The 144,179-nt window shown below is 39.2% G+C and overlaps 1 protein-coding gene across 6 annotated transcripts; it reads right to left on the bottom strand.

The window, feature by feature from the left end:
* Nucleotides 1-44,306: 44,306 nt before the first annotated feature.
* Nucleotides 44,307-121,215, bottom strand: Dcun1d4 (defective in cullin neddylation 1 domain containing 4). Of its 6 annotated transcripts, none has more exons than XM_003471578.5 (11): nt 121,023-121,215; nt 97,129-97,199; nt 96,926-96,965; nt 89,623-89,737; nt 86,797-86,888; nt 73,741-73,811; nt 69,678-69,769; nt 61,433-61,541; nt 49,913-50,017; nt 47,623-47,725; nt 44,307-47,503 (listed from the first exon to the last, which is right to left on the bottom strand). In XM_003471578.5, the coding sequence occupies exons 1-11, from the start codon at nt 121,045-121,047 to the stop codon at nt 47,448-47,450; spliced, it is 879 nt and encodes a 292-aa protein (XP_003471626.2). In that variant the 5' UTR covers nt 121,048-121,215; the 3' UTR covers nt 44,307-47,447. The 6 variants fall into 6 exon arrangements, with proteins under 6 accessions (XP_003471626.2, XP_063096609.1, XP_063096612.1 ...); XM_063240539.1 differs by lacking the exon at nt 121,023-121,215 and adding an exon at nt 120,716-120,768; XM_063240542.1 differs by lacking the exon at nt 121,023-121,215 and adding an exon at nt 120,706-120,727.
* Nucleotides 121,216-144,179: the final 22,964 nt, after the last annotated feature.

Below are 144,179 nucleotides of genomic sequence, written 5' to 3'. Positions count from 1 at the left end.
ATTGCTCCCCTTATCTAAGCAGACAGCAACAGGCACTGGCTCTAACTAGTAACCCAAGAAGGAGCAAACCGTGGGTGTCTCTCTCTCCAACTCTGTGTTCGTCAGCATTGGGTCAGAAACTTGAAATTAGCCATGATGATTGTCATAACACTAATTCATACGAATCCTGTTCTCGGTGTCTATCTTCTTACCTGTCCTGGCTCTTCACTCCTGACCAACACGGCTAAGATAGTCTCCTCCCAGATCTTGTGCTATAGACAGCTCAGCCTGATACTCAGCTACTCTGACACATTTGACCCTTTACTTCTGCTGTAAGCCTCATGAAGGCAATAACGTGACTCCTGAGCACTCAAGCTTAGCCTGGACCTCCCTGAAAGATTAACCCTGTCACATGGAACTCTCTTGAACAATGCCTGGGACCCCACCAGGGTCTCTGGCTCCCTGCCTCCTCCCTCTCTCTTGCTCCCACCTGCTAATGAAAGCACATGTCCCAGACGGCCTGCTCTCTGCATCAACCCTGAAAGGCATGCTGCCCACCTATCTCTAGGATCTATGAGTAACAAACCTCCTCTTTTACCATTCCGGTTCAAATATCCGTCATTGTGTCATGCCTGACTACAACGATCTTAATTTAAATACCTCATTGAACAAATTACATGTTCTGCGCCACAGAACCTGACCAGCACTGCAGATCAGCATCTCCCCTTCCTACACTAGCTGTTGAGTATTTTTGGCATTTAGGGACTTCTAAGCCTCAGGTACTCATTCATATAACTGAGAATGTTAGGGGTTAGTTTTAAAAATGTCCTCCCAAAGCCTCCTGTGTTTAAAGGGTGGTTGGATCATGGGGGCACTATATTCACCCATGGGTGAGCTCAGCAATTGAATAGGAGGACCTATTCAATTGTTCTGTTAGGAGGTGGGTCCTGGGTGGGAGTGGGCCACCCCCACTGGCACTGGTTATACTGGCAGCATAACCTGGGAAAGTGTGTTCATTCCATGGTTCCTCTGTTCCTCTGCTTTCTGGTTACCATGGCATGAACAGCTGTCTTCAGCCAAGTCCTTCCACACCCCATTTCTGCCTACCAAGCTCATTAAGAAACTTTGGGCCAAAATAAACCTCTTCTTTAAGTTACAGGTGTTTAGTGTCAGCAATGTGAAAGTGACTAAGCCAGAGGATGAGATAGTATGTACCCTAGAGTGGCTGTAAGAATTAAATGAGATGACACATGGATGTGCCCTGGTGGCAGTATCAGCATGGAGGCTCCATATCCTCATCGCCCTTATCCATCTCTTAGTGAGTCTGGCATCTCTGCTGTAGCCTGAACATTTGTGTGCCCCCTCCCCACCTCCATTTTCGTAGGATGAAACTTATTTCCAAACATGATAGCATTAAGAAGTAGGGCTTTTGGGGGCTAAAAGGGCCATGAAGGCTCTTCACGAATGAGACTAGCACCCTCGTAAGAGGGCTTGAGGGAGCCAGACTGTACCTTCAGTCATGTAAACACACAGAAGCAGAGAGCAGCCCTCACCAGACACAGACTCTGCTGGGCCCTTGACCTAGGGTATTCTAGCTTCTAGAACTGGGAGCAATACATTTCAATTGTTTATAAATTACCAGGTCTCAGATACTGCGTTGTAGCGGCCCAAACAAAGACAGCTTCCAGCTGTTCCCAGTCTAACCCACCACTCATTTGCTTAACAAATACTTTATTTGACCCTGCCATGCTCCAGGTAATCTTACATCAAGTTTCCCACATCTTCCTACTTGATAATCTCCTCCAACTATACTTGCAGGCCTTTTCTGAGGCACAGATTTTGTAACCAAGGGGAGGGAAGAAAGAGACCATGCGTGAGAGCAAGTAAAATACAGAGTTAGTGCGGGAATGAGGAACTGTTTACCACCCCAGGGACTGAATTTTACTACGGGCTCCCCTGCTAATTCTTTGTTGTGCTGGGAATGTGACATTCTCTACACTGCTCTGTTTGTCCATCAGCAAGACCTGAGCAGCCACACCTGTGTGTCTGAGCACAGGCGTGCACGGCACACACCCCACCACTGCCCCCTATGGAGAACCCTCAGGCTCACGCGCTGGCCTGGGAGTGCGAGCCTCAGACTCAGCTTCTGCCTTTTACTTCCTGTCTAGTTTCAGCTTTTCTTTTTGTCGCTGTTCATCACCTCTCAGGAAAAGAAGGGGTCTCTGATCACACTACGGCTGTAGCCCGGATTTCCAGGATGTGGCCGAGCTGTTGGTATGCACAAATGCTAACCTTCCAGTTATGAACTGGACTGAACTGGCCAATTATTCACTGGCTTCCTGGTTCCAAAAAATCTGCTTTATGGTTTGGTACAAATTCCAAATCAGTGATGGGAGAAAGAGAAAACTAATAACTGTCCTTAACATTTAAAGTTTTCAAACTTAATTACTGATGGCAGGCATGTAAATGTGCCCTTGAAGAGGAGGAAGGGAGAGGAGTTTTTCCATTTGTTCCTTCCAGCTTCTCCGCCCACATCCTTACTGTGCTCACCAGGTTCTCCCATGACTTCCAGCTGGGCCAGGTGCTGGCATTGCCTCAGCCCCACTTCCCTCCCCACAAGCCTGAGCCGGGCCACCCCGCTTCCACTAGCTAATTTGCTCTAGTCACATGCAAACCTCTTGTCCCTCTGGTCCAGTGCAGCAGGGTTGGGAAATTTCCAAATAGGCTTTGATTAGAAACTGACAAGGAAGGCTGGGGTTGAGCTGGCATGCACCAGGATGAACCTGGTGGCAAAGATATTTGCTAGCTCTGAAGGGCCTCATCCCAGATAGAGAAACCAGTGTGGAGGTGAGAGCTCTAGATCTCTACCCTAGCACTCAGCCAGGATCCCTTCAAATGATTGGCACTTTGTTTCTAAATCAGATGAGTATCATCTCATGCTAATAAATAAAATCACATGTAATAAAATTCCACATTCTAGAGTTCAACTTCCTCACCTGAGTTGAGGATGCGCAGACTCGCATGCTTCCTCTGCTTGTGGGACACACCCAGGCTCTGCTCATGGAGCTCCTGCAACTCAAGTCAGTACCCTTCTGGTCAAAGCCAAGGATGGATCACTTCTCTGATTCAAGCCTAGAGCATGGGCCCAAAAGCTCTTGGCCTGAAGGTTCTCAGACAGTCATAGAGGGTAATGGCCCTCTGTGGTAAAGGTTCTATTGGATGTGGGTGATGCAATATATTCATATATATATATATATATATATATATATATATATATATATAATTTGCACAAAAGAAAAGACCAATAGCTTCATTTAGTTCATTTTATTTCTCTTTAATTGTAAGATACATATTTAATGTAAAATTTTCAATCTTAGCCATTTTAAATGTTCAATCTTGTTAACTATATTTCCAGTACTGTGCAACAGACTGCTAGAACTATTTCCTCCTGCAAAACTGAAACTCTGTAAGTATTAAATGACAACTCATTGCCCCCTTTACTACCTGAGCAACCATTTTATTTTTGTCTTTATAGATTTAATTAGACATTTCTTGAAGGGGAATTTGTCACTTTGTGACTGGTTCAGTTCACAATATCATCAAGGTTCATCCATGTTGTAGAATGGATCAGAATCTTCTTCTCTTTTTAAAGTTGAATAATATCCCATCATGTGTATATACCATATTTTGCCCATCTGTTCAGCTGTCCAAGTACCTTTGTATTGCTTCCATACTTTGAGTAGTTAGAATAATGATGCTAAGAACAGTTCGAGTTTCAGTAGAATAGCTGAATAATATGGTGATTTATTTTTAATTTTTTGAAGAACCCCTATACTGTTTTCCATAATAGCTGCATCATTTTACATTCTCAGGAACTGTGTACAAGAGTTTCAACATCACCACATCTCCACTAACACTTGTTTTCTATCCTGTTTTTCTTAGTAGTAGCCATTCTAAATGATATGATCATGTAGGATTGTTTTTAAAAAATAAATTTACTCCATTGTCTTTATTCTAAAATTGTTTTCTAAAGCAAAAATTTCCTTTCATCAAATGATGGCAATTGTAGGTGGCATGGTTTTGAAAAACCAACTTTACATGAGAAAATTAAAAGTTGACACTGCTGGTTTAGTCCTTGAAATTCAAAGAAAAATTTCAGGTCATGAAATTCAAATCTAGAAATCTATGAAGCAAATGAGCAGGATCTGAGTGAGATCAAAAGAGACTTTTTTTTAGAGAGAGAGAGAAAGAGAGAAAATTGAGTCCATCAAATATACAACAGAAACAGAATAACAGATTATCTGGTTCAAAGCCAGTTCCACAAACTCTGATCTAGGATGGTTATTGGTAGATAACAGTGACCACATGTTGGTGCCCAGCAAACCAACCCCACTTCTGGTTGCATATGAGTTGAGACTAGATACAACAGAGACAGAATGATCCATTCAATGGTCCACATTTTCTATTCTCCTTTAGATATTTTTCTTGTTTAAGCAGCTTAGAGATAACTGCTTTTTTATTGGTTGATAACTCCACTACTCACAGAACTAAGGGGAAATTGCATTTAACAGGGGCTTCCAGAAATGCTGTTACACAGAACCATCGCTTATATAGCCAAAAGTCTAGAACAATGACCTACTCCAACTGATCCAGTTTTCAAGATTTTGGATACTATTCTAGGTGCTGTCCAACTATAGACCTAATACCATTCGTGTTTCCATATCTTGCAGATAATTTTTAGCATTGGATAATAAAAAGATAGGATTGATTTCATATAATAGAATTTATAAGGGAGAATGTCAAGTCACCACTCAAAATATCCAACATAGGTAAAATCAATGAAATAAAGACTTACATTAGTGGCTGGTTTTTGAACCAGTAAGAAGGGAAAGAGAGGAGTCGGTGTGTCCCTTTAAACACTGTTATCCTCAAGACTCTAATGGCATCTTAATAACTGTAGAACACACTCTTTTGAATGATTCCTGTGTAGTATATCACCATGCATTCAGAATGGATGTGATTTCTGAAAATAACTTAAAATGACTGAAAGCCACATCTGGTGAAGATGATTGGAATCAAGCAGAGAAATGCTAGTTTCATTAAAAAAAAACTCAATAAGAATGCAAGGTAATATAAATGATTTGTAAACCTTTCTGAAGGCAATCCGAAAAGAACTGGGAATATTTTGAGAAATTTAAGTGTCCTCAAAAAAAAAAAAAAAAAAGATTTGTAGATGCTGCAACTTGACTGCTATAAAGGAGGCATGAATATTTGGGAAGACACCCACAAGCATTGCTTTCCAAGGGGAACCTCATAAATAAATAATTTTTTGGAATGCTATACACAGGCTGTAGATACTACAGACTATATCTGGCCCATATGTTTGTTTACCTAGGTTCACACAGTATTTTTTAGAGTTTGAATTTTTTAATCAGAAGATTTTAATTTTTTCAAAATTCCTCTTTTGAGCCACTGACCTAACTCCCTGGCCCCAAAATTCCATTATCTGACTACAGATGAAAAATCAGCAGAGCTGTACCGTCATGTCAGGTTTACTCTAGATCTAGACCTCCAGAGTCTGAGTCCCAACTTTATTACTTTTTACTTGCTTGACAGTAGGCAAGTCACTTACCTTCTTGGAGCTCAGTGATACGGAGAAACACAAGGTCCAATCTGTTAGATGTCAGATATGCTGAGTTTGTGTCCCCTGAAATCAAAGAATGAATTCCAAGGAGCAACGGAGGTAAAGAGTAGGAAAGGCTTATGAAAGACAGAGAGACAGCAGGGGTCCTCAGTAGGTGGTCACCAAGGTTCTTTGTCAGCAGTACCTAATATAGCAAAGTCACAACGTGAGTACAATGTGGATCAAGCTATAGTCACTCTACAGGGTTACATGTACAGTAAAGCTGTTTAACTAACATAGTTCCAATCAGGAAGGGAGGCGGGTGGCAAAGGTTTAAGGGAAGAGCACAGGAATTTGGGGGAAGGGATGGGTCCAGATGCTCTGGTCACTCACCCACCTGGACAACTGATGCCCATCTGGATTTTCTGGACCAGGCTGTGCTAATTACACTGTAACTCCGAGTTACTTTTTATCCCTTAGGGAGGATGTAAGTCTGCCCATTGCATCTTTATCTTGAGGCCTGGCTTTCTTCAGATAGATGCCTTTCCAGCCACAATTCTGATTTTCTTTATTTTTCACTGACTTTCTTGAGAACCCAATCCCTCTCTGACTATATATTAATTTCTATCAAGCTGCCTAGAATATCAGGACTGAAGAGAATTCAGATTGCTTTCCTCATCTGAAAATAGGAGTGATAACAGTGCCTCTTGTATAGGGACACTGTGAGCTTAAAAGAGACTATGTATTTTTCTAACACATAGTTATCTGGAAACATCAAGATTTCCTCTTTGCTGGAGTTGGGCTGTGGCTGCCCTGGTTATGATGTTAATGGTTCTGATTCCCATAGGGTCTCTTGACCCATTTCTATTATCTGCTTCACCCAGAAGAGGATTTGCAGTTTGCAACTCCTGCTTGAGAATCATGGTCTAGTCAGTGACGGGGGATTTAGCTCAGCGGCACAAGCATCTGCCTGGCAAGTGTGAGGTCGTGAGTTCAATCCCCAGTTTCAAAAAACAAACCAAAATAAAGACAAAGAAAAAATTGCCTCTCATCATGTATTTAGTCAACAGCTTCACACATAGCTACATGTGTAAGCTTGGCCCACAGCATAAAGTATCTCCTATAATTTCAGTGAATTGGAGCACAAGGCACATGGACTTGCAAAGCAAATGCAATTTGTTTCCTTCACCTATACTGTACTTCCTAGGTCTCCAGCACACTAGGCAATATGAGTAACTGGGACTGGTCAATGGAACATATTCATCTCTTTTCCAGGCTTCATTCAAATTTTAATCTGTTAAAAATTCGTTGAACTCTTACCAGGAATGACTTAGGCAGTTTCATTAGGATGACTCCCATTTCTTCAATTTTCCTTCCCTTTCCGTTCTATTTCTCAGAGTGGCATCTGAGTTTAGGAGGGTCATGATCTGTTTTTGAGGTTTGAGGGGAAGAGATCTGCAGACTGGAATTTGCAGGACATGTCTCTGGCCAACCCAGCAGCTGTTTAGCTGCTCTGTGGCTAAGATCCACTGTGATGCATCCAGGTTTCCTCGAGATCTGGTAACTTCCTTTGACTGACCAGCTGGGTCATGGTGGTGTCTGAGGAGACATGGAACAAAGAGCTCCTCTGCACAGCTATGTTCTGGCTCTGCACATCTCCCTTCCAGCCCTTCGCTGCCCTCTACTATGTACCATTGAGTCTCTTAGACTGCCTGGGCTCGGGGCAGGTACAGAGTCCCCTGAGCCAGTCATCATCCCATGGTCCTCAGCATCCCAGGCTCAGCATTTCCCAGGTCTCAGCTAGCTCAAATCCCCACCTCCATACTGAAGAAGCTCCTTCCACTTTTCTAGGCTGCTTCCTCCCCTCTCATTCCTAAGCCCCCAAGGACACAGGGCCGGCTTCCCAACCTTTCAAGCCCATTTGTCCCACATTTTGCATAGCAAACCTGGGGCCTAGGCAGCCTGGGCAAGGAAGGGAGCGTCTCCATTCAGCAGAAGAAACTGTCTGAGCCAAGTCCTCACACACTAGTGCTGGGCCTCGCTGGGAAAGGCTGTATCCAGGCCTGTCCTGCACATTCTTCCTGGCTGTGCCAAGAAGGCAAAACTGCTGTCCCTGCACCAGGTCGTGTCTGTGGTAAGTAGCATGAGGTATGAGGAGTTGGAGTCTTCCTGGTTTGCAGCAGAAGAGTTCCTCAGCTTAGGGTTCCTAGGGCCTGATGTAACCCATCCTCACCCTGCCCAATCCTATTTTGTGAGCACTTGGTGAATTCTAGTGTGCAAATTCTGTAGCTTTCCTAGCTTTCTATTCTACTTTGCTAGCTCGTGGTTAGTCTTTATAAGTCAGTAAACATCTGAGTTAAATTCTTCTTACCAAGTTGTATGGTACCCAGGAGCATCTGTCCTGGGCAAGGGAGTGCTTGTGGCTTCCCCTCTTTCCTTGGATTTCAGGCTAATTTTTTGCTCTGCAAGTATGTCTCTCTGATATGTTTATGAACAACTATGTATTTGCAGACTTTTTTCTGGCAGTTCATTACTCATCTGAATAAGGCTCTAAACATTCAAGAATAAAACTACAACAAACGAACAGAGTAAAAGGATACAATAGAACCAATAGGAATGAACTGGAAAACAGATGATTGGATACAAAGAGAAAGATCTTGGATGTTAAATATGTGATAAGGACTGACCGAGGTTGGGAGCAAAGGGTGCAGATGACTATTGGTTCTCATTAGACACCTTTTAAAATTATACAATTAATATAAACACATATTATTTGATAAAAAGATTTTATTCAGGACAAAGAAGTAAAGAATACAGATTGGTTTAAAAAGCCTCTTTAAGGAAGAGATAATAATCTTAAATATATTTGCACCAAATTTGGGAGCACTCAGATATATAAAACAGACATTAACAGAAATGAAAACTCAAATAAATAATAACACAATTATAACAGGAGACCTTAACACCCTATTGACCCAAAGGATCAGATCAACTAGACAGAAAATCAGCAAAGAAATAACAGTGAATCACACCTGTAAACAAATGGATTTAGTGGATGTGTACAAAGTGATTCACCCAACAATATCACAATACACATTCTTCTTAGCAGCACGAGACATTCTCTAAAGTAGACAATACAGTAGCCCACAGAACATGCTTAAGTAAATGCAAAAGAATTTAAATTACTCCATGCATGTTATTGGATCATAGTGCCATGAAACTAGAAATTTAATGACAAAAGAAACTGTAAAAACTCTGCAAACATGTGGAACTTAAATAGTATACTCCTGAGCAATCAGTAGGTCACAGAGGAAATTAAAGAAGAAATTAAACGATATCTACAAGCAAATGAAAATACAACTTACCGGAAGCTGTGGGATGCAATGAAAGCAGTCCTCAGAGGGAAATTTATTGCAGTGAATTCCCACATCAGGAAAATAGAACAAACACAAATAAACAACCTGATGCTACAATTCAAACATCTCAAAAAGAAGAGCAAGTCAAGCCCAAATCCAAAAGAAAGGAGGAAATTATAAAGATCAGAGTGGAAATCAACACAATAGAAACTAAGAAAACAGCACAACAAATCAACGAATCAAAGAGTTGATTCTTTGAAAGAAAAAAGTTGATTCACCCCTAGCCAACTTTGTTAAGAAAAAAAGGAAATAAAAAACTAAAACACATGCAATAAAGAATGAAAAAGGCAAAATCACGAGACAGAGTGATTTGTGGAAATACAGAAGATCATTAATATCTTTAAAAACCTCTACTGTCATAGGTTTGATAACACAGAAGAAATGAGCAGATTCCTAGAATCATATGAAGTACCAAAGCTGGATCAAGAAGATGCAAAACTGCTAAATAACCCAATTTCAATTAATGAAATTGAAAATATAATTAAAACCTTACCAACAAAGAAAAGCCCAGGTTCTGATGGATTCACGGCAGAATTCTACAAGAAATTCAGGAAGACTTAAAGCCAACATTCCTCAGACTCTTCAATGAAATTGAAAAGGAAACAATTGTCCCTAACTCATTCCTGGAAGTATTACTCTAATACCAAAACTGGAGAAAGACCCAACTAAAAAAAAAAAAAAACAAAAAACTATAGACCAATCTCCCTAATAAACATAAATGCAAAATTTCTCAATAAAATACTGGCAAACAGGATGCAGCAAATCATAAGAAGATTATACACCACGGCCAAGTGGGGTTCATCCCAGGAATAACAGGGATGTTTCAACATACACAAATCAATAAATGTAATCCACCATATCAACAGAGCCAAAAATAAGAATCACATGATCATTTCCATAGATGCAGAAAAAGATTTTGATAAGGTCCAACACTCATTCATAATAAGAATCCTACACAAAATTGGAATAGACATTCTTTACCTCAATGTGATAAAAAGCCATCTATGACAAACCAACAGCCTGCATCATATTGAATAGCCAAATTGTGAAAGATTTTACTGAAATCAGGAACAAGACAAGGATGTCCATTATCACTACCCCTATTCAATATAGTGCGGGAAATACTAGCCAGAGCAACTGGACAAGAGAGAGAAATAAAAGGAGTAAAGATAGGAAAAGAGGAAGTTAAATGATACTCTATATAGAAGGCCCCCAAAACTCCATTGAAAGACTTCTAGGTATAATAGTCAAAGTCAACCCTCAAAAATTAATAGCATTCCTGAACACAAACGACAAACTCACCGACAGAGAAATAAGAGAAAGCCACACCCTTCGCAATAGTATCTAAACAAACAGAAATATTTAGGAGTCAATCAATATAAAAAGTAAAAGAGGAGCTGGGAATTTAGCTCAGTGACCTAAGGGCCTGCCTGGCAAATGTGAAATCCTGAGTTCGATCCCTGGGACCACCAAATAAATAAATAAATAAATAAATAAATAAATAAAAGAAATTGAAGAGGATCTCAGAAAATGGAAAGACATTCCTAGCTCATGGATAGGAAGGACACTGAAAATGACCATTCTCCCAAAATTATTACACAGATTTAATGCAATTCTAAACAAAATACCACTAGCATACTTCACAGATCTAGAGAAGTCATTCCTAAAGTTCACCTGAAACCAGAAAAGACCTAGAATAGCAAAGGCAATTCTGGGCAACAAAGGCAAGGCAGGGGGCATCACAATCCTTGACTTGAAGTTTTATTACAAAGCTACTATAATAAAACCAACATGATACTTGGAATAAAAACAGACCTAAAATCAATGCAATAGATTAGAAGATAAACTACAACTGCAAACACACTCAGCCACTTTATCTTTGACAAAGAAGCCAAACTATTCACTAGAATAAAGATAGTCTCTTTGCTAAGTGCTGCTGGAAAAACTGGCTCTCTGGATTTCTGGGAGAACATGGCGGATAGATAACAGCAGCTATGGAGGCTTTCTGAGATAACCAGCTTAGATTCCAGGAATGGTGTGGTGTGGGGCGTCCTAAGCAGGGGGAGATACACTCTGCCAACCCAGGAATGAATTAAGCTGAAAGAAACCAACTGGCAATGCAATCCCGGTGCTATGACTGGAATAGCTAAAGTCTCAGTGCTGAAGCTAGAACCTGCACCTCTGGAAGCCATGGCTTGAATTTCCTGCTGCCACTGCTGCATCTGAATTGGCACAGCCAGGATAGTGACGCAAAAGCTCTGAGAGCAGGAATCGGCAAACCGAATTGAGAGCAGAGCTGGCGGGGAGCCCTGCATTGACCTGTGGTGAGTGAGAGGAATGGGGACCCTTCCATAAACTAGGAGGCTCCAACAGAGGACATTCTGGGACTGGGCAGACTAGCCAAAACAGGACATTGCAGTGACTTCAGTCACATATTATCCTTTCAAGCAAGATTGCTTGGAGCACTTGACCTGGGTGACGCCGTGAACTAAGACCCAGTAGGCTAGCCCAAACCAGGTCCCTGTGCCTGGCAGTGCACCCTAATGCAGTGAAGTCTTCAGCATGTTGACTGACCTGGAGGGGTGAGCCCAGCATAGGCTGCCCAGGTCTGTGTCTCTCTAATACACTGCAGTGGGTAGGAACAACTAGATGGCACAATTCAAACAAACTGTAACTGACAAAAAAAGAAACTGGGCCCCCTATATACACTTGTATGGAAGGAACAAAAAGTATGGGAAGAGGGAGCAACAAGAAAGGGTCCTCAGTTCCCAATCCTGAGAACACTGATCCAGGAAAGGTAAATGCAAAGGAGAATGAGGACAGAAAACATGCAATATCAGGCACAGCACCAATAGACATAAAGTGATATCTCTGGGACCTCATAGATGAGTTCAAAAGTGAAGTATTTAACCAAGTAAAGAAAGATATAAGTAGAATAGTTAGAGAAATGCTAAGCACCTCCCAAGAAAAAATAGATGGTGGAATGGAAGAACAGAAAAAAAAGGGAAGAATTGTGTGATGGAGAAAATGTAGAATACATGAAGCAGGTTTAAAGAGATTACCAGGAAACTAAAAACTCTATTGAAACCTGGCATAACAGCTTGAAAGAAACTAAAGATAGATTATCTGAACTGGAGGACAGATTTGTAATGTGGGAGCATGAAAGGAAAAACTTCTTAAAAATAACAAGGAAACAAGCAGTAACAATACAAAGGCTAGAAGATGATAAGAGGATCTATAACTTAGGAATTAAGAATGTAAAGGAAGAAGCAGGGGTACAAACAAATAAACTGCAAAGGCTATTCACACAAATAATCAAGGAGAACTTTCCTAATATGGGAAAAGGTAAAGATACTCAGATCTATGAGGCATACAGGACCCCAGCCACTTACAACCCAAACAGAACTACACCCAGGCATATAATAATCAAAATTCCAGAAATCCAATATAAGAACAGAATATTAAAAGCTGTCAGAGACAAGAAACATCACTTACAAGGGAACACCATTAGAATTACAGCAAACTTCTTGGCACAAACCATAAAATCATAAAGAGCATGGGGAGAAATAATTCAAGCTTTGAAAGACAATAACCTCCAGCCAAGATTAATATATCCTACACAACTGTCCTTAGAAATTAATGGAGAAACAAGGTGCTTCCAGGATAAAGAGGAACTACGGGAATTTGCAATCACCAATTCAGCTCTACAGGACATTCTAAAAAGAGAAAAATACCAAGATTCCAGAAACAGTGGCAGAGAGGCCACAATGAATGGAGCAGAAAGCGAAATGAAGAAGAGAAACTGACAACTAATGACAGAAAAAGAGCTCAACAGAAATCAGGCAGAGAAGGTTGGATGGTATGAACAGCTATTTTGGAGAAAACAAGACATCATAATAGCTAGTGCTGATTTAATATCTTGTTTTGAAGTTCCATCAAGCTTTTGTTCCTCTGTCTCCATCAGTCTTAACATGTTGTATCTTATTAGATTTTATTATATGTGATAATAAAAACAAAAACTGTTATAGACAAGGAGATTATATACAGAAACCATTGTTCATTTTCTGTTAATTGGTTCTAAATACCCTATAATACTGTCATTCTCTTGAATGGTTTTACATTATCTTGATATGTTTGATACTACAGTATACGAAGTTATACTCAAAGATTTCAAGGAAAGAGACACTATGGTAACTACTTTTATGTCAGGATATCTTATGGTGAAACACTATTTTGCTTAAATGGTTCAGGATATCTTATGGTGAAACACTATTTTGCTTAAATGGTTACATTCTGACCTGTGCTGTTTTGTTGTTATGTCCTCTTTTATCTCAATCTCCTTTTTTATTATTTATTTTTTTATTTTTATCTTTTTAATTAAGGGAAAAAATAAAGAATAGCAGGATATATTATAATAACCCACTTTGATTTCCTATTAACTTGATTTGAGACCCTGTATTGCTCTCACCATCAGTTTTGACTGATTTTATTCTATTCTGTTTTGCTTGATAGTACCAAGTTTGAGAGTATAGGCAACAACTGTGAAGACAATAAGATTCACTACAATGCCCATTCTGGTTTGACTATTATCTTCTTTTGAAGTCCTGTAATGTCTCCAATGTTTTGATTTTATTGGTTTTGTTCTTTATTGCTTTGTTCAATTTTACTATAACTGATGATACAGGCAATTATTTTTAAGATAGCAAGAGGCATTATAGTAACCATTGTTGATCATCTTGTATTCTTTTTTTACCTTATGTACTTTGTCCATCCTTTTGATTTGACTCTGTTTTGTTATGTCACATTTGGTTTTATTCTCTTAAATAAAAAAATAATAAGAACTGTGGGAGTAATGAAACCCAAAATGTGTAATTGTCATTGTAAAAAACAGAGGAAAAGAAAGCTCTCTAAAGGATATAACTGCATGTATATTTAAGTGTATAAGATAGATAATCATATTACTGAGTTTTTGTTGGATCATTGAACAGAACTGTTTGCAGTCTCACTGTTTGAATGTCTACTTTATATGCTTTAATTTTGTAACTTTAACAAGTTCTAGGATGACAATATGTAATCTATTAAATAGTGATTTCATACTATTTTTTTTGAAATTCTGTATAACTTATACCCTTTTTCTGTTTTTTTCTTTTTCTCCATAAATAAAATTAAAAAAAAAAGAAAAGAAAAACTGACTCTTCATATGCTGAAAACTAAAACTAGACCATACCTATCATCATGTACTAAACTAAAGTCAAAATGGATCAAAGATCTAAATATTAAAACATGTTAAAAACACTAATATTAGAAACACTAAATCTGCTGTAAGACAAAGTACATAGAAATCTTGAAAACATAGGGGTAAGCAGAGAATTTATGAACAAAAATCTAACCGCACAGGAAATACTTCTCAGAATCAATAACTGGGATCTCGTCTTATTAAAAAAGTTTTGCATGTCAAAAGAAATCTCCAACAGAGTAAAAAGCAAAACCATGAATTGTGAAAAAAACTTTCCCCGACAAAGGACTTCTGTCTAGAACATATAAAGAATTTTTAAAAATCAAACTGCCAAAATTCAAAGGCCCACTCCAAAAATGGGCATCTGAGATGAATACTTCTCAGATAAAAAAAATAAAAATGGCAAATAAATATATGAAAAAATGTTCAGCATTATTGATCATTACAGAAATGCAAATTAAAACCACACTGAGATTTCATTTCACTCCAGAAAAAATGGCCAGGATCAAGAAAACTACTAACAACAAATGCTGGAGGAAAAAAAAAAAGTGCTGTGGGTAAAAAATGCTGAGAGGCTGTGGGTAAAAAAGAAATCTACTGCACTATTGGTGGGAGTGTAGACTGGTGCAAACATTGTGGAGGTCAGTCTGGAGGTTCCTCAAAAAGCTCGGATTGGAAGTCCCATATGACTCACCTATTCCCCTTCTGGGCATATTCCCAGAAAAAACTGAAAATGTCATATCACAGTGATGTATGTGCACCCATGTTTATAGTAGCACAATTTGTAATAGCCAGATCTTGTAAACAACCTAAATGCCCATCAACTGGAGAATCGATAAAAAAGATGTGGTACTTTTATACAATGGAGTACTACTCAGCTATTAAGAATGATCACAATAAGATATTTATAGGTAAATGGATGCAACTTGAGACCATACTCAGAAGTGAAATAAATCAAACTCATATGTGTAAATACTATATTGTGTATATGTGTAAATACTATATTGTTTCTGTAGTGTAAGAAATGGTAAGATGTACATAAGATATGAAACCCTCAATAAATACAACAAAAGTGTAAGAATCTGCTCAAAGAGGAAAAAATATCTCAGGGAAAAGGAGAAAAAAAAGTAAGGGAAAAGAAATAGCTAAGATGATTATGCTACAAATTGTATAAATTCATAGAACAAATCAATTAATATTCATAGAGACATAGAGACATCATGGTAGCCATTGTTGATTTTCCTATTGTCTGGCTTTGAAGGCCCGTAATGCCTTTATTATTCTGTTTTGGTCAGTTTTATACTATTTTATTTTGTATGCATTCATTGTGTGTAAAGATATAGACAACTATTTAGAAGAAAAGACATTGTGATAGCCACTGTTGATCTCCTGATGTCTTGCTTTGAAATCCTGTGTCACTTACATTGTTTTCTTCTGATCTGCTTTGTTCTGTTTTGTTTTAGTCTCTTTAAAGTAAAAAAGGCCTCTTGACAAGTAGCATTAGAAGAACTAGACATCCACTTGTAGAAGAGTGAAACTAGATTCCTATCTCTCATCCTAAAAATTGATTTAAAATGGATCAAAGACCTGGGTATAAGACCAGAAACTTTCATACTGCTAAAATAAGAGAAACATTTGAAGACACAAGCCAAAGCAAACACTTATTGAATTGGTCTTTAATAGCACAGAAAATAGCAATAAAAATAAACAAATAAGACTACACCAAATTTAAAATATTTCTGCACAGTAAGGAAAACAACTAAGTGAAACAGTGAAAACACAGCTTACAAAATAGGACAAAATCTTTACCAGCTCTCCAATAGACTATACAAAGATTCAAAAAAAATTAACAACGAAAGAATCAGAGATCAATAAATGGGCAAATGAATTGAACATATCCTTCTAAAAAAAGTACAAATGGCCAAAAATGTATGAAAAAATGTTCAACAGTTTTAACCATCAGGTAAATGCAAACCAAAACTGCATGAAAGTCTATCTCACACCAGTCAAATGGCTATCATCAGGAACACACACAAAATAAACCTCAAGAAGTGCTGGTGACTATGTGTATGTTGGGGGGCGGTGTGTGTGGAAGGAACATTTCTCTGCTCTTGATGGACATGGAAATTAGTACAACTACTATGGAAATCAGCATGGAAGCTCCACAAGAAAAAAACTAAAAATAGAGCTGCAATTTGATCCAGCTAGATTACTCCTTAGTGTATCCCTGAAGCCATTAGAATCAGCACAATGTAGGGATAGCTGCATACCCACGTTACTGAAGCACATTTCACAATAGCCAAGATACGAAACCAGCCTAGATGCCCATCTGCAGATGGATTCAGAAAACACAGTGTATAGGCACACAGTAGAGTATTAGCCACAGGAAAAACAAAATTCTGTCATTTTCAAGAAAATGGATTGATCTCACAAACATCTTACTAAACAAAATAAACCACATTTAAAACAACAGATATCTCATGTTCGTATTGTAGAATCTAACAATGATGACAAGAGAGACTATCATTAGATAAGGAGGAAGGAACACGAGGGAGGAGGGAGTAAGAACAGGTAATGGGGGATGGATACATGTGAAATGTATTTGCACACTAAAAACCCCCAAAATGTAAAAATAAGAGGGAGGAGAAGGCGAGAAGTCAGTGGCAGGTTAAGCGTTATCCAGGTAAGTTATCTGAATGGATGAACCTGCCAAAACAAAATGCATTAACCCCAATAAAGATGACCAAAACATTTATTTTTAAAATATATTTTATTTGTACTTATTAATTTTATGGATTCCACTGTGGCATTTGTATATCTGCATATATTTTGAGGATATTCACCCCCTTCTGTGACCCTCTCTTTCCTGCCCTTCCCGTTAGTTCCTTCCTATTGTCTAGTAACAGTCTTTTTTGTTTATATCATTTTTTGTTTCCTTTTTTTTTCTTTTAGATTCCACATATTAGAGAAAACATGCGATCGTCTGACACTTGTCTTTCTCTTGTCTTATTTCACTTAACGTAAGAAACTCCAGTTCCATCTATTTTCCTGCAAAGACATAATTTCTTTCTTCTTTATGACTGAATAATAAAAATGAAAAACTTTAGAAAGTGATTTTAAGGTTATAAAAGGGCTATAACATCTAATTTATCACTAAAATATTTTTTTTTTTACTAAGACCTGGGTAGTAAGCCAAGGATCTCCGTTACACATTGCTGGTTGCTATTACAATTTGCAGTCTAACATCAGAACAAACGAACTCAAATGTATTCCATTGAGAGGCTGAATCAGCTTCTCTTCAACAAACAGAAATTATAAGGTACCCAGTGCTGGCTCCTGGCAAAGAGGGCATATCTAAATCTCTTCTTTGTCTACTGGATGATTTAAAAAAAAAAAAACTTCCAGTTGTTTGTGGCACCAAATTAGCATCCAAGAGGATCCTTAAATTACTACTCACATAATTAAACCTCATCAGATGAGCCTGAGTAGTAGATCTGCATGTTGAAATCCCTGTAGGGCAAGCAGCAACACTGCGGTCTTTATGAGCATTCACGTTGGCTTCTTTCAGGCTTCATTCCATCAAATAAACACTGTGTCATCTGCTGACACTCAGGTGTTACCTGAGTTGCAACCAGAGAGTTCCCAGACAGCACGGCACCCTGAATGTTCTGAGCCAGGTTCCATTTGTCTTCCCTTACAGTACTTTCCTTCATCAAGCATTTGCAAAAAGAAATTAGACAAAATCATCTGGAATGTTAATATTTTAGCTTTTAGCAAATTCTTGGAACATTTTCCAATTAGTGGTTTAGAAATTAATTTGAAAAGGGCAGTAGCTCTCACTCACTGTAAGACGAAGTCTGATGAAGCAGAAATGTGAAACTTTGGAAATATAGAATGTTAATGGCTTTGAAGGTTAGAAGTGTCAAAATTTGGGCCACTAGTTCCCACACTGGCCCAGGCACTCATGAGAGAAAACTAAAGCTTACAACTGTTTAGTTTCATGTTTCTTCAAATAAACAGATCAATTAAAAGCAAGAAGCAGTGATGAAAAATAAAGAAATTAAAAAAAAATTTTAAGCTAAACAAAATTCCATTGAGAAAATCATTTATCTTGCAATGAGATGCAACTTACAACCTCCTTGCTCCCTAGAGAATTCAGACTTAACACAGGACAATGTCTTAAACAGAAAATCACTTCGCAAAGAGAAGGCTCTGTTATCATTTGGCAGAAATGTCCCTGAAAAGCCCCTGGTCACCAGCACAGCACTGTTGAACAGTGGTAGAACCTTTAAGAAATGGGACCTGCTGAAAGGTCCTTAAAATGTGCCTCGAAGGGGATATGGGACCCCCAATTCCTTCCTCATTCTCTTTTGTTCTGGGCTATGATGAGTCAAGCAACTCCGCCCACCATATACTCCCTACCATGAGCTGCTGCCTAACCACAGGTCCAAAAGTGGTGGAACCAACTGACTATTGACTGAATCTTCTGAAACCAAAATAAACCAAAATTGTTTACTTCAGGTATCTTTGCAGTGATAAGAAAACTGACTAATACAGGTTCCTACTTCCACGAGCAGACACCGTCACACACCAAGCCCCTCAGAAGTCAGAAGCTTCTACTGACCCAGCAGTGCCCCCAGATTCCAAGTCCAGTTTTCTAAGCTGGAGGTAGGGTTTTCAGTTTTGAAGCTGCCAAAGGAGAGGCTTTCCATACAGATGACTTTCTTTCTCTCTCTTTTTTTTGGGGGGGGGGTATAACAAAATTTTAAAACAGAATAATTAGAAGGTAAAAATGGTTAATACATTGTGTATTACTATGTTTTAATTAGTTACTCAGAGTACAAGATATCTGCATTTAATTGTCCAAATAGTATTATCACAAACCTTTCTTTTCAATGAACTAAAAGAAATCAGTAGTACAATAATCTTAACTATCATGCATCCATATACACACATATATTATTTCTTTCAGCTTCTCACACGAGGGAGACAATACCATGTTTACACATGCCAGTCTGATTTACTCCACTTATGAATATTGTCTCTAGTTGCATCCATTTACCCAATGTCTCTAGTTTATCCTTCTTTATGGACGAGTAGTACTCCATTGTATAAAAATACCACATCTTCTTTATCCATTCTTCAGTTGATGGATGTTTCAGTTGATGGATGGAGGTTGTTTCCAAGATCTATCTATTACAAATTGTGCTACTATAAACATGGGTTCACATATATTATTGTGGTGTGATCTTTTTAATTCTACTGGGAAGATACCCCAAAAGGTAATAGCTGAGTAGAATGGGACCTCTAATCCTAGCTTGTTGAGGAATCTCTACACTGATTTCCAGAGTGGTTGCACCAGTCTACACTCCCACCAACAGTGGAGAAGGGCTCCTTTATCCTCACAGCCCCTCCAGCATTTGTTACTAGTTGATTTCTTGAAAATAGCCATTCTTTCCAAGGTGAGGTGGAATCTCAGTGTTGTTTTAATTTGCATCTCTCAAATAATCAATGATGTTGAACATTTTTTCAAATATTTATTTGCTGTTTGTATTTTTTCATCTGAGAAGTCCATACAGATGGCTTTCTAACCATAGCTAAGAAAAAAAAATTGTAGTTGCTTTGGGCAGAAAGTACCTTCTTCCAGTGTATAAAAAGTTGTATCCTGTATGATTACTGATCTTGTATATAAGAGCAGTTTGGTAGCGCTAATTAGCTTAGAGGAGTCGTAGGCATAGAAGTTGAGTTTGCCCGCGTAGTTCATTTATCTTGGTTCAAATCTTGCCTCATTATCTGTGTGACCTCAGGGTTACTGGTTAACCAGACTGTGCCTCTGATTTTTTAAAACTCTGTGTAGTGAAAATAAGGTCCAGTTTGCTATGTGAGGTGATAATAATACCCTGATATCCACCTCGCGGTATTATAGTGAGGTCGAACTTATCACCTGCAAAGAGTTTAGAACAAAGCCTGGCTCATAGAAAGCACTCAGCAGATATGACCTACAATTATTTGAGGGTCAAAATTTTCCTCTCCATTGCTGTGATCCAGGAAAGTACCTTTAATGAACCAATGAAGGCACATCTGAGAGATCTACAGGGTACTTGTTAACTGAGCTTCATCAAAGCCATTGCCTTATAAAAGACTTTTCAAAACACTCCTGGTGTTTGAAATCGCTGATGCTCTCTAATTCCATTGTGATAGCCTGGGTCCATCTGGATATCGCGCGTATCACATCTCCCACTCTATCTTGGGCTCCCTAGCCTGATTCTTGAGCTATACTGGGGTTTATATAGTTATAGGGTGAACTATTGCTGCTTTACAGAACAAGTATGAATAATACTCACACAATGATTCAAAGATTTTAGAATTTACAAATAAATGGGCAATTCCATATGCTATTATGCCAATACTCATACACCCAAAAAAGAGCAAAAGCGTTAAGTGTACAGGTCCATCAGTTAGCACAAAGTGAAGAAATCTGTGTAATCACCAGCCTGGAGAAACACTCATTACCAGAATTCTAAAAATCCACCCTCTACCTGTGCTCTCTTTGAAAGGATTTTGCCCTAGAATAAGTTAGCAGTATTATGGCAGTGGGAGGCTGAATCGGGGATGTTTACCCTGAGGTCACTTCCTCCTTCTGTATGACAACTTCCTTTTTCCTTTCCCAGTGCGCAAAAAAGGTCCCAATCAGCTGCTCTTGAGTCATCAATGCCTTCCCTAAGCGCCACCCCCCGTCAGAGATTATATGTATATCCCATACCCCATGTTCCGATCAGAGGCAGCCAGGCTATCCAGGGTCACGGACTCCTCTCCATGTCCTTGGGAAAAAGGCTATTTTTTACTTTATATTTTCTCTTTTATTGCACCAAAAACTCTTTCACTCTTCTCACCCAGACACCTACTTTGCTCAGAGATAAACTCTACTCTGACTTCTAACACTCTGAGTAGTTTTCCTCCCTTGATGTTTGAATTGTAAAAAGCATCTATGCTGTTGCATATATGGGGTGGCTTGCTCAGAACATTCATTTCAATGTCATTTGGAGTACTTACATAAGTACTTCTGAAGAATGCGTACCTAAGGGGTAAATGAAATCACAGGCCATGTGTATGTGCAAACACAGTGCATTGTTATGGACCATGAATTGTAAATTGACATAGTATCTCTCCTAGGCTCTTCTTACCCTGCCTGCCTTGTGGGCAGGAGTCAGCATGACGAAATCATCTCCTTCTCCGTCAATGAGTTTAGCACCACATTTAAACTTGCCTGTCCTACCACTGTCTACACTGTTCCAGGAAAAGCACTCTCCCCACTTCCCCGCTACATTGGCTAATAAATTTGTGGCCAGCTAGAGATTTGGGGCCTTTTGTTCCCAGACAGCAACTTGCACCCCTCTACTTCCTCTCTTTCTCTTTCTTTCCTTTCTTACTGTACACTGTAATAACCCAGGCAGGAGACTGCAACCCACTGCCTCACCTCAGTCCCCAATAACTCTCACCGTGGGACGAGTCTAATAGTGCATAATGCCAAACAGCCTCCCATAGTATTTGTAACAACAAATACTAAGAGTAAGACTTACACCACGTGCTTCCAGGTGCTCCATTTCCTCCACACAATGGTATTGCCAGTCATTTGATTTTTAATTTTAGCCACTTTAGGTTTACAGTCAAAGTACCTTTCTCAAGTTGTCATTTGCATTTTTCAGATGACTGGATACTTCATCATGTGAAATCCATTTTCTATGCTGATATTTTTGTGTTATTTTTCTTTTATCTTGTATGATTATTTCTTTTATTTTCTAAAAATTTAAATTGATTTTTTACTCCTGGAATAAATCCAGAGTGATCTTCACATTTTTGCTCAATTTGATTTGATGTTATTTTGCTGAAGATTTTGCCTCTGTGGTGAGTCAGCACCATTCGCAGACTGTGGAGGAAGAGAACCAGGTCTTCACCAAGAAGTGATCCCTGCCTGGAAACCATATCATTTTCATTGTTTTGTTGGGTTGGATTTTATTCTCTTCTGTTTTGTTTGATTGTGTTAAATCTGATGGCATAAGCAGCTATTTAAAAGATAACAAGACATACTATGGTAACCATTTTGGATTTACTATTGGTTTCTTTTGAAGTCCTTATTGCATTCATTATTTTGTTTTTATTGTTTCTATTCTATTCCATTCTGTTCTGTTCAATTTTTACTATTTCTGAAGGTATCTGCAGCTATTTTGAAGACAACAAAAGGCATCATGGTAACTATTGTTGATTTCGTAAGGTTTTAAAATCCTGAATCACTTATACTGGTTTATTTTGATTAGTTTTATTCTGTTTTATTTTCCTTGGTTTTATCCTCTTTAAAATCAAAAATAAAAATAAAAAGATTTGGCATCTGTGTTCAAAGAATAAGTTGGCCCACAGTATTCCTTCATGTGAAGTTCTTAGTTTACATTGACATTATAAATTTTTTTTGAAATGTTAGTATTATCTATTCCTTAAAGATTTGAGGGGTGGGGCTGGAGATTTAGCTCAGCGGCATAAGCGCCTGCCTTGCAAGCAGGCAGTCATGAGTTCAATCCCTGGTACCGATAAAAAGGAAAAAGACAAAAAAAAAAAAAAAAAAAAAAAGATTTGAAAGCATTCATTGCTAAGACAACCTGGGCTTGAAGTTTTGTTTTATTTGGGTTTGTAGGAAAGTTTTATTATAACTACTTAGTAAACAGAACACAGAAAAAATGCACACAAATTTATACAATGCTGTTATGGGAAAATTCCTAAGTCAAACCAAACTGAAAGGAAAACTCTTTGCACTAAGGAGATAAGAACGCAGTGTTTAACCTTTAAGCCAGTGAACTGTTAAATCTTCATGAGAGCGAACTGTTGTGGAATAACTCCACAAAGGCAACAGTGCTGAATTTACAGACAGCTTAGTTAATGGAGAATTTAAAAGTGGGAGGTACAAAGCTAGTGACAAAACATTACATAACTGGTTACATGCCTTCAGTCCTGCATGACAGGCCTGTCTTGAACAGATTTGTTGAAACAAAGGAATTATCATAATATAGGAACACTCCAGGATCAAGGGAAGGGGCCTTACAGAGTGAGCACAGTTAAAGCTGTCCTTGAGTTAGGCGAGGGTGCCTTAAGGTACAGACAATTACACTGACTCAGTGCTCATCAGAGATGTATAACTGGGCTTTAGACATTGTCAAAGTCAACTGAATTCAGCAGAAATAGCAGAACAGAAACTTGGTCAGAGACCTCTAATTGATCATGAAATACCTTTAAGTCTGCTATTTTTTAAATATATTCTTTTTTTTATGGTTTTTTTTTTTTTGTTTTTGTTTTTTTTGCCTTTTTCCTTTTTATCGGTACCAGGGATCGAACTCACAACTGCCTGCTTGCAAGGCAGGCACTTATGCCGCTGAGCTAAACCCCAGCCCCTAAATACATTCTTACATTATAACTGTGCCCCAACAGTGCAATACACTTTTATAGAATACATTCATTTTATCAGTACCCAACATTAAGAGACTTGTTGTCTTTTATAGTTTTGGAAAATTCTTAGAACTTTATGTCTTTAAACATCACTTCAGCCATTTTTTTTTCCAGCACTGTATTACACTGTGCCATAAATTTTGTGACTCTTCTCTGTATTTTCTACATATACTTTAGTGCAGATTTTGCTTTAGTTTTTTGTTTGTTTTGTTTTTGAGACAGGGTCTTACTATATAGTGTGGGTTGTCCTTGAACTCACATGCTTAGCTCAGGTTGGTGTTTAACTCATGGTGATACTTTTGCATTAGCCTCTGAAGTGCTAGGTTTAGAGGTGTGTGCCACCATGCCTAGAACTAATGTAGATTTTATTTTCATCTAATTTTTACTCACTAATTGTCTTGGGGTTTTTGGTTTTTGGTTTTGGTTTTGGTTGTTTGAGACAGGGTCTCACTCTGTAGTCCAGGCTGGCCTTGAACTCACTGTGTAGCCTCCGCTGGCCTCCAACTTGTAGCAATTCTTCTGACTCAAGCTCCTGAGCGCTGGGATTATAGGCACAAACCACCACATTGGGCCACTAGTCACTAACTGTATGTTATGTCTAATCTTCTATTAAATCCAGTTCACTGTGTTTTTTTTTTTTCTTTTTTCCGGTACTGGGGATCGAACTCATGACCGCCTACTTGCAAGGCAGGTGCTTATGCCACTGAGCTAAATCCCCAGCCCCTCACTGTGTTTTTTTAACTTCATTTGTTTGAAGTGTAGGTGGCATATGCCTGTAATTCTAGCACTTGGGATGCTGAGGCAGGAGAATCATTATGCATTTGAGGCCATCCTGAGCTACATAGTGAGTTCAATGCTGGTTTGAACTACACGACAAAACCCTGCCTCAAAAAAAAAAAAAATTCATTTGTTACTTTTTCAACTTTAGAATTTTCATTTAATTATCTTTTATTGCTTTCAGTTCTCCCCTGAAATTCTTTCATATGTAAATTCTTTTACATATTAATAGTAATTTCTTTGGGGGGATTTTTTTTTAATCTTTTTGAGATAGGGACTCGTTATGCAATTCAAGTTAGCTTTAAACTCACTTTGCAGCCCAGGCTGGTCCTGAACATGGAATAATCCTCCTGCCTGAGCCTCCCAAGTACTGGGATTATGGGCATTTGCCACCATGGCAGCAATTTGAACTCCATATCAGAAAATGCTAATCTTTAAATATTCTATTGAACTTTTTTCTATTGATTTTCCCCCTTTTAAGTATGTAGTTCTTTTCCTTTTCATAGGTCTGGTTATCTTTCATTTATTGTTAACATTATGTACAAGAAAATGTAGATACTGTATAATGAGAATTTCTGGATGATATTTTAATAAATGGTTTATTTCAAAGATTTAATATTTTTTATTTTAAAGAGAATAAAACAAAAAAACCAGAACAGGACAAAGCAAATCAAAACAGAACAATGCAAGCAACACAGCACTTCACAAGACAACAGGAAATCAACAGTGGCTACCATAATGTCTCTCGTTTTCTTCAAAATAGTTGACCATACCTTCACACACAATAATAGCAAACATAACAAAATAGTATAAAACCATTAAAAAGAATGAAAGCATTACTGGATGTTGTAGTCTGGGGTTGTACACAGAGAACAATTCAGATCAGGACATGGAGTTTATAATATTTTTATAATGGTCACCGGAAGTTAATACAGAAGAATGCAGGAAATCTATCCGCAACACCAACGACATAGATTATATAAGTCAAGAGCCTAAACCCCATGGCAATGTCCCACATGAGTCCAGATAAAAACCCAGAGCTCAGGACAATGCCTCCATGAGTCCAACTGGAAGTCCAGGGCCCACAAGGACTCATGCCAGTCTCTTTTACGGATTTGTGCCGGGAAGACCCAAGGGTCAGTGGTGGAAGCCAGAAAGTCTATGCCAGCAGGATGAAGGAGCTGTGCTAGTGGGATGAGGGTTCTACACTGGAGCCGAGAAGTCACACTCACAACAAAGAGTGGGGCTGTCCTGAATGGAACCACAGCTGTCCTCAGCGACACGGAGGCCCGGAGCTCCTCCAACGACAAGCACAGTCAGGTACGTGCCAGGAAGCAGCGTGACGAGTTCATCCTGGAGACCAGGCAGCACATGTCTTCCTCTCTGGAGCCAGGAGGCAATGCTCGATGTGAAGACCAAAGCTTCTCCACCAACAGCTCAGACAGCAACTAGTAGGAGAACCAACAGTGCCTCCATAGTGCCTCAATCCCTCTCCAAACCTCTCTTCTTCTCCACCTATTTATCCTGGCAACCCTTCTCATGTGGAGCATCTTCTCTCAATGCATGCTGATGTAATCCAGCTGGCATTAAGTTGACCACTAGTTATCAAACCATAACACTGGACTTTAAAACCAGATAACAGGAAAGGAACAGTGACTACTACAATATCCCATTTACCTCAAAAAAGTTGCCCATACCATCACACATAATAAAATCAAATAAAACACAACAGGATAGACCAATCAAAATGGAAGAACAAAAGCATGATAGGACTTCAAAGCAAGATGATAAGAAATCAACAATGGCTACTATAATGTCTCATTTTCTTCAAAATAGCTGTTCATACCATCACACATAATAAAATCAAACAAAACAGAATAAAACCAATTAAATGAAAGCATAAGATTTCAAAGCAATATAATAGGAAACCAAGATTACCATAATATATTCCATTATATTCAAAATAGCTGCCACTATCATCAGACAGAGTGAAATCTAACAAAACAAGAGAGAACAAAGCCAAATATTGGTCCTTGACCTAGATGCCCAATCTCCCAAATGAGTACACAGTGCAGGTTTAAATAAAATGAGACAAGTGGTGTGATTTTAGGGCTCTAGGAGGGTCAAAACCCTTTAGCTGAGCTCAAGACTTCTCTGGACCACCCATATTTATTAGGTCCAAAACAAAGGGCAGGGAAACTAAGGGAAGCACAGGAAATGAACAGGACCTTCAAAGTCTTCTCCAAGTAGTAAATTGTATCAATTTAGGAGAATCTTCTTATTTCCACGATGACATTTATAATAGGAGTGAAACTGCAGGACTGAAATTCCTGCAGCAGCAGTCTCTATTTACTTAATTAGTGTTGGAGCCAAGGTGTCTTCAGCTATGTCCTCAGCCTTATCGTGCCCTCTGAGGTATCTCTGGCCTCACCAGCCACTACAGGCCTCACCCAGGACCAGTGATTCACAGAGGTTCACTTACTATGAATCAGTTCCCATTGCCAGACAAGAGGCTGAGGCCTACAACAGACTCACAGATAAACCCAGAAAGCAAATTAGGTAACTTTAAATCCTGTTCAGAGCCACCTCCTTAGTGGTCTCCAACAGCCAAAACTAATGAAATTGTGAAAACAATACAAGGGGTCAAAACAAGACAATAAGAAATTAACAGTAGTTACCACCTTTCCCTCCCAGGCGTTTCCTCCCCTATCAATCTTACAACTATTTTGCTTTGGGATCCCATTAACTCTTTCTGTTTCTTATGCTAGGGTTCACCTGTATGAGTTCAAACTGTTTGGCCCATGAACACAATCTCCAGTTAGGTCCATTTACCTACAGGAGCCTTGAGATTTTTCTACTTTCTAGCTGGATAGCTTCCCACTGCATGAAAATACAGTACCTTTCTTATCCATTCTGTGGTTGATGGGCAAGTTACTCTTGCTTTTTTTTTTCTGGTCTCCTGTCACTTGAAACAATTGTTTTCTCTCCTTGCATTTTCAGTCTATGAATTTCCTTTCCAGTCAAATGTGTTTTTTGTATACAATATATCCATAGATCTTGTTTCTTGGTTCACTCTCTCTGTATTTCTTTTTATTGCTGTCTTAAGGCCATCTACATTAATGGCTACCACCAGCATACACTAGTTTGTCTCTGCCCTGCTATCCCCTTGCTATTGGCCTTCTACTTTTCCCCTTCATTCAAAGGCCTGTCTTGTTGGCGATCCTCCTCTACTGCTGTTCCTGGAACCACGGTCATCTTTATTTCTCTCTAGAATATCCCTACTCTCTGTAGGGTTGGTTTGGTAGACATGAATTCCTTCAGTTGTTCTTTAACATGGGACTATCTGATTTTTCCATCAATTTTGGAAGATAGTTTTGTAGGGTAGATCAATCTGGGTTGGAATTTTTTTCTTTCAGGGTTTGAAACACTTCACTCCAAACTCTTCTTGCCTTAATGGTTTGTGTCAATAAGTCTGCTGTGATTCTGATTGGTTTTTCATTATGGTGATTTGTTTCTTTTTTCCAACAGCTTTTAATATTCTGTTCTTGTACTGAATTTCTGGGATCTTGATTATTATATGTCTAGGTGTAGATTTACTTTGGATATGATTGGAGTTCTGTATGCCTCACTTATCTGCATGCCAGATCCATTTCCTATATTTGGGAAATTTTCTTCTATTACTTTTTTTTCTTGTATTACTTTTGTAAATAGCCTTTTAATTTCATTTGTGTTGACCCCTACTTCTTCACCTACACCTATTGCTCTTAAATTATGCTTCATTGTATCATCTTGCAGCCACTAAGTTGTTGTTTCCTGATTCTGTGTTAATTTTAAGAGATCTTTCCTTTCATGATCAGTAGCTGCAAATTCTTAAAGGTTTGAAAGTCTATCTTCAGTCTCTTTCAAGTGGTTTTGCCAGCTTTCAACTGACTTTTTAGTTTCCTAGATCTCTCTTTGAATCTGTTCCATGCATTGTAATTCCTTCCTATATTCATTCAAGGTTTCCATCAATTTCTTATGCTCCTCTTTTTTGTCTATATCTTCTTTAGATCTGTTGAACAATTCTTTCAGTATGTTTGTGATTTCTTTTTTTATCTGAGACATTATATCTGATTTTTCTGCTTTTACAATGTCATAAATTTGTTTCCTTTCTTCGGTTGCTATGCTCTCAGAGATTTTGGGTGTGCAACTTCCATTTTCTTCCATGACTATATCTCTAAGACTTGTTCTGTGTGGGCTAGAGGTCTGAGTTTGCCTTTTGCTCCTTCACTTTGACATTCTCTTGGGCTCCTCCCAACAAGCTGGTTGTGGGGCCCCAGGCACTTCCCATGTTGGCTGCTCCTCCATTGTGTAGGGGGATGGGGCAGGCATCTGGGTTCCTCTAACCCCAGATTTACAGGGAGGTAGCAGGTTGTGGGGCAGGCTTCTCCAGACCCATGCAGCTACACTGGGGTTTCCCTGATGATCAGGCATTTGTGGAGGTGGAGCTGCCTGTCTCAGCCTGTGTGTCTACCCTGGGACTCCCATGATAGTGGCAGACACACAAGGAAATATTTGTCTGATTCTGCTATTGGGTGATGGCTGCCCAAAGGAACCAAGGGCCTCCAATGGTGGCCTACAGGTGCATAGGGCTTACTGGCTGTGTTTCTGCTTCTGCTGATCACCTGCAGGAAGGAGCCTTCCAGTAACAGCTCCCTGTAGGCTGAGGCAGATCTGCTGGTTCTCTCTGCCTGCACTGGCTGCCCCAGGAAAGGGTCTTTCCGTGGCAGCAGCTGGCAGGCAGAGGTGTATCTGTCTGGCCCTCTCTGCCTGGGTTATGCCCCTAGCTGGGTCTCCCAGTAAGTTGTCCTGAACCCATTCCATAAGCACGGCACACATTAATGTGGTGAAGGCCCCCTGCTGGTTGACTGGCTCGGAGGGGAGGGGCCAGCATACACCACCCTGCTTGCACCTCAATGACCAACATCAAACTGGAGAGGGCAGAATTTCCTAGCCAATGCACTTCAGAAGAACCATAATCTGTCATCTTTACTGAAGATAAATTATATATCACTGTTTTAAATTTGAAATTTTTTATGAGTAAAGTAGAATTTTACTTATGTCTCACTGATGGGTTATATATTTTTCTAGATTTATTTCTGGTTCTGGAAAGCAGTTAGGCTAGGGATGGCTGCCTTAATCCCATCAGGAACTGCACTAATTTGGAACTGAATGTTAGTCTTGTAAGTTTTTATTTCTAACTCATCCTTCCACTTAGCCCCTCTAGTCTTATATAGAGTACTAACCATAAGTTTGGGTTTTACCAAAACCTACTCTCCCTGGACAATTCTCTTCTCTTAATGACACTTCTCCAGGGTCTTCTGAGTTTGCTGTCTGTTTTCACTTTCAGAACTGACAAGTGCCTAAAAGACAAAAAATGTCCTTGAATACTAGGTTCATCTTTCTTGGCTTTTTTCTTCTTCCAGATGTCTGCCACAAAATTTTAATTCCATAGTAGCTTTTCAGTTCCTTCAAATAGATTTTCTAAAAAATATTTTGCCTAAATTTTCCAGTTATTCATAGCATGAAGTTGTCCGAGACAGCTTAGCCACTTTTGGAAGCAAAACCTCATATGTTATCCACATACTTCCAAAGAAGGTCATCATTTTTAGAATGAAACTTGCTCTTGCTTCCTAGGGACTTTGGGTTCCTCCACATTGTGTGTGTGTGTGTGTGTGTGTGTGTGTGTGTGTGCATGTGTGTGTGTGTGTATGTGTTGTGTCTTAGAGCTAACTTCTGCATTAATTCTTGTGCCTGATGGGGTTTTTTTGTCAAGAGCTTTCTGAAAACACAGGCCAATGTGGCACACTATCTTCTACCTTGAGGAGAGATCCCAAACCCAGCTGCAGAAATTCATAAATGTGAGGAAGAGCTGTCTAGCACAATACACAACACACACACACACACACACACACTCTGCCCACAAGCATTCAACAATTGCCTTTAGGTGTGATGAGGGCTGTCAATTCCTCCACTCTATACTATAGTTGGAGGAAGCTGAGAAGTTTTGAGTGGATCCTATCCACCACTGTGAAGTGGCTCTTACATGACAAAAGACACTCACTCTCATCCTTCCTGCCATCATGCCCAATGCATTCTGGTTGATGCACCAAAATCACAATAACCTAAACCCTAGCTGGGCTTCTGAACTCCATGGCTCTTATGTGAAATGTTCCTTGAGATTTCTTGCCAGTCAGGAGACTCTCTGAGAAAGTGACAGGGGTTACCCAACTGTTATTTGACTTTCTGTGCGAGTCCTCGAAGCATGTTCTCTTTACTTTATTTTTTTGTCTTTTATCCTTTTTATCGGTACCGGGGATCAAACTCACGACTGCCTGCTTGCAAGGCAGGCGCTTATGCCGCTGAGCTAAATCCCCAGCCCCTCTCTTTACTTTATTAACACTATAAGGAACAGGCTCCCATCTTCTGATGCAGCTGATGCAAAGACAACTTGGGTGAGTGGACCATCCAGCCAGTCTCTAAAGCCTGAGGTGTAGGAGCCTTTTTCTGTATTCCATAAGTACATTGCCATGTCTCTGCTGATACTGGGATAAAGCCACCTGATTCATTTTTCAGTTTCCTAGTGCTCAGCACCAGTTCTATTTCTAGACTGCTCTCCATGGGAGAAGTTGTCTGTCTGGTTAGCCTCTTGACTTCCTGACTCCTAAGAGCACTCATCAACGTTTGTACCACTAGGTGAGTGAGTCCTCTTTAGTTGAGTAATCATGAAGTGTCCTTCTACTTTAGCATCCCACTCATTCCTTTCTAGAACTCACTATATCCTTGAAAGACTTTCACCTCCTCTGGTATTTATTCCAAATTACTAAGGAGTAGTCCTGCACTCCTAGCATGGGAGTATTGAAATGCAGCATGACCTTTCTCCCACTTCTTCCTCCCTCATCCATCACGTGATCCCTTCTAGTGCTCCAAGAATACTCCAGATCCCACTGGGTCAGCAGCTCAGTAGCTATGGCAAGCCTGGGTTATACTACTCCAGTCATTTAGGAAGTTTCTCAAGTTTGCCTCAGCCTTTCCCTGCTGCTTCTACAAGAGATCATTCTTCCTCACCCTGCTCACCATTCCATAAAAGGGCTGGTCTGTGTTTCAAGACTGGTGGGACTTATTTTGAACTATGAAACCTTTCTCCTTGTTTACCATACCGTCACCTGGTCACCAATACAAAGCATATGCAAGCAATCAAGGACTCATAATTGGTCAAGCAGTGAACATAGCTCACTGGGACTCCCTCTTCTTCTCGGAGGACATGACCTCATTGGACGTTCTAGGCATCTATACAGAGACAAAACCCATCAGATCAATGGAGTTCAAAGCCCAAAACCAGCTGCCTTTAAAGGCCAATTTATGCTTGCAGTTAGGGGCTGTCAGCCACGTCACCCAGATCCATAAATTCTTGCTGTGTCACAAGCACATACTTCATCTTATTTCTACATTTTATTTCTTGCAGGTCTGTGAGATTCATTCCTAAATCATCTTTTCTCATTCTGGGGGGCAAGGGACTTCCGAAATTTTACCTCTTTCCTTAAACCTTCTACTTCTTTCTCATAACTTCCACATGTGCACTCAAAATCATACTGATGCCCTACCCCACAGCACAACTGTGTTAGATAATTAGGGAGGTAATTAAGGTTAAATGAGATCATAAGGGTGGGATCTTCTATAGTAAAATGTATTTGCTTAATTGAGCTATGTGATGCCAAGGTAGCTCAGCATCCCAAGATATATCTGTGAGATTCTGCAAATCATTAGCATTTGAATCTACTAATTAAAAAAAGCAGGTTTCTTTTCCCAGTGAAGAAGGGCATCATCCAGTCTTTGAAAAAGGTGGTGTAAGGGAGGATTTACTCTCTGCCAACAGTTTGAACAGATCAATCTTCTCCTGCCTTTGGCACTGCCAATTGTCAGGCTTTCAGACTGAGACAAGAATTACTATATGCTAACTCCTGAGCCTCTGAACTACACCACTGGCTCTCTTGTATCTAGCTTGCAGACAGTAGATTGTGGGACTTCTCAGCTTTCCTAGCCACCTGAGCCAATACCTTCTAACAAATCTCACATTATCATAATGTGAGAGGCATGGCATATTAGAGGAAGAAAACTTCACGGACGAGTTTTCTAAATCAGTTTTAGGATTTTGGAATTGGCTCTCTAATATGTTCAGATTTAGAGATGCTAATGACTCCATTTCTAGTAGTAAATAATTCCGTGATAGTTTATGTATGATGTGGCAGTAAAGATATACAAAATATTGGCAACGGGTAACACCACTGCTTACAAAACACAAGAAGCTGGGTGACTGTATGTGATACGTTCCAGCACTTTTTGAAGTTTTTGGACGCTGATGAATACAAAGTTGGCTAATGTCACTAGGCAAAGTGGTGAGAGAAAAGCTCAGGGATTTAAAGTCCAGGTCAAGTACAATGTAAATGACCTGGAGGTTTCTTTGTATGTCCTGAAAGCCTTTATCTCCTGAAATAGTTGAAAATCATGTGCACTCTCATCCTGCAACTGGCTGACGAGAATTTAAGTTGAATTCTCACTGCTGACAGGGATGGAGGGCGGATGGGATACTGGAATCCTGAATAGGAGTACATGAAAAGACCCTGATGAAGCTGATGACATGGAGTCCCTAAATTCTGGTGAGTCTTTGTTGTTTGTGGGAGAGCTCTCCCCATCCCCAGCCAAGGGGAGGAATGCTCCCATGCCTACAAAAGCTGGAGTGGCCTCCATGGAGGCAGGTGCCATACAAAACAATGCTGTCTCAGGCCCTGACTTTACTTCACTTCTAGACCCATAATAGACTCAAGTCCCAGCACTCTCTCCCAAAAAGGAGGTACAAAATACCAAGAGGATGAGAGCTGCACTCTAAAAGAACTGCTTGAGTTTTCTAACCTATACAGATAGAAATCCAGAGACTATGGGTGGGAATAAAGATTAAGGATGTGGCAGGTGGAAACTAAAATTAGATCAGGTTGAATTTGAAGCAATCTCACAAAGCAGGATTCTATACTAAATGCTGCAACTCTGGGAGTCAGAAAGGGACTTACAACTTGATCAGTTGGCTGAAATATGAACCAAAAGTTAGCCCAGAAGGTGTGAACCCCAACTACTCTGCCTGCTCTGGTTTAATGTAAAGGAACTGGTTCAAACACTTAGCAAGACTGCAATGTTAACAGTAGATTTGTCGTCTAAAATCTACTTACCTACATTGGGATGATCCAGAAGAAATTTTTGTCACCAATATGTGAAAAGTAAATTCGCGAGGGGAGGTCCCCAGGATCCTTGAAGAGCTATGTGATTGCTCTTTTCTTTCAGTCCTTATTATGGGGACTGCAGCCACTGAGTTGGGAAACATAAATACAATGGGAACAATGGATCCTAGAGTGGCAGAAGCCACGTGATGGGACTCAACCAAGAAACACAGGTAGGCATGTGTACCATCATGGACAACTGAGAACAGTCAGAATAGTTGGACACTTTCTGACCTCTGGAATTGGTTAGTTGATCATGATGTGCCTAGAAATGAAACTTAGAAACTTGTTAATTTTTCTTATGGCCTTCCCAGAAGGGGCCTATATCCTTTACCAGGATAACTATGCACTGCAGAAAAGAAAATAATCCAACATTGGGGAAACTATTGGACACTGGCTCTGTGATAACATTAATTCTAGGAGACTCAAAGCATCATGGTAGTTCATGAGTCAGAGTCGGGGCTCACGTTAGCAATGTGATTAATGGATCATCAAATAATAATGGATTATAATAATGGAAAGCAGGGCTGGGGATTCAGCTCAGTAGCATAAGCGCCTGCCTTGCAAGCATGTGGTCATGAGTTCGATCCCCGTTACTGGTTTAAAAAAAAAAAAAAGGAAAACAATAATAATGGATTATCAAAAGCTACCAGGTGAGGCTTCATCGTTTGAGCAAGTTAACACATCTTACAATATCTGATACATAGCAATTGTCTTGGCAAATGTCATTGCTTTTTATTTATTTATTTATTTATTTAGTCTTTTTCTCTTTTTTATCGGTACTGGGGATGGAACTCACGATCACACACTTGTAAGGCAGGTGCTTATGCCACTGAGCTAAACCCCCAGTCCCTAATGCCATTGCTTATCCCTGCCAGTAAGTTCCACATGAGTTAGTTTATTTTTACCCAGCAAGGACAGAAACACCCTCACTGTCCTGCTTCAGGGCATGCCAATTCTCCAGCCTTGTGTCATAATTTTGTTTAAAGGGATCTATAAATATCACACTGGTCCATTACATTGATGACAGTGCATTGATTAGACCTCGTGAGCAAGACTTTGCAACTGCTCTAGACTAACTAGTAAGGCATTTGCATGCCAGGAAATGGGAAACAAACCAAGTTTTAAGGGCCTTCCTCCTCAGTGAAATTTCTAGGGCTCTGGTGGTGTGGGGCTCACTGAGATATTCTAAGATGGCAGATAAATTGTTGCATCTGGCAACTTCTATAAGCAAAACAAGATGCCAAGTGGATCTCTTTGGATTGGGGAATCAGGATATTCTTCATTGGGATGTGTAAGTCTAGCCCATTTCCTATGTGACTCAACCATTAATTAAGTGTGGTGGTAATGGAGCAAGAACATGATGAGAGGGCTCTGAACAGGTTGATGTACAAGCTACTTTGCAACTTGGACCATATTAACTGGTTGATCCAAGGCATTGGAATTGTCAGTCCTTACTATGGGAACTGTAGCCAGTGATTTGGGAAGTCAGTGGAAGACAAGAGATGCTGTTTAGAGCCTCTGGAAGGCCTTCAGGATTTTGGAGCAAAACTTTGCCATCCTCTGCAGGTAACTGTTCCCTTTAGGAATCACTTCTTGGCCAGATGCTGGGCCTTGGTAGACACAGAATGCTTAATTATGGGTCACCAAGTTACTGAGACTTGAGCTGCCCATCATGAACTTAAAGAGTTTTGACTGAGCCATCAAGTTGAGCATGGAGAGTAGCACTCTCTCATCAAAAAAGACAGAATATACTAGAGATCAAGCTTGAGCAAATCATCCATGAAGGGATGAGTAAGTCACAATCAAGACATCCCAAATGCTCATGGGTCTGACTCCCAGTAGACCACCTTTTCTCTTCTGCACTGCTGTATAACTTATGGAGAGTTTCCCATTATCAGATACAGAGGAAGGAAATCAGTCCCTGATGACAGATGATCCTATGTGCTATTACCACTTGAAAAATGACAGCTCTAGCACTGTAGCACTTTTCTGGGACATCCATAAAGGGCAGTGAGAGGAAGGTCCCCCAGAAGGCAGAACTTTGAGCTGTGCATGTAAATGTTCATTTTGCTAGAAAGAAGAAACAGCCAGTTTCATGATTATATACAGACTCATGGGCTATGGTCAATAGCTTGGCTGGATGGTCAGAAAGTTGGAAGGCGTATTATAGTAAATTAAGACATCACAGGGAAGAGAACTGTGTTCAAACTTTTATGAATGGGCAAGTTATTTATGTCCTATATGAATGCTCACTAAAGGATGACCTGTTCTACAGGCATCAGAGAGTCTCTTTCTGTAGCCACACTTGTAATTGCTAATTTGGCTTATGAACAAAGTGGCCATGGAAGCAGACACAGACGTTATGCAAGGCCTGCATTTGTCAGCAGCAAAAACCAACATGGAGGCTCTAATATCAAAATATCCCCTGGGGTGATCAGCTAGCCATCTGATGCAGATTGATTATTTTGGACTATTTCCATCACATATGTGGCAATATTTTGTCAAAACTCCTATCTCTCTTTACAGAATGCCCCATTTGTCATGATAGCCCACACAGCATTGTTTCTGATCAAAGAATTCACAGGAAAAGATGTTCAGTAATGGGCTCATCATGCACAAGGGATTCACTGGTTGTACCATGACCCCTGCCATCTTGAAGTAGCTGGTTCACCAGAATTATGGAATGGTGTTTCAAAACTCAAAAGATGGCTAAACTTTGCACAGCTGGGGCAAGGTTTTCCACAGGGCTTTTCTATTCTGACTCAGAATCTATTATATGGTACGATTTTTCTCAAAACCAGAATGGGATTGACACCCCTCACTCAGCCCCAGTGCGTGACTCACCACCAAAGCTTCTGCTTCCTGTCACTGTGACCTTTGTTTTGGAAGCCTAGAGATCTTTGTGCTGAAAGGAGAATTTCCACCAGGAGTCAGGACAGACTGACACTGGCCACTTTAGATTTCCCAGGCATGTGATGAATAGGCAAAGTGTAGGTTAGGGTCAAGGTTGAGAGGTAATGAAGGGAAATGAAGACTAGGTAGAGGTGGTGGTCATAAATACTAGCTACCATCACATGACCAGTTACAGAAATAAAGACTGTCATGAGCATTTGTTCCCTATTTTGTCACAAAGTTTTTGTGTGTTTGTGTGTGTCTGTGTGCGTGCACACACACCAGTTTTAATTAAAGCTACTGTAACAAAGTACCACGACTGGGTAGCTTATAAATAACAGAAGTTTATTTTTCGGTCTGGAGGCTAGAAATCCAAGATCAGGGTGTCAGCATGGTCTGATTCTGATGAGGGCTCTCTTCCAAACTGCAAACTGCTGACTTTGTTTTTCCGTAACAGAAAAATTTCAATAGAGTTATTCTTCCTCACCGTTTTTTAAAATAAAGGCATAAATTTCATTCATGTAGATTCCAGCTTTATGACCTAATTACCTTCCAAGGGCTCTACCCTCCAATACCATCACATCGCAGTTTAGGATTTCAACATAAAAATTTTGGAGCAATCACATTCAGTCTGTAACTCTCTCCATATATAAACTATCTTTCTTCTCTTATTCTTCTACCTTGTAACATAAAACATGTCATAATATCAAATTATGAGATATCAAGAATAAATATTCAAGTATTTTACCTCCTCTTCCGAAGGAGCTGACGTTTTGGTTGTACGCAGGATGCATGTCCCATGTTAGGCACAATCATGACTTTATCTGGAGTTTTAAACTATGGTTTTAAGATATGCATAACAGTGGACTTGTGGTGACTAATTTTACATGTCAAGTTTGACAAGTTAGAGTACACAGCCATTTGAACAAACATGGGTGTGTCTGAGGGTATTTCTGAGATTAACATTTGGTCAATTGTGTACACTGTACTGTAATGTAGGCCTGCGCGGACAGACAAACATACATATGCATGCACCCCCCCACACACACAAACTGGCTATTCTCTAGATAATTTAATAATCTACCCATCCACCCACTTTTTACCCATAGAACCCTTAATGTCTTCAAGCTTCACTTAACAAAACACAGGCATTCACAGGTCTCTTCCACGAACCTGAGCTTGGGGTAGGGACCAGGTTTTGCGTCTAGTCCCTCATACTGTACCTAGTACCTATCAGTATTCAATGACTGTGTTTGAAGAGTATGCCCCTCCCGGGTTCCTTCCTTTCTGGCTGCTGAGTGCCAGGCTATCATGGATCTATGCGGGCTTCCAAAGCCTCTGGCTGGACTATGCTGGGAAGTGCTGTGTGTGTTTCTTGGCTCCTTTGTGTGGCACGCCCTCCCTGGCAGCCATGGGGCTTTGTAGGGTGGGATCCAGTGGTGCCACAGGCAGTTTAAGGGCTGACAGGGCTAAGTCCAGCCATGCTTATTTGCCCTTCAACATGGTTTTAGCTTGTGGCTTTCAGCACTAAACACAGAGCAGGGCAGCTTAAATACACAGGGCAAGGTGGATGGGGGAAAGTACATGAGGTTTAGTTCCAAGATGCAGATTCCAGTCTTTAATAAGTCACTGAAACTCTCTGACTCATGTGCTTTTTGTTTTCAATTGTTACATGAAAAAAATTTTAAAACCTTGCTTTATGGGGCATTTGTGTGTCTCAAATGACTGTGTGGAAAATATGCTTTGTGAACTGTGGAATGTAATTTATGTCTCTCAAACTTGGATCTCCCCTTGGATAAAAGTAAATTATCCAAAACCTGAGACCTCATTGATAGATCTGCATTCCCAACAAGCACGCATGCAAACACATGCACACACCCCAAGTTGGTTCTCAAAGAATAGATGGTTTAGAAATTAATTTCATTCTCATGACCAAATATGTGAATGTAAAATCTTATTTACACTGAAATTTAGATGAGCAATCTACAGACACCAAGTTGTAGTTCTGTTAATAGTGAAACAAAGAAGAATCATACAGAAATATTCAACTGCCATGTTTTAAAGCAGTGGTAAACTTATGGCATGCATGCTGCAGCGGGCTGTTTGCATCACTGAAAGTTCCAACAGCCATCACTGCTCAGAAGCAAGAGACTACACATAACTCCAAGCCAAAAAACATGGTAAGACAGAGCGTGCAAAGCATGTTAAAGGATATTCTGTTTATTCACTTAATGTGCAAGAGATATTTGTTAGTTCCTGGAGGGCTAAACTGGCTCAAACTATACATGCATTCATAGCCTTAGGTTAATTAATGTGCCACTATAGATTTGATATATTTTATAGGTTGGGAAGCATGTAGTATATACCTATTAGAATGGCAAACGTCATTTAAGCTGTAGTTTTAAAATACTGGCCATGCAAAGTACAAGAGTACAGGGAGCAATTACAGCCTTCATATGCTGCAGTAAGTAGTAGTATACGGTATAATGACTTTTGGCAGACAGTTTGGCAATGTCTTTTAGAGTTAAATATATACTTACCATATGGCCCAACAGTTCCACTAGCCTCCAAAATATTCAAAACTCATAAAAAGAGCTGTATGTATTGGCAGAAGCTTTATTTATAAAGACCCAGAACAGGAAACCATCCAAATGTCCATCACCATATCCAACACCTGCCCAGCAACAAAAAGATACCGACAAGGTCGAGTGGCTGAATCTCGAAAGAATGAGCGGATGAAATAAAACTAAAAGGCTCCATGTAGTAGGACTCCATTTGTATAGCATTCTGGAGAAGGTTCAAAGAGAAAAAAGTGAGGAAACACATCAGTGGGTGCCAGGGCTTAAGAAGGGAAGAATGTGCGGCAAAAGGCATCAGGAGAGCCTCACATAAGCCACGCAGCCCAGAGCTTGCACACTTCAACCTGCGCAACTCCTGACTTCTGTGATGCTTCGTGGCCTTCCCACTAAAACTCCTGGGCCGGAGACAAATCTAGGCTTAATTCCAGCTAAACTTATGGAAGTTAAACGAAGTTATGGAAAAACAAACCAAAAAGTCAATTTCTCTACAGATGTGCAGGTTTTTCTTCCCCACCAGGAAGCAAGCAAATACATCTGCAGCACAGGACAACGTCTGGGTGTTCTGTAATTTACTTCAGCCCTGACAGTACGCGGAGACAGCATCAGATTCCACAGGCGGAGTGCTCAGCCCCGAAGACTGGCCTTGAACACAAATGCCAGCGTGCACACACACACACACACACACACACACACACACACAATAGTATGCTGTCTAAACATCATTTTGCTCCATATATTCTTCCTAAATGTTGAGTGAGCAAGTGAGGTCAGTGTAAAGCCCTTTGCCAGGCTGACCACCTTCTCACCTAAAAGAAGTCAAACATTCATAACCCACCAACTGGCCTTCAATTAAATCACTAAACTCATTACAGCTTGCTGACATCCAGGCTCTGAAGCACAACTCTAAAAACAAGATCCATTAGTGTGCAGGACCACAAGAGAAGGCTTTACAATGAGTACCGACTTAGCTTTGTAATGCCCTGTGCCTCAGAAGAACTCTCAGCTCCAACAGAGTAAGGGAATCTAAGACTGGACTCCACAGGCTAATTCTTCCATCTACTGATTTTCTATCTCCCAGTCCCCTCTGTACAGTTATTACTTTAATTAACAACTTCACACACAAATTCTGCCTTAGCACCCAACTAAAAGTGTTGATATGATTATACTGAAAAGCCTGATGTGGGAGGAATAAGGACTTTTAAAAATAAGACTTAGAAGCACTTTGAGACATACAGAGTAAGTTTCTAACAGACATCTATTACTATATCAATGATTCTGGGATTACCTGTAATGAAATTACACTCCATCCAACCCCTATCCTCAAGATGGAATAGAAACATAATGAAGCAAAACCAGTACCCAAGAGCAGACAAGGAAAATGTGGAAGTAATTCATTTATGCTACCAACAGTTGGCCACAAGCTTTTTAGTGATTTAGTCCACTGGAAGGACAGCTGCACTTCTCTTTATCTTCATGCATTTATCCCAAGATTTCTAGAGAACACCAGTTGGTAATTTTAGATATTCAAATTGAGGCAATTTTGAGCTGTCACTCCTAGAAAATGTCAAAGGAAGAAACAAAAACCCACCACTCCTTAAGTTACTTTCTCGGTCTTCTTCAGTCCATTTTCTTTACAGTGATTGCAGAGGAATTTCTTTCAAAGCACTAAACACATTTCTTCCGAAGATTTACATTCTAAATGTTTTTTAGAAATTTCATTTAATTGCTTTGACAACTTTTTGTTTTTTCAGTTTTGAATTCTTGGCATAGCCTGCTTAATCACCATCATTTCTAAACAAATACTTCTATACATGGAATAATTTTATTTTTTGTTAAGGCAATGGAAATAAATGTTAAGAACAAATTCAGGCAAGGGAAAAGGCAAAATTTTTCTGCTGAAAATACACCAGAAGTAGTATGCATGCTCTATACAGGATCATCTTCTGTTTATAAGCTTTGAAAAAGAGTAAGACCAGAGAGTGTGGTTTGTTATTCCTAATGAGTTTTGGGTTTTTTTTTTTTTTTGGGGGGGGGGTGCTGTAAAACAAAATCACAACGATTTTTTTTTTTTAATCTTAAAGGTTTTCTCTAACCTCTACATAAGCCACTCTTCATACATGGATTTGAAAGCACTACTCCAACTGAGTTTAATGTGACACAAGTCACAACACTCACAGAAAGTATGTCTTCATGTAGGTGTATCAAGAAATCTCAATTTGCTTCCTTTCCTCTGAAGACTAGGGGTTGACTCAGGGGTCTTACATTTTCTTTTCTATGCATATTTTTACTTTCCTCTCTATTCTGTGTCAAACAGCCTAAAAATGTCCTTTTTTTTGGTACCGGGGTTGAATTCAGAACCACATGCTTGCCAGGCAGGCATATATGCCACCGAGCTAAATCGCCAGCCCTAAAATGTCTTTTTTTGGAATCGATTCCAGACCTTGCACTTGCCAAGCCATGCCTGTGCTGCCAAGCTGCATCCATGCCATGTCCTTTATAGTGATCTTCCTGTGACACTTCCCCTTCACAGTGTGACCGCAATGTGCCCGGCTGGCTTTGCCTTCAGCAGACACTGTCCCCACGCTACCAACCTGTCTTGTGCCAATTACATTCCCGGAAAACTTTCAACTTCCTGCTAATTTCTAGTAGACTACTAATACTGTTCAGTAGAATGCATCTTGGATTTCTGCCTTTTCTTTTAATGGAAAAAAGGTAAAACAAAATTTCCTAACAAAATAGAACAGTTTATGTATTACGCGTTATTAAGCTTAAAGTAGTTGTTCAGGGAACAAGATATAGGCATAAAAATTTGTCTATCATTAGCACAAACCCTTTTTAATGAACTAAGAGACAGTAACAGTGTAACTCTTAGATTTTTTTCCCACCTTTTTTCCTTTCACCCATCCTAGTTCCTTTTTTCTTTTGAATAATTCCTTCCAGTGTTGAACATTTTTTATTTTTGGGGCACCAAATTCAACTCAGGACCTTGGGCTTGCCATGCAGGTAGTGTGCCACTGAACTATATCCCTGACCCAAATACTTGGTCACATATTTGCCATTTGATTTCATCTGAGAAATGTGTATCCATCCAGATACCCACTTTTTGATCAGATCTTTGAATTTGGGGGGTCTGATTTTTTTCAATTTATGTTCTACATAGAAGTCCTTTGTTGAGAGAATTGCTAAAACTTTTTCACTCTCTGGGTTGTCTTTTCAGTCTGTTGGTGATTTCTTTTGAGGAGCAAAAGCTTTTTAATAAGACAAGATCCTAGTTGTTGATTTTTTGAAATATTTCCCCTACAGTCTGGGTTTTGTGTATGAACTTTCTACCTACACCTATGTCTTCAAGATTTCTACCTACTTTCTCTTCTAGTAGATTTAGTGTTTCTAACATTTAGACCTTTGATCTATTTTGACTTTAGTGCATGGTGATAGACATGGATCTAGTTTTAGTTGTTGGCAGGGAGAAAGCCAGTTTTTCCAGCACCATTTATTAAAGGGGCTATCCTTCTTCCAGTGAACCTGCTTGGCCCCTTTATGAAAGATAACTGTTTGTAGTTGTGTCCGCATCTTCTAATCTGTTCCACTGGTCCTCAGGTCTCTTTTTTTGCCCAGTATCATGCTGATTTTATCACTATAGCTTTGTAGTAGAATTTCAAGTCAGGGATTGTAGTGCCTCCTGCCTTGCCTTTGTTGCCCAGGACTGCCTTGCTATTCTAGGTTTCTTCCAGTTCCAAATGAATTCTAGGAATGTTTTCTCCAGATCTGTGAGGTATGCTGATGGTACGTTGATCAGGACTGCACTAAGTATACGTAACAATTGTGGGAGTATGGCCATTTCCACTGCTGGTTGGGTTCTTGTATTTTTACTCAGTGTAACTCATGCTCTTCGGCTGTAGGCTACACTCCAGATTGCGAAGGCCCTATCCTAAGGCGGATTACCTCCCCTTTCAATCTATTTGGTACTCACTTTTTCCTTTGTTTTCACTCATCATCCTCCGTCTGGGTGTCTGGAAGACTGAAGATTTTCTTGGTTTGATTGTCAGCTACTGACCCAAATTTCAACTGAAAGAACCATTTGTATCACCAATTTAAACAGTACTTAATTAAGACTGCAGAGCTGCCATTTTAGTAACCCTAGTTTCTAAGTCCTCTCTCATGTTTAAGTGATTAACAATCATGAAATTCTTGTCACTTCTTACTGAGTGTTTTTCACCTTTACATCCAGTTCTACCTGGATTCCTTTAGGTGCTAAAAATTCTGTGCCCAAACTGGAACTCTGTTACTTACTCCCTTCCACACACGCTTTCCACCCTGTGAGAGACCCTCCCACAGGAAGCTTAACTTCTAGGGTAAGACACCAGGCTGACACAGGTAAACTGAGTGATAGTGTTGGGTGAAGTGGAAATAGACACTTCTGCTTGGCTGCTGGCCCACAGGAAGTATCTGGTTATTAAATTAATGTTTAGAAATACATAACACACAGTGGTGTATTTTTTTAAAAATCAGTATTTGACTGAATGCTTATACTATCTTTAATGACATTTAAAACTGTTTTGGAGGTGATCTGAATTACAGATTAAAGAAGCCTGACAATTATCCCCAGACATAAAATAAAACAGTAATAAAGACCATCATTGGTATAAATAGGGATATTTCTTGAGTGGGATCACTGCATCACAGTTACAGGAAAAATGTCTTACTTTCAAAGTCAGACTGTGACATGTAATTTACAAGTCATGATTCAGGTAATTTTTTTTTTTTTTAAACAGAGGATCAATCTCTGTGTCTATGTCTCTCTCCCCCTCACTGTGGGGCAAGAAATGTTTGCCCAAGTGACGGTACACAGTTGTTCATTATATTATTCTTGCTTTTTGTTCTGTAGCTTTGAAAATTTTCAGCAGAAATTGAGAAAAATAGAAAAGGATGAAAACCAAAACTTTAAAACTATCCTAAATGGTTTCTGAAGAAAAAGAAAAAATTCACAAATCAGTTCAGAAATCAAACACAAATACTTTTTTATTTATGGGATATCATTTTACACCAATTCCATTAAAACCTAAAACCAGTATGCTGTACTCAAGTTGGGTGGCATAACAGTATTTTAGTTAAGCTGGGAGTCACAGGACTTGCACACTTTTATGAATGTAATGCAAATACTGACGACACGAAGCATTCACAGTTATAGGTTAGCTGCTGTTCATTTAACAGTAACCCCCAATAGAAATTACTTTATGAAAAAAGCAACCCACATTTTGGTCTCATTTACAGATACCCAACATTTTAGTTGGTCAGTGAGTTCTATACATTTATTATACAACTTATGAAAGAATAAAGGATAAGGCTTACAGAGGTATCTTAGCAGTTGTAAGAATAAAAACTGAGGGCATAAACTAACTTTTAAAGCCTTCTGTATAAATTTCAAAAGCACTGTCAGCATGGGGACCAAAGAGGCAACAGAAATCTGTTGTTAAACCAGAATCCAGAGGTCTGTTTAGTTAGAGTTATAAAAACTTAACTCAAAGTTCATGCTTCATAAAAAGGGCATGTAACATGACAGTGGGTGTGTATGGCAAATTGAACAACAAAATTCTGACCTGAAAACCTGTATTCCCTAAAACAGAGCATTGCAAAGTGGACTTCAAAACACAAGGCAAGACAGAAAGGATGTAAGTTTGGGTACTAAAGAAAACCCAGAAGAAGGCACCCAAATTTATTAGACATTAGCCCACAAGTAAGTGCTTGATGAATTGTTCAGCACTGTGTAACTTAGGCAAATTTTTAAGAAAAAGTTATGACTCTCCCTTAAAAATATATAAAGTAAAGAAAACCAGGGGCAAGCACTCTGCAGGCAGCAGTCACAGAGGCTTATTTGTCAAGGTAGTTCAGAGACTGTTTTCTCAATGTACACCATTACCCCACTGGAATGCTTACTTTCATACCATGTATCAATCATAGAATTGTTTTTACTTGAGTTTTCTCTTATCAAAATGTTCACTCTGGATGAAATGTACCATGTCTCTCTTGTTACAATCTTTTTATTTTAAGATTACCTGTGCTTAGTGTTTAAAAAAATTCTCCAGATTCTAACACTGAAAAACAATTTTATCTATGATTTATATTTGCTTTCTGCAAAACAGAGGTTGATCAAATTTAAGGCCTGCTGCCTTTAAAGGTGTGATATTTAAACATTTCACTGGGGCACATCTGAAAATACTTCAGTTCTCCACAGATCCAAACCTGACAATGGCCAATCCGCACTGCAATAGCAAACGTGAATCGGACTGCCCTTCAGTGAGCAGTCTCGATCGCTGTTTTATACTACTGATATTTCCTTGTCTTTCCAGATATTAATTTTTGGAAACGGATATAAATCTGTAAGGTTAAAAGTGAGACTAAAAACAAGGAATGGCTAAGTATGTTTATTCGCTATTGTTTTAAAAACTTGTTTTATTTCACAGCAAACCAAACCTTATTGTTTAGAGGAAAAACGAAATAGCTGCATTCTACCTATCATGATTTTGAATATGCACGCACACTATATACACAAAATTTTTGTCTTTGGTGGTTCAGTTAGGGAAAAAAATAATACGAAAATCAGAACACCATTTGCAAAGAAACTGTAAAACAATGGTCAAGAGTAGCATTGTCTGTGTGCTTTACTCATTAAACATCATTTAAAGGTTCACATTTAATTTTAAAACGTTTTGGCCAATAATCCGAATCACTGCATGCTCAAGCATGGATACTGCCCACAACCACAGCAACTACTTGCTCAAATGCACCTTAGCTCTGTACTTGGTTAATCATTAGACCTTTGGATGTATGTTCGCAAAACGTTAGGGACCAGGTTAGTCATTCAATAGCACCAGATAGGTGGGGTGGAAACATGTAATCTACACATTTTCTCAAGGCAAAAAACAGAACAAAACAAGAAACCATAAAATAAAAATCTAAACATACCATTGTTTCCTCATACACATAAATAATGACTATCATTCTTCTGTACAAATGATTCAGGTAATGACAAGTGGCCCCTCCAGGAAAGGTCCTAGAGTGTGATAAGGTTTAGCTAATTGCTGGTGGTTTCGTGTCCACTGCCTGCAATGAACACGTTGCCAGGAAAAGCCTAGCATGAAATAAACAAGAAAAACAAAACAAAACACCTCTCACTCATAATTTCTTTTTTAAAAAACTCAAAATTAGATACTGTGAAATTTAACTAAAATATTCAAGCCACAACTAACAGTGCTCTGAGGTTATAAGTTGCCAGGAAGCCAGTATGTTTTCATGGAAGCGGCAAAATCAACTTTAGTCAGAGTGGCATAGAGAGTATCAGCAGACCACTGGATGGAGGAATTCAAAAGGGCAAACAAGGGAAAAACATTAAAGAAAGTTTATGAGAATTTAAACTCGAATTCTTAAAAAAAGGTGCACTTTCAATTTGTTCATTTGTACCTACATTCAAGCTACTATTTTCAACATTAAAAAACAAAACAAAACAAAAAAAATTGTATCTTGCACGGTAAAACTCATTTGCGGCATGTTACACAGTCAATTACAACTTTCATCATTTTAGAATGCTAATATCATCAAGTAAAACAAATGATATCTGGCATGAGCCACTGTTATTACTCCTGCCTCCTTTTCCAGAAATTGGCCTCTTTTAAACAGTAAGGTTAGTTCTGGCAACACTTGCTCACAGTAATGGTTGTTTCGTCTTGTTTTCTGAAATGCTACATTTGAGACCAAACAAAATATAACTGGTTCATTTGAAAAAAGGGACTAGAAATATGCCACAAAATTATTTTTACAATACATTTTTGCAGAAATAATCTCTAGGTGAAGCTTTTTATACACATATACAAAATTTAAACAGCAATATACACATAATCACAGTGAGGACGTTGGCAAATTCACCAATCTGTAGTGTAAATACAAACTGGAAAGCAGCCTTCCAAGAGAACAATGCTACACAGCAAGCAGAGCTGGCCCATTCAACAGCAAACACCAAAACATCCCTGCAAAGGGAGACAGTGCAAGAGAAGCAGCATGCGCTTTGATACAAACAGCAATTTATGGCTAATGGGTGACATAACTGTGGTAACAGTGACTCTCGCGCTGCTATGCACATAGTCCTTCCTAGGACATCTGCTTATCTTTGTACCACTCCACAAACTCATCCAACAAGACTGGCCCTGGAGAGAGAGAGGGAAAAAAAAAAACAACAACAAGGTTGCTCTCGGGCTTTTTCCAGGGAACAAGTGACTGTGCGAGCACGGGGTGGAGAGAGGACCCGGGCACATGCGGTACTCACATGCTCCGTCTTCGTCGTAGTTGCTGAGGTCAAGATGAATGGTTCTGCTGAACTCAAGCACATTGCACCACTGGTCTTTGTTAATCACTTTATATTTTGATTGCTGATAGAGGGGAAAGTAATATGAATTATTGATACAAAATGAACAAATGGGATGGCTTCTTGAACGAACCAACTTTAAATAAAAGTTAATGGAGGAGGGCTTAACCCTTTACATTTCAGTATCAATCTAGGAGGATGGTGAGGAAGAGCAAGAACAGAATTTCATGATAGTTTTCATTACAAAAATATTATTGCAGGGGGACCCCAATCCAAGATAGCATACACATTAAAAAAAAAATAAGAACTATCCCCACAAGTGAAACTGCTGTAGCCCTTTTATATTAAATGGAGATATTTCCTACTTCCTAGAGAGATAACATGTCACTTATGTAAAGCATTTCATTAAGTAGTTGGCACAAACTAAATACTAAATAAAGAGCATCTCCGCGTCAGTACTGCTGACATGATCAGCACTGACCACAGCCAAGTTACTAGCTGGAAGCGGAGTGGCAGTGGGCACTCTGACACTGACGCGAACCTTCTGAGCTTTCACCCTACAGACAGCCCAGTGCAGCACGGCTGCCCAGGGTCGCCACCGCTCTGAGACCAATGTAAGCGCTACAAGTAGCCTTGAAGCTAGGTGCTCTTACCATTGAAAAAAATGACTTGTTTAACAACTCAAAACCGGAATGGGACCGTGAAAGAAACTAGAATAGCCATAAAGTAGTTTCTCTATGCCTTGGACAAGGAATACGTTGTATTTTAAAATATCCTATATAAATATTTAAAAATAAAATCCAGAAGTAGTTTAAATCCCCATCACATCAACTCAGGAACATAGTAAAAATAATACAAATATATAAACAACGAAGAGAGGTCAATGGTTTTGAGGTTGCAAACACCACAAGTTCTAAACTAAGAGATTACTGTCTCTTTTTATAATAAAAATGTAAACTAATATAAGAACAAATCACACGCTTCAAGCTTAACTTTCTAAGCTACTAAAAGCAAAAACTAGTCTTAAAACTGCCAATGATACTCCTGGAGCTGTGCGGTCACATCTGCTCAGAGTCAGGTTGTTCAGCTGAAGGCCTTCACACTAAGGCTCAACTCTGCGGAACCCTCTGAGAGCAGGGACTTCTGTCTGCTTTTGTCTCACAACACTGCTGGCTTATCTCACAGGGTTGTCAAGAGTAGCTAAAACAGATCGTATGAAGAATGGACCATTACATAAACACTTCTACTATTAAAACTAATTTTTGTAACTTTCTTGAGGCGTTCTAGTTAGTAATATTAAAAGCAGTTCTGAATAACAGCCCTCTAAGAATTTTAACAGTTTAGTTTTTCTGAACCATTACAGAAAATAAAATTTTTTTTTTTTGTCTTTTTTTTTTTTTTTTTTTTTTAATTGGTACCGGGGATCAAACTCACGACCACACACTTGCAAGGCAGGAGCTTATGCTGCTGAGCAAAATCCCCAGCCCTACATAAAATAAATTTTAAGAAAGATTACTTCAAAAAAGAAAGTGAAGAGTTACTGGCAGGCCTAGGATTTTCTCAAAGACCCAACATCCTCATTTCTATAAGCAAAGGGTATTTTTAAACAGGGCTTGGGGCAGAAGGGCAAGGAGGATGCCATATACGACACTTCCAGGTCCTATCAAACCAACCCTTATAATCAGCAATTTGAAACTTTTGATCATCAATATATAATGCAGACCCTGATGGAATAAAGAGCTGAGTTGTTTCTAACATGGACCTGAAGAAAATATTCAGTTTGTTTAATATAGTACTTACATTGCTCTAAATTCCTCAAGTTACTTGGAGATAAGAGTAGATAAGAATAGATTACAAACTAATTTTACTAAGGCAGACAGTTATTATTAAACTGCTTAATAAAACTTAAGAGATTCACCTAAAATCATAAAGAAAGTAAACTTTATTTTTTCTATCGTTACACGGAACAGAAAATTAAAACAGTAGTGAGGCTTTTAAAATTGGGCCACGAGGGGACAGGGAGGGCTGCAGCTGTTCTAAGGCACTGTAACGTGGGATGGCACATACAATGTAACATGCACACACAGACACACTTCACGATCACAAGTAGTTGCTGACTGACACCAATTATGGTACCAGAGTTCCTATGAGTAGAAAAGTACAACAAACAAAAAAATACATAAAACAGTTAAATAAAGTATATTTGGTAGTTCTAAGCAAGCATATATACATTTCATAAAACATTTGGTACCTCTAAGAATTGATGAAAAACTGGAAAAAGGGGCCAGATTTTTCCTAATAACAGTCCCAACATGCACTTGGCAGTGTTTATGTCTAGGCTGCGCTGGTCCTTTTCCTGTTTAACAAACAAAAACAAGCATAAGCCAGATGCTTTCAAATAATAAATTCCCGTGATCCAAATTTGTGTTTCACTTCACCAAGAAATTAGTCAACAGCTCATTTATGATACACCATAAAATTCTAAAGGGAGACTAAGGCAGAGGGAAGGAGATAGTCAAACACAATGGAAGCCTGGATCATCTCAGTGTTGCACAAATGTATTGTAAGGAGGATTCATGCTAGTCGAATGATTGCACTGATGAAAATCAACTACGTAGTGGCAGCACCTAAGTCATTTAATAGGCTAAACAAAAATCTGTAACTCCATAACTTGTCATTATATTAAAAATTATCAGTATTATAACTGATTATCCTAAAATCCATAATTTAACTAAACGGAGTTTAAAGATTTGATTTCCACACTTGGGAATTATGTTTCCTTATTAAATACTGGGGCTTTTTTTCCCCATTTTTACTTCACAGGGTAAATATTTTTCTTATCTCTAAGTACACTGTAATTAAAGTTGGCTCATAATAAATGTTGGGACCCTTAAGATTCTCTCCCTGTCAGAGGATGTGGTCATTCATTTACTCCAGACAAAGCAGGGTATCTATCTACACAATCCTTACCTTGGGTTTCTTAGATGTGACTCTCCTAGAAGAACATCCCTAACTAGTAATCAAGAGAAAGACACTCATAAGGAAACCAGAAGAAGTAACATATAGATGTAAACTAACTTCATTCTACTATGTTTGTAATCAAAAAATTCTAATTTCTTATTTTTTGTCAAGTTTCCATTCTGAGTCTATAACTAGTTGATTTCTGTGGAAATGTACAGAAGGCCTGAGACGACAGGTGGTGACATTACATAGCTAAAGCTAGCCTCCACACAGTATATTAAATAGTGCAAATTTGAAAAAATACTCTAAACATACTCTATTTCCCATTGGAGTGGACTTAAATAGTCACCAAATGGATGATGCTGTGATATAACCCTTGTCAGTCACATACACAGCCACACAGACCTTCTGACTCTACCAGTGAACTGCTCTTTAGTACACAGTAAGGTTCTTCCCATGACACTAATTTTAAAAGTGAAGGAATTAACACAGCAAAAGTAAGGGCCTCACCTCACAAGAGCAAACAAAGGAGATGAAGATACAGAAACTTGTTGCTTAAGGAAGATGCTCAAAAGGTCTGTCTTTTGAACTGAAGTCATAAAATATAATGTCTATTCACGAACAGACCAGGTCAAATGGCACCATGATGCCCTTCTCAGTTTGAGGCCACTAAAATGTGAATCTGACATTGGTGAGAGTATCCCAATCACCCAGTTCTATGCAAAGAAGTGGGGTTTCTTCCCACAGTACTCTCTCCTGTCCCTGAGCCATGAGATGGTCCTGCTATGGCTGCGGCACTCCTTCCTGAAGGAGAAGAGGACAGCACAAGAGGTAATCCAGAAATTACCTGCCTTTTGCCAACCAAGCCTCATTGGTTTGTTGCATGTCAAGTGCTTATTCCTCAGCAATGCGCTGTGCAAGCCAATGGAAAACATCCTGAGCCCGGAACACAGGTGTGGCAGACGGCAACAGCACACCAACCATGAAGCAACCCACAAGAAATATGCGCAAGTTGTTGAGAAACACACGCAGCACCACAGGACCAGGCCAAGATCCATTTGTCGCACAAAAGCTCATGCAGCACTGGTTGACAACACTGGCGCTCTAAAAGTTTTTCCTTGCAGAGTTTTTAATGATTCACTAACCCTCGCACCTCTAGTCTGGCTTTGATACATGATACTGTGCCTTCTTCCATCATTCATCATCAATGCCTTTGCCCCCATCACAATGGACATACACTAAGGTGACAAAAAAGAAAAAAAATACAAAGGACCTGGACAGACTCTTTATAACAGTATAATCATCTGACAAACTGATGATCACGAAGGATTTTCAATGCGTGTGTTTGGCAGTGATGCCGAAACATGGAGGAAAGGCATCAGACTCACAGGGCCGGAGAGCTGAACAGCACTCACTCACTCCTGCTCTGCAGGGTGCAGCCAGCAGCTTGCAATCACTAACACCATCTTCTGCCTAGCAAATAAGAGAGAGATATTATGGAGGCACTCACAGTCTCAACAGTGGCATCTCGCTGACAACCAACAGGGACTGCGGGTGGACTTATGGCTAAGTGCAAATGACCATGACTTGAAACACTCAAAAGTCCTAGAACAACACAGCAGAGAAAGCCCACTGCAAATGCCTACTAAACATCAAAATGGAGACACTCTCAGGGGTTCTCTGTTGAACAGTGATCTCTATGGGCATTTTCTGCAAAGGAGTTCCCAGTTAAAATTAAATCAACCTCCCAGGATGCTATCAGGCAGCCATCCGCATTATGGGCATTTAAAAAAAAAAAAAAAAAAAAAAGTGATCAGGTTAACAAACTCAAGGAATACAGCAAAGACACCCAAAAGCTCTTTGCAAGAAATTAAAATAGCACACACTATCAACAACAACCCTGTGCCCTACTCGTGGAGCACCAAGGAGCAAAGGGCAACCCAAGAGATTTCTGTATTCCAAGGTCAGACAGCTTGCCAAGAGCCAACCCCAACCCTCAGAAGCTTGTCAAGGTTAAAGGAGGTAGAAATGGAAAATTTCCTCCCTACCTCTCCCTCCCTTGCTCATACGTATATACCTAATGAACTTTAATTTCCTAAGATAAGAAAGACAATTTTGCCTCATTTTTAAAATAGTAATGGAAACTGGACAGGTTTGTAGGTACAAACCCTCCACAACACACAACTAAACTCTCTATTTTGTCTTTCTTAAGCAATGCAGGGTGGTATCAGGCCTCTAATAGTGCAGCTGCAAAACCAAAAGGTCCTATTTGAAATATCCTAAAGTTATGTTTTCTATATGGAATAAATATACTCCTCAAACTGAAGACCAACAATAGCTAACATACAACAGAAAGAATAACGAAGTTTTACTAAGGTTTGATTTGAAGTTCCAATATTTTGTAAAATGTCTATTTAAACTGTTCCAGTGTGGGTCCTCTGGTAAGTTGAAAATTAAGCATTTTTTTAAGCAGCACAAACAGCTTAAGAAACAAAAACAAAAATAAAGGGTTAACTATATGTAAGTGTGTTATAAAAATGAACCTTGAAAGATTTAGGTCTCTACATGCTGTATCAGAGGACACTAAGTATTCCAGATAATCTCCAATTTACCCTAAGTAGTCATATCTTGAGACATGCAAATAGGATAACTTTGAATTATTACAATTATATTAAAAACTTCAACAGAAAAAAAATCTAAATTTTTCAAGAAACTGGTTGTACTCAAGAAAAGATACATAATTGATTCTAAACATAAATGGTGAAAAGCAAGTTGGAAATTGGCATATGAAATTAAGACCCAAAGTGAAGTCCTGTGATATGTACCATATGATCTCAAATGAGATCATAAGGATTTTGACAAACAGAAAAGGTAATCTTTCTTAACTTAGCTACCTAAGAAAACATGCATAAAGCAAAAATAGAGGGCTCTAAAGAATCCAGAGCTTGAATACTGTGCTTTAGTTTATGAAACTATAAATATGCAAACTGGTATTAATTTTGCCCTTTGATCTTAGCTAGCACTTTACAAATAACATGATTATAAGTCAATTAAACTCAACTTCTGACTTTTAGGACAGGCACTATGATTATCTACAATATATAAACAGCAAAACTGAGGCACAGGGGAAAAGTCAACAAATGTCAGGGCTGGGATCAAACCAGGAAGTTGACTTTTTCCTCTCTCTCTTTTTTTTCAGATAGGGTCTCATAATGAAGTTCAGGCTTGCATGGAACTCAGTGATCCTCCTGCCTCAGGCTCCTGAGTGCTGGGATTACAGATGTGTGCCACCATGACTGTTTGAAACAGGAAGTTTTGATTCAAAGCCTGAGCTCTTACTGTACACTATTACTTTCCTTGGAAGTGATGAGGCAAGAGCAATTTAAAAAGTTAAAGCTAAGGTAAGCCATTTCACTTACAATACCTGCAAAGCAGATACGTGTGGCTCTGCAATAGCCAAAGAGGAATCTTACAGACAAAACTAACAAGATTCCACAGTGATGGACTAGAGTTATTGACTGCATTATATTATTCCTGTTTTTGCCCTCTACAGGCCTACCTTCTGTTTTCTTTTTAATGTACCATAAAATAAGAAGGGAAAGTAGGAAAGCGCATTTTGTATGTGTCTACTTGTGTCTATGTGTCCAGGAAGTCCTGTAAAGAAACTAGACAGCTATTCTGTCTAAATATGTAACAAATGAGAGATTCACTCAAATTAGGAGAGAAAGTAAACCCAAAAATTCACAGAAGATTTAAGTCAAATCTCAGGAAAACTTCTGTGTTATCAGGGGTTGCTAACCACAAGATCTAGCCAAATTTTTCCTAGTAAATTCTGTAACAAGTATAATCATTTCTACTTTAGCTATTTTACTTGAAGAAGATACACTGGCTTTAATTTGCTCTCCTGAGTCACCTTCTCAGAGACACTAACTAGAAGCAGATTGCACCTACTGCTGGAATATTGAGCATACTGAGGGACTGACTAGTTGGATTTGGTAACAAACTGAGACCACCTGTCACTACCGCACCCTTCCCCGATCTTCTGCCTCCCAAAGACTCTCTGTTCAACTGCCTTGCGGTCTATTTCAAAGGATGCAAAGACAAAGGCGTCCCCCTACAGAACTCTCCTGTGCTTCTGCTCCCCCTTACTCCCGTCTCTCTGAGGGCCTCTTTCCTTCACCCGGCAGCTGTGTTCAACTCCCCTTCTTGAGTCCGTCTCATCATTTCACCAGGCTCCTCTCAACCGCTGTGCTCTCAGCCCACACATTTCTCAATCTGCCCCTTTTTTTACCTCAGGGCAGGACTACACTGCTTTTAGTCCCTGCTCTTACCTGGCCCTCTGTGCTGCTAATCAATACCTCACTCAGCCTGACATCTACCCTTTTCAAAATACCAGATGCCAACCTCTCCATGACTTTCACAGCAGCTTGTCTGCACTACTGACAATGTGAAAATCAAATGCACCCGTATTTACTATTTCAGATCAGAGGGGAAAATTACTATATTTAGTTTTTATTTCCTTCACTGTACTCAATCTTGTTCTCACTAGGTTCTTTTCAAAAAGAGAAACCACGGCTAATGTGACACACGCTTGCAGACCTGCTGCTTGGGAGGCTGAAGTGAATGATCACCTGAGCAACCACGCTGGGCATACAGGCAGAACTCATCTCCTCAAAAAGAAAGGAAAAGAGAGCAAAGGAAACAAAAGGAAAACCATAAGGAAAGACAAGAAAGGATCCCCCCACCGCCAAAAAAAGAAAGAAAGGAAGGAAGGAAGGAAGGAAGGAAGGAAGGAAGTGAAAAAAACAACAAGAACTCCACACGATCAGCAATGAGTATATTAAATACAATTTAAATTCAGAGGAAATAACCCTGTGGATAAAAATACTGAAACAAAAGCCAATTGTATGAGAGAATTGACCATTTCTTTTAAAAAAAAAAAATTTTTTTTTTTTTGGTCTTTTTCGTTTTTATCCGAACCAGGGATCAAACTCACGACTGCCTGCTTGCGAGGCAGGCGCTTATGCCGCTGAGCTAAATCCCCAGCCCCCGAATTGACATTTCAACCCTTAAACTTTTATGCCATCAATTTCCTCTAACAAGATGCCAAGATGGCGTCAGCTCTGAGTCAGGGAAGGCAGCGTGGCTCTGTGGGAAGCACTGGTCTGCTTTGCTGGGGCACAGCTCAAGCCCTTAGCTGCCCCTCCTCTCTGGCTCTGTGTCATCACCTGTATACTGAAAAAACTGGACCAGGTGACCGCTAAGGTTAACTTCAGGCTCTGAAGTTTAAGGATTCTATGATATCTGTAAAATTATAAATAAGTGCAAGTCAAAAAAAATTAAGACAAAAATAATACAAATATATAGCTAAGTACTACTTTTAACCAGCTATAAGTTTCAAAGGTTAAGAAAGAAATGACCACTTGTTGGGACTGCAATTTTGATGGACAGATATTAAAAGGGCCATTTATCATTATCTGGTACTATAGCTTCTTGTCTAGTATTATTAGAGTATAATTCAAAATACTTAATATACACCATTGTTATTTGTAGTATAACATTTAAGATACTAAATGCTGGAAGTTCAATTTTTCATTTGCAAGTGTGATTTTAAAAAGATATGCTATGTTAATTATAAATTACTATTTTCAGGAGTCAATTTCTTAGTAGACACAAAATAAGTCACGGGGGTTGGTGGGTGGGTGGGCGAGCTCACTGGAGTTCTGCTTCTCACCAAGATCAGATTTCCTTTTCATGTAAAATAGCCAGAAAACTGGACTCCCACTCCAGCCCCAAAGTTAACAGCTTATTCTGAAAACACGCAGCAGAAGACCATGACCCGAGAAAAAGCAAACAAACCCACGCGACACCAGCTTACACCATGGAGTTGGTTTCTAAGTCATAGCAAAGGAAAGGGAAACCCAAATCCAGCCCAGTGGTTTTGCTGAGTTGGAGAAAACAGACCACAGAGGTTAAAAAGAAAAGGGGGACTTATATTTTGTGAGGTAAATTACTAGTGAGCTGCGAGCCAAAGAAAAAGGTCTAGGGATCTTCAAACAATATGCTCAAGTCTTGGCCAAGTACTGACCTGAGTCTTTGTGAAAGGAAGCAGCCTGAATGTGGAGAAATATACTTCACTGCAAACAACAAAGCAGAAATCCCCACAACTTACACAGGACTGGAGATGGTTTTTATTTTTGCCAGTCAGCATGAAAAATACTGTAATTTATACACAGTACACCACGGAGAGTCCTCAGAGAGTATTACTGCCTTATTGGTAAGGTTAAATCATTGCTAAAATAAAGGTAGCTCTAGCTAACTGGGTCTCTCAAAGTATTAAACTGATTCAAAGTTAATCATGCACCAGGAAAAAAAAAATCCAACACTACTTCATAAAATAACAAACCCAGAAACCAGAAACATTCAACTTACAATATACAGCTCTAATAAAAAAAAAAAAAATACTTCTAGGAAAGTAAAAAAAAATTGGACAGTATGACTTGTAAGAGAAAAATCAACTAATAAAACAGAGCCAGAAATGACAGAGATGGAAACCAAAAGAAAAATTTATTAAATACTATCAAAAAATGTTCTAGATATTCAATATGGCACAAAAACCCAAAAAACTATCATGAGAAAACAAATGGAACATATAAGAGGACCCAAATGGAACTGCTAGAGATGAAAAATACAGCATCTGAAATGACTGGGGTTAACAGAATAGATTCGCCGAAACAAAACATTAATTCTGAGAAGACTGTAGTATCTAAAATGAAACAGAGACAGGAAAAAGTAGGGAAAGAAAAAAATGACCGCAGAATCAATAAGCTTGAGGGTCAACATCAAGCAATGCAACACATGATATTCCAAGGACAGCAAAGGAGAACAGAAAAGACAGCTAAAGAAATAACAGCTGGAATACCTCCCAACTTCATGTAAACTATCAACCAATGATCAAAAAACAAACAAACAAAAAACTCAACAAACTCCAATCAGAATAGCACAAAAAAATTCGTTAGGAACCACAAGCAACTGGCTGAAAAGCAGTAAAAGGCAATTAATGCAGTCAGGAAACAAAACAAAAAAGACATGCTGGAAGGAACAAAGAGCCAGACATAATCAGAAAGAAATGACAAAACACAGACAGCAACGGGAGAGATTACTGAAAGAATAAAGTTATCAACCTAGATTTTTTTTATCCAGAAGTACCATGCTAAACTGAAGACAAAAATAAAGTCTTAGTGAATTCATCAAAAACCAGATCTGTTCTAGGAGAAATGTTAGAAGATTTTAAGCAAAAAGAAATTAAATTGAAAAGAAATCCAAGATTAGAGCACAGGAATGGTATCTTTGTAGGTAACTATAACAGACATATTTACCTATTCAAAACTAAAATGAAAATAATATGTAAGATTATAACAAATAAAATGTATGATAACAACGGTATTAAGTACAGAAAGGCCAAATAAAGGTACTGTTATAAGGATTCTCACATTACACATGAAATGGTATAACATTTAAAGATAAAGATAACACGTTCACTACTGGGCTGTAATTCCTAATAGCTTGAATCATCAGTGGTATACCCCATGAGTGTCTCACTGGGTGGCTTGTCTCTGCTTCTCAGGGAGTCTTTGATTACAATAATGTAAGGAAAAGAACTGATTTAGCAGACTAGATGTCACATTACAGTTCCTTAAGGAAAACATTGAATGGTATAAAATTATACTATATAGCTAATTAGTGATATAGCATACTATATCAACTAGCAATGGGGCACTTGTAAAATGTCTATGTTAAAATTTATTACAGAATTATTGATAAATTATTTAAAATATACATTTCTTTAAACTTAATGAAATAAATTTGATTATTATAATAATTTTGTTAATAAGACATGTAGAATATTAATGTTTATATCTGGGTAGTAATTATTCAAATTCAAGCAACTAACTAGATTTGGTCCATTGATAAACTTATTAATTTTACTAGTAAAAAGACCAATAAAAGGATCAGATCTATTTGTACCATCAGTGGCACAAACTTCCCAATTGGAGTCATGCACCTGCCGCTGGTGGTTCAAGCCAGTGGGAATGTGCTAAAGTAAAAGGAAGGGAAAACCATCGTACAGACTTTAATCTAAAGAAAGCTGGAGTGACTGTATTTTTATCTATCAAAGTAGATGTTAGAATAGGTAGTATTCAGAGACAAGGACGTAATGTGAAAGGGTCAATTCATTCACAGGACATATTCCTCAGTATTTCCAAACCTCACATCAGAATTTCTAAACACATGAAAGGAAAAAAAAAAAAAAAAAAACCAGCAGTGACAGACAAAATTAGAACTGGTGACTTTAACATTCCCGATAGAACCAGGAGACAGAAATCAGTAAGGATACAGAAGACTTAAATACCACTATCCACCAACTTGACCTAATTGACATCTGGAGAACAAACACCCTACCAAGCGTTTATTCACAGGAGGTCATATTCTGGACCATGAATTAAACAGAGCAAAATTACATGAGGTATGTTCTCTGACCACAATATAATTAAACTAGGTCCATAATGGTAAGACTATCTGGAAAATTCCAAACACATGAAAAACAGTACTTTCGAACAACCAGGTATCAAATATAAGTAAATCACAAAGGAAACTGGAAAATATTTCTAATCGAATACAAATGAAAATTAACATTTCAAAACTTGTGTGATATAGCTAGACAAAGCCAAAAGTTATTAAATTCATCTTTGAGCTCATTTAAGCTAACTGAACTGCTCTGGTAATCAAATAAATGACTAAATATAGATGGTGCTATTCATCATTACATACAAGGGATTAAGTCACCTATATTTATAGTTACTGTACTCCCTAAAAGCAAAGAACTATGCTAGCTGTTACACATGGTATCTCATGGCAGGTCTGCACCCAAACCCCAAAGCTGTGGAGAGGAGTGGTGAGGGTACACTGGGAAAGGACAGGAGAGCAGGGAGGCTGCGTGGGAGCAGAAGTGTGGGAGGGACAGAGCTGTGCGAGTGCACAGCACGCCCAAAGGCAGGAAGCAGAAGGGGAGACAGGCCAGGCAGCAGACACACTGAGCAACAGTGAATCCAATTCCATAGCACAAACGATGTCAAAGTACGCAGACTGGGACTGGACTTAAGGGTCTGAGGCTCTTGGTCTGAGTCTTGATCCACTGTCTACTAACAATGAGACCACATTAAACCTCCACTTCTTCGCTGTGGAGTGGTTGGAACTATTTCTGGCTGTTCCCTGGAGCTGCTGTGAGGGTAACCATACTGTATACACCCCACAAGCGGATTGTTCATATAAAAGGCACCAAGAAGGGACTGAAGGCTTTGGCAGCAAGATGGACCTGGAGGAAGAGCAATGATACCGACTGATGTGAATGCTGGATGAGAAGTAAAAGAATGTGGAAGTAAGGCTAACTTAAGAGTGCAAGTGAGGGGCTGGGGATTTAGCTCAGCGGCTCAACTGCTGGCCTGGTAAGTGCGAGGCCGTGAGTTCGATCCCAGGTACCAAAAAAAAAAAAAAAAAAAGTGCAAGTTAGAAGTAACAAGGGCCTCAACTGTGTCGGAGGCCCTAAAAGAGGCTAAAGGAGTCCTGTGAGATGGGCCACAGCAACAACAAGCCAGTCAGGGAGGAGTACAATGGAAAACACAGTGGATATCTGGGAGAATTCCACTCCCAAATAAAGTCAGAAAACAGCTGATTTTGGCACAGAAAATACAACACTTCCAAACAGACTGCTACCCGTAAGAGGATGATTTTTTGTTAGGGAACACCCTCCAATACTGAATGGTTTAATCCTAGGAACTAGTACCTATTCTAAAAGCATGTAGCATCTAACTTCTCTATATCCTTATGCAAATGCCATTTAGTCAAACACTGTACCTGAATTTTGCCTCATTTCTCCTATCAATACCTTTCCAAGCATGTTGTGATTTTATTAGAAGGTTGTAAAAATGCATAAATGAAGGCATTACAGAGAACTACTGACGTGTTACTGCAGATGCATCGGAATTCACCACGAAATAAATCTTTGATGCTAAACTGGCAGAGCCAGAGAGAATAAAGTGAAAAAGATCAACATGGTGGTAGGAAAAGAATCATTTTTCAAATTCTAGGCTTTAAAAAACAAATCATTTAGAAACGTAATTAATCAGGAAAGCCTAGCCACCCAAACCAATTCAACCCATAGACATATTATAAAACAACATTCTAAAATAAAATAGAAGGGCTGTGGACTGTATCTGATGAATACAATGGCAATCAGTGCGTAGGAACTAACTGCTGATGGTGACCAGGTTACATACTGTCATTTTTATTTTACGCCCAAAGAAGCACTATCACATTTGATATGAGACAAATAGGAAATTAGCCTAGATTTACTATTCACATGATTTCCAAATATAATCATACTACCCAAAAGTGAAACTGGACAGTTATTGTAGTACCTTGAGGGGTGAAGGTGAACAGGTGTTTTCCTACGAAAAGAGACAGCTTTTCCAAGTTTATCTAGAAACATTTACAACAGTGTCTACCACATGCCCATTTATAAAGTATTGTAACCACAAGAGCTACTGAAGGTCTGCCACTGTAAGTTTTTGCTAACATACAAACTTTTGCCAAATTTCTAAAAAACACATATGTAGAGAAGATACTAACTAGCATCCTGGGAGAAACTTTTTCAAGTAGTTTGCTGTGGCATGTAAAAACAAACTTCAAAGGGGCAATGAAAAAGGGAGGAAGGGGATGAAAACATCTGCATAGGCTCCAGAGAACTCACCCGTGCAAAGTCAAATGCATATCTATAAATAAGCTTAAAGTTTGTAGAATCGTTTAATAATGATCTCAAGCAATCCAAAGAATTTCTGAGTTTTTCTGTTGTATCACATCTGGGAAAACAGAATAAAGGCAGATTATAAGAGGGTTTTTTTTTTTTTAATTTTTTTAAAGTTGTATAGTAATAGAACACCAAAGGAAACAACATAAACCCTAAAGCTGGAATATATCTATGACAACCTTTTTCCTTTTTTAGAAATTTCAAAAGTACAGAAAAGCTGAACAGTGAATAAGTGTCCATTTACCTATCCACTGGCTTCAGGAATTTTTCTATACCATGTGAAGCTGCAAATATGCCCTTCACCCCTAATATGATAGTGTCATCATTCTTAATATTCTATCACGATAACCCTATTATTAGCTAGTAATTCAGATGCATTTCCTCATTGAGCCCTAATTTTCTTTACAGTTGTTGTCATTTTTTTTTTTTAAAGACCAGACTAGTAAGCCAGGCATGGTGGCTCACCCCTTTAATCCCAGCACTCAGGAGGCTGAGCCAGGTGGATCGTTGAGTTCAAGACCAGCCTAGGCTACAAAGTGATACCAAGACCAGCCTGAACTGCACAGCGAGACCCTGTCTCAAAAAAAAAAGAGACCAGACTAGTTATCTTTGTAGCATGTCAAACAGTCAAATAATTCTCTAGATTGCATGCAGATTTAACACTTCTGACAGGAATACTACATGTAATACTGAAATACTGTAATGTAATACTGTATCCTTCCCAGGCACCACATTCTTTCTCATTATTGCAGATATAACAGGTGATCAAAATATGACATTTCAGTTTCTTAAAAGTTTATTAAAGTAAAAGCCACACTGACACTATTTCCTCTAAAATTCTCCCCATCACACCAAACACACTTACGCCCATTACTCTTGCCACTTTTTGAAACATTTCTGGAAGTTCTCTTTTATGTCTTTACGAGGTATGATTAAAAATACAACGAATGTTGCTGCCAGGTGCCATCCAATGGAAAAGCAGGCTCATAAAAACATTATGGTGTGTTCTTGTCCAACTTATTCATCAGATCTGGCACTGTACGACTTGTAGCTCTTCGCCAAAGTCAAATCACCATGAAAGGCAAACATTTTGGATAGATTCAGGACACTGGAGCACCCCACGGCAGCACAACTAACGACACTCACGAAAGAGGACTTCCACAGCTGCTTCAGAAAATTGCACAAGCAATGGGTATGTGTGCTCAAACCAAGAGGGCCTATTTTTACTGACGATGTGTCTTTTACTGTGATTCATTTTAAAAATTAACACTCATCACATTTTTGGTCACAAAGAATATCAAGCTGAACAGTTAAGGTGCGGTCCACCAGATTCTCCTTTCAAAGGTACCTCTTGTCTTGTGAACTAGTGAGTAACTTGTGTCATGGGACCTTTAGATTCTGTTCCTCAATGTGTATTGTACATTTTTTGAACTTCCTATTTTCTGATGCCTTAATATCCCCAATATGCTGTGAACAGTCTGCCCAAGAAATCAGGTACACCACTGTGATAAATCTGGTCCACTGTCACAGATGCCCCCTCTTGCTATCCTTTGTGACTCCCTGACATTCAGTGCACCAATGAAATTCCCTCAAACTTTTGTGTTCTCCTGTGCACACAATGAAAGCACTTGCCGATGGGTCCTAGCTCATTCCCTGTGCTGCCCAAACGCTCCTCTGACAGCATGCCCTGCTTCCCTCCATAGGGCCTGTGGGTATAATAAACCTTTCTATCTCATGTCAAGTGCCTCTCCCACTGCAATTTCTGTAGCAGTGTTGGAATCACGCTTAAAGACCTCATTTGCAATATAAAATGTCTCAGCACCTACTATGGATACCTACCTGAACCATTTATTACACCTAAAGGTACAAAACTGAGTTTATAAGCCTGTTATTCCCTGGTCATACCTCTCATATAAAAAGCTGCATGCACCATCCTTTTTTCTTTCCTGGACTTGGAATTTTTTGCTCTTAATTCACTGACTTATTATCTGTGCTGCCTTCATTCTTTTCGATGTACAAACCATCCCAATGTGGGTGGCAGCCTCTTAAAGTTGGTTCCAGTGTTCTTACAACATGTCCCCACCAGTCTCTTTCTTATTTTCTGGCACAAAATATTCCAGTTCACTTTGGTTGTTCCCTGCCCCACCCTTAAAATCAGCCTTTCTTCCAGGGGACCCTGGTGATGATAACTTATTTTTACCAGTTAAGTCACACAGTACATATTTATCATAAGGAAGGAGACTAATTGGCTATTTTTACAAATTACTCTGCCATATGTAACTCTTAAAAATGAGAATCAAGAGTTATTATTTTCACAAGCACAGTAACGCTTTCAGTGTTGAGTACGGCCTCTGCAGAGCTTTTATCTAAGCATAAGAATAGATAATACAATTAGGAGTTATTACTAAAGTATTTTGGCTAGTTTTTAAACTAAAATATGGTTTGTAATACAACACAGTGATTTATTCTTAGAAAATCTGTGGAAGCTCCTATTTTTGTAGCTAACTACAAATAAGTCCTCATGGTCTCTATATTAAGATAGACTATCTAAAAGCCAAAATTAGAGTAAATATTTAATATTTATGCAACAAAATAATTTAGATTGTCCTTTATTTTTTCTTGATGTTGAAAAAGATTAAAATTAGACTATCTTAGAAGTCAAAAAAGGTTTCTTCAAAAAACTGATGCATAAGCCCCGAGCTAAAAGAGACACAGGAACTAGGTGTTTCAGGAGAGGTGGGAAGGGCTCTCCAGATATTAAGAGCAGTATGTACAAAGGCCTAGTGGCAGAATCAAGCATGATGAGTCCAAAAGACTAAAAGAAAGCCATTGTGGCTGGAGTGGATAGATTAGGAGCTAAAGTAGTATGAGAACAGACTGAGAAAGGGGTAGGTTCAGACCATAAAAGGCTTTTGTGGCCTCTTATGAAAGGCTTTTATTGAGTCCTTCAAACAAAGGAGGTTATCTCCCACCATGGGAGAAATCAAGCTTGTGTCTTAGCCTCGGGACCTCTGTGGAGGCAGATTCAGGGGCAGAGAAGAGATACTGAGAGCCTGCGGAGGCAGATTCAGGGGCAGAGAAGAGATACTGAGAGCCTGCTTAGCTGATGTGAGAACCCAAGTAAGATGCTATGAAGATAAGGGAAATACAGGAGAAGCACTCGCTGGCAGTAAATCTGGGAAGCATGAGTGGCAGCAGGAGGCTTCACCACAGAACTGGGTATTTTAATGGTAAGTGATGATGAATTATCACTGATTGAGTAGTAATGGGGAAAGGTCAAAGAGGAGGGAAACTAGCCAATCCAGAACACTGTAAGGCCCATATCCCTGCCCTTCACTGGAAGAGGGTCAAGGATGAAAGCCACCAGAAACCTGCTGGATTTGACAGACCAGAAGTCTACGTGAGTCCTGTGCAATGAGAGGAAGAGCACAGCAGCTGCCTGCTTAACACAGGTTCGGGAGTAAAGACCTCTCATTTTGTTAACTATGACAGAGCTAGCAGAAAATAAAGCTGCTGGCATCTTGGGGCACAGCGGCCAGGGGAAACAGGAAGTTCTGCAGGTCTGGTAGCAACCCTCCAGGTCCCTGTGCTCAAAGATACTAAGCGCCTCTGCACTAAAGAGATGAACAGGTCTTATGTTTAAACGTAAAATGCACAGAGTAATATTTCCACTTGAGGTACCCAGTAAGGACAGGAACTTGGGGCTGAAGTGCAGAGTCAATAGTTTAATCTGTCTACAGAGCCCCTGGACTCACCCCCATGAGAAAGAGACCGCTGAGTCACCATGTCCAGAACCACAGGATGCCATCTAGTGGCTACTTGGCAAGGACACCTTGTCAGGGACCAAGTTCCAGCAGAGGGCCTGTGAATTAACAGGCTTGAGAAACCTACAGACAACCCGAGACTTCCTACAAAACTACATCTTCAACCCAAGTCTCCCCGTGCTCTGCTGTGTACCATGTTGAATAAAAGCCACAAGCGTGACAGTGCCATTCTTCTAAAGAGCACCACTTCTAAAACCAAAATATGTATACAATGTGGGTCATTTTTTATTTCGCTGCAACAGGTTCAGAAGTAACAGGAATCGGCTGTGATAAAAACAGAGGTAGCTTCCCCCTTTCCCAGGGTAGCCTCCACCCCTGCACTCGGCCTGAGAATGATTCTCTGGCTCCTCATCTGTTCTACACAGAACAGAAGACAGTGCTAAGACTTTTTGATTTGTTTTTCTTTTAGTTTAAGTTCTCGTACTAGCTTAATTCATCAGAGGTAATCTTACACCTGCAAGCTGGGAAAGGCAGTAAGTCTATCAATTCAGTAAGAGCTGTGCCTTCTCGGGCTGGGCAGGACGGAGGGGCAGGGCAACGGTGTTCCCACCCAGTCCTCTCAGACCCACCACTGCCTATTTCAGATGATAGGCTCTTGGGAGGAGGCCACACTCACAGCTCCTCCAGTCAGTGTCAAAGTCGCTAAATTCCCAGTGCTCAGGTAATTCACAAGTTGTCATTTCACCACACTGGTTTGCAGATGTCATTAGACACACTCAGAGAGAGACAGAACCATTGCAAAACTCTAGTTCCAGTCAAGACACGCTGGCATGTTCCTGTAACCCTGGAAGCTGAGGCAGGAAGATCAAGGTCCAAGCCTATCCTGGGAAATTCAGCAAGACTGTGACTCCGCAGAGTTGGAGCGCAGCTCAACATGAAGACCCTGAGGGTTCAATCCCCGGTACTGGGGAGGAGGGAGGACAACTCTGGTTTCAAAAGACATCACCTATTTCTAGCATACCTCCACTGTACAGTAACAACCTTTATTAGTAAAGCATTATTATTTATTATACTTTATTAGTGAAGTATTATTAGCAGTATATGTACTTAACATCTTTTTTTTCTTATACCGGGGATCAAACTCACAGCCTCGCACTTGCCAGGCAGCCACTTGTACCACTGAACTATATCACTGGCCACCCTATCTTAATTCTTTTATATCTCCAAACTTTTTCAAATCTGGCATTTATCCAAATGCACTGCTGTGCTTTGAATCATTGGTTCATGTGCTGAATCCTAATACCCAAAGTAACCAACTAAGGAGTGAAGACCTTTGGGAGGTGATGGGACTGAACCCACGTGAACAGGAGTCTTGTCCTTACAAAAGAGGCCCAAAGGAACTTACTTGTCCCCTCCACATGTGAGGGTACAGCTAGACACACCATTATTTTATGAACCAAAAGTAGGCATTCTTCATTAAGACTTCCCACACTCCAGAATGGGCAGCACTACAATTCTATTTATAAGCTACTCAGTCTAAGGCATTTTGTTATTGCAATCCAAACGGATTGAGAAATATCCTAGTATATATAAGCACAGGAGATATATACAGATGTAGATATAGATATATATAGATATAGATATAGATATATTTCATTCCATCTTGATTCCAAAGTATCTCATCGGATAGCTTAATAAAATGAAAATAAACAAAAACAGAAAACAATTTTAAAATGGAAGATGTCTTAATCACTTTTCTTGTCTCTAGAACAAAATACCTGACACCCACTACTTAAAGGAAAGGTTTATTTTGGTTCCAGGTTCTGTCCCTGGTCAGTTGGCTCCAAGGCAGAGAGAGCACAGAAAGGGCTGGACAGAAGTAAAGCCGCTCCCCATGGGGGCTAGGAAGCAGAGGGAGAGAGGAGCAGCAGCACGGGAGGTACACCCTTCTAGGTCATCCCTGTGACTCATCTCTCCTGAGAAGACCCTGTCTTCTAACAGCAAGTCACCTACAGCACTTGCAATTTTAACCATAAAATAATTCAAAACCTGGACTACTTTCCACTTTAGTGCATATAAATAACTGCCCTAAGTTTTCTTGGTACCTGATACACAATCCTGACAAACACAGGCATTATTAGTCTTTAATTTGTATAAAGAAAGATGACGCTGTTACTTTTGGGTACTGTGTCTAAGGCCCTGCCCTTAAAGGACTTTGTCTGGTTCATGGGTACCGTCTCCCCCACTAGGCCTAAACAACTGCACCTATTATCCTATTTTCATACAAATATTTGAACAAATGACTAACTTGTTAAGGAAACTAAGAGCACATCACAAAACAGAAAGCAGATTCCTCCATACCTTCACAGTGGGCAAGGCTTATCACAGAACCCTAAATTACAAAGACCAGGCTGCAGCCACTGTGAGAGCCAGCCTGCCACCACTGCCACCACACCACCTCAGAAGCTGCTCACTAAGGAGCTGGACAGAGTGTGTGGCCCCCTTAGAACAAGGACAGACCTCTTCAGGTAACGGCCTCTTTCATTTCCCAGGATGTGAGGCCCTCAAAATTGATGGGCACGGCCTGGTAAGATGCTTTGCTAAAGACAAATGTAAAAACCCAAAACTACAAAAATGGATGCCATATCCTTTTAAAACAAACAAAAATGGGCCTGAAAGTATTGCTGTTGCTGTCTCTGAAGCCCTGAAATAAAATCCTGATATGGCCATGCATCCATCATCATAAGAATACTTGAAAAAAGCAGCCTGGCTTTCCTCAGATGGCTGTGAGAAAAATAATGAAAAAGTCAGTAGGCTTTAAATTGTAAGGCACTGTTCTTCCAAACACAATTACACAGAGATTTCAGAGACCTACACTAAAATTCTAGAGCATGCTGACAGAAAAGTGTATTTGTAAAAGGATGGTTTGGGTTTTAAGTAAAATTCATTTTCTATCAGGCACTACTGTTAGAGGGAAAACGTGGCTTAATCAGAAATCCTGGGCTTCCTTTCAATCTTTGCTGCTTAGTTCCTCTAAGCCTGTTTCCTCATCTATCAAACTTTCAGGATACAGTCTGACTGGTCTTTCACAAAGTAGCCTTAAGGCTTTAATGAGAAAACAATGGAAAGGTTTCATAAAAAAGCACACTGAAAACAAAGCAATAGAATACTACCCAAAGGGACGAGCATTAAAGCTGACAAATTCCAAAATTATTTAAATAGTATCATTAGACCATTTCCAACTCAACTTTAGTAAGAAAAAAAATGAAGGTCTATTACTATTATTCCTAGTTCAAGCAAAAAGAAAAAGATAAGGCATTGCAAGTATTCTGTAACAAAGTTACTATGCTAACAATTCATGTTTCACTTTTAACTATCTAAAATGTTTAGTGATCCATCCCAACTATGTCTTTTAAGGCATAATATAGCAGAACGATCTGTTTACTTGTGAAACTCTTTGTGAAAACATACATGTACGCACAAGTACTAAGTGAATACACAACACAGATTTTTTAAATTCCAGGCCAAGCAATATGAACTCTTTACTATTTTTTTTAATCACTGAAGTAATGAAGTTCTAGTTGCCCAAAGCTAAAATCAGGTGTATAAAATAGAAGAAATAAAATATTTTCACTCATAAATTAAACTTTACTTAACTTCTTATAAATCAATAATGCCTTTCGTTTTAGGAGGTCTTTTTTCAGTGGTACTGGGGATTGAATCTTCACATTGAGTTAATATTCCCAGCTCCTTTTTTTATGTTTTGCTTGAGACAGGGTCTCTTTAAGTTGCCAAGTTTCTTAGGCTAGACTTGAACTTGTGATCCTTCTGCTTCAGCCTCTCAGAGTTCGGCATAAAGTTTATATGCATAAAGTCTCAGAGTTTATAGGCATAAAGTACCACATGGAGCAAATCAGGCTTTTTAATAAGCTCTAAACACATACTGTTGAACAGTAGCCAGGAGGCATGTGTGACTAGTGAGCACTTGGAACACAGCTAAGAGTAACTGCTACATGGCTCATAAATGTGAAATACACACCTGGTTTTGAAGATTATAAAAAAATATGAAACACTTCATTGATTTTTTAAAATATGTAACATTAAAAAATAATAATACAGGACATATGGTGGAATGGCAAAATTCTGGGTATTTGAGTTAAATACAATACATTAAAAACTAATTTTACTTTTTTCTATGTTAATATAGCTATGAGAAAATTTTAAATTGAATGTGTAGCTCACATACATGAAAAAGGGTTGGCCTATTTCTGCTGGACAGAACTGCTCTAGAAGAACATTAACATTTTTCCATACATAAAGATAAAAAAAACTTTACTTCCAAGCATTCAGTCATCTCCTGAGCTCCCAAGAAAGAAGAATCCAGCTGGGGAAGATGTAGGGCCCCGAACAGTCTCAGAACTTACTGTAAAGAAGTCATTCCTGTTAACCATTCTTGGAGAGTAAAGTAACCCATGTTTTGTGCATCCAATTTCCAAGCTAGGACAAGCATAACTACCTATTTAAAAAGAAAAGACAAATAAAATCTCAGCAATTAAATATACCAACACCTACAAATGCTTCTACTCTCAATAATGATTTAGTCACTGAAATATGAAAAGAGTAACTTGAAAATTCAGCTCTACTTTGGCAAATATCTAAACAGTATGAGAATGCAGTCTGCTGAACCAGGTTTGGAAAAACATTCATTTTCTGGCTGTACAGCCATGGAATGAAAGCAATCTATCAAGATTAAAGCCAATTATTCACTCACCAATTACTCCTATAGAAAGCTATTTCATAGCTATATTCATACATGTACACGAAAAACTATACTATATACTTCATATTTGTTGTGGAATAGCTTGTTGTGGCAAAAGGCTGAAAACAACCAAATGCCTGTGAGTGAGGGTCTGGTTAAATACTTTTTTGCTAAATACATCCTAAATAAAGGAATATTGTGACACCATTAACATAAATGAGGTAGAGCTATGCATTCAAACATGGAACAATCTCCAATCTTCTACCAAGTGAAATGGCAAGGTAAAAAAGACTGCTAAACAAAACAGTGGATGCTGGGAGATGTGCCCTGGGGAACAGACCACACATACATTAATGTTTGTGGACTGAGCCACATACCCTGCGGGGAAACACTATTGGAGACTGAAACTGAACCTACGGCTTTCACACTAAACGACACTCCCCACACTAAGTCAGGGTCTGGGTAAGTCACTAAGTTGCCCAGGCTGAGTCTGAACTTGTGATCTTGGCTCAGTCTTCCGAAGTGCTGGGATTACAGGTTTGGACCACTGCATTTTTTTTCAGGAAATCATTTTAAAGTAGCCTGTGGTTCCATTTAAAATAGTGCTGAGTCTGGAATGAGCCAGAAGGAGTGACACAATCCAACTGCTTCTCAGTGGGGACCAATCCTTCAGTGCCATTCTTGCTTTTTAGTGAATCTTCTGAAACTGCAGATGTCAGGAACTGTGACAATTCAGGTTTATGACACTAATTTATCAGTATTTCACCTGGCCCAGAGAACCAAAGGTAAATTACACTTAAATGCTTGAAGGTGTGAAGACAAAAATTACACTTCAAGGGTAAAACCAGCTTCAAGCCATTCAAAGTTCTGCATCCAAAGTCCTGGTATAAGGCCAACCATAACTGGGCAAGGAGGAGGAAGTTGTCCTCATCCACCTCAAAATCTGAGGAAAGATGACTATAACTAAGAAATAGAGTATGTCAGTCCTAAAAGGAGAGAGACAAGGCCCTCATAGGACAAACCTGGCACTCTGCAAGCCACCTGTGGACAGTCACCACACACAAGGCACAACCAAATCCTAGCTGGGGTCAGGTACGCGCCGTTAATGGGCACTCTCCATTTGCTGTATTTTTATTCAGTGCCTGTTTCTGCTATACAACTGATCAAGGACCAGGATACTCTTTAATGTAATTTCTTTACAGAGAACCTAAGGCTTCTTCTCAACTGCTAAAGAACTACCCTGAACCATCTTCTATGTATCTAACCGGGTCAGATGATGGTTACAAAGAAAGGGATCAAGATAATATAAAAATTTAATAACAAAAGAATCACTTAGAAAAGCATTTTTGGATAATTTAATGAGTCTCGAAAGGCCTAGCTGTACTTTAAGAATTCCAAGAGTATTCAGATTTTCAAGGTCAGTCCTTTGATCTGTAGGCCAACAAACTAGTTTGTAGGCTAAAATGTGTTTGATAACTAAAGGACTAATAACAAAGCTTTCTTCCAATGCTGACTTCATGGTTTTCAACTTTGGAAATTAATATCCATGAGAACCTACTAAATTTCTAGGACTTTTCATCAAATAAATTGGTATATACCAGTTTTTTAAAATTCATTTTTTTGGATTTAGAAAATCTGAATTATTAGGCAGAATACTTGGGCTGATCAATATTGATTGCTAAATAGGTTAAAATGACTGTTAAACAGGTTAAAAATGGTCACTTAAGAAATCAATGGGCCACTAAAAAGAATTTCCCCAAAGAAGGAATTATATGTTCTTTAAGGTATTCACACATTAGATTTTCTCTTTAGCTGTCAGATTTCTTGGAATGCTGATTCCTATACGTCAATTTACCTAGGTTAGTTAATACCTTTTCTAACACAAATTATAGTTTTAAACAGTACTCTTTTTATCCCTTTAATAGAAACTTAAAATCCCACATAAAATCTTGAGTTTAAAAAATAAGTAAATAAAGGTGAAGGTCCAAGGCCCAAGTAAGTGAAATATGGCTAAGTAGCCAAAGTAGATATTCACACCAGCAAACAATCTATACGTGAAATCGTTAACTAGTCAGAAAACTAAAAAATAAAGGACTTTGCCTTTATCTTGGTCAAGTAGACTTGAATTTTATCAGCTGCTTAAGTTTCATAAGCTATGAATATCAGGTGAGGTGGGCATTTTAAATACTTCCAAAATACAACTGGGAGAAAACTTCGAAGAGACTATATAAAATAATGTAATTTCTATTGGTGACATTAACCTACTTGGAGTGATATTCTGAATCTGGCCTTAAGTCTTCAACACGGTTTCACACAGTATCTATTCCCACTATATCTATTCCTTCTAACAGACTTTTTAAATGCCAAAAAAAGAATGATAATAATAGCTCTCTTTTATTAAATACTGCTATTAGGGGTGACAAACTTTGATAAGCTGCACCCACTATTCCTACTTAGTCAGCAGTCCCCTCTGACAAAGGCCTCTAAGACCTACAGCTAAAGCCTTATACACCTACAGCTTAATCGTGAACCAACCCAACCTCATCTGAACGCGTGTTTATTATCGTCTTCTAGATGGTTGCCCTAGATCTACCATCGGGCTCAACTCACTCTCACCCTCTGACAACCCTGTTAGAAAATACTGTGCCAAGCCTGACCCAGACTTCAGCAGAAAAAGCCCTTCTGGGAAGTTAGTCAAATGGTCCTTTCCTATGTCCGTCTACTAGATCTAAAGAAATACTACTGGTCCCATTCCCCCAGATTTTTATGCTAAGGCAAATTATGAAGATATATGAACTGAGACACATTAAAGTGAAACATTCCAGACAAAAATTCATGTAATGAGTAAAAGACATTCCAAGGCACTTTAGAAAATTTAAGTAGGGTTAATCACAATGGAACAATAGTACAGAAATGCTAAGTATAAAATGTTTTAAGAAGCACACATGAGGACTCAATTCTCAGTTTTCTTTGAAAGCATAACATATATTAAGGGATACCAGATATCTCACAAAGTCTAAATACAGGGCATGTTCTCCACCAGGTCACAAATTCCTTTTGGACCTAGGATACAAGGTTAATATAAAATCAAACTATATTGTTTATGAGCTAGGGTGTGTATATGAGAATAATTTCTCATTCTGGTATAACACAGATTATGTGGAAACAGTAAGATGATGCTAAAAATTACACAAAAATAATTAAGCAAAGAACACTTAACAATTGGTTAATGATTTTAACACTAAAAAAAAATCACTTTCTGAAGTAAGTTTAATTGGAAATGAAAGATCTGTGAAAAATTCCTAATTATTATCTACTCAAAACCTTCATGAATTTACTCAAAGTCTAGGACTAATTCCACATTCAGCTGAAAGAACTACTAAGAGGGATAAAGATACACAGCATGCAGAGGCTCAGCCCTGCAATTGACCTGTCATATAGTTACATGTGCCCACATCATGGTTTAAACACCTACATTAAGTACATAATTACTGTACCTTTTATACATAAGAAATTAAACCATAGGGAAAAAGTGACAATAGTTAACATCCTCCCACTTACAAGAAAAATAAATACTTACAAATCAAACCAGAATTGGAACTTAATTCTTAAGTGGACTCATAAATACAAATATATCATTATTTCTTTACTATTGCTTATTTGTGAGGGGACAAAAGATTTAAGAAAGAAAAATTACTGATTGACACTGCTCAGTAAGTTAGACTTACATTTTCAGGTTCTACACCAATGTCTTCACAAAATTTCTCCATTCCTTCAGGACCTACAACATCCTCAGTACCTATAATGAAATACAATATTATATAAATTAAATATGACCATGTACAGTATTATTACTCAAGTAGTTTTATGCTGTCAACAAGATTTAAGGGCCATAATTCCTTTTGGAAAAAAGAAATCAAGCAGTAATTGAAGACTATTCTGGAATTTTGATTACATCTAAATCAACTTATCAAAATGTCCTGGGCCGGATATTTAGCTCAGCACCATAAACACCTGCCTGGAAAGTGCAAGGTTGTGAGTTTGTTCCCCAGCACCAAAAAAAGTCCTTCCACATCTGAATACTGTTCACATCATTTATACCCAAAGATAAATAGGGATCAAGAGACAGATGAAGGGGGAGGGAAGGAAGGGAAAGGGGATGAAAAAGGAATTATGATGTGCTGTGTACCTGTACCAACACCACACAGGGAATGGAAACATTATGTATTATTATAAGCATGTACTAATGGAAAAAAAGTGGTTAAAATGGCAAAACAAACAAAAAACAAGAAAAGGCTACTTGGCTTCAATTTCTGTTCAATAAAGTACCTTTAAAACTTCCTCTCTTGAACGCTGGCCCCCAGTGCAGGGCCTGCACAATCCATGTGGGTGGAAAGAGGGCGGCCAAACCACCAAATCCTACCAAGCTCTACTGCTGGGTTCTCCACAACACAGGACTGCAGAAGTGACAATCAGAAACTGCCCAGGAGAAGAGTTTCACCTGAAGACTGATGCATTCGTTACTCACAGATAAGCTTGAGGGTCAGAGTTAAACAGGAACCTCCTCAGATCCACTGAGAGGGCTGTGCTCAGGCAAGGAGATCTGGACACTGTGGTGGGAGGTCAGAATTGGTGGGTATAACCTTTAAATAGGTGGATCTGTGCAAGGTGGCATTTAGCCCAGAGGTATGCTTGAACTCCTGCACAGCTGCCTACATGAAGCAGACATTAGTGGTTTAAATTATTATAGGCTAGTATCTTGGTGCCTAAGCGTCCTCACTAAAATCACTGAGGTCTTTGCTATAGCTAAGGCCAGTTCAAGAGTGGTTCTTATGGTGTGTCAGTATTCGGTTGATATTTAACACCATTGTTATTGCTGACTTCACTACTGTAGCCAAGGTAACATAGTTGCTGTCAATTGATTTTCTCTGTATGCCAATATCTGGATTGCCTAGGGTTCATCAATGAAACTGTGGGTTCCTAAGAACCCAAACTCCAGCACAAAAATCAAAAATATAGAAACATGAAAAGACAGGGAAACAAAATGCATCTAAAATTCCCAACTCTCCAAAAGATGGTTCAACGGGGGCTGGGGGAGAAAATCATAAGCCACACAGCTGAAAGTCTAATAAGATATGGACAGTTCAATAAGGTGCTTGGTAAATTTAAAGAAGAGATCACTAGTCAGATAATGACCCAAATGAAATAGGTGAACAGTGAATCTAGAAGACACTACAAAAAATCTAGTGGAGCTAAAGAAAAAGATTCAAACCATTATGTCCAGCATAGAAGAGAGTGAGAATCCATAAAAACACTTCAAACAGAAATCCAGACAATTAAAAATACTAAAAGTATGAGTAGCAGACTAGAAGTATGAGTAGCAGAAGTGACCGATATGAATAGTGTCAGATCTGGCAGACAGGGTTGTAGTTAATCATCAGTTAATGAGATTAAAAATAAGAGAACATGACGAATGCATCCAGCAGCTGCAAAGTGACTCAAAGAAGTCTAACATAAAAATAACAGGCATTAATGAAAACTTAGCAGACAACACAAAGGGTATAGAAGTAGTAACAGGAAACCTTCCAGACATGGAAAAGGAATTTAATACATAGGCAAGTGAAGCATACAGAACCCCAAATAACCATGACTGGGGGGAAAAAAAAATCACTCCATGCCACATAATTAAAATACCAGAAGTCCAACACAAGAACAGACATCTTAAAGGCAGAAGCTTAGAGAAAAAAACAGAATCTTAGAGAAAAACGACATACATATAAAGGAAAACTCACAAAAATTTCTAAAAATTTTTCTTAACATAAACCTTAAAGGCAAGAAGAGCTTAGAATGAAGTATTTCATCCTCTAAAAGAAAACAACTTCTGAACTGTTATATCTGCAAAATTATTTTTCTAATTGAGGGAGAAATAAAGTATTTCAATGATAAAAAGAGCCTAAAGAAATTCAGAACCACCAAGTCAACACTCCAAAAAATTCAAGGATATTCTTGAAGACAATAAAGCTAACAATACAAAAAGTCTAATACAATGAATGTATCAGGTAAAGATAGCAATTAAGTAAAAGAGAAAGAGCAAAACAGCAACTGGAAAATAATACAATTATAGGATTAAGTCAATACCTATTATAACTACTGATGTAAACAGACTCAATTTAGCAATCAAAAGACACAGATTGGCAAGAATGGATTAAGAAACAAAATCCAGCAGTACACTGTATACAGGAAACACATTTAACACAAATAGAAATTTACTGACTAAAAATAAGATAAAAAACAATACTGCATAAGATGGGAGCCTGAAAATAAGATAGTTAATCTTATGTTCAGAAAGAGTGTACTTTAAATCAAAGCTGATCAAAAGAGGCAAAGAATCAATTACATATTAGTTAATGGACCCATTCAACCAGAAGACTTAACAATTATAAACACATATGCATCAAACCACAATGCACTCAATTATGTAAAACTAATATGACATAAAAGATCAGATAAACATTAATACCATCAACTGAACCTTGAGAGCCCCCTCTATCACAAATAAATCAACTAAACAAAAAACAAAGAAACATGAATTGAACCAAACCTCTGAACAAACGTATTTCAAAGATGTACACAGTGTTCTACCCAACAGCAGAATGCATATTCTTTTCTGCAGCACAAGGTACTTTCTCCAGAACAGACCTAGGTAGCCTAAGTAAATGCAAAACAATCAAAATTTCACCATATATATTACCAGATCACAATGCAATGAAACTAGAAAGAAATAAGAAACCACAGAAACTATGCAATTGTATAAAAATTAACACATTCTTGAATAATCAATGAGTCACAAAAGAAATTAAGGAAGAAATAAAGGCAACTCCTAGAATTAAAATAATGCCACTACAACACATAAGAACTTAAGGATACAATGAAAGCAGTCCTATGAGGGAAGTTTATAGCAATGAGTGCACAAATCAGAAAAACAGTAAGCCCAAATAGATAACCTAGCGATACATACCTCAAGGTCCTAGAAACACAAGACCAATCCAAATCCAGAGCTTGTACAAGAAAGGAAATGATAAAGATCAAACCAGAAATAAACGGAGACAAAAAAAAAAAAAAAAGAATGAGCTGGTTTGTTGAAAGAATAAAGTATGGAAAAACCCTTAGCCAATCTTATCAAAACAATAAAAAAGGAAAGAAAAGACACGAATCAAAGCAATTAGAAAAAGATGAAACCACAACAAACATTGCCAAAAGCCAGAAAATTATTAGCCATTACTTCACAAACACATGCCAAAAAAAGTGCACAACTCAGAAGAAATGGAGATTCCTAGATACATATGAATTACCAAAACTGAACCACGAAGACTTAAAGATCTTAAAGAATTAAGTAGCAGGCAATGAAACTAAAGCAATAATAAAAACACTACTCAGTAAAAAAAGAAAAGTCCAGGTCCTGATGCATTCACAGCAGAATTCTACAAGAACTTCAGGGAAGATTTAACACCGACACCTCTCAAGCTCTAATATAATTCAGAGGGAAGGAGTACTTTCCTGGAAGCTAACATTATCCTGATCCCTAAACCAAAGACTCAACCAACAAAGAATTACAGGTCAATCTCTCTAATAAGCATAGATGTAAAAATCTGAATATACAAATCATCAAAAAGATTACTCACCATGACTAATCCTTCCAGAGAGGGAAGAATGGTTCAACATACACCAATCAACTAAATGCAATTCATCACATAAACAGAAGCAAGGGCCAAACAACAAACAAGCAAAAAACCCACCCAACAACAACGAAAAAGTGATGCAATCATTTCAATAGAAAAAAAAAGTTTGATAAAACAAAATCCATCATGACAAATCCTGAAGAAAATAGGTATAGAAGGACCTAATCTTAATCTGATAAAAGCCATTTATGGTGAACTCACTTGCCAGCATCATATTAAATGGGAAAAAATGGGAAACCTTCCCTTCTAAAATCAGGAACAAGACAAAGATGCCCATTATCACCACTCATATTTAACACAGTCCTCTATACGTTAGCCAGAGTAATCAAGCAACTGAAAGAAATAAAAAGAATACAAATAGAAAAGAACAAAGTCTAAGTATCATTATTTGCAGATGACATGATATTTTACTTACAAGACCCAAAAAATTCCACCAAAACATTCCTAGAATTAATAAGCAAATCTGGCAATGTAGCAGGATACAAAACAAACACAGAAGTCAAAAGCATTCCTATACATTAATAATTAACTCAACTGAAAAATAAATTAGGAAAATAGTATCATTTATAACAGCATCAAAAAATTCAATACTTTTGATTTCACCTAATCAAGTAATGTAATTTTCATTATAGAAGTCTCTGCAATTGAGGAGGACATCAGAAAATGGAAAGATATCCCTTGTTCCTGTATATGCAGAATCAGTATCATCAAAGTTGCTACACTTTCAAATCTGATACATGTATTTAATGCAATCCCAGTCAAAATACCAATGATATTGCTAACAAGTCTAGAAGAAAATAATTTATATGGAACAAGAGACCCAGAATAGCAAAAGCAATCCTGGGTGTTAAAAGCAAAGCACGTAGCAACACAATTTCAGACTTGAAGTTATACTATAAAGTATGGTGTTTCGAACAGCATAATGGCACAAAAACAGGCATGCATATTAGTGGAACAGAATAAAGGCAGCAGAAACAACCCCAAACACGTACAGTTATTTTATCTTTGACAAAGGGGCCAAAAGCACACACTGGAGGACAGACAGACAGACAGACAGACAGGGAAAACTGGATATCCACCTGTGGAAGATTGACTTTAATCCATCTGCTGGAAGATAAAATGGGTATAACTTGAAGATATAGGCTTAGGCAAATACTTTTTTAGTAAAACCTCAATGGCACAATAAATAATATTGAACACCAACAATGGAATATCTAATTAAAATGGTTCTGCATAGCAAAGAAACCACCAACAGAGTCAAAAGACAATCTACAGAATGGAAAAAAACATTTTGCCAGCTATTCCTTGGACAGAGCAATATAGCTAGAATGCATAAAGAACTCAAAAAAATTAAGACTCCCCAAAAGAAAAAGCCCAACAAAAAAATAGGCAGCAGACGAATAGACACGTCCAAGAATTACAAATAGCCAATAAATACTATACAATGGTAACTTGGCTCATGCACACTTTTGTTTGCAAACGATATGGCTCACAAACAGAAGCATTTGGCAAAATTCTTTTTGTTTGCAAACTGCATCAGGTGACAAACGTAACTGCAGCCATCTTTCTCACACAAACATAAATGTGGCCATCTTTTTCAAAACTGCAGAACAAATTAAGTTTGTGAAAAAGTACCATTGTATATGGAAAAATGTTCAACATAGCTGGCATTAGAGAAATGCCAATTAAAACTACTTTGAGATACCATCTTATTCCAGAAAGAATGGCTATCATCAAAAAAATCTAATAACAAACACTGATGAGGATGTGGGGGAAAAGGAACTCTTCTATGCTATTGGTAGGAATATAAACTAATACACACACTATGGAAATCAGTGTGAAGATTCCTCAAAAACTAATGCAAATCCCATTTGACCCAGCTACCCCCTTTTATGTACCTTTCCAAATATAATAAAATTATATTACAGGGATACATGTATACCCACATAATAGCTACATCTTGGAAACAGCACACATATATACCCATTGACAAACGAATGGTTAAGTAAAATGTATTTATATACAATGGAGTAACACTCTAAACCTGCATTTGTAGGTAAATGGGTACATTTTGAGAATATGTTAAGTCAGACATACAGGCTTAAATATCATATGGCTTCTCTTACGAGAAACTCAAAGTATATATATGCAAGTGGAGATCAAAATGGGAGCTAGGTAAACAGGAGGAACTGGGGAGAGGTTCAGATGGGTCTCCTGAACCAAGTCTTGCTTCAAAAATATTTTTATATGGTAATTACTAGTTTCTCTGAGTCCACCGAAAAGAAAGTTTTGTGCTAGTAAGTTTGTTTCTGCTATGCAAGAGAATTGTTTTCACACTTTATAAATAATACATCAAGATGTATTAACTTTTGTTGTTCTCTTATTATTTTGCTACAAAATTTTATTTTCTAATAAAAAAATCATCCAAAAAACCTTTACTCTTATTTTGGCAATGTCAATAGATACAATAACTTTTAGGAACATACCAAAGAACTACGTGTTATTCTCTATAAAGTTAATTGGAAATTAACATGAATGTTTCTATTATAGAGAAAAATATTAAGTTTGGACATCATTCTGTAATTGTTGGCTCTACATTTGTAAAATTAAGTAATTATACAGGCATCAAAAATATTTTGGAAAAATGTCTTTATTAAATATATATTGTCTTGGTTACTTTTCTCACTGCTAAGACAAAATATCAGACATCCGCAAGTTGAAGGAGGAAACGTTTCTTTAGGCTCACAGTTTGTAGAGGTTTCAGTCCACAGTCAGCTGGTGTAGCGGAGGGGCATCACAGAGGTCAAACAGTCCACAGCAAGCAGGGAAGCAGCAAGCAACACACCTAGCTACAAGCCTGCCTTCCCTTTCTCCCTTTACAGTCTATTCTAAACCTACTGACTGGTGGCACCCACACCCCTGGGGGGGCTTCCATTATCCCCACTCTTAATCCACATTCAAACACTCTAATCAGCCCTCTTCCAAAGTCGCCATCAATGAGCACATGAGGCTTATACCTAGAAATCTAGGTATAAGCCGTAACATGTGTAGACCTTTTTCTTGTCATCATTCCCTAAACAATACAGCACAGCAACTATTCACAGCATGTACACTGCATTAGGAATTATACTCAGCAGACATGATTTAAAGTATATGGAAGGATATGCCATTTTATATTGTACATCTTGGTAGCCAGTGGTTATGGAACCAAAACCCAGAAGATACCAAGGGTCAGCCCCACCACTTCCACAGTCATCAAGCATCAGCTGCACTTCAAGTATTACCTTCCCAATACTACTTAATGTGACCTCACTGGTTCAGTTTTTATTATCACTCAGAACCCTGACCAAGTGAGTCCATCTTAAAGGCAATCCTATGCAAAACTCTTCAATGGCTCCCCTACCTACAGATAAAAGCTGGGAGTCTTTGGTATATCAAATAAGGCTATGATCTAGCGCTTCCCTTCTCTGTCTCCTTCATGTATTTCCACATGCAAACATCTCGGAAATCTCAGAAACAAATCAACAGCTATTGCTGAATGAATAAAGGTCCAGAAACACCCAGCGATCTTAGTTTTTCTCTGTACCACAGAAGGCAGACACCACACTGTACACTTTGTACCTCAGCCACCTTTCCTAGATTAACTTTTCAGTCTTTAAGACTAGATCCGGCCAGATAGTCATCCCAGCCACCTACCCCAGAGGCTGTATCAGGCAGTCTTGTGTGACACCACACCAACACTGGGAGTGGCTGTCTCACAGTTTAGCACACTGCACTCAAAAAGTGCTAGATCATCTGTCTTACCTTCATAGTTCCTTGAAAGAGCTTTATTACACTTTCTGCAACCTCAGCACACCATCAGGCATTGCTCAATAAAAATGCATGAAACCAAAATAGAGAAATCATTTTATAGTCATCCCTTAGCCCCTAGATTCACCAAGTCACTAAGGGTGACAAAATCTAACATCTTACCATGTGTCTCAGTTCCATTTAAAGACCATGTACCAGACATAACTTAGGGTGCACAATTTGACTCTTGCCCTCCAAGAAGGAAGATAAATCAGAGGAGTGTTTCAAAACAAAGTAATAGACTACAATGAAAGCAAAAGAGGTGGCTGTTCTCAACAGAGGATGAACAGGAAAATCATCTCTAGTGCTTCCCGGGAAGTCTCATGTTACTTCTCTACTTCAAATCTTTGGCTCTCCCTAAGGTCCAACTTCAGAGCCTTCCTCATAATCTGACCAAAGCAGATGCTTTTTCTCTAAGCCACATATTCTTTTTAATGACAAATGTTCTATTTTGTTGCAAAAAAAGTCTTGTTCCATACATTCGACTCTGTTCAAACTTTTTATGAATTTTCTTTTTCTCCCCTTTTTATATTTCTCCTAAACACATCTAATTTTCTTGTCGTGATCATCAAAAAAAATAGAAGTTTACTTAATTATGGAGAATTGTAGAAATTAAAATCTGAAAATGACCCAAAATTTTATTTGAAAGAGAAAAACTATTAAAAAGCAAGGTTTTCACTAATGCTCGTGTCCCCTGAGGCAAACACTTATTAGTTTCTTAAAATGCCCTTCCCAAATAAACCACCTATAAAAGCGTATATATAAAGAATACACTTTTACTTAATTCTTCTATTATTTGTCCCAGCAATTCCCTCTGGCTTTCCAGGTTTACATAATTTAATCATTTCATCTTCAATGAATGACCATTTTGGCCTATTCCTTTCCAAAATTTACATCCTTTGCTTCTTTCTCAAATGGCACTGGGTAGGAATTTTTAAAGACAGTTGGCAAGTAAGACCAGTTTGACTCTCATGGAATCATTTAGCTTACCTGACACTGTCAGCTCTGGGTTTAACAGAACACACATCCCCACGTGCATGACCCTATACATAGTACCCGTACTATGCATTAACACGTCTGCATTCCTTTATATGGAAAGATACCAAAGAGAAAGATACACAAATAGTGAAAAAAAGCAAAACCAATGCCACTTCTGCCTTCCCTTACCAACAAGGCATGTATCCTCAAGACTTTTTTGCTATATGTTTGTGTCTGAGCAAATACATAATGAAGGGCACTTTTAAAATTTGTTTCTTTGTTGGGAGTGGTGGCACATGGCTTAATCTCAGCACTGAGGAGCCTGAGGCAGGAGGATCATTGCAAGTTTGAAACCAGCCTGGGCTACAAAAGTGTGTTCAGGGGCTGGAGATTTAGCTCAGCGGCATAAGCACCTGCCTTGCAAGCAGGCAGTCGTGAGTTCGATCCCCAGTACCGATAAAAATGAAAAAGACAAAAAAAAAAAAACAAAACAAAACAAAAGTGTGTTCAAGGCCAGCCTGAACTGTATGGTGAGGCTCTGTCTCAAAAAAGGCCGAATAAATAAATAAATAAAAATTTGTTTATCTTCTATACACATGGGCTCATATTGTGCCTGTAATTTTAGGCCTTGTTTTTGTCATGGTATCAGATACTCTTCCTGTGACAATACCTACATCTGTACTATTCTTGTTAGCTAATACTTTTTGTATTATTCTATTACATGTGCATGTCTATCTATGGTACTTGAGTTTTTCCCACTATTTCAGTAGTGTAAAATGCTTAATCTTGGCAACTAAAGATTACTCTCTTAAGGAGAAACCCAACTATTCCCAATTTCCTAACAGGTTTTGATTTTTGGAATATATTGGGGGCAGGGAGTTGCTAATTGACCCACAGGTGTGAGGTCCTGAGTTCAATTCTTGGCACCAAAATTAAAATTAAATAAATAAAATAAGCAGTAGATGACAAGATACTGGAGGTTCATTTGGAAAGCACCTCTTCCAGGTCCCCACTCTCATTTTCATAGACCCAAAGATAATTCTGCTAAAGAAAGTAACCCAAAATAAAGACTAACAAATGACAGCTAGGGCTTACAGAACTAATATGCCCTCTCAATAGGCTCTATGCACCATGAGCTTCAGCGTGATTTCTGTAAAATAAATGGGCATCTGTGTACTTGATTTAATTTATTCTTACAAAATAGGAAGTAAGTTGATAAATGCATGTAAAACTGTTTCGTTTACTCCAATGAAAAGAAATGAGTTCCAGTTTCCAATGGATGTCAATATGGCACACTCTGCCCGCTCCCACACAATCCATCTTAACTAGGACAGAAGGGCAGTGAGGAAGTAAAAAGGGGAGGAAACCTACAACCAGAGAGGAGGAGGAGGCCAGGCGGAGGGGCTTGTATCAAACTTCTGGAAATCAGTAACTGAGTGGAAAGGATTTTGTAAGAAACAAGAAGGTACATCCTAGAATGTCCAACACAGGATTGGGATTGGACAGAGGCTGGGAGGAGCTTGGCTCATGGTGGGACACCAGAGAAAGCAGAGGACAGTGTGAGAAGCAGAACTGAGAACTCTAGGAATCACTAAAGGTCTGACCAGGTGCAACCGCATTCACTCCACACTCCTACCGCTGCCTTGCCCATTTTGCTCGAGCAGTGAGCCAGCGCTTACCCTCAACTCAAACCAGCTGGCTTGCTTCTAAGGCAAAGGACGCGGCCATGGCGCTCGGGCCTTCCTTATGTGGCCTCCCAGCCTACATCCACCGATGCACTACCCCGCAGCATACCCTGTCAGCCATCCTGGTTCTTCTCTGCTGACTCAAATACTGGCCTACACTTAACTCAAGAAGTGGTGTATGCAAAATGAAAGCACGTGCTAACTGGGGCTTTTGGTTATCCCAATTTAAAGTCTTGTTCCGTACTGATAAGGTACACAAAAGCAGCAAAAAAATGCAAAGGGTAAAAAGAGGTAAAGAAGGATAAACACCAACGTCTTAGATCAACTACAAACCAGCAAACACCTCCAAAGAAACTGAAATGATGGGCTTAATTTTTATTCTAAAATGTGACTTTTCTGCAGCAAAAAACAAACATATACAACAGCAAACAGAAAGGAAAATTCTACCCTGCTCTTTAAAAAAAAAAAGAGAGATGTTGCTGGGGATTTAGCTCAGCAGCATAAGCGCCTGCCTTGAAAGTGTGTGGTCATGAGTTTGATCCTCAGTACCGATAAAAAAAAAAAAAAAGATATTTACATTTGTTTATGAATGAAGATATATACTCTGGTGGGGTTTTGTTTAAAATTTCCTTTTTAAAGCTGGGGATATAGCTCAGTGGCACAAGTGCCTGCCTGGCAAGCACAGGTTGTAAGATTGATCCCCAGTATCAAAAAATAAATAAAATAAAATAAAATTTTCTTGTTATAATACATTTTCTTAAAATAAATGTTAATATAGGAAAGCAAAAGATCTTCATATCAAAGTAGCAGGAATATGGATTCATACTTCATTCAAAGTCTATTTCCTGAATCCTTAATGAAGTGTCAACCAATTTTACTTGGATTATAAAATAGCCTCAAAAGATTTGTATTCTAATAAAGTAAACATGAAAACAGATAAATTCTATTAGCATATAAGTCTATACTAGTGACAACATCCTCTGAACAAAATCCAGCTTCTAATTCTCTAACGAGAATTAGAAAAATACTGACGTTCCCTCACAAAAATCCAAAGTCCAAAGAAACACTAAATGCATCAAGATTTATGTTTTTTCAAATCTGCCAAAAAAGAAAGATGTTCTTCTCTCAGTTTAAATCGGAAAATCTCCAAAAACACTCTGGCTGCCCTAGACCAACCTCCTCTGTGCAAGACTCTTACCAGAAAAAAGGTAGAGTAAGAATGAGGGGAAATGACCAGAGATCAGGCCAGAGGGGTAAATGAGCACCTTGATACTGAGTAAGAAGGAACCAAAACAAGTTATAAACAAAGTCATAAAGGAGTACAAAGAAGGCTACCAAGGCTATTAAGGGGCTTAAGATATGCAATCATAAGTACAGTCATACTTTAATACAGAATTAAATGGTTAGCATTCAATATAGGTTTTTCACTAATCAATAGAGCAGAACTAAAGAGAATGGTTATCAGATGAAAACACGGAGAAAAGCAACCCCGGAAAGGGAAAGTGAGTTCTCTTTTGTATCACATGTAGCAGGAATTTTTAAGCAAGGATAGGGGAGCAGATATCATTAAGGTGACATGTATAATCTGTGAAGTCATTTATTTCTCCCAATGACAAATAAGTAAGTGACACATGGAACCTGATCTAGAATACAGACTGATGACAGAAAAAGAAACCTGACCTAAAAGTTGCTGAAACAGTCAAACTGGTAGGCTATGGAAGGGCCTGAAATAAAGGGAAGAAGGGCAAAGAGCCAACAGTTCAAGTTTTATCTGAAAACTTTTCTTTTTCTTTTGCTTATACCATATACACTCACAAACAACCCCTAGACTGCAATACTGTCTTATCCAATCAATTATAAGTTGCAAAAATAAACCTGAATTTAGGACATTTTAAGTGACAACACTTCATGCCAAATGATCTTTCAAAGCAGACACTTGATATAAAGAAATTCCACTGCACTACACAAGAGTTCCAAACAGCAAAGCTTATTTTAACTTCAGTACTTAAACCAAATAATTACCCATTATCAGCAACCTAAATAGGTTTCCTAGCAATCCACAGCCTTTCTCCCAAGTATTTCATCTTTTCAGTTCCCCTCTAATGTTCTGAATTCTTTGGCTTAGCTGCTAGTTATAAATAGAACATCCGTTTCAACTCTGCCCCTCCCTTACTGCTCTTCTCTCCAACAGAGGTATAAGCACACACATACAACACGTACACACATGCAATGAATTCGAAAGCATACAATTTAAAATTCTTTCGCCACCACAAAGGCTGCATGGATGGACTGACATTGATTTTTGGTGCTGGGAATTGAACCCACAGTATTTGCACAAGCTACATTCCTAGCCTTTTGTAATTTTGTATTTTAAGACAGAGTCTCACTAAATTGCCTGGGCTGGGCTTGAAATTATGGTCCTCCAGTCAGCCTCCCCAAATCCAGGGACTATAAGCATACATCACCATGCCCAGTTCAAGGTACCTCCTATTCTCACCAGGATCAGTCTTATACGCTACGAATGATTACCTACCTGCATATTCATAGAACCACTCTAAGCACCGCTTACTTGAGAAGGCCTCTTCTTCCGTCTTAATTCTAGTTGAATCATATTTTCGATACATGCTAAAGATTGAAAAAGCAGTTTTAAGTTATTGAAGAATACTGAGCTCTTTAACGTAACAGGTAATTTTTACTCCTTTACTTAAGCAGCCATCTATCTGTTTAATTAGTATTTTAAGTATTTTATTTTCTGCATTTACAACTTCAAGGTTTTATAACTAGTATTAGAATAATCATACCTTCATTTAAGAATTAAATAGTAAGTACTTAATACAGGTTTTTTGCGGATTTTAAAAAAACATGAGGAATTAAATAGAAGTTATTCGGTATATTCTCTTCTACCTCGCCAGCCAGAATTAAACACAGAACAACAGTGGAAACGTCTCAGGTGTTTTCTTCAATTTATGATTCTGAAAACAACTTGTGTCACTCCATTAAGTTACTGTCAGGCAAAGCATTGCCTAAAGAACCACCTGTCAATCATAGGCAACACAGAGATGATTAAGCAAATAAAAAGAAACAAAACCACATCCACGCTTTCTAGAAAAAACTGCAGGTGTAAGGCAGACAAGACAGTCTCTTGGAGTCTCCCTGACTGCTGTAATCCTCCAAGCCTCAGGACAAAGTAGGGAACCCTGGCCGCTGCTGTCCCCACTTCACTCCAGCACCATGGAGGAACCAGCCTAAGTTGGAGAATCTCACGCACAGCCTCCTCCTGCAACTCGGTAGGAATCCCTGAGCTCATAACCAGGCTAAGGATGAAGAGCTTCCCTACGTGGAGAGGGGAGAAGCAGCAGTAGCTTTAAACGATGGTTCAAATTATGAGTATACACATTTTAATACATTATTCATATATGTTAGTTTTGTCCATATTTGTTATTTACGTAATGTATATTAAAATATCACACACTGCATAATTTTTTCTTAGTAACATTTATTCATGCCCTAGATAATCACTAGATTATATATACACCTGATTATACAGAGTGTGGGTTTTATCACCAAAAAAAAAAAAAAGAACATGGTTATAGGGTATTATTACTGAAACTGCAAATCACAAAGCCATCTTTCTTTTACAGGTGGCAGGCATACTACCTGGAAATAAAAATAGGTACTAGCCAAACAGTGCCACACTTTAATACTGGGTCTAGATATTCCTATCTTAGTTCAAAGCCTATAATTAATCAATAACCTGGAGGCCTTTGTATGACACTATAGTATTTTTAATACATGTTTCACTGAAAAATGTTCTACATCAAAATGCACCAAAACCATACCATGAATACCACTGAGAAAAATAAAAGACACACAATATTGATACATGCTATTACATGGGTGAGCCTCAAAGACAGTATGCTAAATGAAAGTAGCAATAGATCACTTACATATAAAATGTTCATGAAAGGAAATCTGTAGGGATAAAGTGTGGATTCGCCATTGCCTGGTGCTGTGATTGGAAACCAAGAGTAACTATGACTGGGCGTCAGGCATGTGACTGGGCTGATGGAAATGTTCTAAAACTGGTTTGGAGTGATGGTTTGCAAGACTTGGTTAACTTAAAAAAAAACAAAACACTGAACTGTATACTTTCAAAGTATCAACTTTATGGTATGAAATAAAGTTGCTTTACAAAAAGAGAGCAAGTCCAAGAATAAAATTCAGAAACTACAATTCGGCTGCCAGTTTTTAATTCAGTTTTATACAATAAACTATATTAGACTGTAGTAAAAAAAAAAAAAGTGCTATTATATATAGGAACAAAATGCCATGTCATTTTAGAATTTATAATTCCCTGATAACAGCATCCACACCAAAAAGATCAAAGAACATGGCTTTGTAAAACTTAAAACCACAGGCCCACAGGCAATCATCTTCAAAATAGCTTGTGATATCAATGGTGGCATTATTTTCGCATTTTCAGAGTTTCTATCTCTAGCCCTCCAACTGAGCTGTAGTGATGAAATATCACAGCAAGAGAGAAACAAAAAGTTTTCACCTAAATCTCTTCAATTTATGGATGTGCAAATTCCAGCCCTTTAGCAAACTGACCTGCAGAGCCAGAATGGAGAAAAAATCAAAAGGCCAAAAAGATTAGATTTCCCTTGTTTAAAAAAAGAAAAAAAAAACTCATCTTGGTAGCATGTGCCTATAGTCCCACCTACTTAGGAGATTAAAGCAGCAGAGACCCTTTAAATCCAGAATACACCAGACTCCATTTCAAAAAAGGAAGGAAAACGGAGAAGGAGGTGAAACAAAGATGCTTGAAATACACACAGTCCTTTGGAGTTACCAAAACTAACAGATCAACTATCTGAAAGGAAAGCAGTTTAACAGTTTGTTTCTGTAGCTTTTATCAAGTTCTTACCCATCTGAGAATAAACCTCAGCATGGCTAGTGTTCCAAGGAGGTGGAACACCTAAGTACAGGGCAGCGCTCCAGCCCTGTGGCAATGACAAACAGTGAACAAGGGCCCCAGAAAGAACAGACATCAACTCCGTGGTCCTCGACAGGCACTGACTCAAGCTTTCAAAGAAAAATTAACACTACCCTAGTTTTGGTGGATGAGTAGGTTACATAAGTCTGATTTTTAAGAACTCAAATGACCTATTTTGTTTTCATGTTTTATAAATCCAGCCATAAAATAAGCACTATTAAATAATTACAGTTTGAAAGATCATCTAGCAGAACCAAAGTAACGTTCTAGTTGCATACTAAGATGACTCAAATTACATTGAGTGGACATATGTATCTTCAACATGCATATCATTGATGTGGATATACAGTTTCTGTACTGTACCTGTCATGTCTACTCTTCTTGGCGGATAAGTCATCTCCAGAGGCAGGTCTTCTCTTTTTCCTTGGGGGCATCACTTTACTAAAGCAGTCCGAAGAACTGCAAGACCGTAAGCTTCCTACAGGACAAATTCAGAGAGCACAAAATTAAAGCATGCCACATGGCAACCCTCTCAGGCAGGATTACTGCTGAATTATAAACATCTGTGCCTTGTACTACAAAGGGCTTACAAGTTATCAGAAAATGGTATAAGGAGAGAAAACAGTTTTTAGTTCCTCTTTGAAAAAAAAATTAGTCAAGAAATGAACCTAACAATGACATACTTAAGTAAACTCTCCTCACTACCCTAAATCATACCAGAAACAGAAATGAGAAAAATTTCAATTTAGCCTCCCAAATCTAACAGAAATCACCTGACCTTTCTCCTCTTACATGAGTGTTTCTTCTGAATAACTGTCCTACTACCATATTCATACACTTTACTAGGCAAGTCCAGCTCGATCAGTAACCTTGACTCTGAAATGCATACAAATTCGAGTCTTAACACAAGCTTCAAGAGATACCTAATTAGAACAAAAAACGAAAAAGCAGGCTGTGAATTTCTTGGGTGTAGAGTCTGACATGAATGTGAACAAGTTTTCCCCAAACACTTTTATTGTTTCTGCCCTAGAAGAACTCCGTTCTTTCAGTCAAGGCTTATAGTCAGGAAGTGAAACTTTCATTTGGTAAAAGGTGTTAAAATTTAAGAAAAGACAGTAAAGACAACTTTGAACACTTACTGAAAACTTACTGTGAGCCAGGCCCTGTTCTTACCACTTGGGTGTTATTAACTAAGCTAAGCTCACAACAAACCTATGAGGAAAAACGTCACTGTTGCCCAAGATGGGCAAGAAAATGAAGCAAAAAGTTAGTTAAGTGGCAAAACTGGGATTCAAACTCAAGCACTCTTGCTTCAGACTATCTTAAACCATTATAAATCATAAGATATTTAAATACCTTACTTTGGCACAAGTGCTGTCACCACTGCCATTTGGTTCCCACAATAATCCTGAATGATAGGTAGGGTGAAAATAATTATCTCTTTAACAGATGAGGAAAATCAAGGATCAGGCATTCAGGTGACTTTCCAAGGCCATGTATCTTCCCACTTAGCCCTTGGCAGACAGTCCTGGACTCACAGTGAACAGTGTGGACAGAACAGCCTGTGGAGGTGCTAGGGTTTGGGCACCCACACCCAATGAGAGAGCTCCAGCTCTTCAGTAACTGTGGTCGAGGCAACCACTAACTTCTTCTGGCTTTCTTGTTCATCATTTGGAGAATGGGAATGGTGATATCTACCTACCTATCTATCTATCTTTCTATCAGCATTTTCAGAAAGAAAAATAGCTATTCATTCAATAAATGCTTGGTGCTAACCACTGGGTGGTACTTGCAGCCCAGCAGCAATGCCAACTTTCAGCCTATCTACTGCCACTCTTGTGAGGTCATGAAAGCACACTCAGAAGCAGAGAACTGAGGAGGAATCCCTGAGGCTGTGGATAAAAGAGGCAGGAAAAGACAAGGACAACCTTGCAGAGAAAAATCAAGTTGTTGTCTCAGTTCCCAGGAGGATGCAGTCTACCAACGTAAGTCCATGGAGTAAGGAAGGCACTCAGTGCATGTAGCTAACAGTATGGATGGATAAAGGATGGACAGACACAGTGAATGTAAACAGCTCTGTCAAGACAGTACCTCCTAAGGCAAGGAAAAAGCTGTCAATTGCTGAAGTTGCAACCCTGCTAAGAACAAGGATCAGGCCTGAAACCTGAATCCCAGGTTCTATTTAGACTTCTGCTGTCATGTCAAGTTCCTAGGGTATATGCTTCAGGAGGTATCCCTTCTGATAGGCCTTGAAGTGGCTGCCCAAATGCGGCTCCTGCCCTGGGCCTACAGTGGAAAACACCTATGCTCACACAGGCTGCCTGCTCCTTAGCCCAGGTGCAAGCAGTCTGAAACAGATGATGCCCAGCCGTATTTCCTGGGACCCAACTAGACCTGCCCTTCTGAGGTGAGAAAGTAAGAGAGCCCATTAGAGACACACAAAGCATCCTTTTGTCTCTCTCTACAAAAGCAGTGAGCTGGGCATAGTTGGTACAATTCTACAATCTAGCACTTGGGAGGTCAAGTTTGAGGCCAGCCTGGGTTAGATAGTGAGTTTGAGATCAGCCCAAACTACATAAATAAGATCCTGTTTCAAACAACCTCCCCTAGGGCAGTGAAAATTGGAGGGTCAGAGAGCTGTCCCCCAGCTCTCTGGGTGAGTACGGGATGCCCCTCTCATCTTCCCTATAAAATAGTACCTTATTTACAAACAAAACTAAAATATAATAAAAGATCCAAAGAACTGGAGTGACCTAAGCTTTTGCAAGCTGCCAACATACAGGAAAAGGATTTGTCCTTGTCAATGAATGCCTCAGAGGGGCTCGCTGAATGAAGTCTGTCCCGCCTGGCTGTGAAACCTGCAACACTGTCTGGAAATGAAGACCACGCGTGGAGTGTGCTTCTCCCTCCCTGGATGTGCAGGTGTGAAGGAAGGACGTTTTCTTCCATGAGCAGTCATGGTTTAGTTCTGAGCATCTGGCCTGGCAGTAACCTGTCCCCATCTCCAAGTATTTGCAGAACAACAGAAAATGCACTTATCTCCTCAGTCCATAGGAAATGAACACAAATAATGTCTTCTCCAATAAAACTTAATACTGGCTTCTCTGCCATCTGCTTCTTCATAAACACTGGTTTAATGTCTGGTTTTCTCTGAAGCCTACTTATCAAGCATAGGGTACTTTTGGTGAACCACCAAACAGTAAGCGAACATTTTTTTCCTTAATGCTTTGTGTTTAAAGTCTCACAAATCATTTTTCTTGCATCTGTGTAAAACTTAACTCATTTATTTGTAACACCCCAAATTTGGCTACTTATTTTTTCACTTTGACAAAACTTCTATCTCAGACTAGCTGAGACACAATTCTCTTTTAAAGTAAGTGACTGTTTCAGGATCAGTTTTCACCAACATTCCAAGTGTACTCAGCCTCCCTGATGTCCCCCCCAGGTCAGCACTCACAGGCTCACAGCCACCACCTCACAGTAAGGATGGGACACTCAATCTCAGGGAAGCAAGTGTCCATGGCTCATGAAGCTCAGCTTTTCCAAACAGAATCACTCTGCGACCCAAGATGACAGGAAAAGTTTCACTACTAAAAAAGCTACATTTTAAAGTGACAGAAAAGACATTTACTTAATGTAATAACGTGTCAAGATCAACTAAATCAATAAAACACCCAAGCTATTTGTTCTAAACTGCTCCTCTTCCCTCACTTGTTGATCCTAACTGAGCAAGAACAACCAAGATTTTTTAAGGGCACATGCAAAGGTTTACCTTGGTTTTCACGGTAGAAGCTTAACATAGTATCTTATTACAGTAAAAAGGTATTTACATTATTGAGCCATTCAGTAGACTTGCAATACTTATATAAATGCATTCCTAAAACACGCATAAATCAAATTCTGCTTAAATACAAAGTACATTTCTAGAACTTGAAATACCTATGACTAGATAATGTATCATTATTTCTGACTTTTTATCCCATCTGTCAGAAAAATGAACTCTTGACCGTAGGTTTCCTGCCAGGTAGAATTTTTTAAAAACATAAATATGAGAAGTGTCTGTCTGCTTCTTTTTTAAAAAAAAAAATCCTGGCAGTTTTCTAATAAAAATTATGAAATCTAAATAAATATTCTACAAACTTATATTTAGTTGTATCATTAAATTTAGACTCTGCTTACTCACATTTCTATCAATCTATTTCAATTACAGAAACAAGATACTACCTCAAAACATTTTTAAAATACCCTGTATCTTTAAACTATAAAAAATAGGACAAAAATAATATAAGCAATAATGTAGTTCAGAGAATGAGCTACAAAATGTGATAGTATAGGTAAAGGCAAAGTATTCAGCCTGATGTTTTGATAAACTAAAAATGATTACAAAGCATTTCGTTTTTCAGTACTGGGATTGAGATGGGCAGCCTTCTACAGTGGTGGAAACGGTTTACAACTGAGCTATGTCCTTACACAAAACCACTTCTGAGCCATTGATCTTCACAAATTGGACAGGTTTCAAGCATTTCTACACGGAATGCAGAGTGAATCAATCCACCCCTCACCAGAAGTTCTTTCTTAATCAGGTGATGGATATTTAGAAGAACAATAAGAGGTACAGTTTTTACTATTTAAGAGAACAGCTTTTTTAAAATTGATCATATTTTCAAATAAACCAGATAGTAAACAAATAATAGTCTTCCAACATTAAGCAACTGTAAAGACTACCAAACCTTTTTAAAAGGTTTATCCTAGTACTTAAAAAATATCATGCTTAAAGGGTAATTTGAGTTCACCTAAATCAGACCAAAGGCCCTTGACTGTCCATCCCCAGTTTGCTGCTCTGATAACAATCTAACTAAAGATTTTACTCCGTGGTGCGGGAGGGTTATGAGATAGTCTAAGGCAGGTTCTTGCTAAGTACTCCAGGCTAAGCTTGAATTGATGTGATCCTCCTGTCTCAGCTTCCCCAGTGCTGAGATTACAGACATGTGCTACCAAGTCCAGCTCCAAATGTGTTATTTGTTTTATGTTTGCTTGTTTGTGACAGGGTCTTGCTATGTAGTGCAAGCTGTCCTTGAACTTGGTGATCCTCTTGTTTAGCTCCTCAGTGCTGGAATTACAGCCATAGCCACCTGCGTTACTCTTAAATGATGTCTAGGTATGTGCCCCACTTCCCGTGTATTTATAAAATGCATGTTTCAATATAAAAATTTTCCTAATTTTTCATTTCAGCCAGCTTATTGTATAGCTTTTTTTCACTTGATAACATTTTACATGGTTCATTCTGACGCTTTAGTATTTTTATATACCTAGTTCAACTCACTCCTCCCTGAACAATGTCACAAAGACTTAATAATTTAAGTTGATAAAGAGACTACATTTAAGACATCTTGCCATTACCTAATGTCTTGTTTCATTTTCTTGAACAGATCATTCACTGAAATGCTTGAATGAAAACTATTACCTAATTGCACAAATTTTTATCTTTTTAAAGAATTATCTTTTTATCTTTTTAAAATTTATCTAAGACAAAAGAAATCTTTTCTTTCCCTCTAAATAATACTGACTTCTGATACCTATTACCTTCCTTAACACTTTTGTTTCTGTTGTTGTTGTGCCCTGACATTTATAATACATTCCCTCTACTTGGGCTACTCCTATAAACTGAACTATTAATCTCATGCACCTCTTCCTTGAAGAGTACTAAAGCAGTGCGAAGAGAAGACAGGGCAGGGAGGCATCCAGCCTGCTTTGACTGGGTTTGGCTCTTCTACATGCATTAGTTCTGCAGTTAATGCTACTCAAACTCCTGCTGGGCCAAGACAGCAAGAGAAGCAGCAGCTCAGTGACTAAACTTGCTCAGATATCCAAATAGTGTAAGTTTTACACTGTTTAATTTTTAAAATATACTCTTCTGGTTATGGGAGTCACAAGTGATGCTATTAGAGTTGAAATGTTAATGAAGTAGAGTACTTTAAACAAAAACTAACACTAAGTGACACTGGCTGAACACTTATCTTACGAGACTGTACGACTGTGTCACAGACCAAACATGTCAGCAGGCATAGCTACTATACCCCAAAGCTAAATAATAGGCCTAATATACTAAACAGGCCTACAGCCAAATGCACTGTTTTCTTTCATATTCTTTACAATTTACAGTTATTAAAAATAACCTTTCAGGTAAAATATCTAAGTGTGAAATTTACTACAAAACAATTACTCATTCAAATCAAAACCTCAGAATTAACTACATAATCTACAGCATTCAGAATTGAGAGGACTATTTCAGTTTAAAGAAAGATAACCTAAGATATCACAAAAAAATTGAGTGTGAAAAATTAAAATTTTTTTACTTTAAAATATCCTCACAGCCCACCAACATACTTCAGAATGAAGAAATCAATGCTAAGTTAAAAAAACAAGTACGTAACAAACATACCCGTGCATAAAAATGTTTGAAACTGTAAACACTAAACAGTATGCTGGGAGAAAGTGAAACACGAAGAAGGCCCACAACTTCTCACTCCATTAGTTTTATGCTATTCAAAATTCTCCAGCAAGCACTGCTATAGCCAGAATGTTTGTACTGCTCTAAAATTCTTACGATGAAATCTAATCCCCTAGTGTTTTGGTGTAAAGAGAAGTGTACAGATAGAGAAGTTGGAGCCTTCATGACCATAGTTAGTGCCCTTATAGAGTTGCCTCTTTCTCCCACTATGAGAGAATACAGCAAAAAGATGTTATCAAAGAGGAATAAACCCTAACCAGACAAAATCTGCTAATACCTTAATCTTGGGCTTCCTAGCCCCAAGAACTGTGAGACATAAATTTCTGCTGTTCATAAATTACTCAAAGTACTTTTTCTAACAGTAGCCTAAGTAGACTAAGACACATGGATTCATACACTACTGCAGTAACTTTCAAACTTTTAACATTTTTTGCTAGAACCTTAATAACTTATAGATCAAACAGTTTCTGAATTTCATAATTACTAACATTTTAGAGATGTGGTACTCCAAGTGGGTTCCCCAAACCAGCTGCATCATTACTCAGGTGCTTCTTACAAAGGCCTTGATGCCTGCCCCAAATCTAGAAATTCAGAAACTCTAGGATTGGATCCCAGCAATCTGTTTTAAACAAGCCCTCTCACAAAGACTGTAAGGCTAAAGAACCATAAGGCTACAGAATAATTTATAATAATCAAGTTTCAATTTTCTTACTTATAAATCCTCACGACCTATATAAAACACATGCATGCATGCATGCACACACGTGTGCATAGACAATACTACTTATCAAATAGCTTTTCAGCCCAATTTAACAAACACTTATAGAAATACCTTTCAACTTCAATGTGTAAAGCACTTTTTTGGCATAACCTAAAAATACTCCAGTAAAAAAAAAAAATGGGAAGATCTTAAAACCATCAGAGAATTCCTAGCCCCTTCAAAGGAATCAAAGTGCTTTGCTATAACCAGAATCCCCAGAACAACTTCCTACTCCTGGGAAGTAACTGGAACATGGCTGTCTTCACTACCCTCTGAAAGACACCCTCAACCAAGTAACATCCCCTTAATGGAGTACAAAGCATGTGTGGCTAGTAGATCTCATAATTTTGTATTACATTTACTTAAAATTGCAGAGTATTAGCATTTATAGATACCTGTTTGGTGATCGTCTTGGCCAACGTCTTCTGTTAGATTCTGTAAGAAATATCTTTATTATTATCAAGAATCACACACTAGCCAATCAAGTTAAAATTATTTTCAAAATCAATTGATATTCACAATTTAATATTTTTATCAAATACACTTGCTCAAAATAACTAAGCAGTTGGCAGTTTTATCTTTAAAAAGATTGACTTACTAGCTTATTAAGGGTGTGGTAGATCTTATGAATATTTGCCAGTGTTGAGAGATGAGAGTTCAGCTGGAAGTCTTTAAAATAAAAAAGAAAATTCAGTGTTATTTATTCCCAAGCCAGAAAGTCTTTTAAAAGGTCAAAAGTGAAGATAAACAAATGTTTTCATATCTCAATTAATTTGAAACTTGTAAATAAATAAAAAATAATGTGCTACTCTTGACCTATCTCTTAGAAACAAAGATTGATAATAAAAGTGAAATTTCCAACTAAATGTTAAAAGCTCGTGAAATTTTCATGTGAACTCCAAGGTAAAATGGAAATATCTCAGTAGCTATAAAATTCTGCCAGCAGTGAACCTAAACTCAATAGAAAGATATAAATAATGTCAGCAAATACAAGCCACACAAACAGAAGATATATCTCAAGCAAAATGTGTTCCCCCCTCCCTAGAATTCCTGGTACAATAAGCAAGCAAAAAAAATGAGAGAAAAGCACCCAACATTCAGTATTTCTTACAATAGATGTATCTTGTGACTGTACAACATAGAGAACAAAACCAGAAAACTTAGCCCCTCCCCCGCAAAGCAAACAGATAAATCAAAGAGCTGTCCTGCAGGCTCCGAGGCCTAGGAGCCAGAGGCCAGCAACAGTCTCCAGTCCCTTGCAGGTGCTGCAACACTGAAGTGTGCCTCAGAAGCAGAAATTACACTCCCAAAGAGAGAGGCGTCCAGGATTCATCTCTGCTAATTTCAGAATTACAAATGAAGCCAAACACAAAAGACAGACCAAGTTGTCCTATCTTAGAATTCTCACAACATGAAGCGCTAAATTGTGGAGGTTTTGAGTTTCTCCTGTCGAATGTTTTTTATATATAAAGTGTGCTTGCATACACATCAGGCTTTACAAATATGAGTTGAAAATGTATGAATCATTTCAAATATTGGGTGTCAAAGCCAGGACCCCACTCATTCTAGGTAAGCACTCTATCACTGACCTACATGTATCGCCAGCATAAATAATTTCATATTTAGAATACTTTCATAAAATATCAGGATTTGTATTAGTATTAAAGGGGGGCCTAGTAGGAAAGTGACTTTGAAAAAAATATATATATACATCTATATATATACACACACGCTCACACACAATATATATATATATTGTAACTCTCCAAGTTACACCACTCTAATAGAGAAAAAAAGTTAACTTTTCACAAAATATTTTGCTTGGGCCATGTATCATAATCAAAGAACAGACCCTAAGATCAGCTGTTCCCAAGTGAGTTGTCTTTGCAGAGCTTGGGCTCTCTGGGCTGCTATGCTGAGTCTGGAAAGCAAACTGGTTTCCCAGCTACTAATTAGAAAGGCTTACTTTCGCTTTTATAGCTTGCTGGGAATCTGGCTGTGGGCCAGCCTCCAGGGTAGAGGGACCTGTGGGGCAGGGCCGCAGGGCAGCAAAATCTTTATCATCCCCTATGTGGGCAGCAGAAGCAGCGCCCATGCTCGTAGGAGTGCTTGTACAAAGTACTGATGTGGCCAGGGACAGCCACTATTTAGAATAAACCAAAGAAACACTGTTTTTGTGACTGGATGACAGCCAAGCTAAGGCCTCACGTTCTAAGCAGGGCTCAGATGGAGTCACGTGTTCGCTGACGGCCATCTGAACAGTCTAGCCATGCTTAAGATAAATGAACTAAGGCGGCAAAGAACCTACTGCTTCCATCTTAATTTCAACCACACCAAAAAAGTTCAGAGAAGCATCTGGAATGAGTATAGGGTATATGTAATATCTATATTTAACAAACACAGTCAGGGGTCTTTAAACTCAGAAGCAATAGCCTTCTGACCTGCAGGAGGGCATGAACAGCTCCATTAGCCAACTCCTGCACGCCCCCATTATGCTCCCGAGCCATCTCCCTCTCTTTGACCTACTCTTTTGATTTAAAAACAAGACAAATTATACATTCCACTTGAAATGTAAATTAAATTTGTGGGCCCCCTAAAAAATCAAAACCAAAACCTGAGACAACTAGAGGCTGTAGACCTCTTGCTGAGGCCACAACAGGACAGGAAGAAGGGGCCTAGCAAAGGCATAACCACAGGAGGTTCCTGGGACCTGCCTAACATGCTTTTGTCACCTAAATCACGCTGCTGTTAATTCAACAGACAAAATTCACAGAGTCTAAACAAACGACAGTTGTTAAACCTTTCTTCCTCCTTTATGTGAACACAGAAAAGTAGAAAAGGTAAGAAACACAAGTTGCATTCAATCTGAAATTACAGGACTTCTACAAGTTGACGGCACCACTGTCCAGCCGCACATCTGCCCAGCCCTCCTGCACTCAGCAGTGGAGGACGCACACATGTGTGAATACACACACACTCCCCGCTCCTGCCAAAAATACCGGCCACTCTGCTCTTACAACCTGACACTGGGGCCCAACAGCTGCTTTGAATCTCTGGTCTACTAGTTATGTAACCTAAATCTTAATTTCTTCACCTGTAAAATAACAATAGGTAATTGTCCTTCATACTGTTACTAAAAGGGCAAAAATATGATGTAATCAGACCCCCTTACCATGCCTAGAACACAATAAAATGCTCAATAAAAGCTATCAATTACTAGTGTTTTTGCTTGTAACTTCCTCTACACTATTTAGCCATCTAAAATAGTTTCTACTTTGCCTAGGTCAGATCAGGGCCTGTATCAAACATTCCCAAATGTCAAAACTCCCTCTGTGACTCAAGCATGTGGCCTGACACATCTCTACAGTCTATCACAGCACTGCTATATTTATATACAACCAAATGATGTTAATAATAATGACTGAGAATAGTATCAACACACTGGAGAAACACGCATGTTCTCTAGGAAATACATACATGAAGGATTTGTTTTGGGGGATGTTTGTTTGTTTTTTGCAATCTGGTTGGGTCATTTTATTTTCTTTCTGTGGTACAGGGACTGAATCCAGGGTTCTTGCACCAAGTTATATCTCCAGGACTCTTAACATTATTTGCTTTTATTTTGAAACAATGTCTTGGCCAAGTTACTAAATTGTCAGGATGGCTCAAACTTGTGACTGTCCTGCTTCAGCCTTCAAGACTGCTGGAATTACTAGGCATGTATCATCATGCCCAGAAATTTCACTTCATTAATGTCAACAAAAGTAAAAAGGCAATTCCAACACTCTTGCAAGTTGAGGAAGAAGGAACACAAGTCCAAGCCCAGCCTGGACAAGTTAGCAACTCAACAATCTTCTGCCTTAAAAACCCTAGCGTGTAGCTCAATGAGAAGGCCCTAGGTACAATTTCTAGTACAACCCTTCCCCCCAAAAAAGTAAAATAAAGATGTTTCACCAACATAAGCAGTTAAAAGTTGCCAGGAATGGTGGCACATGCCTGTAACTCCAGCACTTGGAAAGCTGAGGCAGGACAGTCCCTGGAAGTTCAAGGCCAGCTTGAGCTATATGGTGAGTCAGTAACAGTCTGAACTCTCTCAAAACCCTCTCTCAACCCCCGCCCCCCACAAAAATAACTTAAGGAGAAGGCATGAATATAAGGTGGGAAAACAGCATTAAAAGATAAATTCATAAAGGTTAACACACACTGGATTTATGGCACATGTGTTCACTGCTCAAGGCAAGTACAAGATTTTGAAATCCAAAATAATTTCACATTCTTAAGGTATAGATGTTAGGGGTAAAGGATCAAATGCTTTACAGAGAATGTATTTAGGGAAGCACCAACTGATGTATAAAAATCTCCTGCTCATGTATCAATTCCAAAGGACAAGCACTAGGTTAGGATCCCACGACCCCATGCCTTTCCATAGGAAAGCAGTGACTGAGTCTGACCACCTGTGTGACAGCCACACCCCTCTACATCCCACATTAAAAGCAACAGATGGTTCTGCAAATAGACACAGACTGCTTGACAGACAGCTTGCTAAAATTCTCTCCTGCATATTCTTAAAACAAATACTGAAAGGGCACAAAACTGACTAGTCTTGCTTTAATCACTATTTACTGTGACCTGCACAATATAAAAGAAAAACCGAACACTTAAGGAGGTGAAAGCTCATTTCCCTAACCACTTTAACTCTGTAACTCACACTATACAGAGACTCAAAATTTCTAGGAATGACACAATTACAGGTAAGTTCAGACAATGATTGCTAACTAAATGAATCACGTTTAAAAGTCAACAATCTTAATAGCTTATTCTCACGAGAATCAGGAATTAAACATACAAACAAAAGTTCAAGAGTCATCTGTAAAATACAACTGGGAAAAGATCTCAATTATAACAGCAACAAAAAGCAGCAATACATAAAGGAATAAACTTCAATATACAAGAGACAAATGAAATAATAAAGTTTACTGAAAGACATAAATGTAAAACTTCTACTCCTGGAACTGAAAGACCCAACACTGCAAAGCACCAGATTCTTCTTTCCCTAAACTACAAATTAAATACAACCAAAGTCCTATTCTGCTTGCTCTGTAGTTCTTCAACCTCCCCACCCCCAAAATGGGAAAACCAGGCAACCTTGGCAGGCTGACTAACGGTCACGTGGAGAACATGTTAGACATGCCAAGAAACTGTTAAAGGAGAAAAGTCAGGCAGAATTTGCTCTACCAGATACCAATACATAGGATAAAGCAGAAGTTGATAAATCCTCTTTACAAGGCCAGATTGTAAGTATTCCAGGCTTTTTGCACCTTTTTAATCTCTGTTACAACTGTTCACCTACAGTGGTTTAAAAGTAGCCATAAAAAATACAGAAACGTGTGACTGCTTCCCAGTTAAAACTATAAAAACTATAAAAAAGGTGGTGGGCCAGGTTTGACCTGTGGGCCACAGTTTGCCAATGCCTGGCATAAAGCTACATACTTTAATGGTAGGTATGCATGCAAAAAGATAATTTAGTAAAAGAGGGTAGAGAAGCATGTCCAACTGTATGTATAAATAACACAGTATGTGATGAAACAGCAAATTAACAGAAATGAGATAATTATTCAGTTACAGAGGAACAACTAGCTAGCATGTGAACAAATTAAAATTAATTCCAACCTCATTCAAAGTTTTAGCTGGGAAAAAAAACAAACCAGTTTTAGCTGGAAGGAGAAGATAATTCAAAGCAAAAGGCCACTCTTACATGATGAGCCCAGGGCTCTGCACATTCTGCTTCTGCCCATCTTACCAACAGAATCTCCGGCCTGTCTCCCAGTTATTTGTTCTGCGAGCCACAGCAAGCTCCCTGCTGTTTTATGAACACTCCAAGCACATTCCCACCTCTGGGTCTTTGTACTTGCTATTCTGTGTTCTTCTCCCCCATAACATGGCTAGCTCTCACATTTCATCAGGTTTCCATTCAAATGCCATCTACTTACAGAACTTAGTCACGTGATAAATAGGATTCCTAGCACATTATTTCCCATTTTACCATACTTTTTCTTTATGGTATTTAGCATTAACCCAAATTATACCACATACGTGTAAACTATACTATTATCATAAACATCACAAAGCCCAGAAACTTAAATCTTGTCTACTACTTGTGTCCCTTAGAACAGAATCTGACACATATTAGGTGTTCAAAAAATAAAGGAATGCAGGTACAAAGGCACCAACACTTAAATTTATATGTGCAGAGAATCTCAAGTGATCTTCAAATATGAGAAGTATCATGATAAAAGAGAGTTAAGAGAAAGGCAAAGGTCAGAAAATGAAACAATCTTACTTCAGACTTTGGATTTAATGTTCTAAGAATACACATTTTTAAGCAGGTCATCAAAGTCTTGCAAATATAACAGATAAATATGGCACATTCAAGTAGCACCAACTCTACTCAATGGAAACTTACGATTGTAAGACTGTGAAGAAATTTCATCCTGGGAATACCTACTTCATCTACCTCTGCACAGCAAAACACTGATGCAAGCTGAGGAGCACTTATGTGAAAGTTTAGGTGCTATAGGAGTGTTTTAATCAAGAGTTTATTAAACCACTCTAGGACAGTGGTGGCAAACCTAAGTCATACACGTTACCTGCTTTTCTTTGTAGACAAAAGATGTTAATGTAGGAGCTGTTTTTCTAAACTAAACCCTCAACATTGAGGTTTAATTGCAGTGTTGGCACTTTGCAATAAATAAGTGGGTTTGGGGTCGCAGTTTGGGCACTCATCCCTGAAAGGTTCTCTATCACTGCTCTCAGATAACTTGTATAGCACAGCTGAGGAGGACAGGGACTTAGAGGGGCTGTTTATGGAGATGACTAAAAGTCATTGAGGTGGGAAAGAAATGATTAGGGCCTCATTAGACAGTAGCAGAAAAAGTATAAGACAGAAACGTAATACAGTGAAGTTCCAGAAATGGCCATTTAACTCAGGGAAACTCAACTTTATTAACTTGGTGAAGAGGGGAGAGGCAGGATTCAGCTGTCATGTTAACTTCTCTTTCTTCTACTTAGTAAGCATGAGATGTGACATAGTCATTTAGTTTCCACATGCCAATCACATTTATGTGTCACAATACTAAATGGGCCTGGTATATAGAGATGCAGTTTATGACACTTGGTCCCTCAATGTATGCCAGCTGCTTCAAGTGCTTGTGCACAAGCAAGGAGTCTGCATTCTGTCCTGATGCTGGAAAAAGGACCCAAACACGCTGGATTTATCTGGGGCAGTCTCCAGTGGGACACTTTTGCAATTATTTAAAATGGTATTTTTAATGCAAATGATTTTTACCTTAAATATGAGCTTTAGGATTAATTTCTACATAAAATGTAACTACAAGAGAAACACCTATTAAGTTGCACATGGCAAATGAGAGAAAGAGCTCGTGTTTCACGTCCTTGTATCTGATTCTCTTCATGTTACTAACTCAAGCAGGATACCCAAGATGAGAATAATTCACATCTTCTAATTGCTAAACCAAAGCTCTTCTAGCTTTTTCTTCTGGTTTATTTCTAACAAGAGCAAAAAGGTCGACCTATGTTCAGACTTCATAAAAGGAAAATAAGCAGCAGCATTTGCTACTCAAAGTTGTTCATAATCAACTATAAAAAGTTAAAAATACTAAAGAAAATACTAAAACTAGCTAAATCTAAGAGAAAAAACAGACGAGAGCAGTAAGAGACAGAACATCTAAATAAGGAGAACAAATATGCCTCTTTATAGACAGTATGATTTTAAATATAGAAAAACCTTAAAAGTCTACCAAAAAAATGGTTGTAATTGATAAATTCAGTTAGGCCACAGGACACAAAAAACACATAAAAATCAATAGCTTTTGTGTATACCAATAATGATGTTGCTGAGGAAAGAAAAAAAAATCAAAGAAATGTCATTCATAATAGCTACAAAATATACCTCTAGGAATAAATCTAACCAAGTGAATATCCTTTACAATGAAAGCTATGAAAACTCAGATGAAAAAAGTCAATGACACACATTCATGAACACAAATAGAAAGCCATCCCATGTTCATGGATCGTATGAATATTGTTAAAATGACCATTAACCTAAAGTGATCTAAATTTGATCCTATCAAAATATTAATGGCATTTTTTCATAGGAACAGAAAAAAATTTCAAAATTTTTATGGAATCACAAAAGATCCTAAATCACAAAAGCAATCCTAAACAAAAAGAACAAAGCTAGAGTGGTGGTGCATGTCTGTAATGCCAGCTACTCAGGAGGCTGAGGCAAGAAGATCACAGGTTCAAGGCTAGTTCAGGCAATTTAGGACTCAAAATCAACTCTTCAGAAAAGAGATAGGAGGTATCAGAGTGATAGGCAGAGTGCATGTATGAGGCCCTGTGTCAATCGCCAGTACCACACACAAAGTAACAGGAACAAAATGTTATATCAATATTAAAACAGACACATAGACCATTGAAACAGAATAAAGACCAAAAATAAATCACATCTATAGGCAACATGTTCAACAAAGATAGCAAGAATATACTTGGGAGAAAATCTCTTCCATAAATGATGCTGGAAAAATGGAATATCCACGTAGCGGGATAGGGGTGGAGCCTCTCCATACACAAAAATCAACTCAAAATGAATGTAGACCCATAACTAGACAACTACTTAAAGAAAACACAGGAACTATTTCAGGACACTGTTCTGAGCAAGAGTTTTTGGATATGATTCTAAATGCACAGGCAACAAAATAAAAAACTGACAAATGGGATCACATCAAACAACAGTTTCTTATACAGCAAAGGAAACAAAGAGTGAAGAGAAAATGGAGAAAAATATCTGCAAAGTATTCATCTAACTAGGGATCAACTTCTAGAATATAAAAGGAACTCTAGTCATTAGCCAAAATAATAATTCCACTTTAAAAATGAGCAAATGCATATGCATATGTGTATATGTATGTACATAAAAAAGCTAAGATAGTTGTACCATTGAATTCTGAGTTCACTAAAGAGAAAGATTAGTGCCAGTATTGTTTGGACAATTGAATGCAGATGTCCTGTGTGCTGGGTGAATGATTTGGGAATGACAATGCACAATGTATGTGAGAAAAAATAAATAAATAAAAGTATCCATGTTTAGAGAGAGAGAGCGAGAGAGCAAATGAACTAAATGGACATTTCTCAAAAGAGGCTATCCAAATAGCCAATAAGTTTATGAAGAAAATGCTCATTATCACCAATTATGGAGAAAATGCAAATCAAAACCATAATGAGATATCTCACTCCAGTTAGGATGGCTGTCATCAAAAGGACAAAAATAATAATTATTATTTTTAAAAATGCTGCCAAGGATGTGGAAAAGTAGACCCTTGTATTCTGCTGGTAAGAATATAAGTGAGCAGTCATCATTACAGCTCCTCAAGACTAGACATGGAGCTACCACACAAGTCATTCTCACTACTGGATATCTACCCTAACGAACTGACATCATTATGTTAAAGGATATCTGCAGTCACCTGTTTATTGCAGCAGTCTTCACAATAGCCAAGATATGGAACCAACCTAGGCATTATCAAATGAATGAATAAACCTCCCTCCCTCTCTCTGTGTCACACACACACACACACACACACAGGACAGGGGATTAGCCATTAAGAAGAATGAAATTCTGTCACTTGCAACAGGGATAGAATTAGAGGACACTTTAAGTGAAATAAGTCAGGCACAGAAAGACAACAAACTGTATGTTCTCACATGTGGAAGCTCAAAAGTTGATCTAAAGGAGCACAAAATAACACAGGAACTACCAGAGCCAAGGAGAGTATAGGGACATATTAAGAAAAGATGGATAGAGGACACAGCAGTAACTAGCTGGAGGAACAAACTCTAATGTTCAATCATATAGTAGGATAAGTACAGTTGACAACTGCATAATTCAAAACAGAAAGGATTTTTAATGTTCCCAATGCAAAAAAAAAAAAAGTTGCATGCCTGAGAATGCTGCAGGCTCATACCCCTCATTTGATCATTATACAGTACATATGTATTGAATACATATACGTATGTAGTGCTGCTGTATCAACTTTTAAAAAGTATTCTTAAACCATACATCTCATATTCAAAAATAATGTATATTATGTTCCCTGATCAAAACATGCTATCCACTTACCTCTATGCAAAAATGGTAAAACTAATAAACTTACTTAACATTAAGAAAGGCTGATGCAAAAAAGGTACATAATATAATGCCAGTGTTTCTACTTCAAGTGTGTGTCATTCTTCTGGTCACTAAAGATTCAAAAAGGTATTTTATTATTAGCTAGACTCTAGCCTGCCAATCAGTAAGCAACATTCTCCTGTATGAATGTTTTAAATATAGCACTATGTACTTAATAAATGCTTTCAATGACAATAAAAATGATGAGATAAACCTGTAAAGGCTCTGAGCATAGGAGAGGGGCAGAATAATGACCATGTTATTGCCCAAAAAGGAAAGCAAAATTAGACTAAATTAAAGGTTATCAAAATCAGCATTGATTCTAAATATCTCTAGGATACAACAAGATGACAATGTAATAGCTCAGGGCTATGACTCTCTAAGTGTGAATCAGCCTGTAATATTTAACTCCAAGCCATGAGGTAACTATGACCCAACCTCCTGAAAAGTCCATTTTATTGAGGCATATGGAAAAAGCAACAAAAACCCCTGCTGTTAAAGCCATCAGGATTCTACATTGAGAGCCACTGTTTTAAGTTTGCTTTGCTTCTTTCCCTCCAGAAACAAAGGCTGTCTTTTCTAGAGCTTCCGGCTGAGCATATCGATGAGGTAAAGCAGAAGAGAGCCCCGCCTACCCAAAAAGGACAGGTACCAGGCTGTGACTTCCATCACTGAGATTCTGAGTTTCTTATTGCAACAAAAAGAAAAAAAAGTTTCGAATCTTCGACTTACAAAACTCCACATGACCTGCCCTACACCTTATTATTATTTCATTAGCTTTGCTCACTCCTGGTATCCCGTAACTCTTCCTGAACAGTCAACTGAATTCCTACCTCAGGGCTTTTGAATTTACTATGCTTTTTGCTCAATGACACATGATATTCACAGGCCTACCAGTTTTCTTCACTGAAATACTTTACTCAAATGTCACCTCATCAGAGATTTCCTCTGACTTCCCTATATAATGCTATTATTTTTTTAATAGCACTTAACACTCTCTACTATGTTTTTAAATTTTATTGAGATATAATTGAAATACCTTATAATTCCATCCATTTAGTGTGAACAATCCACTGGTTTTTAGTACTCTCAAGGACTTATGAGATTAGTACTATGTCGAATTATAAAACATTTTTACCATTACAAGAGCAGTCACTCATTTCTCTCCTCATCCCTTCAGCACTGGGCAGTCATTAATCCACTTTCTACCTCTATAGATGTGCCTATTCTGGACACATCAACGAAATCATACTACATGAGGTCTTTCATGGTCCTGAAATTAATCGTATATATTCATATACACTGACACCTCGGTCACTCTCCCTAGAGCCCAAGTTCCATGAGAACAGAGCCTACTCTTGTTTTAAATTTATCACCCTATTACTATACTTACAATAGCACAAGCCTAGCATGTGGCAGTTACACACAAATAAGGAAATTATTGCTTTTAAAAGTAGTCACTAGATTTAGCAATATGGAAGCTACTCCTATGACCTCAGTGAAGATAGCAATGACAAAACTGACACTAAACAAAGTGGGCTAAGGAGATAGCAGGGAAGAGGAAACAGACTGTCACGCACAGACGTGTTCCAGAAGCCTGGCTGCGAAGGGGACACTAGATATGCATGTGAGTTCTGACAGTGTACTGAGCTCATGTTTTATGACAGTAGGATTGGAGCATGTCCTTTCCCTAAATCTTTCTCCTGGTGGAGTTAACTTTATGATACACAGTTTACAAATACATGGCACAATTTTGAGTGATACTAATGCTATAAAGAAAGTCACTAGTAGATTTGCTCACTACCCTGGAAGGTTACTGCAGCCAGAATGCTAAGATGGCAAGTCACTACAGACTTATAGCTAGACTCAAAGATATACACAGTAAATGAGATTTTAAAAACACAAAATGCAATTCCAAGAAAATACAGTAAAACAAGTTCTATCTCAAAATTACCCATAGTACAAAATCTGTCATACAGTAAAGCCTGCCTTTTGTCAAAACCATAAAAAGGAGTACTCTATATACTATAATACCAACTTACAGCTCTTCATATCAATGACAATCATTTGCTCTATGAGCTAGCGAAGACTTTGTTTCATTTTGAAGACATCCACATTTGAGACTAAATTATTAATACCAAAAATTTGAATGACTTTTCCATACTGCAAGACTAAGAAAAACGAAATCGTACTTTTTAGGTAAATTTCATACTCGATGGCCTTCATTGCAAGCAAACGTTTTCTGTTTGTTTTTTTTTTTTTTCCATAAAATGGGCAACAGTGCTTACTTCATAAGGATATTTCAAGGGTTAAATGAAGTGCTGCTGCCAAGTGCTTAAAACATCGCCTGTCACATGACAGTCATTATCCAGGTGTTAGCTGTGTACGGATGATACTGAGCAGCAATTGTTTGTGTCAATACCTAGGGCAGAGACCACAGAGCTGGAGCATCTTTTGCATCTTCTCTCTCAAACCCAAAACCAAACACAAGTCACTCACCTACTCACAAGGAACCCATTGGCGACATAAGAGTCACCAATGGAACTTACAGGGACACCAATGCCAGGGCCCTGCCCCAAATCACATTAAGTAAAAATGGAAGCAAGCATCAGTCTAGTCTCAAGGATTCCAAGTGGTTCTAAAATGCAACACCCTCCGCTCAGTTCTTGACCTACCAATAGCCATCCACTCCTGGAAAAACCTCAGTAGAGGCCAGGAGGACTCTAACTCACTCAAGGGCACTCATCAGTATGTGGAATAAAAGTCAAGAGCCAAGAAAAACATAGCAGGGCTGAAAACCTGCCAAAAAAGGGAAACACGACAGCAGGGAAGGAAGATGTTAACTTCATTTGTCTCATTAATAAGTATTTACTACTTACAAAGCACAAAAACCAAAAAAGGGGGAAAGCACATAAAGGCAGCAGGTCACTGCCGGGAACTCAACATTTTCATTGAGCACAAGATTCAAAGTTAAAAACACTCAAGCATACTGATGCTGGTTACTTCCTCCTCTCTCAGAACACAGAACAGGCCGCCCAAGAAAGGATGCATGAATCCAGCACTCAACACACCACACCTGCTGGTACCATCTCGAAGGAATCTGTCACTTGATGACAAACTCAGGCTACAGTCCCAATGTGACAAGATACAAAGGACTCTAGAGTCTTCCTCCTTACCCCATCTGAGTCACTCAGAGTAAAATCATCCTTTAATCTTGCTAATCTCAAAAGGTACCAGAGGAATAAACATAAGCTCTGGTATCTCTGGGTTAGAGTCTGCCATGTCCTACCTGAGTGCCCCAACCAATGTCACCGTACCTCTGTGTCCTCATTCAAACACTGAGATAATAGCATCCTCTCCACAAGGCTTTTAAGGATGAAATGAGACGATATTAGCCAGGTGTGGAAGCACGCTTCTTTAATAATGGCACCCTGGGAGGCTGAGACAGGAGGATCACAAGTCTAAGCCCAGCCTGGGCAGTTTAGCAAGGCACTTTCTCAAAATTTTAAAAGGGCTGTGGATACAGTTCAGTTCAAGGGCTCTGAATTCAGTCCTACTATTGAAAGAAAGAAACAAAGAAAAAAGAAAGAAAGAAAAAAGGAACAGAAAAGAAAAGAGGGAGAGTGATGACACTGGCCCACACACACCAATTTGGGTTATTTTAATCCCCAGTATTATAATGTAGAAGAGACTAAATCAGACAACCTAGAAGAGCAAAATCTAAGACAAGGCAGGAGGACTAACAAGATGATGCATATTTTTGTTTTGTTTTGCTATGCTTTGCTTTGCTTTGGGCAATGCATCTTTAAAACTATTAATTCAATAACCACTGGACTTGACTATAAAACCACCCTCAGCTTCCTGCTTAAGAAAAAAGAATCTACTGTCTAATTTTAGAAATGCCACCTGTAGGAGATATTACAGAGAAAAAAAAAACTTATCCTAAAATAGGGAAAAAAGGAGTAATTTCGAAAGTGTTACAGAAATACTTAGTAGCTTTACTAAATGGTGTTACATTTTTTAGCTGTTCTATAATGCTGTCAGAGTCTCATATTTAAAATATACAAATATTTCAACATTATTTCAATATACATCTATTCAAAATAAAATCTTCCAGGTGTAGTGGCACACATGTGTAGTCCCAGCTACTCAGAAGGATGTGGCTGGAGAAATGTGAGTTCAAATGTGGGCTAAGAGCAAAACACCTATCACAAAAAAACAGTAAATAACATCTACGAAGACTAAAAATGACTATGCTATTTGCAAGTTTAGAAAAATAGAAATACTCTTCTATGCATAATCATTTAGTTGTCAGTTTCAGCCGGTTTTTAGAGGCCTACTATCATTGCCAACAAACCAGTAGAAGTGAGAAGGGACAGAGCAAAAGAAGGCATTTGTGGAACTCATCCCAAGAAGAAAAGAAACAAGCAAAACGGACAGCTCTGTCAAGCACCTCTGCTTTTGTCACTCATAGACAAGGATCAAAAAACTGGAATTCCAGGGGCTGGGGATTTAGCTCAGCGACATAAGCGCCTGCCTTGCAAGCAGGCAGTCGTGAGTTCGATCCCTGGTTGGTACCGATAAAAATGAAAAAGACAAAAAAAAATTAAAAAAAAAAAAAAACTGGAATTCCAGTATGTTCACAGGGTTAAGGATTAAATGGCTGTGATGGTGCACATCTGTAATCCTAGCCCTCTGAGGGGTGAAGCAGGAAAATTCAAGTTCAAGCCCAGCCTGGGTAACTGAGTGACTTAGAGAGACCCTGTCTCAAAATAAAAAAATAAAAAATAAAAAGGACGGTAGCTGTAGCTCAATGTGAAGTCACTGGGTTCAATGCCCAGTTACCTCTCCCCACATTTAAGTGGAAGGCAAATAAAATGCTGAGAATTACCTCACTGGTAGCAGAGATGCTTCTAAACTCTGGAGTCAGAAACTCAATTCACCCCTTAAAAACTGTATGACTGTGATGAAACTGATTAGCCTCCCGGCGCCTCAGCTTTCTCACCTTTGAAATGGGGATAACAGGCCCTAACCTACTCGTGGGGTGTGGTTCACATGAGCTAAGGCAGCCAATGCAATTACACCTGCCAGTCCCTCTCATGCCCTGTACCTCCTTCTCCCTGTGCCCAGCTGACATCCCCTTCCTGCCCCCTGCTTTCTTTTCACTCCTATACCTTCCTTAATCATTCCACGTGGCTCCCACCCACCCTCTGCCTCACTTTACCCTGTACTCCAGCCTGCCATACCCCTACCCTGCTACCAGTTCTCTGCATTGGTCCCATGCTGCTTCCTCGGCCTGCAGCCACTCTCCCACCTCACACCCTGTGCGCGCTTACACGCACATCCTTTTCTTCACACAATAAAACGTGAGAAGTTGTCACATGACCAACTGCCAACACTCCCAGGAAGTTGAGTCTTAGTGACTTCCCCTAAGTTCCGAGAGCACACTGGGCTTCCATCCAACCTGACACCATCAGGAATGTCATAGGGCAGCTGTCCATTCCTTCTCTGCCCCACCTCGGATCTCCAGAAGGCAGACTCCTTAGACACAGGGACCCCAGCTCCACTGTATTTCAGCAAGATCCAGCAACAAGGGAATTCCTCAAATATTTGCTAAATGGTGAAATGAAGGAATGATTACTTAATTCTTTTCTTTCTATAAGCTCTTTTCTTTCAAGGGTTCCTAGAAGACCTACGGAAGAGATTCCATGACAGGTGTTATGGCTTGCATTAGATGTCCCCCAAGGCCTCATACAGTCATTGGTGAGGCTTTTCCAGAGGTGGCTGGTGTGATGGTATGATTGATTCATGATGCAATGCTAGGATTAGTAAATCAGTCTACTGACTGGTTTGGCACCAGCCTAATTCCAGTAGCCAGGATACAACATAAGGGACAGATATAGGCTTGTCCTCTCCTTTCCTTGTAGCTCTTGTTCTTCCTTGCTTGCTGCCATGAACTTTCTCCTTTGCGAAGTCATCGTGCCTTGGAGACAAAATATTATGCACAGAAACCTCTACAAACTGTGAGCTAAATAAACCTTTCCTACCTCAACTTGTGGGTATTGGGTATTTTATCTCTGCAATGAGAAAAGTAACACATATGGTAATCATTAGCAACAAAAACGTTTTCTGTCCAACTCATTTACTCCTCAGGACTCCTGATCTCATCACCTTTTCTTCCCTCTCCTTTCATCCCAAATCCTCTCCCATATAATCCCTCTGCTCTGCGTCACATCCAGGTCTGCTCCCATCAGCCTCTGCAGCAGTGCTTCCTCCATGTAGAATAGTCTGCACCAAGCTCCATCAGGTCACACACCTTACAAGTAAGTAAGGCTTTCCTGAACCACACTATTTAAAACTAAACACCCTTTGTCAAAAACCCAGGGGTGCCTGTGCTCACCCTTTCTCTGCTTTTATTCTTCTTCAAAGAGCTTACCACCACCTGACACTGTACATGATTTATTTATTATCCCCACCAAGAAAATGAAAACTTCATGCAAGATGAGGATAAAGCCTGGACCATGGCAGGTACTCCATATTAGCTTTTTTTTTTTTTGGGGGGGGGGGATACCAGGGATCAAACTCATGACCTCACACTTGCAGGGCAGGAGCTTTTAGTGCTGAGCTAAATCCCTGCCCATATTAACTCTTGACAGCTGAAGAGGTTCAAACCCCACAGTAGTAAGAGTAAGTAGTTTTTATACATGAGGACTCTGATCAAGTAGAGTACTTACATAACTCACCTGTGGTCACACATTTAAGAGATGGCAAAGCAAGATGTAAATCCAGACATTTTGACTCTAGGGCTGACATCCAATAACTATGTTTCCTACCTCCCAATCTGACTCACATAACAATTAAAAGACAACACTATATCCTTGGAGCAAATGTTGGCATTGCATGTCTTTAGGCCACTGAAAAGCAAGAAAAGCTATATCCCCTGCAAAACTATCTACCAAATCAAACTGTCCAACTCACAACAACTCCATGCGGCAAACTACTAATAGTCAGATTTATAACTTATTATACATCATTTCTTCAGCTTTTCTTTAGATTTTCTTCAGATTTAATAGTTCAGTATGGAAAAGAACACAAAAGACTAATCACGCCTTTTTATACTAGAATATCTCTCCATCAACAGCAAGATGACAAATCATCAACTAAGGGGAAAGGAAAAAAAGCAAGAAAAGATGATATGTATGTAGGTTTATACACAATTATATGTATGCATATGTATGCCAAGATAGATAACTATACTACTAATCTCTGTTAGCTCATCAAAAAGAAGTTTGTGCTGTCATTATTTGACTGATAACTGAGGACTGTGTGCTTGCAAGGCAGGCACTTATGCCGCTGAGCTAAATCCCTGGCCCTTGTTTTTTTTTTTTTTTTTTTTTTTTTTTTTGTTAAAATCATCAACTAACATGGAAAAAACCTACAATGATACACATTAAAAGCCAAAAAGCTGATGGTAGGGCTGGGGGAGAAGCCTAAACTACAAAGGGGCACAAGGAACTTTCTGGAATAATGAAACTGTTCTATATCTTAATTGAGCTTACACCAGTACACATACTTGTACTTCAAATGAATGTAACTTTATAATATGTAAATTATCATAATAAAATTGTCTAGAAATGCACTGCTACTACCAGATACGATTTTTGACTAAACATATTCTACCAAAAAAAAATTTCCACAGCAGTTATTCCCAAGACAGATCCAAAAATATGCAAGAAACTATCCATTAGCTTCTATTACCATATCCTTCCAAACTGGACATTTAGAGACAAAAGAGGTCATCAGGAAAAGGTAAGAGGTCATCAGGAAAAGGTAACAGTAAGGAGTTCCACTTAATGAGATCCACCGGGCTAGCCGTTATGTGTGGTGCACAACGCCGTTGGAACACAGCAAAGGCTGCTTCCAAAACCTGCAAGTGACATCAACCACGTCTTCCTTCAATGTTTTGTGTCACCTCTGAAAAGGGACACAGGCAGTCAGAGTGAAAAGGAAAATAACTTCTCTACAAGGGCCTCTACCATGTATCTGACCAGGGAACGATCTGGGTGTTGTGGTATCTCAATTCTTAGTTGCCAAGAATCAGAAATCTACTCTTAAATTCCAGCAGAGAAAGGCTGTTTGTGTCTGCACGCATACATTTAACGACATTATTGGCGAATTCACAGACTTAAGAAATTCAGAGTACCAACACTAGCAGCTAGCTACTCAACCAATAAAGTACCTATGGGCACATGGCAGGGGACCCATGGACAGACCTTGTTGGCTCTAAACACAGTCACCACCACCACCACCCTGCCCATGGGCCTCGATGGGCTCCTGCCTTCTTCCCACCACCTGCCTCTGCCTTCTAGTTCACCCTGAGGGAGAGGCAGGGGATTTAGGGAGCTCTGCCTATACAGGCTAGCAAGAATGAAAGGGTTTTCAAAATCATTAAGAAAAGAAATTCTTAAAGATGTAATGCTCTTGGTATGGGCAGGGATCTTGTTCACATCATTTAGTTTTGAAACCAGTCAGTATTCTGGTTTCAAAACTATATTAACTGGTTTCAAAAGCCACAAGCCTATCATTCTAAGTTAGAAATAACTCAATAACAATCTTTCTTAATTAAAAGAAAAGCAATTCAAACCTTAAGTAGCAGATAAGCTGCTGGATCCTGGACACTATAGAAAAAGATCCTTAATTCAAAACTGTCATGCAATGATTAAAGCAGAATTCTGTTTAAAATGTCTTTCAATCTTTGTCTTCTTAAAACATATGCTTAAAAGCATGTTCTGCTTAAAAGAATAATTCTCAAGAGGCACTCCTCCTAACCTGAATTTCAAAATAAGAAAAAGAACAAGCTACGAGAAGCAATTAACACCGATTCAGGCTGACCAACTATAGCATTACCCACACTAATGCTAGATTCACTCCAGGTAATTTTACCTCCAACTTACACATTTTACTTGCTAACCCAAAAAAGCTTTTCAGCAGTCTCAGTATTACTCTTAAATTATATTAACTTAAGAAATAAACTCTTAGGATCAGGACACACTCATAAGAAAAAGGCAGAAATACTCTTGACCTCTGAGCAACAAACCATTCAACCCGCCTTAGACCATACCACAAGATCAGAAATGGACACACTATCACTAGCATTTTAATCTCTCCACACTATTTTTCTTCAAGATGTATATTTTGTGTGTGACATATATATATATATCAATACTTAAATGCATTTATTTGTATATGGGTGATTTTACAAAAAAATTTAAGGCAAAGAATAAAAAAGAGAAAGTTTGTGCCCCTTAAAAAAAAATTTAAAGGAATGAAAAAGGCCTAAAAATCATGCTGGGTGACAGCAGGAAGAAGTAAAATTCCAAATTATTTGTGTTGAACACTAAAGTCCAATTCAATCCATACAGTATTTGGGGACCTAAGCAAGGCAACATGCAAGACAGTAAAGTGGACCTGAAGTAACACAGTCCCAGATCTCAGCGGGGAGGGTAAACAATCTACCTGGGGAGAGAAGTAAACAAGCAGCCAGTTTGTAACCTGAAACTGAGCAATGAAAGCAAGCAAAGCTTTGGAGAGCCACGCGACAGAAGCAGCCCTTGAGAGAGGGGACTTAGTAAAGAAATCCCACAGTGGGCACCTGAGGACAAGCACAAACTGTGGAGAGAACAAACGGGTATCCCAGGAGAAGCTGAGCCTTAATTACAGAAGCCTTCAGCTTCACCAAGTTCTTGTTCTGAGGATTCCATATTTAAGTGAACAACTGGGAGCTCTCAAACCCCAAGGTTCTTGGGTAGGCAGATGAAGCCTTCAACACAAAGATGACTCCACTGCTGAAGGACAAGATAAAGTCAGTGGACACTCAGACTGCCAAAAAGATTTCTGGTTACAATATTACAACAGAAGGCTGGGTGGGGCAATAGGTGCCAGGAGGAGGGGGTCAGGTGTGAGGAGGGATGTAATTAACTAGGAAAAGAGGTGACAGGACTAAGGTTCCAGTGTGGGTTATTACAGTCACTGCTTCATTAACCAAATGAACAAAAGTAGCTGGTTTGTTTCTTCATTTTGACTACTAAAAAGCCAGAGTCAAATACACAGTCTATTTCCAACATTTAGCAAGCATTTTAGTTCCCCTTGTTGAGTCTATGTCATTTACTTTCCTTCTTGGTAAGATTTTATCTATATTAATTAATAAGTCACCCCTAATTCTTTTAGAGTAAAACAGACAATAAATCAACAAATAAATACTGAGACCAAGCTAGAAATAGCCTGCTAAAGCAGTTGGTTCAAACTATAGGCTGACATCCAGAGCATTTTCCTCACCCCTCTTCCACCCTAGAGAAGGCCACATTCTACAAAAGAAACTGAAAAATGCCAGGCTCTCACTTTCCCAGTCTCCCTCATAACTAACAGTGGCACAAGATCAGTTCTATCCAATGACACTGTAACAAAAGTCTCCAAGGGAAGCTTCTAGAAAAAATCCTCTGTTAAGATGCATTTGTAAGGAAATATCTTCCTTTGCTTTCTCACATAGGCCAGATGTCTGTTCTGGTGTCACAGTAAACATACTGAAAATATCAGGCATAAGCCTTGAGGATCAAAAGCTACAATACTTAAAAGGCAGAAACGATGTAAAGGGCTTAGTTCTAAGACATCATTAAGCCACTATGCTGCACTGGCCTTAGAACCACCAGAACCACCAATCTCCAAATTTCCTGCTACTAGACAACAGTAAGTCCTATTCTTTACGCCTGTTTTTAGCTCAGTATTATTACTTGCCAAAAGAATTCTGACAAAATATAAATCCAAAGGTTAATTTCTGACTAATTTTTATTAGCAGGATTTCTAGCCATTAATTATTACTTAAAATTAGTATAATGATAAGATGGGAATACTATAACGGAGATATAAACAGGAAGAAGAAAATGAAAATGAAATATTGATGAAAATTCTTAAAAACTGTGATCACTCCGGCATTCTTAAGAGACACAATTAGTAAAAATCTTTCCTATCAGTCAAAAGTGCTAAGTATACGAAACACAAGTTTAAATGCATAACTAAGTTCCAAAGAAAATACAGCACCATTCCGAAGACAAAAAAAAACCAATCCTAAAACCTAGAGCAGAAAGTATAAAATGATATTGTATAGGAGCCACGGGTTTTGAGAAATGGACAGGAAGGACACTATGTCGATGTGTAAAGGGCACTTGTCCTTCAGGATATAATACAGCAAAAAGAAAAGGAAATGATTAGCCTAACAAAGATGGCAAACCTTTCGGAGCTTTCAATGATACAAACAACCCCCTGTAGCCTGTGCCACAGGTTTGCCATCACTGGGATACTTTCTTTAAATCCTGAAGACTATTACTGCTTTTTTCAACCTTATCATGTCACCCTTTGTAACAGCAAACTCCAGGATTAAAAGTACTTTTTTAAGAAAATTTCCATATTACAATTTGTATTTACTAAGAGTTTCTTGGACATTTTCACCACAGGCATAAATAAGTCGGATAAATGTAATTTCCCAAAACATCAGAAATCGACTCGTTTTTGAGACATACATATAAAAAGAATCATCGGGCGGGGCCTGAAATCTCAGCACTTGGGAGGCTGTGACAGGAGGTCGCCATGGGTTTGAGGCTAACCTGAATTAAACGGTGAAACTGTCTTTAAAAAAAAATAATGTAATTAATCATTAAACTCAGCACATTTGTGGCTGGGTGTAGTGGCACAGGCCTGTGATTCCAGCACTTAGAAGGCTGAGGAAGAAGAATTGCTGCAAGTTCAAGTCAGCCTGGGCTACAAAGTTAGCTCAAGGCCAACCTGAACTGCACAGTGAAACCCTCTCTCAAAAGTAAGTAAATAAATGAATAAATAAATACAGTACATTTGGAAGCATACCAAAAGGTTTCCAAATCTTAGAACTTCCTGGTAAGATATCTGTAACCAGATTCATTAAAACATCCTTCTACTGACTGTTACCAGTATTTTCATAGTATTTGATGTATCATATAAAAATAATTACTGAGCTAATCTTGTAGTCCTCCTTATTTGAGTTATCACAGTAAAAAGAATTGTCAAAGGATGTGATGGCAGGAAATCTACCAGCTGAAAAGAAGTTCTCTAATACTAAATGGGGAACCAGTTAGAGTTCACAGCTAAAATGCAAAGGATAGTTTCATTTGCTTTCTACACTAACTTGAAAGCTAAAGACTTGATATATTCCTTTTGCTCACTTTAACACTTTTATGGCAGCTTATGAATGGGACAATTTCCAACTCCAAATTACATGGTCAATTCCTATATTCAATTCACTTCAAAACATTCACATACTTAGGCAACCAAAAATCCAGGAAATACCACAACACAGTTTACACAACCTTCAAAAGAAATACAATTATCCCCTCTGCATTCCCATATCTATACAAGGCTGTACCTTTCAAGCTCCGGTTTATGGACTCTAGGACGCCACCACCCTCCTATCCGCCGCTAAAGATTGTGCTGCTCCCTGAACATTTTCCCACAAACTGAGTGCTAGATAGCCCAGGGCTAAGCATTTATTCTGTAGGGCCATCAAATGCAGGGACAAATGTAATTAAGTCGGAGATCAAGAGCACAAATTTGAATGTGCTGGGCTACTCTTGGGCTCTCTTGGCAGCTGATTACAATCCCAAGAAGCCAGAGCGCCCTACAAGCGCACCGTGTAACTGGGGAATAAAGCTGGAGTTTCAGAGCTGGGAAGCGCCGAGAGGCGCGCTGCATTCTGGGACTTAGTCTCCACAGTTACCCACGTGCACCCAACCCCGGACTACGAGTCCCAGAATTCCGCTTGCCTGCCTTTCCCCTTCACACCCGGCGACCGGAGCCAGACCCTAAAGGAAACCCCTAAAGTGCCCGCCCTGAACACAAGGGTGAGGTCGCACCCCGAAGGCGCTGCACTGGGTTTTGGGTTGGACCTTTCCTTCAGGGAATCGAGTCCCGAGATATCAGCCTCCACACCTGATGGCCAGAAATTAGATAACTGCGTCACAGACTGCCAAACCCACGGACCGCCGGGGACCCCGGCACCTTTCCTGCACAAAATTCCCACCGGCCTCGAGGGCCCAGACGCTCCGGCTCCCGCTGCGGAGCGCCTGGCCACCCGCGTCCCTGCCCCGCCTCCAGTCCCGCAGCCGGAGCCCGCAACGTCGCTGACCTCGCTTCCCGCCGCTCGCTAGGGAAGAGCTACTGCCGAAACCAACCTCGGGACACCTCCCCCGTCCTTCCAGCCCCGCCCCCTCCTCCTGCACCCCTGGGCTCCCGGCTCCCCCTCCAGGGACCCAGCCCCGATCGGGGGAGGAGCCCCCACCCAGTCCAGCCCCGTGTGCACCGAATCTAGACCTGACAGTCCTCCCGTTGCCCTAGCCCTTCCTCCCGCTCCAAGTAGCTCCCCCCCACCTTCCCTGCCCCCATCCGACCATCCCAATCCTCGACACCGCCTCCTGTCCTCCCCTTTGCCACACCGTCCCACACCTGCCTCCGGACCCTTACCACTCCGGGTCACCCTACCACCCCTCCAACGTCCCCCGGCTCGCCGGACTCCCTAACTCTTCCTCGCACCCCAATGCCTCCCACTACCTCGCTCTCCCGTTACATCAGCCCGCACCCCCTTGCCCGCCCTCCTGGCCCGCTCGGCCGCTGCCCCCGTTCCCCCATCCCATTGTTCCCCCCACCCCCGCCATCCAGCCTGTCTTCCTATTGTCCCCGCCCCCGCGCTCCCCTCCACTCACCCCCCTCCTCTCGGAGCCGCCCGCCCAGCTCAGCCCCTCGGAACCCTCAGCCCTGCGCCCGGCTCGCTCGCAAGCCCCCCCTTTTCCCGCGCCGGTGCCACCCCCGGCCCGGCCCGGCTCGGCCCAGCCCGTCCGCCGCCGCCTCCACCTCCATTCACCCCGGACACTCGGGTCCCGGCCCTTCATCGCACGTCGGTCCCCTTCCCCCAACCCTGAAATGGAGCCAGTCCCCACCCCCTCACCTCCGCCCTCCCCGCAGGCCGGCCCCTTCCCCCCACGCCCGCCCCCGCCCCACGCCGCCCGCAGCGTCACCGCCCGCCCCGGCCCCGTGAGGGGAAGGGGTGGCTCCAGGGCAGGGGCTCCGGGCGCTTTTTGGGATAGGGCGGCTTGGGGCGGGGACAGTGAGACCCAAGTGGAGAGTACCGGCGACTGCTTAGCCCGGGGCCTCAGTGCTCCGCTACTCACTGACAGCTGCAGCATCCGAGTGCATTTTCGAGCAGCTCACTCGCCGCCCGGAATCCCGCGCTTGCCTCGCGGTCCCCCCACCGGCTCACCGCACCTCTGCTGGGAGCTGAGGAGCCGCCGCCAGGCACTCCGGGCCCGCCCACCTCGCGTTTTCCATTGGCTGATCCTCAGTTGAGAGGCCTCCCCTCTTCGTTTTTGATTTGACAAAAGGAGTGCCGATAGTGCCCATTAGAGGCGGGCCGCGAGGCCCCGCCCCCACCTCGCAATGCGATTGGTCCCAGAGTCTCGTCTGTGTAACGCCCCTGGCGGAGGCCACGCTTTAAAGTAGCAGATTGGGTCAGGCTGCTGTCAGTCATCCCCGGGGGTCCAAAAGCGCGTGTACGGGCGAGGCTGGGGAATTGGTCCACCTTGACCCTGAAGCCCCGCCCTATAACGGGCGGGATTGGTGGAGCTGGAGACCAACCGAGAAAGATGGGTTGGTGCCTGAAACAAAGCACGCGAAGTGTCGTCCGGAGTGAGAGGAGGAGACGCGCACTTCGGGGAATTAGAATCCCGCTGTTCGGAGCGGGGAGGCCAGTCCACCCGTGGCGCTCTGAGCGACGCGTCCGAACCTTGCACCGTTTTCCCACATGCTTTGGCGAGTCTGTCTGCAGGAGCCCAGGCTGCGTCCAACTTGAACTGGGACCTCTCAACCAGAGGTCTCCCACTGCTGGAAACTGAAAGGAAATTCGCTCCGCCTTCACGTCTACGAAATCCTCTGGTGGAACACACATACTGTTTCCCCGGGAGTTACCCTCTCCCGCTTTTTCGAAATGCACTTTTCTAGAGTATCCCCCACCCCGTCGTCGCAAGCGGCGGTGGAGAGGGCTTCGAAGGTTCCAAGCATTGTCTGCCCAACGCGGCTGCGCGCCCTATACGTTCGAGGCCGAGGTCCGGCCAGGCTCTGGCTGGTACTTGGGCAAGTCCAGGGGCAGGGCACCACCTGCGAAAGGCAGTACCTGGCCTGAAAAACCTAGGCCCCTGATGCGAAGAGGCAGTGCAGACCGCAAACTCGCTGTTACTTGGCAAAGAGCGTTGAGATTAATTATTCTGCACCCTAGTTTCCAAAGTCAAAATTTTGCACCATTTTAAGGAGTTCTGCTCTGTATTTTGATTACCTCAAACCAACTCAACCACATCACTTAAGGGCAAAGGAAAACTTCCAAGCTATTCACGGAGGAACGCCCACACCCCCACTCCCCAAGCACGCGCATCAATCTCTTCCTAAGGCCCTGCCCTAGCGGGAGCCCGAGCGTTTTCCAGATCCCGCCCAGGGTGGGTGGCACCGACTACCGCACGTAACAAAAAAGATTTAAGATTTGTACAGCTGAGACTTCTGAGTTTGAGGATTCTGAAATTGAGATTTCAAATCAGGACGTAAATGTTGCTCCAAAATCAGGATATTTGGAAACACAGGTCGGACAAACCAGCTCTTGTGGCCTGTGGCACTCTCCTTGTAATATGTTCCATCACTCTTCATCCCTACTGTTCATAAATTACATTGTTTCACAAATTACATTCTTAAAATTTTAGAAGTCATATCTTCATCGTGCGAACATTTATGAATGATTTCATTTAATCAGAACTTCAGAACTGTGAATAAAGTTCCTTCTCAAGGAACTGAATTAAAACATCCCTACTAGTATCCTTTGACCTGTGAGAACCTCAGCTAGGCCCTGCAGAAATGGGTAAATACCTCTGAATCAGGGGAATCCTTGTTGGGTAGATCTAATAAGAAACATCTTATCCAATAAGCCTGTTATTATCCAATAAGAAAGCCTTACTCTAAGGAGACAGTCTGCTCTTGGATTTTTTTAGGCCATTTGTATTTTTAGTCTAACTTATACCTACAGAATAAAAAATATTTTTATACAATTTTAAATTTTTGTATATGTGATACTGTTTGGGCTTTTTTATACTATCGATCATGGTGTTAAAAGGACTGAGACATTATTTTGCACAGAAAAGGGCTTCCTTTTACCTCTAAATTAAAATACACCCATAATTTGATTTAGCTAGCCACTACTGATTCATGTGTAATAAACTTTATTATTGTATACTAGAATGTGAACAGCATGCACTGCTATTCTCTTAGAACTCCCTTCATACATTGTGCATAAAAAAATAGAATTCACAAACTTTGTTATTTCTCAACGTATTTCAGTTGTCAGTATTATTTTCAAGTAAAATATGAAATACTTTATTTAGGTCTTTGTTAATAGGTGAGCTATGGGCTGAGAATTGAGACTCACTGCCCCACCTGTTTATAAATAATAATGCAGGAATAATAAAATTACTACAAAAATACTCTGCAAATGTCATCCAGTCAGTCTAATTGTACACAAAATCCTAAACGTTTGAGGTCAGGAAGCTTGTTGTATTTATCTTTTCATTTCCTTGGCACTTAGTACAGTGCTTGCAAATAACAGGTACTGGTTAATTGTTCCTAAAAAGTGAACCGAATGTTGACTAACATGAAATGTTGTATCTGGAAGAAATGTTGAAGTTATCAAATCCAACTTCCTCATTTTAAGAATATGAAACTTGAAGTTCAAAGAAGTAAAGTGTCTAATCCAAGTCACATGACTAGTAAATAACACAGCAGTACTTAAAAACAGTTTCCCAAGTCATATTTCTTGCACAGTCCAATATCAAAGCTTCAGATTCTAGTGGTAAATAATCTACTTCTCCTTATTTGAAAGTTAATAGTATATCAGTCTTACACACATTCTAGGTTTCACATTTGGAATATTGCCTTTTTTTTTTTTTTTTTTTTCTTTTTTGGTACCGGGGATCAAACTCTCAACCTCTCGCTTGCCAGGCAGGCCCTTACACCGCTGAGCTAAATCCCTGGCAGTATTGCCTCTTTAAAAATGGAATTAGTGGAGCTGGAGATTTAGTTCAGTTGCAAAACCACTTGCCTGGCAAGCATAAGGTAATGAGTTTCAGCGCTGGTACAAAAAAAGAAAATTGGTAAGGAATTTTTTCAAAATACAGAATAATACATAAGTTTAATATTTTTTCTCATGGTAGTATTCCCAAATAATATGATCTCAGTAGGAATGGTTACTGAGGTAATGTTATACTTTCATCTATTTATATTTAAATCCTGGGGACGGGGGGACATGGGTTAATAATTGAGCATCTTGAGACTGATATCTAGGGATCCAGCTATGCCATTAAATTTTAGTTGGTTATCACTTTTATTTATTTATTTTTTGGTACCGAAGCTCAAACTCATGACTTTGCGTTTGCCGAGCAGGCACTTGCGCCACTGAGCTAAACACCTGGCCTTGGTTACCACTTTTAACATATTATTAAATTACCTTGTGCTAACCAATACCTGATTTCACTGGAAATTTTTTCTATTTTATTACTTTTACAATATTTACTTTAATTAGATGTATTTTCAAATATCCTAAGCCTAGACTAGAATTTGGTCCGGAGAAGTCTAATAAAAGAAAGAACAGAGCTCTGCAGTCAAATTTTAAGCTTTTCCCCAACTTCACAAATATGATGCAGCCCGCTTTCCTGTATGTGTAGGAGTATGTTCTGGAGTACAGAATGAGGAACAGCATAGCTTTCAAGATTAAAATTTGGACTTGCTCAGACAAATATATAAATATGTCCCTATTAAAATTTGGAGAGAATAAGAATACATTCAGAGAGGAATTAACACAGCCTTCAATTATGGTGAGTGTGCATGGAAGATCTCTAGTTATAAAATCAAGCTAATTCCATAACATTTCCAGGAAAAGAAATAAAAACAAAAGAGTAAATGTATCCAGAGGTAAACAACTGACATTTCGCTATTCCAAATGATGACAACTTTTTAAAAATGCTTCTCATGTGATAGGCCCTAATAGTGCTTTATTTGCAAACTATACGACTCAATGGAGTACTAATGTCATGTCCAGATTACAGGTAAATTAACTGAAGTTTAGAGTGCATCAGTAACTCGACACACAGCTAATAAATAAAAGTGTCCCTAAGTAGCCAAACTTCCTGCACATACTGTTCTCACGTTGGACTTCAGTTCTTTCTCTTTCTAATCATGTTAATATATGCCAAAATAACTCAGAGATTTATTGATAAGGATACAATATGGATGTGAATGTGCTTTTAAGAGATGGTGAACCCAGGCCTGATACTAGGTGACAGCCAGCCCCTAAACTGTTTTGGTAGATAACTATATATTACAGAAATCATAAGTCAGGAAGTTTACTTCCGGGTTACTAGATTCTTTACTCCTAATTCAGCAGAGCTCTCTATAGTCTGGTGAAATTATTTATCCAGGTTATGTAATGAGGCTCTGCCAGATGTAATAATTTCCCTATTGAATAATTTCTCTGTGAAGGGAAAGCCTTTTCAGTCTTACTGGAATGAACCTTTTAACTAGTGAAGTTTATGTTTTGGGGAACCACTTTCATCTTTCTAAGTTTTAATAACAAAGACTATCTCTGTAACATGTTTCGTATTAACAGAAGCAAAACAAAAAGTGTGAATATCTATTTGACAGATGCTACAAGGGTAATAAAAATGTCAGTTTCACTTTTTGATACCTGCATATAGACAGGTTCCAGTTATCCGGTTAATGGAAAGAGACAAAGGTAGACAGTTTCCACACTGGCCCACGAGGGCCACCATACTGGTAGGGACTGATGAACTGAAAGGATGGCATTGTTTGCTATCTAGCATCCTTTACTATACTTTTTCTTTCACCAGCTTTGCCTTTCTTAGTTACTCTAGCAGCCAGACAACTGAATTTTATTTTTTCACAATTTTAAACACGTGAGTGACCTTTTTTTTTTTTTTACAGAAAACTTTAAAGAATTGTTATAGTCTCACAATGTGGGCTTATACTGCACAATGATGGGATTCTCCTTTGTTTTCACCAACTTCCATTGGGTTATAAAGTATACCCCCAAATAAAAAATGCTATAAGATGGAATTGACAAAAGCCTTCTGGTACCAACTTTAGCTGGACACATTTTAGCCTGAGAAGCATTTTTGCTATCTCATGGTGAAAGTGATAGGCTGTACCTCATAGGGATGTTGTAAATATTCAATACAAGTGAAATACTTAGAAGCACCTGGCACATGTCCAGTTAATGGCCCATAACAATATTATTATCAACAATATTGTTGTCGTCGATGTTACTGTGACCCAATGCCATCACATTCCCAAGTAAACCCTTCCCCATCACATCTAGCTTGTTATCCCAAATCTTTCTTTTCCGGTAAATGAGTTCCTGATTCTTTAATTACTGTTTTATTATTCAGCTTCCTTCTTACCTAGATTCTCAAAATTACAGCAAATGCTGAGTTAGGATGCAGAAGCATCTTTCTCCAGGACATATTATCAATATGAAAGTAGCCTCGTTTGAAGCTAAAATGTGAGATTTTTCCCAGTAAAGAAAAAAACCACACCCAATGTAAATGGCACATAGTTCAAACTGTTTGAAAACTAGCTAAATGATGATCTAGGCGTTTAGACAATATAAGAAATTCCTATGAATATAGAAAGTGCCCTAAAAAAGTAAACAGCTTGTAGTAAGTTACGGGGTATTCTACATGAATACACATTTATTGTATTTCCATAATAAGTAATTTCTCTTGCTTGTACTTTGAATTACTAGTACCCTTTTCTGAGAGCCAATCACTAGCAAGACGTTTGTAATTTGCTATGCCAAAGGTAAGGGCAAATGTCTTTAAGTATTGCCTTTGCATCAGTCTAGATTAAGACTCAAACCCTGCCACTGACAACCACTGAACGAGACATTAAACTTGCCTGGGCTTCGGTTCCTTCATCTTTAAAAATAGCAATTATATCCTCAAGGGATAAGTAAGAGCTAAACAAGATAAACTATGTAAGATTATTTATAAGAGTACAAGAGAGCAGGAATAAATGCACGAGCTCCAATGATGTGACAGCTTCACATTTCCTTGTGAGCCTAGTGCAAGGTGCAGTTATCCTAATTTTCCTGTTGAAGGACAATTTCAGGTAAAAATGAGTGTGTTCTTTTAAATTTTCTAGATCTGCTTGCTTTCTTTATAAAGCAGCCATCTTAGGGATACTAAGCTAAGAATTTTCTAATTATTCTTAGATCTGACATCCATGTTTCAATTTTAATTTCATTCAGCAATGATTTTATATTCTATCTCTCTTGACTGTGTAAGAAATTTCATTTCATTTAAAAACTCCGTTTCTAACTTCCAGGATGTCTTGACATACCATAAGATAGCATTAATAAGCTGTTTTGATAATCTTTATCTTTGGTATAGCTACAGGATGTTTAAACTGACTCTTTTCCTTCTTACCCAGGGCCTTTTATGCTATAGAAATCACACTGGCCTAGGGAATTAGCAGTATTTGAATAAAAATGTGTTTATTCACTACCACATGTTCCTCTCTGAATTGGGTATTGTCACCTTACTGCACAGTGAGCTAATCAAGTCCTAATGATGCTGCATTTAATTCAATCTCAGAAAGTGTAATTTTCCAATTGAATCTAAACAATGCATGACCTTTATGGTGACTTCCATAAATATAGCATTCCTTCAATTACTCCAGCTAGAAGGGGATAGACAGAAAGAATAACCATTTCACTCGGACAATAGCTCTTGTGTGCTGCCCGGCTCTTCATTTCTCTTCACCTTCTCTAGCCTGCTCCCATGAATACAATGTCTTTTTAACATCCCTCTCAGGGCAGTACAGGAGACCCTATCCATCTCCAGACGTCAGTGGCTACACAGCAGCCAAGCATCTCATTATGGCAAAGTGAAGCATTCTGGGACAGTGGATGGAGGAGGCAGGCAGTAATGGGAAAAGAGGGAGAGAAGAGAAGGACAGGAGCTGTGGAGATCACAGGCTCACTTCCTTGGTAAAGATAACACGTGGAAGTAAAAACTTTCAGTTCTAGAAAGGAAAAGCCCGTAGAATGTAAAACACCTGTGACTAAGCAGATTCCAATCTCCGATCCCTCGCCCCTCCCAGCACGCATCCCTGAACCCCTAATGGAAGTAACCATGGGGGCCATGTCAGGGAGAAAAAAGCGGAAGTCCAAGCATTTAAGAAAAATAAATGGTTCCAAAATTGAAAAAGTATTTGGAGGGACGTACGCACCTAAGTAAGCATGCACATGTGCACACACGCATAAATCACTAGCTTTCTAACTGAAAGATATATTCTTTCAACTAGCCCGAACACTTATTTGCACTTTGCTACCCTGCATTTGCCAAGTCATTAAGGCAAATGCCTTTACACTGTGGGGTCACAGAACATTGAAGAATCTCTGAAAATGGTCATTCTCTACAAAAGTCCTAAAAACACATCCATGCCTATTCCAGCATGCCCCACATTAAGAATTTGTAGATTAGACATTCATTTGAGTTACAAGTATTTCCTTTTTTCAAATCCAGGGGCGTTAGGCAATGGTCGGTGGCTCTCAGGGATTTTGTTAGCGGGAGTTCAGTTCCACTCTGTTAGCTTTCCTCCTGAGTCCAGCCGACGTCCGAGCCTGTGCTCAAATCATGGGAATTCTGTGGAATAGCTGGTGGGTGAAGTGAGCACAGCCAGCCTGGTGAGCAGTGGCCGGGAAGGAAGGCCAAGCTGGGGGTCAGGACAGTGTGAGGGTAGTGGACATGGAGTAAGAGAGGAGACATGTTCTTTCCTCTCTTAGGCCTAGCCAACACTGCCTTGACTGCAGCCTCAGGCTCTGAGGAGCCCGGCCCACCGCCATTTTCATCCTTTGCCCCCTTTCTTATGTAGTAATTTCCTCTTCTTTTTCCTAACTGCAGGTCCTGATCAGCATCTTGAGGACCAGAATTGGCAGCTCCCCCTGCACCCCAGGCCTCTCAGCGGTCCTGTCTCCCCCACCCCACCCCACCCTCAGCCTGGCAGTTATCCTGTAAGTCCAGCCATGACCCACAAGTGCTTGTGTTTTATTCTTTATCCTTCCATCTCACAATCATTTTTTCTGGCTTTAAAACTCTCTCACATTAACCTTAGCTTGTTCAAAACCTCCAGTCCCATTTCATAACTTTAATTTTGGGAAGCATTTTGAATCCATACATGATAAATAGATTAAGGAACAGAAATATCACCAAACACTTAAGTACTGCTCACTTTGGACCCTGTACTGTTCTGAGTACTCATGTGAATTTATTTAATCCTTCCAACAATCCCAAGAGGCAGATACTTTTATAAAATCCACTTTATAGTGAGGAGACTGAAGCAAAGAAAGGTAAATTGACTTGTCCATAATCACATAGTAGTTAGTATGGAACTAGGAGACTTAGACTCAAGCAGGCAGGCTTCAAATCTGTATTTTTGATCACTGTGTTATATTTCTTCTTTACGTAGTATTTTACACCTGCTCCCCTCCCCACACAAACTCCAAGTCCTTTGAGTCCTGAAATGTGTCTTATTTTCTAGCCCAGGAGCAGTTGTACCTAGCATAGTCTGTCAGGTCAGGGCAAATCTACCTGTATATCGTCTGCCCATGTTGGTGGCAAAATGAATCACTGTTCCCTCATTCCAGAGTATAGACTTTCTCTTCTTTTTGTCTCAGCAATGAGAAAAGTACATTTTTTCTGCAAGATTAATTCATCCACTTCCCATAGTCTCAATCTCAAACAAAGTCTCTGGACATGAGCAAAATGCTAACTTTCTGCAAAGTATAACACACACGGTTTGGAGTCCAACAGTGAATGCAATCCTTCCCAACAGCTGATCATTACCAGCAACATTTTTATTCCAATGTTCTGAATTGTGACTGAATCTCCCATCAAGCACAATTTAAAAGATCCCAGACTGTCTCTTCAGTCAGCATTTCCTAACGTTTCCAAATTCTTCCCACAAGCCAGTTCCAAAGGCTCAGAAACCACACTGTCAGGTACATTCAAGCCACAGCCCCATTGCTGGTACTAAAAGTCTGTCTTAGTTACTTTTCCCATTGCTGAGACAAAATACCCAACACCAAGTTTAAAAAGGAAAGTTTTTTCAGCTCACAAAGTTTTTCAGTTTGTAGAGGATTCAGTCCATAGTCAGCGGACTCCAAGACAGGGTGGCATGGCAGAGGGGCCTCACAGAGGAGAAGCAGTCAGGGACAAAACAGGGCAGGCAGAAGACAAAACAGCAGAGCAGACTCTTGCTATCCTTTTATAGTCCATCCAGGCTACTTGCCTTTTGGATGGTGCCACTCACATCCATGGTGGGGCACCCTGAAACCTAGAATCACACATCCTAGTCCAGCCACATTAGGAACCCCCCACCTGAGGCTTTCTGGGGGACACCCAGATAAAAGCTATAGCACTTGTTAAGTATATTAGAGGATCCAAAAACCCAACCAGATGTTGGGGTATGTGAGAACGGCACCCAGAGTGGTGAACTGTTATAACGGTGTGATTTAAAGCATTGCTTCTAAAATAAATAAATAAATACTGCTTCTGTACACAATCAAAACCACACTGCTTGCTCCCACCTTCCTGTGCCCCCGCAGCCTTGTTCTAGGTACCCCGGGCTCCTTACTGTGGTCCTGGTGCATGGCTGTCTTGATCAGACTCTTGAGCAGACAGACCATCCTCAGGAAGTAAAGACAAACCTCACTATTTTTCCCCTAAAGATATTCATAGGCTAAAAGGGCTAACCCAAGCATAAACAACATTCCTGAGGAAAGCTAGAGAGCAGAGCCCGAGGAATTGGAAGACGAACAGACAGGTGCCGAGACTACTTTTATTTTCCCCATTCAAATCCATTTTATTTCAGAGAGAAAAAAAAGAGAAAGAAATAAAACAAAAGTTCAAAACACATCAATCAGGGGAACAATGGTATATACATTGTGCATTGTCATCCCCAAATCATTCAACCAGAGTATGGAGACATCTGCATTCAATGGTCCAAACAGTGCCAGCAGAAATCTTTCTCTTCAATGACCTCAGAGAAATCAGTAGTATAACTATCTTAACTATCTTTTTTATATACATATACATATACATATACATATACATATACATATACATATACCTATACATATGTTGTTTCATTCAGCTTTCCACACTAGTGAGACAACATGATGTGTACACGTGTATATCTGATTTATTTCAGTTATAACTGTGGTCTCAAGTTGCATCCATTTACTTGTAAAAATTTCCAGTTTATCCTTCTTTATGGATGAGCAGTACTCCACTGTATAAAAAAGACTGCATCTTTTTTATCCATTCCTCAGTGGATGAACATTTAGGTTGTTTTTAAGATCTAGCTATTACAAATTGTGCTACTATAAACATGGATGCACACATATTGTTGTGGTATGATCTTTTTAATTCTTCTGGGGAGATACCAGAAGGGAAATAGCTTGGTCAAAAAGGACCACCTAGTTCTAGTTTTTTGAGGAATCTACACACTGATTTCCAGAGTGGCTGCTCCAGTCTACACTCCCACCAACAGTGGAGAAGGGCTCCATTTCCCCCCAGCCCCTCCAGCATTTGTTATTGGTTGATTTCTTGATAACAGCCATTCTTTCTGGGGTGAGGTGGAATCTCAGAGATTTTTAAATTTGTATCTCTTGGATGACCAGTGATGGTGAACATTTTTTTCCATATGTTTATTTGCCATTTGTATTTCTTCATCTAAGTAGTGTGTATTCATCTCAGATGCCCATTTTTGGGTTGGATTTTTAAGCCTGAAAGAACTGATTTTTTTTTTTTAGTTCTTTATACATTCTCCATAGTAATCCTTTTTCTAAGGTACAGCTGGCAAACATTTCTCCCACATTGTGGGCTGTCTCTTCATTCGGTTGGTGGTTTCTCTTGCTATGCAAAAGCTTTTCAAAAGGATGAGATCCCAGTTGTGATTCTTTGTGACCTAATTTCTTCTTTAATTTCTTCTGGGACCCACTGGTTGTTCAGTAGGGTGCTATACAGTTTGCACTTTTTTATGAAGTTCTTGTGGTTTCTTTTGCCATGGATTATCCAATTTCATTGCACTGTGGTCTGATAGTATGCATCGGATAATTTCACTTCCTTTTAATTTACTTAAGCATGCTCTATGAACCATTATATGATCTATTTTGGAGATTGTCTTGTGTGCAACTGAGATGAATGTGTACTTGATGTGGGGTGGAACATTCTGTAGACATCTACTAAGTTCATTTGCTCAAAAGTTTGGTTTAATTCTAACATTTAATATTGACTTTTTTTGTTTAGTCAATAGTTCCTGTTGTTGGCTCCCCACATATTTTCCCCTTCCTGTTTGCTTTCCCTAGTGAATTCCTTCTGTTGGGGTATTGACAGTGGGGTATTAGGTCTCCCAGTATAATTGTATTAGGGTGTATTTGATTTTTCATGTCCCTTTGTAACTGTTTTATACAGTTGGGTGCACTGATATTTGTTGCATATATATTTATGATTGTTATCTCTTTCTCTTGGATTGTTCCTTTTACAAGGATGTAGTCACATTCATTATCTCTCTTAATCAGTCTTGTCTTCAAATTCACTTTGTCTGCAAATAAGAATAGCAACTGCTTTTTTCTGGGTTCCTGTCACATGGAGTATTGTTCTCCAACCTTTGACTTTCAGTCTATGAATTTCTTTTTGAATTAAATGTGTTTCTTGTATGCAGCATATTGTTGAATCTTGCTTCTTGATCTTTTCTGCCAGTCTGTGTCTTCTGAGTGGTGAAATGAGACCATTAATATTGATGGTTAAAACTGGTATGTATAGACTTCTCCTTGTCATTTTATTTTCCTGTTGTTGATTCCCTGCTCCCCTTTATTCCCCTTCCTGTAATTGTTTGCCTTCCTTAGTGGATTCCTTCTGTTGGGGTTCATGGAGCTGTAATCCTTATTCTCTGTTTCTAGAATGCCCTTCATAACACTTTAGAGTACTGGTTTGGTGGTCATTAATTTCCTCAGGTGTTTTTTGTCATGCGAGAACCTTATTTCTCCATCAGTTTTGAAAGATAGTTTTGTGGGGATAGTTTTTCAGCCCATCAGTCTGGGTTGAAAGTTGTCTTCCTTTAGAACTTGGAGTACTTCAAGCTCTCTTTGACTTGAGGGTCTGTGCTGAGAAGTCAGCTGTGATTCTGATGGGCTTGCCTTTATAAGTGATTTGTTTCTTTTAAGATTCTATTTTGTTATTTTATTTTTATTTTTATTTTTGGTACTGAGGATCCAACTCAAGACCTCACACTTACCAGGCAGGCATTTGTGCTGCTGAGCTATATCCCAACTAAGATTCTATTCTTGTCTTGAATTTCTGGAATCTTGACTATGATATGCCTGGCTGTAGAATTTTTTATCATGTTTAATTGGAGTTCTATATACTGTTTGTCTGTATGTCAAATTCCTTTTCTGTACCAGGAAAGTATTCTACCATGATATCTGTGAAGTTTTTAATGTCATTTGTGTCATCTCCTGCTTTTCCATTGGCTCCAATCAACCTAAAATTGTTCTCCTTTGTCTCATCTAGCAGCTGCTGAATTGATTTCTCATGGTTCCTTGCTATTTTTGAGAAACCTTTTTTTCCTAATCACTAACTGCAAGGCTGTCTTCAGTACCTGAGATCTTGTCCTCATATTGGCCTAATCCGCTTCAAATACTTTCAGTGGAGTTTTTATTCCCTCAGGTATCTACTTGAATCTGCTTTATGGATTCCATTTCTTTCCTATGCTGAGCTTCCATAATTTTTATAAACTTGTCTATTTTTTTGTTTGTATCTGCTGTAACATTACTAAGCATGGCATTGATTTTGGTCTCTGTCATTATCTGAGAGATTACTTCTGATTTCATTTTTTCAGAGCCTCATTCAGTTGCTTTGTTGTTACAACTTCAGAGAGGGCTACGGCAGGGTGGAGTGGGGCGACTTTTGCTTTGTCCCACCTCATTACTCTCTGGATTTGCCTTTGGTGAATTGGATATCTGGGGTTACATTTTGCTTAAGTGTTTTCTCTTTTCTGTCTTTTTTTTTTTAGTTTAATTCCTGGGGTAAGGCCTGGAAGTTGCCGATGGTGAGTGATTTATTGCTAATATTAGAACCCTTAGGTGATGACTACTTCTCTGAGTTATCTTGCTGGTTTTGGGGTTTTGAGTCTGTTGAAAGATCTTACCTCTTCAGTTTGTTGGAGATGAGAAGTTATTGATTGTCTGTTCTAGTCCCTGGTTCTTTGGCACTGTACCACAATATTTTCTATGATCTTTAATCAGTCTCAGTCATGGAATCCCAGGACCAACAGCTGTTTAGAATAGTTTTCTCAATTTGGCTATACTGGTACCAATAGCATCAAACATAGCCTAAAAAATGACAAGCTGAGCAAACACTTGATTTTCCACTTTTAACCATATGAACTAGATTTATGAGTACATAAAAAGTGTAAAACAAACCAGAAAATTATATGCACTATATAATGTGTCAATTTTGCCTTTGGGGTTAAAATTAAAAATGGATTAGGGAGAAAACAGAGAAGTGGAAGAAATTAGAAGTAAGGTTGGAGGACAAAGCGGGATCATGCTAGCTTTGAAACTGATGCAGAAAACTGAAGGAAAAGAAACAGAAGAGATAAGAGGAAAAACAGAACAGAACCACACCCACAATGAGGCTAGGAACCATGTTCACATTCATATAAAAATAATGAAGGAGAAAAAGAGAAAAAAAAAAAGTACACTTTCAGGATTCTTTCTGGTTTTACTAGTAGACAACCTGTGGAGACAGAGTCCTGAATCATACTGATCTATCCCAACAAGCCAACAATAGCTTTTTGGTGTAGTAGTGGATAATCTCAGCAGGCCTGCTCTGAGATCAGACTCCTTGAGCTCACCACCACCTGAGCAATTTCGACAAGTCTGAGCCCAGATGGAATCTGCTAGATGTAGCTGCCAGAAATTCTGTGTACTGAGCTCAGCGGGCATCTCCAAGATGGCTCCTGGCCAATTGCTCTCTCCTGTGGGAGGACTAAGTCCTCTCCACTCACCACTAGCCAGTGTAGTCCTCCACATCTGCTGCTCCTCTATACTGATGTGTCTTTTTGTAGAGGCTTCTGGGGTCACCAGCTATGACTTCATGACCATGACTTCATGTCCAGAGGTTCAAACTGCTCCTCTTGCACAGTGAGTCCCATCTCAGGGAGAAGGTATCACCAGTGACCACCTCCTTCTTCATTGGAGTTTTTCTCTTCACTCTCTTTTTGGGCTTCAGTTTGCGCTTCAGATTCTTCCTGAGCCCAATGGACTCACTTCCCTACTTCTGAATGTGTTCTTCATGATGCTATCTATATTCCAGCATCTGGATGGTGAGTTAGACTCAAATTTCTTGCAAATGAAAAATATTTTGCCTCAAACTTGCAGGGATCCTCCTGTCTCAGCCTCCTGAGTGTTGGAATTACAGGAATGTATTAAGACTACTATGTCTTAATGATCTTGAAAGAAGCTTAAGACTAATTCTATATGTAAGAGTCTTCTTATCATCACCAATGGAAATACTTCTTCTTTCCCAGCATGCCTGTGTTCCCTTACTATAGTTTGGCTATGGAATGTCTCCCAAGGGCTGTGCATTAAAAGCTTTGTCTCCAAGGGGTGGTATTGGGAGGTGATACAGTCTTCAGGAGATAGGCCTGGTGGTGGTATTTAGGTCATGGAAAGTGTGGTAGATTGACAACTGGTGGACAACTTGTAACATCCAGTGAACTGAATCAGTATGGTGCTGGGCATGGAGGAGCCCTCCTGAGGACTGTTACCAATAGCATAAAAGAAGAAATGGAGAGGAAGATAGCGTGCTGTTGATTCTCCTGGAGAAGTGTGTCTCACTGGCTTTTCTGATATGAACTCAACTATTCTCACTGTCAGTGAGCCCTGGACCTCATTTTCCCTGGGGATGGCTGTTATACTTTTGGGGGGAGCTCTGGTCCATACCTTGATTGTCACTTTCTGGCTCCAGTTCAGATCCCTCAGCCTGCTGCCACAGATTCTTCATCCTGCTGGTGCAGATTTTTTAGCTTCCACCACTGACCTTTGAAGACTTCCCAGCGTAGAACATACTTGTATGAAACATACTTGCATGAGACATTGTTGTGGACTGTAGGCCTCCATTTGGACTCCATGGGCTCTAGGTCTTCAGCTGGACTCATACAGGACATCTCTGTGGGATCCCAGCTCTCAGTTGGATTGTGTATCTTGTGGGTGGGCAGATTTCCTGTAGTCTTTTGTATTTGACTTTTTGGGTGACTACTACAAAATAACCCTATAAATTATGTGTTCTGTATTAAATTGTTTCCCTTGCAAACCCTGACTACAACAGAATGCATATCCTTGAAGTGGACTATGGGATTCTTGCTCTCTCCTCCTTGTTCCCTGCATCATGATGTGAATGGTTTTGCTCTACCAGGTGTCATAGTCCAATAGCAAAAAAGCCAGCCCATCATGAACTAGAACTTCCAAAACTGTGAGCCAAAGTAAGCCTTTTCTCTTAATTATCTCAGGTATTTTATTTATAGTAACAGAACTCTCACTGTATCTTCCCTTGATTTGCATTACTATTGCACAAATCACCCCACCCCACCCCACATCCCCAGCACATACCATTTCAGAGCGATCCAGCCTGATTCATATGCCCTAGAGATGTCTGCATTCAGGCCCTATTTTAGCTAACTTGCCATAATCAAAACTTACCTGTCAAATGTCTCATCTCCTCAGACCTTTGTGGATGACTGGCTTGTTGATCTTGGATAAGCTAATTCAGAGAAAAATAGATATGAGTTAAGATATTATCCCTTAGAAAGATAATATTTCAGAAATAAAAATTGCCTAACTGATGACTCAATATCAATCAATTCTCAATTTTCTTCTCCAAGCCACTTCTCACTGACCTGCAAGGTTCCCCTCCTGTCTCTTTCCACATAAAACTCAGGCTCACCTCCATTAAGCCTTCCTTGACTGAGGCTGTCCACAGTCATGTCTTTTGACTTTTGTTTATAGCATTAGAACAGAACTCGACAGCAGAATCAGAACTACAACAAAAGGAAATGGAATGTTGGGTTTCGAGCATCTCAGAGGTGAGCTCAGCAAATCCCTTTATTTCACAGGTCAGGAAAGAAAGATGCAGAAGTGACCAGTTCATAGCATGTTGATAGTGCTTTAGAGAACACCAGGAGTTGCTTGTGGTTGGACCTCCATTTTTCACTGGGAATGACCTCTTCATCTGGGGAAATGCTTCATGCCCCATTTATCAAACAATGCTGGGGCCGGGGATTTAGCTCAGCAGACATAAGAGCCTGCCTGGCAAGCATGAGGTCATGAGTTCAGTCCCTGGTACCAAAACAAAACAAAACAACAAACAAAAACACAATACTGTGGTGAGAATTGCCAACCAGGGAGTTTCCACTTCCAGTATACAAGTGATCTCAGCCAGATCAATTCTTATTCTTGCCTGGGATTTAAAAAGCTAAAATGAAAGCAGCCTCTTCTTGGGGGCTCATAGAACCATGCCAGGAACCATGGCTCCCTTGAAGGAAAAAACAATCCTAGAAAAATAGATAACAGGGCCACTTATTTGCTTCCTATTCATTCATCCATTCATTCATGGTATAGCCATTATTTGTTAAGGTCTTGTGACATGTCAGACACTGCACTCAGTTCTAGGAATAATAAACACATTGAGGCAACACAGTTCCAGTTTTTGTTGTGAGAATTCTGAGCATATAGAGGAGACATTCTTTAAATCATATAAACAAAATAAAGATGCCATTTTAAAAAGCAATGAGAAGAAAAAATATATATTCCATAGAATAAATACTAAAGGATAGCACAGGTTCATCTGCGGTGTTCAGTTGAACAAACCAAGAGAGGCAAGTGGACTGAAATCCCACTTAGACTCTTCATACTACGTTCTGAGTCCTGGTGTGAAGTTGTGTTTGTCCAGAGGAAGGGACACCCTGTTCTTCGCATACTGTCATTGTCCTTTCAAACAGGTCACATTTTCCTAATTTGTGTTGAATAAGACTCTGCATTTGACCAGGTCAAAGAGATGAGGAGGCTCCTGTGTGGAGGTGACTACAATCACAGGGATAATATGTAGTAGATAAAGCCAGGGGTGGGGAAGAGCTTTCCAAAGCAGGAAAAAATCATACAATGCCCTTGTTTCAAAGGATATTTGTCCCTCGTTCCAGTTGCTCCTGAGGCCTGGCTTTTCCAGTTCAACTTAGGTTCTGGTCAGGGGTCTGGTCTGCAATCAGGGTAGTCTGGTTCATACAGCAAAGCTTATCTGACTGTTCTTCCCCTTCATCCAGCAGGCTTCCATTATCTCAGTCAGGTCTCATTCTCCATGTAGTTTCCATGGAAACTTCTCTATGTGATCTACTCACTCTTTTCAATGCAAGAGCTCTATCTTTGATGACTTAGCACAGTTTCCGGAAGATACTAGAAACTCAAAAAATGTTTCATGAATCAAAAGTTGACCAATACTTTATTAGCAGTCATTTTCCCACCGTCACTGGATGAAGCGATGAGGTATTGAGGGACAGAGTGTTCCATAGTTATCACCCACCAAATTGATGCCTGGTTTTCTACTGGCTAGGTGAGGTCTTGCACTTACACTTACATTTATATTATTAAATAGCTCTGATTTTTCCAGAATTTAGTGATGAATAGCTAGCAAAACTGATTTCATAAGGAAAAGAGTCTTCATCTTTTATTCTGCCTCTACACACTGAAAGCCAGTAGGCTGCCTTTAGATGAAGCACTTTATGTAGATCAGCAGGTCTTCAGCCAGTTTTCACTCTCCTTGGTATGCATTAGAGGCCGGTGTAGGTGTTTTAGGCAATTTGAAATCTTCTGTGGTTTTGTCAATTGGAAGAAGTCTGTTTGCCCATTGGTCTTTGCATTTTTCCCAAATTAGGGGCAAACATTTTTCTGGGCATATCCTTTCCTTCCAACTCCAGGGCCTGAAGCTTTCAGCTTTGTGTTGTATTCCCGGCTGCTTTTAGTTTTCTTAAAGAAGTTGGTATTTTAGGCCATTCATGGACTGTGGGGGAGGAGAGCAAAAAGTGAACAAGAAACTAAGACCTCCTGTGAGTCGGCACCATGCACAGGCTGACTGAAGGAGAGCCAGACACCAGCCTTGTCCTGAGTCTGTGCCATTCATGGATTGCAGAGGAGGAGAGCAAGAAGTCAACAAGAAGCCAAGACCTCACGTGAGTTAGTGCCATAACAGGCTGGCTGGGGGAGAGCCAGACACCAGCCCCTTCTGGGGCATAGGCAGGGAGACGAGAAGAGCCAATATTCCTCCTCACCCCACCCCACCTGTAAGTTACCAGCTGATCCGAATGAACACAAGCTGTTGCAGTGTTTAATTTTTCAAGACTTTGCAGGTCTAAAGCTGGTAGTTTGGTTATCTATTCAGAAGTTAACAATATGCAATGTAGCATAATATGGGGGATCTCTTTCTGAAGGTGGTGGCCATTCTTAATTCCTTATTATCTTGTTTTGAAATCCTATATCATTCTCATTGTTTCATTTGGTTGGGCTTATTCTGTTTTATTTCATTTGGTTTTGTTGCATCTGATGGCATGGCATGGGCAGCTATTTTGAGAATAACAAGATATAGTAACCATTTTGGATTTACTATTATCTTGTTTACAAGTCCTATATTGCATACATTGTTTTACTTTTATTGGTTCTATTCTGTTACTGTTTTGTTTGATTTTACTATGTCTGAAGGTATGGGCAGATATTTTGAAGACAACAAGAGGTATTATGGTAACCATAGTTGATTTCCTGTTACCCTGTGTTGAAATCCTATGTCACTACACTGTCTTGTTTTGATTGGCTTTATTCTATTTTATTTTGCTTGGTTTTATTCTCTCTAAAGTAAAATTTTTTAAAAGTAAAAAATAAAAAGTTGTTGCTATTTAAGGCTCTTTGAGACTTTTGTCCCTTTTCAATAATTCAGATTTTACTGGCTTGAGGCCTACACTATCCTATGGAGTCCACTGAATAAATCAAAAATTAGGACTAAAAATCATAAAGTCTGGCTGCTTCTCTTCACTGTAACCCAGGAGACAATGGTTTCCAGACACCATGACATTCCCTGTACAATTAATCAGATGAGAGGAGAAACATAAGGCAGTGTCCTGATCATATTCTATCCACACCCTCTTCACCAACAGTCCAGAACCAGTCAGTCTCTTGAAATCAGGTGGTGGGGTTGCCAAAAAGATTTCACATGCAGATTTTGGAACAGAGCAGCTGAAATTTGAATCTTCTTGGTTCTTCTACTCACCATAGAATGCATACATTGATCTCTTTGCACAAGGTTTTGCGTCTTTCAAATCGATACTCTCTTAGTCTATTTCTGGTGCTGTAACAAAATACTGCAAACTGGGTAGTTTATAAAGGACAGGAACATAATTTTGCAGTTCTGGAGCCTGGGAAGTCCAAGATCAAGGCAACAGTGCTCAGTGTCTGGAAAGGGTCTTTTTGTTGCATCCTCACATGAAAGAATGGGTAAAAAGGCAAACGGAACCAGGCTGGATTCTTCAAGTCCTTTCATAAGGCACTAATCCCATTTAGTGAGGCTCTGCCATCACGATGCAATAACCTCTTGTTTTTTGGGGGGGGGTTTTTTGGTCTTTTTCCTTCTTTTATCGGTACCAGGGATTGAACTCACGACTGCCTGCTTGCAAGGCAAGCACTTATGCCGCTGAGCTAAATCCCCAGCCCCAGATGCAATAACCTCTTAAAGGCCTCACTAAATGCTAACATATTGGGGAGGCAAGGATTTCAGTGTATGAATTTTGGGGGGACACATACATCTGAATCATAGCTGGCACAATAGTACCACCCACCTCATGGTTATGAGGACTGAAACAGAAGATACAGTTGTGGTAGATAGATTAATGGTCTCTGAGAATATTCACATCCTGACCCTTGGAAGTGTGAACCCTACATGGCAAAAGGGGCTTTGTACATATGATTAAGTACAGGATTTCAAGATAGCTTATCCTGGTCTCTCCAAATGGGCCCCATATAATTGCAAAGCTCTGAGAATTGAGAGAGGGAAGCAAGGGTGTTAGCAGCAGAGATATGATGATATCTGAGTGAAGCAATTGCTAGAAGGAGCTAGGAGCTGAGGGACTGGAAGTCTCCAGAAACTGGACAAGATGAAAAAATGAATTTTCCCCTAGAGCCTGCAGAAGGAATAGTCCTGATAACACTTTGATTTTAGTCTCATGAGACCCATTTGAGAGTTCTGACTCAAGAACTATAAAGTTATAAATATGTACTCTGTAAAGCCACTAAATATGTGGCAAATGTTACAGTAGACATAAGAAATAAATATAGTATATAAGGCACTGATCACAGTGCCTGTTAAATTTCCATAAATCGGTAATGGATGCTACTATTTTTAAAAATTCCTTTAGTCAGATCTTTTTGCTATAAATGACAAAAGCTCAACCATGTAGCTTAGGCTATGAGACTAGGAAAGGATTTTTATTGGGGGGGGCTCATAATCTTTAAAAATGCAAAGCAGATGTAATCATAGAAGCCAGTGTATTTGTTGAGTACTGGCTCTGACACTGAAAGAGAGGCCCTTGCAGCTGGCTCTGGGCTATATAAGAACAAATGCTCCTGTTCAGGAGTTGCATCTTTAGACTGTGGTGTAAAGTGCAAGGAGGTTAGAGGAGATGATTGCTTGCCTGAAACAAAGTAGAGACCCAGTGACAGAGCAGAGAATTCAGGAATGATACAGTCCAGCTTGGCAGACAGTATCTGGGCATCCTGGTGGCAATGGTGGAGTCCTAAAAATGCAGGACTATGGCAGGATCTTGATTCTTCTCTAAACTGCCTGGATCTTGCTCCAACAAGGGTTTTTAACCTTCTGTATTCTGTGAGCTTTCCAATGCTCTCCCAATGATTCTTCATCAGTATAAGTTAACCAGGCTCACTTTTGCTGCATGCAATTCAGAGTCATGCCAAATTCAGCAGAGATAGCTCAAATTCAGGGTCAGGAACTAGATACAGGAACTAGAATTCATTAAGACTTCTCTGTCTTGCTTCTACTTTCATCTGTGTTTTAATTTTTTTATTGGGGGTAATTTGGGTTGTTTTTATTTACTTGTTTGTTGTTCTATATGTTTTGGTGAGTACACATTGCCTAGCAGACTGGTTTCATGATCCCAAAACAGAACTCTGATTGGCAGTTTTCAATCACATGCTTATACCTGAAACTAGTGTGGGGATGGGATAGAATTGGCCAGGTCTGAATCATATGCTCTCATCTGGGGCCAGGGAAATTGGGTGCTATCATTGAGAACCACAAAAGAACAACATGAATTGAGTAAGAAAGGGGCATTTTTCTAAGAAAGTATGAGCACATTTCCAGAAAAACATACAGAAAAAATGTGAGGGAAGAAAATTACTGGGTCATTGGCAACACTATGTTTAACTTTTTGCAGAATTACCTAGTTTTCTAAAGCAGCTGTGCCATTGTACCAAAAGTAATGTATGAGCTTCCAGTTTTTCTAACACATGTTACTCTCACACTTTTTGAGTACAGCCATCCTATTACTGACTTGGTATCTCACTATGGTTCAGAATTATACTATTCTAATAATTAAGATGTGCTGTATCTTAAGTGTTTATTGGATACTTGGATCTTCTCTGGTGAAGTATTTTTTCAGGTCCTTTGCCAGTTTTAAATTGTGTTGTCTTTTTATTAATGAGGCGACAATTTCTTTCTGTAGTCCAGAATTAAACTATGTGGGTGTCACCACAGAAATTTGCATTTTTATCAAGCTCCACTGCCACATAATTTCAGGTGAGGACAGTTGAGATTGTTAGCTGTGTTCTTAATTTTCCTTTAATAATTAATTAATAATTAATTTACTAATTCATCCTGTCAAATATTTACTGAGTGCCTGCATAAGCACTGTGCTTACATACTACAATGAAAAAAATAAATGGAAGCCATTAGTTTGCAAAACAGATAAAATATATCAAACCATGACATGCAAAATAAACTATCTAAGCTTAAATGATCTTAAGACTAGCTTCTTCAATGATTTTAATACTAGTTTGTTCAAACCCACATGTTCTAAGAGAAGACCATAGTAATAGTACTTTTAATAGACTTCTATATTCCAGAGACCATGAATAAAGTTGCCAGATATACAAATTCTGCCTAATAGTATCCTGTGACAAACTTCAGTGCTTCAAATAGTGTACCTATGCTTCTTCCCTAATTCTTCTCTTGGAGGTCTTAATGAGACTGACAAAGTCAAATAGTTTTTTGCTCAGCAAGATTTTAATAAATACAGTTGTATAGTCAATAGGGTATCAATGAGGCTTCAACAGCAGGAACAGATATAAAATATTTATTTTCTTCCATGATAAATTGTTATCTTACCATTATTTTTATATGTGATGCTATGCATAAAATCTAAATTTACTGTTTTTGTGGGCATTTTCTTCTTAAGGCACATTAATCAAGACATATTCCTTGGCTACTTGCTGAATACTTTGAGAACAGAATATAGGAGTATTTATTTCAGGAGTTAACACACTGCAGCAATAACTCACAACCCCATAATCTTAAGCAATTTGAAATCTCTATTTGGCTCCTGTGGCAACATAAGCTGTGATTTTAAAAATGTCTTCAGGATATGTCTTAATGTGGGCTTAGTCTCCTTCACTCTCTTCAGGATTTGAAGGTTTTGTTCAATCAAAATCTCCCTGTCCATTTTCAGTCCTAAAATTTATCCCTGTTGTGTCTTCCCCTCCATCTTCTTCATTATTTACTTTTAAACAAACACATAAACTGCTAGATCTATCCATTACATGTCTCAGCTTTCCTCGCTCATGGGTTTTAACTTTTTCCGTTGAGTTCTGTGCAAATCTCTTAGTTCAGGCTTCCAGATCAAATGGCAATAATAGTTAGCTGTGTGGTATTTAGTAACTCAGTTTTGAGGGTTTCTCTCCCCTTGTTTTTATGGATATAATGTCTTCTCAAATTTCCCTGAATCAGATTCTGCCATGAGGAGTTGTCATACAATGAATGTTTGGAAATCCCCCTCCCGACTGTCACGTTGAAATCTTAACCTCACTACAATTGTATTAACATATGGGGTCT

Source organism: Cavia porcellus, unplaced genomic scaffold (genome assembly GCF_034190915.1).
Source record: "Cavia porcellus strain 051 isolate PalLab524CR breed Dunkin Hartley unplaced genomic scaffold, mCavPor4.1 scaffold_30, whole genome shotgun sequence".
Lineage (NCBI taxonomy): Eukaryota > Metazoa > Chordata > Mammalia > Rodentia > Caviidae > Cavia > Cavia porcellus.
The sequence above is the reverse complement of the archived record's forward strand: the minus strand, read 5'-3'. Positions and strand labels throughout refer to the sequence as shown.

Bases quoted from the DNA above. Each gene is read 5' to 3' on its own strand.
- Dcun1d4 (XM_063240539.1), bottom strand. From the start codon at position 120,743: ATGAAGGGCCGGGACCCGAGTGTCCGGG. The intron at 86,889-89,622 runs GTACAGTACAGA...TTCAATCTTTAG, and splicing joins AAGAAGAGTAGACATGACAG to CATGTATCGAAAATATGATT. The intron at 69,770-73,740 runs GTAAGTCTAACT...CTTTTTAAATAG, and splicing joins TTGGTGTAGAACCTGAAAAT to GTAGTTATGCTTGTCCTAGC.